This window comes from Chroicocephalus ridibundus, chromosome 1 (assembly GCF_963924245.1).
Source record: "Chroicocephalus ridibundus chromosome 1, bChrRid1.1, whole genome shotgun sequence".
Lineage (NCBI taxonomy): Eukaryota > Metazoa > Chordata > Aves > Charadriiformes > Laridae > Chroicocephalus > Chroicocephalus ridibundus.
In genome coordinates this window covers 141,188,595-141,330,525 of record NC_086284.1, presented here as the reverse complement: position 1 = coordinate 141,330,525, position 141,931 = coordinate 141,188,595, and the positions used below count along the sequence as shown (strand labels likewise).

The following is a 141,931-nucleotide window of genomic DNA, read 5'->3' as shown; positions in this document are numbered from 1 at the left end:
TCATAGAAGGTCACCAAATTTGTCAGGCACAGTTTGCCTTTGGTGAAGCCATGTTGGTTGTCACCAATCACCTCCTTATTTTCCATGTGCCTTAGCAGAGTTTCCAGGAGGATCTGCTCCATGATCTTGCCAGGCACAGAGGTGAGACTGACCGGTCTGTAGTTCCCTGGGTCTTCCTTTTTTCCCTGTTTGAAAATGGGAGTCTCCTGTCTCCTGCCTGAGAGGGCCCACATCTTCCCTAGTCTTGCCTTTATCCCTGACGTACTTATAGAAGTTTTTTTTGTTCTCCTTCATGTCCCTAGCTAGATTTAATTCTATCTGGGCTTTAGCTTGCCTAATCTGGTTCCTGGCCACTCAGATAGTTTCTCTGCATTGCACCCAGTCAACCTGTCCTTGCTTCCACCCTCTGTAGGCCTTCTTTTTGCTTTTGAATTTGTCCAGGAGCTCCTTGTTAATCCATATACACACATGTTCTTCTTGTCTGTAAAATTCTACATTACTGAGTCACTATACCATTCATTTAAGGAGTTGTGCGAACGTATGAAGAAATCAATTTGCTATTATATACTGACATCCATCCTTTTAATAGAAATTATTTCAGGACAGCTCATTTAAAAACCAGAGCAGTGTGATTCCTTACCCTCCCAATCTTCTTAAGTATCTACAATGTAAACAAATAGATTGAATTAGTTGGCACTTACATTCTGCAATCATGATAATGATCAAAAGTGTAATTTTACACCCAGTTTCCGTGTTAAAGTTCTGCTGTTCTCCTATTGCAGATCTTATGTGGGCATCATTTTCTTGTTTCTTTGTCACCTTGACATGACAGCCCTTTTTCAATGAGGAAGAGTTTCAAAAAGCCAGCCATACTTTCAAGGTACATCCCATTTACTGTGTGACCTTGGCTCTCCGCTGCTGAACTTCACACAGGGCAAGTGTGGACATTTAGCTGGTAAGGAGTCTGTTGCCAAAGAAAGGCCACCACATGAAGGGGCAATGCAATTGCAGAGGGAACTATTTGTTGCAAAGGGATGTTAATTTTGGCTGAGGACATTTTCATTCTATCTTGGATGATGTAGTTTCATGGCTGGTGTTTGTTTTCTCTGTTAGATGAGACTGTGTGGAGGCAGAGGGATGTGGAAGGAAACTGCCTGCATATTTCCGTGGCAGGATGAAAACCAAGAAATGGTTGCAATTTGTATACTAGGCTAGAAAGTGTCTTTTGAAGCAAAGGAATATCTGTGATGGCTAAGTCCATTTGCATGGGACTATCCCTCCACAGGAGTTAGGAGGCAATGACTCACACATAGCTGTGAGTAGCACATCAAGGTATCTTCCATTCATATGCTAGAAAAGGATGTATTATCAAATTATTATGCCAATACTAGCCATCTGTTAATTTACCTACAACATGCCCATTGCTTTCTTAGCTTTCTTAGCCAGTGAATCTCTAATGTTGAAAACTCACTGGTCGAAAACTGGTCATATCTGTTATTTCCTGTAATGAAATACATTCACCTGCTTCTCTCTTTTCCAAAGTAGAAATTTGCACCATCCAAGATTCTCCTTCCCTTGATATAACCAGGCATGTGGTTAGAATGCAAATGATAACACACACAGAGAGAGGGTGGGGGGTACCACCATCCATGGTCCAGGTAACAAGTGTGCCATTCTTCCATAGAGAGGCCCTGTTTGACTATGAAAGGATGAACTGCTTGTGTTTTGGAGGAGCTTGGCACAGTCTGGTGCACAAGTCCTGGGTATTACTGCCCCATTTCCGATGACAATTATCCATAAAATTCTTCTTGTGCAGTTGTACATTTCAGAGCCAAATCCGGAGCCCCAGGTCTCAGCTGCTTGGAGACACAGCCAGAAGTCCACTTGATGATAAAATTTAAGATTTCAAGTTAAATTTTCTAAAAAACTAGGTCTGGAAATTAGGGAACATAGACTTCAGAGAAAATAAAAAAAAATATCTTGTATCCTAAAACTAATACGTGGTTTCCGAGCAGGCTTTATTTTTAACACTTTTTCAATGCAATCCTCACATATCTTACCCTAAATCAGATTTTCATCTTAAAATTAAGATGGACAGTCTATTCCTTACTTCATGCCAGATTTGTACTTCACCTTAACTTTTCTCCCTCCATCCTAACCAATTCTGACACGCTTATGGACAATAAATGCATTCCTCCAAATGTGTCATTTCACTAAGCTAGTCCATACAAACACTTAGCATTGGCTGAGGTGCACAGGTCTTTTGTCATTTCCAACTGCTAATCTCACAGATTAATTCTTGTTATTAGTCTGTACCACTGCACTTTCTGCTGTTCCGTTTCATCTAGTTTCTTTTACTAGAGTCCTCCTCAGGTCATGCAGTTCTTATTGTATTAGGCTTGGGTCTTCACCCATTTTGACGTTGTCTTACAGTCTTGCGTTATTTGGACACAACCTTCTGTCACGTTAGACATTACTAGCAGATATCTGCATTTTGCAACAAGACCACTACTGAATGTATAAAATACAATATTTTTTTCCAAAAAGCTTGTTAATAATTCCCTATGTGGAGTCCTAGTCAAATGTTTTACTAAAATCCTAAGTTTGGATGAGTCAGTCATGTCCTCGGCGAAAGCTGACCAGGATGAGCTACCCTTGTAAACATATTCACGTTGCCTTTTTTTCTCCCATTGGCCTCTGTGATGTGTATTACCTTTTCCTTCAAAAGTTACTTGAAAACTGCCTGTGTTATTGAGCTGAGTCTAGCAGTCTGTATTTTGTGTCGACATAGGGAACAGCCAGTATCTCTCAGAGATGGGATTTGGGGAGCGCTGGCTGGTCCCCTTGCCCATAGCAGTCAGTGATCCTCCAGACACCCTGCGGCAGAATAAATTTAATCGGACAGCAAGTAGAAGGTGCTGTCCCTTCATCAAGGCTGCATCTGTGTTTTACTGGGCCTTTGAAGAAGGCTGGGTGCTTTACAGTCAATAAAGGAAACAGGGATGATGCCACCGAGTTATGATATTTACCACCAGCTTTAACACCAGCTGGCAGAGGCTCGTGATCCAGAAGGGACCTCTGGGATCACAAATGCCTACACATTACTTGTGCCTCATATCAAACATCACTAAATGGATACCTAGATTTCCTGTAATTAATAATTTCAAACTTAAAAAAATAAATTGAATAACAAACAGGCCTGTTCATGCTCCACACCTGCCTTCCACATCCGAGGGAAATGGATTAAATTCTAACACAGAGAAGTAGCATTGAAAACATCTTCTTGGTCTCTCAAGAGCTTTTGTTTAATTAGGTATCACAAGTAGCTTTTTACTGATTTTTTTTCTATAAGTGTAATGGTGTCATTGACATTTTTCTATACTAAATTTGCATGATTTAGTCAGAATCTGGCCTTGAACAAACGTCCTCCTGAACTGGCAAAGGAGCTTCCATAGGAAAGGGCTGGCATAGCTTCATCTCAGCCACGAACACCAAATCCAGCTTCCTCACTCATCCTGTGCCCAAGCTCTACAGACAAGGCACAGGCATCTTCAGCTTCCATGAAACAGGCCTCTGTGTTAGACAGAAATCCAGTATTAAGAGAGAGGAAAAAGTACTAAAGCACAATAAGACAGGAAATGGACGAACATGTGCTCGAGAGCGATTGTGCTCAGTCCATGAAAGTGATACCTGCTTTATGGAGGTTCATTGGCATAAATAATGTGCTACTTGCAGGGCACAAAGTGTAGTTGAATCAAAATTCCTGGAGGAAAATGAAGATTTTAAAATTGATCTGACCTCTAATGCTGCAGCGGTGTGTACCCTATGTTCATTTATATACTGTGCGTTTTCTCCCGGAGAATAACTTTTGTGTCAATGCTTTTTTCGTTTTCAAGCTACACCAAAGTCCTGTACAGACCCTTCTGTGTTCCTAACTCTACCATCCGAAGTGCTCATTACTAATTCTTGTAAAATACTGGTGCAAGTTATTTTCTGGATATTGCGTTATCCTCCTGCTTGTCTGGTAAAATGCTGCATGTTTTAGACTCATTGCTCTTAGCAATTGTTATAGAACAGTTAAGGAGCAAAAAGGAAATATGGAATTTGCCTCTATGCTCCTTGCCATCTCCAGGTTGCCGTGTTTCAGCAGGGTTAGTCTGTGGGCTGCTTTTCCTTAATATCCTCCCTGGATCTCTCTGATACACAACTGAATTCAACAAGCATGACTCCTGCAATGGCTACCCTCGAGTCTTTGGTACAATTGCAAGTTTTTACAGTAAGTAATTTCTACCACAATCTAAAGCTTTTGTCCTAACTCGGTGTCCGTTTGAACTCATCTCCTTAAAGCGCCTCTCCCTAAAACTCTACTGCAATTTCCCTCAGAGCAAACCACCTCAGCTAGTTTTAAGCACTTCCACAGTCTCCATCTCTAGTAGATGAATCACTAGAAGTGAGACTTAACCTCTCAGTGTTTTAGTTCCGAATTAGCACCTAACTGCTTTGAACTCCAGACAGATTTCCCTTTGGTGACTTCATTGAGGTATTTTTATCTTAGGGCTGCTTCTTCTAGCAAACCATGCTGATTTCCCAAAAATCAAAAGTGAAAGCAAAAATGTGTTTCCAAAAAGATGATAAAAATATGGTACCTTCTCTAGAAAGATAAACACAAGTATAGCAACACCCACAAAGTCTGGAAGCCAAATAAAGGCCTAGCTTCATCGTTTTTCAGAGATGAACCCACAAGAAAGAAGGTTCACACATTTTCAGGCCTTCATAATGCTGGAAGTTTTAAACTTTAGTCACACAGGCATAGCTACTCTACAGGCGCTCTGCTGGTCAGCTCATGAAGGAAAGAGAACATGCTCTCCAAGTAGGAGCTCCCTTATATCAGAGCTACATTGGGGAGTAATAATTGACCAACCTGCATCAAGAAAATACCACACCGAGACAAAATAGTTATAGCAATTGCAACATCATGTCCAAGCGCTGGCTTAGTTGTAGGAAGCCTTTGTACCACTCACTTGCCCTCAGACTCTCGTCTGGGACCAGGAGGAGAAAGGGGGTCTGTGTGAAACTCCTACCAGTCAGGTCTCTGCCAAGCATTTCTGTTCATATCGAAGGGTCCCTTTCTTAACGAAGATGTAGGTGAGAGAGCAAAACTGGCCTTTGGAAAGCAAGCCAGTATCAGCAGGCACTTTTAGAAATGTTTGCTTTTTTTCCTTTTTTGATACATGGAGCAAACATGGGTGCATATAGCACCTATAGTTGAAGTCTCAGTTCAAGAATTCTGTTATTTCTAACGCTGAAATAAGGAAAAAAGCACATGCTTAGTCATGTTAAAAGTACGTATACGGACAATTCACTGAAACTTTGTAGCACCTCCATCAACGAGGATCAGAAATTTGATAGGGAAATGACCCTTTTCCCTAAATACAGACTCCCTATCCCAGTTGTGCTCGTGTCTGCCTGTGCTCACTAGAGACTCAGCAGAGTCTGGTAACTTCCCCTCGAAAGATTCGGCATGTACTCAACATGCTCAAGCATAAGTTCCCAGGACTAGGAATAACAAACAAACAAGCCAACCCAAGGAAAACCCAGCCTTCTGAAAATGGAATGTGGGCAGAGCTTCATCAGCACAGAGTTTTGACCAAGGAAGCTCTTCCTGGGGTTGATGTGCATATTTGTGTCTATGTGTGTGCATATACACACAAACACATATTGTCTCTTCAGCATGTGCAGAGCCACTTACCTCTGTTAATGCTTGCATCAACATCATCTTTCTATGTCAGCAGCATCACAGCTAAAAGTGGAGGGGACAACTCTTACCAACTAGAGAAGTGAGGCTGGAGGAACATCGTCCCAGTGACTGAGCAGAGTAAGCCAGTTAATCCACTAAAGACCACATTTTGCCTGAAACACAGTGGGCAATGGGTCTACGACAATAGGACGTCCTCCCTTGTTAGGGATTTCCTTGTAAGCAGTGTTTGCTCCTTAGTCCTGTGACTTTCTATCTCAGGGTTTAATGAACTTCATGTGGTTCCACAGTGACCCTGTGGAAGAGCTTTCCCCTTTCTGTCACCTCTGATGCACAGCAGCTCAGATCTGCTGCTGGCTGAAGCCTCCTAAATCCCACTAGGTCCAGTGGCTCCCAGGGAAGAGATATTTCCTTGGCTCTCCCCTTCAGTAGAGCCCGCCTGATCAAAGGCCAGCAGCTCTAATACGAAAATAAAAGGGCAGCCCTCCTCCAGGCTGCTCCATAACACATAACACAATGTGGAGTCCTGTCCCCCCGCTCTCTGGTAAACTGAGTAGAAAGAAAGAGCCCCTCCAGCACAACTTCCTTCTGAAATAATAGTTTAGATTCTGGTTTCTGCCACTGAGATTATTCTGTCACAGCTATTATTAAATTGTTAAAGGAGAAATCACTGCCTGAGCATTCACACACCGTTCATGGTGTCGCACACACACACATTTACTCTTGGACGTGCTTCGTCCTTCTTCAGGCTCGGCGATAGGTTTCCTGCATCAGAGTCTCAGGCGTTATATTTTATAAAATAATGAATTTAATTGAAAGGTACAGCAGCAAGGACAGCGTGGGCTGGGTGCCTCCAAAGAGAGGGACCCCGAGCAAAGAAATCCCAGGCAATGATACCCTTGTGATCTATACACCCTCGCCTCACACGCCCTTCACACGCTGTCCACGCATCTTTTAGTCCAATGGTGCTTCTTGGTCTGGGGTCTTCTAACATCTAATTGGAGTCCTTTTCTGTGTCCAGGCAGGCAGACTCTTATCTTGTTGATTTGCAGTTTCAGCCAAGGCTTGGAGCCTCTGTACCTTCTGGTTCACATTCCTTGGGCATCTGCACTCGCTGGCAGAACATGGAGAACTGAAGAGTCCCAAACGTGGGAAAAACACTACCAAAACATCAGTGTGGTATCAAAACGCTTCTCATACTAAAAGACTAAACACGGCACTCTACCAGCTGGTGGGAAAACTACTAAGACAAATAACTCTATCACAGCCTAAAGCCTTCACCAAATTTAGCCACTCCTGTTAAGTAAAGCTAAGCAAACTGCTTAAATCACACCATGTTAACACCACACAACCCTAAGTAATTTATCCTAAGTAAAACTTACTTATTTATGCTAAACAGCTCATATCCCTCAACAGCTCCTCCCTTTGTTTTCTTCAAGCATCCCTGCTAACATGCTAAACAAAGTTCGTGAAGCCTTTCCAGTTGCCCGATCATTCTCCCCAGTTTTACATATAAGATGATTATCAGCCACAACTACAACAGGGACAGACTTAATAAGATTACTGTCAGGAAGCCAGGTCCCTCTATTTTATGTAGATTTTTTCTTGTTCTCTTTTACTGCTGTTCCACCACTCTGGATCATCCATTCTCTGTAATGTCATACTTAGCCGTGCTGTAGCAGCCATCAATGTCAACAGTACCGAGAGTAGAAAAACAATCCACTTCCTCCCTGTTGATTTTCAGGAAGCTGCCGTCTGTCGGCTGCTTGGGCTATCCACCGCTTGCTTGCCATGGGAATGGCGTATCCAATTTTCTTTCCCTAACACTTCAGCAGCAAAAGAAGAACACAATAAAACAGTGTATGGTCCCTCCCATTTGGGTTCCAATTTTGATTTGGGGGAATTTCTTACTTTGTTCTTTGGTGATTACAGGTCAGTGGGGAACTACAAGTATGTTTCAAAAGAGCCTTGATGAATGAGGGCAGTGAGAAGCATTGCTCGCCTGAGGGACATCGAAATGTGCTTTTAAGTCAGAATGAGGGAGTTTTTCCATTATGATTCCATTATCACTACCCATAGCCACAACATTCTGAGAGAAATTCTATGATTAAGCAAAACTTTTTTTTTTCCCCAAAGAGAAAGCATGACACCTCTGTCACTTCATCAAGGAGTTCACAGAGCTTTCTCCATCCAGCAGAGGAAGAACAGAGCCATGAATGATGCCATTTTCAGTAGGATGAGCAAGTCACGCAGACTCCTAATGTGTGGAAATGCAGGCTCCTCTAGAGGGGGATTCATGCAGTCTCCGACACCCACCTGGGGAAAGAACATGCTAAGCTTGGCAAGGTGTCTAGAGGGAGCCTGTGAGACCCTTTGACTAGATTTTTAGACGGCTAAAGATAAAGGAGAGAAATCCCATCTGCAGTTCCTGCAGGAAGCTGGGGATGACCTGCCTGCCTGGAACTATTGGGTTCAGTTCTCCTTCTGCTCTTCTAAAAGATTTGCAGCTTTCTCACACATATTTTGTGTTGTTGAGGATCCACCACAAGGTGCAGTTTCTACTTTTTCATGTCCAATGACAGTACAGAAATAGTCAGTAAAGTCTCCTTCTATATTAAACCTGAAAAGGGAGAGAAAGGCAGATTTAGTTGCCTTCCTAACTTATCTGGATGCAATGCAGTCACTATCACTTCCATGAAAGACACTGTGGCACCTGGCCTTGCTGCTAAATTATATTATTGTCATAATATGTGGGATTAGAAGCTGCCTTGTTGGAGTCTCCCTCCCATTCTTTAATTTTCTCCCCCCGACCCCAACAGAATTATATGGGCTAGGCTTTCCCTCCAGAGGCCTTCCCCTTCTTTGGTAGCCTCCGTTCCGTGGTGCTGACATCACACTGTCTCTTGTCCCTCCATCCTATATCCTTTCTTTCCCCACTGAACTCCATCTAGTCAGATGCCTCCTTTCCCACCACAACTACAGCTGTGTCCTCTCTTGCTTTCCTGCTGTGACCTGCCTGTGGTCCCACTGGTGACTTGCAGGCTCCCTGGGATAGGGAGGACACAGGACAGCACAGGGATGTGCTGAAGCACCTGAATCTCAAGGAATCTGGTTGCTACAAATTGCAGGTCCTGATCTCTCTTGTACTCCCTAGTTTTGGCTCTTGATATTTATTTTTTTTCCTACTGTTTCCAGGTGTTACATGACAGTGACTTGCTGGAATAAGCTTACATGTCTGTGCTATGTTCCATGTTGTTAATCCACTTCCACTTCTTCTCACTCTCAGAGTATGTGAGACCAAGAAAGTAGTAATGGCTTTCTGATCGTAACATAAGGTAATCCTAGAAAGGAAATGAACAATGGGAATACATTGAAATTACGTTTTCTTCACCAGAGGTACACAGAAAGCTTAGTGCAAAATCCCCAGCTTTCTGTGGAAAGTACAGTGTGCATCCAGCCACACCATCTCTTTCCACAGCTTCAGAGGCTGAATTTTTCCATTTTTATTTGATCTCATCCCTCTTCCTGGGGCTTCTTAAGAATAGATTAAATAGAAAAATTACACAACTGTGATACCATTAAAGCTATACATTGTAATTCACCAGGCGTGACTTGATACCTGGAGACACTGTTCTATTCTGATTGTGATGGGAAAGCCCTTTCCGTTTTTGTCAAAGCAATGGATCTCACAAAGAAGTGTCTGTTTGACTTGCTTGGTCTTGGTTTGTGTGCTAAATCTCTTGAAAACATAAGTTAGCTGGGCAGACACTTTGCTCTTCCCAGGGGAGCATGCTTGCAGAGAGAAGCTTCTGGATGGAGGACTTCAACCACCAAGATGCGTCTTACTGTGAAGGTGTTTGGTACCATCCAGAGGGGCCTGGTGTATAGGGGGCTAGCAGTAGATTATGGACCCGCAGAGACATCTAACATGAGAAGACACAAGTGTAACCCGTCAGCCCTTTGGCGTACAGGTCAGGCAACCCTAGAAGCAGCCCCCTGAGTTCAGATCTCACCAGTTCATCCTTGGTGTCAATGACCACCAGGTCTGAATTCATGTCAGTACATTTTTTACGGGAGGCATTCCAGTCTTTGATTTCCTGCGTTTGAAAGAAGAAGTAGCATTTTTCCCCATGTTTTTCCCAGTTTCGGGGGCAGCCTGCAGGAGGGGAGAAGAGGTGTGGAAAAATCCATGTTCACACAAACAAAAGGACGCCATTACAAAAGAAAGGTAAGAGAGGAAGTCACAGCCAGAAAAGTACGTGTGCGTTTCTGCTTGTCATTTTCACCCGACCACTGGGGATGCGTGCCAGTCTCTGTAGAAAATACCAGTCCAAGAGTCACTAAGCATGAATCACAGAAGTGGAATCACAGATAACATTATCCAGTCTTTTAAATCCTTGCTCAGGAGATAAAGAGAAATGGTCAGAGCAAAAAGCAGTTTTCAGTTTGCAAACCTCTGATTTGCCTGCTGCAAAATATGGTAAAAGTGCTGCTATTGAATGAAAAAACATTTCTCTCCGTTGCCAGGGAGGGTACTGGAAGGAACAGAGAATGGGACCTGGGAAGCGAGGTAGGGACTGCGTGATACAGTTTTGTTGGTTTTCCAGCAGCTCGTAAACAGCAAAAGGGAATTGCACTTAGTTAAAAGGCTAAGAATGGAGGGGGTTTTGGAAAGCAGTGTATGTACTTTGATCCATCATGCTCACTACAGTGCTGTGATACCAAAGGAATTGTTATATTCATGTCTGTTCACATACCCATGGGCTCTTCTGTGCTAGCGTGAGAGAGTAATCAGTTGTTCCCTCTGAAACAGTAACGCAGTGCTGCCCAAGCACTACTTTTAAGGAAGGTGAAAATGTGAAATGTCTCTGGCCTTGAGAGCTCGTCCTGTGACTGTACGGGATAAGGTTATTTATTCCTGAGATGTCAGATTGTTTCTTTGTTTGTTTGTTTTTCTTCTGAACAAAATCTAGACGCCCTCCCTTCCCCCCACACCCCACCCCCCTTCTCTTAAAAGGCAATCCATCAGGCTTCTGGACACTGTCTTTTGAATGACAGAGGATTACCGACCTCGTGCATCTTCAGAGTTGTTGGAGAACGCTTTTGAGTCAGCTGGGCTGCTTGCCGTTGGACGGTCTGGAAAGAAGAGTAGAATTTCTGCTTTGAATGTCTGACCGTTTTGCCACACACGGTCATAGCTCTTCTGGACCTCTTTGACCCCCACCATCACCCCACACAGAATGCCTACTCCTCTCTATTTTTGTCCCTCTATTGAAAAAACTCCAAAACTGTAGTACCATATGATTTGCTCCATAACCAGATTTGCAAAGAACCTAATGCTGGAACTTAACCAAAAAAAAATCAGAATAGCAGTAAATGCACAGTATGTCCAGTATATGTAGAGGATTTGTATGGTATTTGTACAGTATGTACTCTATAATGTGGAGTATACAAGTAACTATAGCAATAAGAAATAAGAGCCATCTTTGAGAGATCAGTGCTCAAGCCAATCTGTTCTTGGTTAAGCATGCTGCCACACAGCTTGGAGCTGCAGTCCCAGTCTGCTCCTACTCCAGACAGCTGGGATGAGATATTCAGGCAGAGCACAGCTGTGCCCCAGCTGGAAGCTGGTCTAACAGTGTTGCTTCCCCAGAGCAAAGTGAGACAATGGTGTTCATTCGAGGTTTTAAAGCAGATACCCAGGCTGAAATAGCCTTGATTTTCCTCTTTCTTCTGACACAGCGCTTGTGAGGGATTTGTGCTTCACAGGAGGCTTCTGACTCCCATAAAAAGGGAGCCTGGAGGGAGGCCTACAACTTCCTTTTTGTCATCTGATGACAAGCTAGACTGCATGAATTTATCACAGAGGAATAGGGAAAGAAAATTTTTGAGAGGGTGAAGAAAATAGCTGACGTCTCAGATGAACTAAACTTAGTTTACTGGAGAAGCTTATGTGATTTGTGTGTGTTTTTCATATCTTCTCAGGGCTTTGGTTTTATCAGTTTAGAAACTGTTCACGGATCACTCACAGTTAGGCTAAAGGAGGATGATGTTGATCCAGATGGCTCTGTGTAGCAGTGAGGAGGAAGGGATGAATAATAAGAGTAAAGAAACATTAAACTAAAAGTTGTAGGGTTAGAATTCTTATACTTGAAACCAACTTAGATAAATTCCTTGTAAAGCAGAATATATAAGTTCTGAGAAAGAACTTATATATATAAGTTCTTATATATATATATAAAAGATCTGAGAAAGTTGTACCAGAACAGCACGGAGCATGAAAGAACTGACATCTCTGCAGACTTCATACCAGAGGCAAACGGTAAAAGAAACAGAGTATGAAAGGAAGAACTTTGTTTACAAGCAGTAAGCTCAAAAATAAGATGAGGGAAAAGAAGTGGAGTGGCAGTTAAATTGGATGACACCTCGTCTCTTCTGGACATTGAAAGTTGGTAGTGAAAGGATGAAGTACTAGCCCAGAGCATCCAAACTGCAATTGTCAACAAGGAAGGTGACAATCCTGAGCTCTTATGTGGGGTAGCGCCACTTGCCTTGTACCTATGCATCCTTACAGATGCAAGACCCTATAGGGCAGTAGGAACGATACTTTGGAAGGGGCTCATCCCACCAGAGTGTAGCCATAACTGTGCTGACACAAAGTGACTATTGAGTTTGAAAGATGAGCACCTCTGCTACAGAGAATCCTTTTTTTGCCTTGTACCCACCTCTGGCAAAAAAAAAGAATTGTTATTTTAACATAAATGTAGCTCCATGATCTTGCCAGGCTCAGAGGTGAAACTGACCAGCCTGTATTTCCCCGGCTCTTCCCTTTTTCAGTTTTTGAAAATGAATGTTATATTTCCCCTTTCCAGTCAGCAGGAACTTTACCGGACTGCCACAGCTTCTCAAGTATGATGGATGATGGCTTAGCAAGTTCATCCACCTGTTTCCTCGGCACCTGCAGATGCATCTCATCCAGTCCCATGGATTTGTGCACCTTGAGGTTCCTCAGATGGTCTCGAGCTTCGTCATCTTCTACGGTGGCCAGTACCTCGTTCTCCCTGTCCTTGCCTTTGCCTTCTGTGACTTGGACGTTGTGGATAGACCACTTACCAGTGAAGACTGAGGCAAAAAGTCATTGAGTACCTCAGCCTTCTCCATTTTCCTGGGTAACCAGGTCTCCTGTTTCTTTCTGGAGAGGGCCCACGTTGTCCCTTGTCTTCCTTTCATCACTGATGTACCTGTAGAAGCTTTTCTTGTTGCCCTTGACGTCCCTGGCCAGATTTACTTCTATCAGGGCTTTAGACTTCCTCTTTGTTGGGGTGTATTGCTCCTGAGATTGGAGGAGCTGATGCCTGAATATTAACCAGCTTTCCTGGGCCCCTCTTCCCTCTGGGTCTTCTTCCCATGCCAATCATGTACCTGAAGAGGCCTCTGTCCTTCCTAAAGAGCCTGTATCCTTCCATTCCAACACTCCAGTCACAGGAGCCATCCCACCACATCTCCGTGATGCCAGTAAGATCATAGCCCTGCAGGTGTGTGCACGTCTCTGTCTCCTCCTGATTATTCTCCATGCTACGGGCATTTGCATAGAGGCAGGACCATTTCATTTCAGAAGATGAAGAAGCTGGGTTTTGCATACAGCGTGAGCCTGTGGGTGGAAGCTTGAAGTACTGCTCGTAAAGGTACCCTGAAGTCCTTAGTGTATAATAGTACCAAATACCGGTACTAAAACTACCTCACGTAATTCTAAAGCATGTATTTCTGTGAAAAATTAGAAATGAATGCATTGTGTGAATGCATTACAAAAATGAACAGCACCCTCCTGATTCTCCTACTGGATGGAAATCAATTTACAGCACGGAAATGGTGGCTCAAGATTTCCTCCTGGAATATTGCCACCTTGAACTCTGAAATCCGCCTGAGAGATTCAGAGAGCAGCACTAGTGAAAACGGCTGAAAGGCACCAAAACCTAACAAAGCAAGAATTCTTTTGTAATTGGAGCAACTTAGCACTGAATTTTATGGTGCTTTAGTCATATGCTAACTGGGAACACCAAGGTTTTCTTTGCCTTTCACTGAATCCCTAGAGCAAGAAGAGAAAATGAAACAGAAAAATCAGTTTGAAATGGTATGTTTTTCATGCATGCATTAGTATGCATTTATCTTGAGGCTGGATATCAGCTCCCGGTTTCAGAAAAGAGCACAATTTAATGCATAGGAAGGAGCATTTGAAACAAAGTCAGACTTGCCTGTTCTTGAAAGACCAGCTCAAGAACTGCAGGGACATTTTTTTACTTACCAGAAGATACATTTTCTCACAAGGAAACAGAAAATAGTATCAATCTACTATAAAAATCATAAAAATTTCTGGTTGGGTTCCACTGGGTACAATTGTTGTCATTTTTGTGAACGCAAGTGGAAAATGCCTTCTGGCCTGCAGAGCTCTTGTATGATGGAGCAATATCAAGAGGTGACAGTTTAGCTCATTTAAGGAAGCTGTTTGTCAGCAGTGGTATCTTTGGCAAAACAAAACCACACGGAAAACTCATATAAAATTAAAACCTAGAAATCAAACAGTAAAAATGGCAACAGTTAACATCTGGAGTACAAGTGAAAACTGTATGCTATTGAAATTCAAAATTAATTTGATCTAGATCTCAATTTTCTTAGGAGCATTTTTTCGGTTCACTGAGGCAGTACTGAAACCAACAAAGTACCTGTAACTGAAGCAGCCCTGAATCAAAGTCTAATGACTCCTCATTCAACTCCGGATTTAAAGCTCTATTAAACGCTGGTAATTTCACCTTGTTATGTTGTGCTGGCTTAGGTTTTGGGTTTTTTTTCAATTTTTCCCTTCCTGACGTGTTTTACATTTATAAAGGCCAGAGCACCATCAGGCATCTGTCCTTTATCTTCTGCCCTGAGAAAGAAAAAAACACTGACTTCCCCCAGCCATGGAATTTTTTAAGTTCCATGGATCAAAGGTTTCAGCATGTCCTCACAAAGAGTTTCTCCGTGTGCATCTCTGAGTAGGTGGCAACCTCTGGGACTTGGTGCGATTGATAGTGGAAGCCTCCTAAGCTTGCTGAGCTATTAAAGGACGAAAAGAAACATGCAACCACGCGTGAATTTTAAAAATGATTCCTTGAAAATATTCAAAGGAAAGCACCACATGGCTCTCGGAAAATTTGTTGTTTCTTTTTTTTTTTTCCCCAGTGGTTATCTCCATTTGTTTGACCTTTCTTGCTAAAGAAAACTTTATATCTTTTTATGTAGTTGAAAGATTCTTATGGACTCAGTGATATACATGGAGAGAGACCTACTACTTGGCTTTTATTTGAGTAAAGTGCAAAAAACTTCCTTTAAGTTGTGACTTAGCTACCTCTACCTCTTTGCTAAGCCACCTCTTAGCTACTTGAGCTTTTATTAATATTTGGTGAAAGATTTTTGATGTTATGGATATCTTGGTGACATGATAGAAGATCATGGCTTTGAAATATTTTCATGGATAGCAAACATAATACTCATAGGCATTGTCTAATCTTGACTTGTTTTTTCAAAACATTTGTATAATAAATTACTTACTGTTTGAACATTGTCATTTTTTTAATTGGGCTTGGGCTTTTTTTCTTTTGGAATTTTAAACTTTCAAGCCACTCGACTCTTACAGGTTTCCTCTTACAGCCACAGTTGGCTAAAAACTCCTGTCCTTTGCCTTCAAACCAGCCTTCTGCTGCTACTGGTTTTGGATGTCATGATTTAGATGTCAGTGCGTGGGGGAGAGTCACAAACTAATTACAGTTATTACATTTTTAGCAGGACTTACACATGAGTATCAGACACACTGCCAAGACGAGTAGGAGAATTATCACAGCAACAAATACAGCGACACGTGTTCTGGAGGAACAGCTTTTACCTACAGACAGACAGAAAAAATCAAGATTAGGGCAACAACTGGAAAAGGAACCCTTCATCTTCATTCACAGATGCCCTTTTCAGGCTCACACTGAGATTACTCTTTCAAGTTAAGCAAAGCCCTTCGGTGCTGCCCCTTCAGATGTTTGTTCTTGTGGTAGATATGCTGTGCACACACGGTTTTTTCCATCACAGATATTCACCATGAACCCTTCTGCCATTGCCTGGAATACTTTAGTAAATTCCACTGCACTTATTACTGGAGTAACATGCTCACTGGGATCCTTATCTCCCCTTCCAAAATTGTATGAAAGCAAAACCCAATCAACCTACCCGATAAAGGTCCTGGCTGGTTATACTTCTCAACAAAGCAGATTTTTCAGAGGAGCTGAACTGTCTCCTCTTTCTGTTTTGACTGTTCTTTATGGACTTTTGTTCAGGGGATCCTTGCAATATTCATTAGTCTGCCAACTCAGTGGGTAGTGGCCGGGTGCTATAGAGCACAAGCAGTTCCAAGAGGGGACAAACAGTGTGTTCGGTGGCTGACCGGACTCATCAGACACTGAATTAAAAGGTCAAGGAGAACTTTCCATCTCTTCCTGCTTCACGTATCGGCCAGAGTATTTACTTACCCTGTCTGCTGTCTTTGAAGTTTATGGTGCATTGCGGTTGGAATTACTGAAACGCCAAGAAGCTGTCACACCTAGTGTACTATTGAACTAGACTCATTTTAAACCAGATGAAGGCACTGAAGATGAACTCTGTGCTGTCAGGTTTTCTGCCTGAGGAGGTTTGGTCAGGAAACGGTTGCACCCCGAAAACATGTTGATGGCACTAACCAACAAATCCATTGGAAAGGTGCAAACCGTCTACCGAGGCCCTAGTCCATGTGGTTACCAACGAGACCGGGAAGGGTGGAGAGAAATTTCAGTGGCAAAATGGAATCATCTAGGAAGGAAGTTGGTGACCGGGAATCCTAAGGTGGCAAATCTGAAATGGTCCCAGTGCCCTGTGCAGGGCTGGAGGGAGAAATGAAAAGGCAGCATTTTAGCCCCTGGCTGAGAAGATGGGGTAAGGATCTAGAATTCTGGTTCTTGGGGAATTTGGGACACATCTGGTGCAGTGTGTCCAACCACTCTGGAGGAACAGATTTCATTTTGACTGTAAGGGAGTCAAGATGATGGACATGACTTCTAGAAGGTTTTACGTAACTTTTGACATTAGTAATAACCAGCTGGTAAGGGCTGATGGTTGTAAGTAACTCTTGAAATGAAGAAAGGGAAGCTGATAGAGGCTAAAGAGCAGTTTAGGGTGATATTGCCATTACATGTGACTTCAAAACCACTGTGTCCTCAGGAGAAGGAAAGGTCAGAGTGTAGAAACAGTCAAGCAGAAGATGCAAAACTGACTCTCATTTAAATAAAGCCTTAAGAAGCACATAACAGCTATAGAACACCTCATTGTACACATATCCTAGAGGTCTGAAAAATGAGATGGGAAAACCTGGAATGTCCCATCCTAGTCTAAAATAGTCAGATGTCAGGTACCTGAAAATGGGTGGCTTCTGCCATCTGGGATACCCCCAGGTATCAGGTAACTGCACAGACCTGGAAGTTGTTACACAGGACCTCCAAGAATCTGTGGCCTTCCCAATTTGCATACTGAAGCCAGACTGAACGTCCTGATGCTTCCCAGATGGCTCTGGACACCTGTGGTTGGGTAAGTGAACAGCATCCCAATATGCTATGTGTGTGAGGAAGTGGTTAAAAGGAAGAGAGGCATCATAGTACTAGAACAAATAAGGAAAAATAGAGCACTAACAGGTAAAAGAGGGGAACTACAGGCAGGAGAGGGCGCTTATTAAAAAGAAGCTAAGAAGGGCTGCTATGAGAGAATGAAATCCTTACAGGCAGACCATATATTATTGAAGGACAACAAGACATGTGGCCCAAATAAAAAAATGGACATACCAACAACTTCCAAGAGTTGTTTCACACCAGGTGTGAGACAGCTGGATTACTAATGCTGTTTTGTAATCCCACTCTTAAAGATATTTTTGCATTCGGGGACTAGACGGTAACAGATCTAGTGGCAATTAAAAATAAAAAAATAAAAAAGTTCTAGAGGAGGTCTGTGAACTTCAAGTCTTCTGTCCTGACCACACAGTCACAGAGTCCTTTAGGTTGGAAATGACCTTTCCAGATCACCAAGTCCAACTTCCTTGCTCAAGCAGCATCAGCTAGAGCAGGTTGTCCTGGACCATATACACTCAGGGTTTGAATATCTCCTAGGATGAGGACTCTACAACCTCAGCTTTAGAAATTATTCAGAAGGAAAATGAACAAAAATCAGGGATGTTTTGTCAGCTGCATGGTTTTATAAATCCATGATTCGCCTCTGCCTTCAATGGTGCATGCAGGTGCATGAGAAATGCTAAACACATGACAGCAACTGATTTATAGGACTGTGTTTAACTATGCCCGAGTAATATTTTTGTCCATTGCAGTCACACCTTGCTACAGGACTTGCTCCAGGCAGATAATAACAGAGGAGACACGGGCACATGCACACGCATTTTAAATCTAAACTGAAGTGGAGAAAACTGTCTAAGGTTGTCTGCTTATCTCGTTCAATTCACATCCACACATGAGTGCTGTGAATGACTACAACGTCAAAGCAAATCTGAAAACTGCAGATCATGCTAAACTTGAAGGGGGTAACTAGTCGATGAGGAGATGGTGAAAAAAGTGAAAACTATTCTAACATCTGCAGATAATAAATACAAACGAGTATGGAAGAAAGCATGTGGCGAAGGAAGGAAGGAAGGAAGGGAGGGAGGAAGGGAGGGAGGGAGGGAGGGAGGAAGGAAGGAAGGAAGGAAGGAAGGAAGGAAGGAAGGAAGGAAGGAAGGAAGGAAGGAAGGAAGGAAGGAAGGAAGGAAGGAAGGAAGGAAGGAAGGAAGGAAGGGAGGAAGGAAGGGAGGAAGGGAGGAAGGAAGGAAGGGAGGAAGGGAGGAAGGGAGGAAGGAAGGAAGGAAGGAAGGAAGGAAGGAAGGAAGGAAGGAAGGAAGGAAGGAAGGAAGGAAGGAAGGAAGGAAGGAAGGAAGGAAGGAAGGAAGGGCAGGACAGATAAAAAGTGAGTAGAAAGTAAGAAATACGATGTTGCAATTTTATGAACCATTCAAAGTCATCCTGATATACAGCACTGAGCCCGTTTGTTTCTATCACCTACAGAGTTAACGTCTTCTATGAGTTTAAGTGCCACCTTCTGGCTTATGGACTTAATTTCATTCCTCTGTGAATACTCATTTGATCCAGGGAATCCACTATCAAACAAAAAATAGCAAACTGCAGGAAAAAGAAAAGAACACAGAAGCCAGTGTTTGAACTCTTTTTTTGTAAGAAATGTGTAATCCCTGGGAAATAGTATGCGTAAATAAAATGAACACATGGAAGAAGAGAGTTGATGGAGGCTTTCCAGAAAGGCACAAGCAGAGAAACATAAAAATGGTATTAAAATTGTATGAAAACTATAAGTAGGAGTGCATGGATTAAGTTATAAGAAAAATGAAACTTTTAATCAGGTGGCATCTATTGTGCAAGCCTGCCAATTTAGCCATGAAGTAATCCTCTGCAAGAGGTGGTAGGAACACTGTTTCTTGTAGCATTAGAGACTCCAGCCATCTGAAAATACTTGCCAAGGGATCACACTTTATACAAAAGACAAGCACAGGATGGCAAGAAATAGAGACTACTATTTCCGTCAAAGACATAGTAAGTTTTAAAAGAAGGGAAGAAAAAGAACAATGAAACAGAAAGTGTATAAAGTCTGTTATTTTAAGATGCAATTTTATGCAGATGTAACAAAACCAGTGTGAATGTTTATGCAATAATTCTTAGTGCATTAAAGAAAGATAAATTTTAAGTTAGAACTTTGCAAATGCATTTCTACTGAATCAAACTAGATCTGTCCATGAAACATTTTATGCATGATTTATTAAACAAGTAGTTTGTACAGACAAAGCCACGAGGTAAAATACCCAAAACAATGCCTACTATGTTCAGCTAGCAGAAACAGGCTACGTGCAAGACGGCTTCAAACAACAGAAACATTAAGCACTCAATCTCCTGATCGGTTTGCAGCTGGAATTGGAGTCTGCTGCAAGAGAACATGCCGGGTTCAGGATAAAATGACTGTGGAACAGTCTCCTAAATTGCTAGAAACTATTCGTAATGTCACACAAGAAACTCTCCCTCACACTTGCAACTTAACAAATGAAAAGTAGACCTTGTAACAATTCCCTTTTTTTTTGGCAGAAAACCTATATGGACACGCCACCTGCGCATTTTTCACAGCACTGGCCCCGGCATTTCCTTTGTCCTCTCTGGGGCTTTGGTGGTCCATGCGTAAAGGAATATGGAATATTAGTGGTTCAGTTTAAATAAAACTAATTGCTTAGAGTTAATCGCTTAGTGGTAGGCCTCGTTGGCATACTACTTATATAGAATTGACTTAGCAGAGGTAGCTAAAGTTCCTGAAGCCCTGGGCAGCAAGCTGCGAACTTTCATCTTGATAAGTTAAAGTTGTTTTGAACTTGTACTTAGTTACATAAAGCAAGGCCCTGAGACCAGTACAAACCAGGAGATAAGGAAGCTACTACCATCTGTAGAGGCTGCAAACCTACAAGAAAAGAACAGTTAACGGCCTGCCCAGAGGCAGACAAAGAATCTAATGAGGAATAAGAAGACCCCAGACCATAAATTACCATTGGACCAAGGGGTGCACCCAAGTCGAGTGAAGAGTGCGTGAAGGGCAGATGCATAGAGAGATTGTAAGGGTGTAATTGCTCAGGAATGTCTTTGTTCTGGGGCCCTCTCCGCAGGCACCCAGCTCGAGCGGTCCTTGCTGCTGTACTACTCAAATAAAATCTCTGGGGGAGGGAATTATTGCCTGAGACTCTGCTATGGGAAACCTAGGGTGGAGAAAAACTTTTTTAACACACGACACTCACTCAAAAGATGTGGGAGGGAGGCTGAAGAGCACAAAGAAAGCTCAGTGCAGACTGAGCGACCTACCTTGGACATCAGTGACCTTCTGCAGCCTGGGCCTGGTTGGTTCGGTCATGTTCAAGTCAGCGTAAATGCGATTTTCTGACATTCTTGCTCCCCCTTCGTGTTTCCTCTCGCTGCTGTTTTTAAAATGGTACTCCGGACTGATAACAACTCATAGCTCCCGCCCCTCTCTAACCTTCAGGAGGAAGTTCTTTGCTCTTTCTTTCATACAGAAAATCCTGTATGAGAAGGGGAACCTACTTCTCATTGATCTTTTGATAGTAGCATGTTAAATGTAAGGTGGTGACCTTGATGTGGTTGCCTTCGTCGGGAAGTGGTTCTGGCATTAGTAGTATTTTGAGTTTCAAATCATGACACCTAGCCCCGCCCTTCCTCCCTTTGTATTTGGAAAGGACTAGTTTTGTTACATGAAATGGAAAGAAACATAGAGAGCTTCAGAAGTCAGCACCAGGAAGCAGAGTGAAGCTCTCAGGGTGGACCCATGGCACATCGTGGGAAGAGCCCTGCGGAGTCCAGAGGCAGCGCTCTCAAAAGCAGACATCTGAAAGCAGGACACGTTTGCCCCGATCCATAGAGAAAGGTACGGAATGCTGCTGAAACACGACCCTGCCGCTCTTTGGGGCTCTGTTATGTGCCTGTAGCTCTTCTAAAGCCGAACTGAGCTGGCGTGTTGAGTCCTGAGGAATGTGGGTTTTGTGCAGCTCAGAAACATGCTCTTCCCCTCAGTAGGTAACTTCTAATGGCCAATGGGGATTCATAAAGTGGGATTGGTCCCATCTGTTTTGGGGCCTCATTGCTCACTGCATCTTCCTGGGGACGGGAAGTGGAGGTGGAGGTGCTGATCTCCCAGTTATCCAGTGATAGAAAGCATGGGAATGGTTCAAAGCTGTGCCAGGGGACGTTAAGACCTGAAATTAGGAAGCATTTCTTTACTGAGAGGGTGGTCAAACAATGGCACAGGCTTCCTAGAGAGGTGGTTGATGCCCTATGACTGACACTGTTTAAGGGACATTTGGACAATGCCCTTAACAAAATGCTTTAACATCTGGGCAGCCCTGAAATGGTCAGGCAGTTGGACCATAGCTTCATCTCAGCCACGGACACCAAATCCAGCTTCCTCACTCATCCTGTGCCCAAGCTCTACAGACAAGGCACAGGCATCTTCAGCTTCCATGAAACAGGCCTCTGTGTTAGACAGAAATCCAGTATTAAGGAGAGAGGAAAAAGTACTAAAGCACAATAAGACAGGAAATGGACGAACATGTGCTCGAGAGCGATTGTGCTCAGTCCATGAAAGTGATACCTGCTTTACGGAGGTTCATTGGCATAAATCATGTGCTACTTGCAGGGCACAAAGTGTAGTTGAATCAAAATTCCTGGAGGAAAATGAAGATTTTAAAATTGATCTGACCTCTAATGCTGCAGCGGTGTGTACCCTATGTTCATTTATATACTGTGCGTTTTCTCCCGGAGAATAACTTTTGTGTCAATGCTTTTTTCGTTTTCAAGCTACACCAAAGTCCTGTACAGACCCTTCTGTGTTCCTAACTCTACCATCCGAAGTGCTCGTTACTAATTCTTGTAAAATACTGGTGCAAGTTATTTTCTGGATATTGCGTTATCCTCCTGCTTGTCTGGTAAAATGCTGCATGTTTTAGACTCATTGCTCTTAGCAATTGTTATAGAACAGTTAAGGAGCAAAAAGGAAATATGGAATTTGCCTCTATGCTCCTTGCCATCTCCAGGTTGCCGTGTTTCAGCAGGGTTAGTCTGTGGGCTGCTTTTCCTTAATATCCTCCCTGGATCTCTCTGATACACAACTGAATTCAACAAGCATGACTCCTGCAATGGCTACCCTCGAGTCTTTGGTACAATTGCAAGTTTTTACAGTAAGTAATTTCTACCACAATCTAAAGCTTTTGTCCTAACTCGGTGTCCGTTTGAACTCATCTCCTTAAAGCGCCTCTCCCTAAAACTCTACTGCAATTTCCCTCAGAGCAAACCACCTCAGCTAGTTTTAAGCACTTCCACAGTCTCCATCTCTAGTAGATGAATCACTAGAAGTGAGACTTAACCTCTCAGTGTTTTAGTTCCGAATTAGCACCTAACTGCTTTGAACTCCAGACAGATTTCCCTTTGGTGACTTCATTGAGGTATTTTTATCTTAGGGCTGCTTCTTCTAGCAAACCATGCTGATTTCCCAAAAATCAAAAGTGAAAGCAAAAATGTGTTTCCAAAAAGATGATAAAAATATGGTACCTTCTCTAGAAAGATAAACACAAGTATAGCAACACCCACAAAGTCTGGAAGCCAAATAAAGGCCTAGCTTCATCGTTTTTCAGAGATGAACCCACAAGAAAGAAGGTTCACACATTTTCAGGCCTTCATAATGCTGGAAGTTTTAAACTTTAGTCACACAGGCATAGCTACTCTACAGGCGCTCTGCTGGTCAGCTCATGAAGGAAAGAGAACATGCTCTCCAAGTAGGAGCTCCCTTATATCAGAGCTACATTGGGGAGTAATAATTGACCAACCTGCATCAAGAAAATACCACACCGAGACAAAATAGTTATAGCAATTGCAACATCATGTCCAAGCGCTGGCTTAGTTGTAGGAAGCCTTTGTACCACTCACTTGCCCTCAGACTCTCGTCTGGGACCAGGAGGAGAAAGGGGGTCTGTGTGAAACTCCTACCAGTCAGGTCTCTGCCAAGCATTTCTGTTCATATCGAAGGGTCCCTTTCTTAACGAAGATGTAGGTGAGAGAGCAAAACTGGCCTTTGGAAAGCAAGCCAGTATCAGCAGGCACTTTTAGAAATGTTTGCTTTTTTTCCTTTTTTGATACATGGAGCAAACATGGGTGCATATAGCACCTATAGTTGAAGTCTCAGTTCAAGAATTCTGTTATTTCTAACGCTGAAATAAGGAAAAAAGCACATGCTTAGTCATGTTAAAAGTACGTATACGGACAATTCACTGAAACTTTGTAGCACCTCCATCAACGAGGATCAGAAATTTGATAGGGAAATGACCCTTTTCCCTAAATACAGACTCCCTATCCCAGTTGTGCTCGTGTCTGCCTGTGCTCACTAGAGACTCAGCAGAGTCTGGTAACTTCCCCTCGAAAGATTCGGCATGTACTCAACATGCTCAAGCATAAGTTCCCAGGACTAGGAATAACAAACAAACAAGCCAACCCAAGGAAAACCGAACCAAGTAACCCAAAAAACCCTGTATAGATGAAACTTGCACTTCCTGTGTTGGAAATGATCCTTCTCTCCTCCCATGGTCCTAGTAGTTGATGAAGCAGAAAAGGAAACATTGGCGTTTTTTTCTTTTCAGAAGAAAAAGCCTTCTGAAAATGGAATGTGGGCAGAGCTTCATCAGCACAGAGTTTCAACCAAGGAAGTGTTTCATGGGGTTGATGTGCATATTTGTCACACACACATATTTTGTCTTCAGCACGTGCACAGCCACTTACCTCTGTTAATGCTTGCATGGAAATCGTGTTTCTATGTCAGCAGCATCACAGCTAAAAGTGGAGGGGACAACTCTTACCAACTAGAGAAGTGAGGCTGGAGGAACATCGTCCCAGTGACTGAGCAGAGTAAGCCAGTTAATCCACTAAAGACCACATTTTGCCTGAAACACAGTGGGCAATGGGTCTACGACAATAGGACGATTCCTGAGGAACACCTCTTGGAGGTGTCTCTCAGTCGCTGGTCCTTCTTGATAATGATCACTAATGGAGCCTGCCATGTGTCTAGGAGGTCAGCCTATTACGCTGAGACTCTCAGCCTGACCTATCCAAGTGACTGTCAGCCTATTGCTCAATGGCATAAAGAATTAAAACCAGCCATGTAATTGTCTGCAGGCACCAACCACAGAAGTTGGGTCTGGGTTGGTTTGGGACTCCTGCTCCGTGGTATCAGGATGAGACCCTGCCCAAGCCAGAGTTAGTGTGCAATGTTCCACTTTTTCCTTGCAGTGGGTGTGGTAAAAGATGATAAAAGAATCCCAAATGGCAAAGCTAAGGTTTATTTAAAAACTAAGACAACAAAATCAACAGAGCAATAACCCTTCCCAGACTGTATTTAGCACCCAACAAGCCATGACAACACGCCACCTCTCCTGTCCTGAGCGACACCGTAACAGATGGAGCCCAAGTTATGGACTAATTAACTGAACAGACTTTAATGGATATTTGAGTGGATATTGGAATCAACATTTGAGGAGGATGGCCTGTAGACTTAGGGGAATGACATCTGTGTTTATATCAAAGGATGGGGTGGGTGTTGATGATGGCATATGAGCATGATGCAAATGATAGGGAATAAGGGGTGGAGATTGTACTGGGCATGGCTGGGATGGAGTTAACTTTCTTCACAGCAGCCTGTACGGTGCAGTGTTTTGGATTTGTGGCTGAAACAGTTTTGATAACGCACTAATATTTGTCTGCTGCTGAACAGTGCTTCCACAGCATCAAGGCTTTCTTGTTTCCCTACTCTGCCCCCTGCCTCCGTCTGCCATGAGTAGGCAAGAAGGTGGGAGGAGAAACAGCCAGCACAGCTGACCCAAATTGACCAAAGTGGTTTTTTTCATACCATATCATGTCTTACTCATCAATGAAAGAAGGTGGGGGGAGGCTGGCTTTCAAGGTGGCTGTCGCTCAGAGACTGACTGGGCATCAGTTTGCTTGCGGGAGGGAGGGAGTGACTGCTTTTGCATCCCTTGTTTTTTTCCTCTTACTTTCACACATGAAACTGGCTTAATCTCAAGCCATGAGTTTTCTCACTTCTGCTTTTCTTATTCTCTTTGCTTCCTTGCTGCTCTGGAATTTCACTGGGACTGACCTGTAGGAGCTGTCTGCTATTGAGGTTGTGATTTTTAACAGAGACAACCTTTTACAGAGTAAGGTTTATACACACACACATTTGACTTTGTCCTGTCAATCATATCCACATGGCAATGAGCATGGTTGCACTTTTCTAGAGGACCCAAATTAGAAGTATGTGTTAACCTTCACTTGTGGCTGCAGGGAAGACCAGTGCATGGCAAGGCTTTGAAGTGTCTCCTTGAGCACAGGCAGGGCTGAGAATTTATGGGTGTATAGGCATGTGTCTGTGAGAGACAGGATCTGTTTGTGATCACCCCTATCACCGAGGCTGGACTCCTATCACCTAACAGGGGCTGCCTGAAACTCAGGCGTCTGGTATGAGCAAGTCACCCAGACTCCTAATGTGTGGAAATGCAGGCTCCTCTAGAGAGGGATTCATGCAGTCTCCGACACCCACCTGGGGAAAGAACCATGTAGGATTGTCCATTGTCTCACAGACACTATGTTTTCTTCTCGGTTGCAAAACTTGAATTTTGCAATGCAAGAGAAGGAAATGAGAATGAGGAATTCAAGGTGTGTTGTGAGTGTTTGTGTTGTAAATAAAAGGAATTAAACTTAATGCACTAAGAAACAATGAAAGATACAGTACAAATCAAATGATTGAAAAGAAAAATGGCACCCTACTCTTACATGGTATTATCCTTATGGTCAAAAGCAACTTGTAAATTTCAAGCAGGAATCCTGAACTATTATGAATCAGCTAAAGTATTGACATGCTGTAAGAGTTCTCTCTCTCTTAAGATGAAATGCAGTGAGAATCCTGAGTGTGGCTATCTGTAGGGTAAAGGTATTTGCCTATCAAAAATCTCTGCCACTGCAAATAGGGGGAGTGGTGATGGGTACTTCTGAGGACAGTTTTAGAGGAGATTTTAAAAATACCCTTGGATACAGCTTATGTTCCTGCTCTTGAAGCTTCTTCTACATTTTCTCCTTTCTGACGCTCTCCATCAGTAATTTCTCAACGTACATCCTCATACAAAGTGGTTTGTTTCAGGATGAATTTCCTAAGAGCTTTATCTAGAATACACTGAGACAGGAAGAAACTGTTACAGAAACAGTCATGCGTTGCTCTTCTCATATCATTGAGCTTAATGACAAAAATCTTCATTGTCTGTGATAGATAGCTATAGAAAATTGTAATCTCTACATTTCACTGCCAACTCAGCGCAGTTTCACCTGCCACAGTCAGATCCATTTCCAAGGAACTTCCTAAACCATTAAGCAGTGATGCTATCCATGTTCTTATTAATCTGTAGGAATGTGCTTGTCTATAGGTACCTGTCCCTGTGGCTAATTTTCAGGTCTGGCATTGTCTCCTATCCCAGACTCCTGTCCTATATTGGAGTTGAGTATACTTTTGTCATCTAACAGGGCAGGAGAGCACAAGACAGTTCATTCACAGCATCCAGTTGAATTACAGCACAGCTGAAATTGCTGCTTTCAGGTTTTCAATTTGAAATAAGAAAGAGAAAGAAAAGAAAGTCAGAATCTTCATCCTTATTGGCTTGTGTCCGGGCTATTTTTGAAATGCCATTGAAAATGAATGATATTGCTTCTACTAGCCATGCTCTGTGCTGTATAATGTGTGGAAATGCATGCTCCTCTAGAGGGGGATTCATGCAGTCTTCGACACCCACCTGGGGAAAGAACATGCTAAGCTTGGCAAGGTGTCTAGAGGGAGCCTGTGAGACCCTTTGACTAGATTTTTAGACGGCTAAAGATAAAGGAGAGAAATCCCATCTGCCGTTCCTGCAGGAAGCTGGGGATGACCTGCCTGAACCCTACTGGGTTCAGTTCTCCTTCTGCTCTTCTAAAAGATTTGCAGCTTTCTCACACATATTTTGTGTTGTTGAGGATCCACCACAAGGTGCAGTTTCTACTTTTTCATGTCCAATGACAGTACAGAAATAGTCAGTAAAGTCTCCTTCTATATTAAACCTGAAAAGGGAGAGAAAGGCAGATTTAGTTGCCTTCCTAACTTATCTGGATGCAATGCAGTCACTATCACTTCCATGAAAGACACTGTGGCACCTGGCCTTGCTGCTAAATTATATTATTGTCATAATATGTGGGATTAGAAGCTGCCTTGTTGGAGTCTCCCTCCCATTCTTTAATTTTCTCCCCCCGACCCCAACAGAATTATATGGGCTAGGCTTTCCCTCCAGAGGCCTTCCCCTTCTTTGGTAGCCTCCGTTCCGTGGTGCTGACATCACACTGTCTCTTGTCCCTCCATCCTATATCCTTTCTTTCCCCACTGAACTCCATCTAGTCAGATGCCTCCTTTCCCACCACAACTACAGCTGTGTCCTCTCTTGCCTTCCTGCTGTGACCTGCCTGTGGTCCCACTGGTGACTTGCAGGCTCCCTGGGATAGGGAGGACACAGGACAGCACAGGGATGTGCTGAAGCACCTGAATCTCAAGGAATCTGGTTGCTACAAATTGCAGGTCCTGATCTCTCTTGTACTCCCTGGTTTTCGCTCTTGATATTTATTTTTTTTCCTACTGTTTCCAGGTGTTACATGACAGTGACTTGCTGGAATAAGCTTACATGTCTGTGCTATGTTCCATGTTGTTAATCCACTTCCACTTCTTCTCGCTCTCAGAGTATGTGAGACCAAGTAAGTAGTAATTAGCTTTTGATCGTAACAAAAGGTAATCCTAGAAAGGAAATGAACAATGGGAATACATTGAAATTACGTTTTCTTCACCAGAGGTACACAGAAAGCTTAGTGCAAAATCCCCAGCTTTCTGTGGAAAGTACAGTGTGCATCCAGCCACACCATGTCTTTCCACAGCTTCAGAGGCTAAAAGCAATGGATCTCACAAAGAAGTGTCTGTTTGACTTGCTTGGTCTTGGTTTGTGTGCTAAATCTCTTGAAAACATAAGTTAGCTGGGCAGACACTTTGCTCTTCCCAGGGGAGCATGCTTGCAGAGAGAAGCTTCTGGATGGAGGACTTCAACCACCAAGATGCGTCTTACTGTGAAGGTGTTTGGTACCATCCAGAGGGGCCTGGTGTATAGGGGGCTAGCAGTAGATTATGGACCTGCAAGGACATCTAACATGAGAAGACACAAGTGTAACCTGTCAGCCCTTTGGCGTACAGGTCGGGCAACCCTAGAAGCAGCCCCCTGAGTTCAGATCTCACCAGTTCATCCTTGGTGTCAATGACCACCAGGTCTGAATTCATGTCAGTACATTCTTTACGGGAGGTATTCCAGTCTTTGATTTCCTGCGTTTGAAAGAAGAAGTAGCATTTTTCCCCATGTTTTTCCCAGTTTTGGGGGCAGCCTGCAGGAGGGGAGAAGAGGTGTGGAAAAATCCATGTTCACACAAACAAAAGGACGCCATTACAAAAGAAAGGTAAGAGAGGAAGTCACAGCCAGAAAAGTACGTGTGCGTTTCTGCTTGTCATTTTCACCCGACCACTGGGGATGCGTGCCAGTCTCTGTAGAAAATACCAGTCCAAGAGTCACTAAGCATGAATCACAGAAGTGGAATCACAGATAACATTATCCAGTCTTTTAAATCCTTGCTCAGGAGATAAAGAGAAATGGTCAGAGCAAAAAGCAGTTTTCAGTTTGCAAACCTCTGATTTGCCTGCTGCAAAATATGGTAAAAGTGCTGCTATTGAATGAAAAAACATTTCTCTCCGTTGCCAGGGAGGGTACTGGAAGGAACAGAGAATGGGACCTGGGAAGCGAGGTAGGGACTGCGTGATACAGTTTTGTTGGTTTTCCAGCAGCTCGTAAACAGCAAAAGGGAATTGCACTTAGTTAAAAGGCTAAGAATGGAGGGGGTTTTGGAAAGCAGTGTATGTACTTTGATCCATCATGCTCACTACAGTGCTGTGATACCAAAGGAATTGTTATATTCATGTCTGTTCACATACCCATGGGCTCTTCTGTGCTAGCGTGAGAGAGTAATCAGTTGTTCCCTCTGAAACAGTAACGCAGTGCTGCCCAAGCACTACTTTTAAGGAAGGTGAAAATGTGAAATGTCTCTGGCCTTGAGAGCTCGTCCTGTGACTGTACGGGATAAGGTTATTTATTCCTGAGATGTCAGATTGTTTCTTTGTTTGTTTGTTTTTCTTCTGAACAAAATCTAGACGCCCTCCCTTCCCCCCACACCCCACCCCCCTTCTCTTAAAAGGCAATCCATCAGGCTTCTGGACACTGTCTTTTGAATGACAGAGGATTACCGACCTCGTGCATCTTCAGAGTTGTTGGAGAACGCTTTTGAGTCAGCTGGGCTGCTTGCCGTTGGACGGTCTGGAAAGAAGAGTAGAATTTCTGCTTTGAATGTCTGACCGTTTTGCCACACACGGTCATAGCTCTTCTGGACCTCTTTGACCCCCACCATCACCCCACACAGAATGCCTACTCCTCTCTATTTTTGTCCCTCTATTGAAAAAACTCCAAAACTGTAGTACCATATGATTTGCTCCATAACCAGATTTGCAAAGAACCTAATGCTGGAACTTAACCAAAAAAAAATCAGAATAGCAGTAAATGCACAGTATGTCCAGTATATGTAGAGGATTTGTATGGTATTTGTACAGTATGTACTCTATAATGTGGAGTATACAAGTAACTATAGCAATAAGAAATAAGAGCCATCTTTGAGAGATCAGTGCTCAAGCCAATCTGTTCTTGGTTAAGCATGCTGCCACACAGCTTGGAGCTGCAGTCCCAGTCTGCTCCTACTCCAGACAGCTGGGATGAGATATTCAGGCAGAGCACAGCTGTGCCCCAGCTGGAAGCTGGTCTAACAGTGTTGCTTCCCCAGAGCAAAGTGAGACAATGGTGTTCATTCGAGGTTTTAAAGCAGATACCCAGGCTGAAATAGCCTTGATTTTCCTCTTTCTTCTGACACAGCGCTTGTGAGGGATTTGTGCTTCACAGGAGGCTTCTGACTCCCATAAAAAGGGAGCCTGGAGGGAGGCCTACAACTTCCTTTTTGTCATCTGATGACAAGCTAGACTGCATGAATTTATCACAGAGGAATAGGGAAAGAAAATTTTTGAGAGGGTGAAGAAAATAGCTGACGTCTCAGATGAACTAAACTTAGTTTACTGGAGAAGCTTATGTGATTTGTGTGTGTTTTTCATATCTTCTCAGGGCTTTGGTTTTATCAGTTTAGAAACTGTTCACGGATCACTCACAGTTAGGCTAAAGGAGGATGATGTTGATCCAGATGGCTCTGTGTAGCAGTGAGGAGGAAGGGATGAATAATAAGAGTAAAGAAACATTAAACTAAAAGTTGTAGGGTTAGAATTCTTATACTTGAAACCAACTTAGATAAATTCCTTGTAAAGCAGAATATATAAGTTCTGAGAAAGAACTTATATATATAAGTTCTTATATATATATATAAAAGATCTGAGAAAGTTGTACCAGAACAGCACGGAGCATGAAAGAACTGACATCTCTGCAGACTTCATACCAGAGGCAAACGGTAAAAGAAACAGAATATGAAAGGAAGAACTTTGTTTACAAGCAGTAAGCTCAAAAATAAGATGAGGGAAAAGAAGTGGAGTGGCAGTTAAATTGGATGACACCTCGTCTCTTCTGGACATTGAAAGTTGGTAGTGAAAGGATGAAGTACTAGCCCAGAGCATCCAAACTGCAATTGTCAACAAGGAAGGTGACAATCCTGAGCTCTTATGTGGGGTAGCGCCACTTGCCTTGTACCTATGCATCCTTACAGATGCAAGACCCTATAGGGCAGTAGGAACGATACTTTGGAAGGGGCTCATCCCACCAGAGTGTAGCCATAACTGTGCTGACACAAAGTGACTATTGAGTTTGAAAGATGAGCACCTCTGCTACAGAGAATCCTTTTTTTGCCTTGTACCCACCTCTGGCAAAAAAAAAGAATTGTTATTTTAACATAAATGTAGCTCCATGATCTTGCCAGGCTCAGAGGTGAAACTGACCAGCCTGTATTTCCCCGGCTCTTCCCTTTTTCAGTTTTTGAAAATGAATGTTATATTTCCCCTTTCCAGTCAGCAGGAACTTTACCGGACTGCCACAGCTTCTCAAGTATGATGGATGATGGCTTAGCAAGTTCATCCACCTGTTTCCTCGGCACCTGCAGATGCATCTCATCCAGTCCCATGGATTTGTGCACCTTGAGGTTCCTCAGATGGTCTCGAGCTTCGTCATCTTCTACGGTGGCCAGTACCTCGTTCTCCCTGTCCTTGCCTTTGCCTTCTGTGACTTGGACGTTGTGGATAGACCACTTACCAGTGAAGACTGAGGCAAAAAGTCATTGAGTACCTCAGCCTTCTCCATTTTCCTGGGTAACCAGGTCTCCTGTTTCTTTCTGGAGAGGGCCCACGTTGTCCCTTGTCTTCCTTTCATCACTGATGTACCTGTAGAAGCTTTTCTTGTTGCCCTTGACGTCCCTGGCCAGATTTACTTCTATCAGGGCTTTAGACTTCCTCTTTGTTGGGGTGTATTGCTCCTGAGATTGGAGGAGCTGATGCCTGAATATTAACCAGCTTTCCTGGGCCCCTCTTCCCTCTGGGTCTTCTTCCCATGCCAATCATGTACCTGAAGAGGCCTCTGTCCTTCCTAAAGAGCCTGTATCCTTCCATTCCAACACTCCAGTCACAGGAGCCATCCCACCACATCTCCGTGATGCCAGTAAGATCATAGCCCTGCAGGTGTGTGCACGTCTCTGTCTCCTCCTGATTATTCTCCATGCTACGGGCATTTGCATAGAGGCAGGACCATTTCATTTCAGAAGATGAAGAAGCTGGGTTTTGCATACAGCGTGAGCCTGTGGGTGGAAGCTTGAAGTACTGCTCGTAAAGGTACCCTGAAGTCCTTAGTGTATAATAGTACCAAATACCGGTACTAAAACTACCTCACGTAATTCTAAAGCATGTATTTCTGTGAAAAATTAGAAATGAATGCATTGTGTGAATGCATTACAAAAATGAACAGCACCCTCCTGATTCTCCTACTGGATGGAAATCAATTTACAGCACGGAAATGGTGGCTCAAGATTTCCTCCTGGAATATTGCCACCTTGAACTCTGAAATCCGCCTGAGAGATTCAGAGAGCAGCACTAGTGAAAACGGCTGAAAGGCACCAAAACCTAACAAAGCAAGAATTCTTTTGTAATTGGAGCAACTTAGCACTGAATTTTATGGTGCTTTAGTCATATGCTAACTGGGAACACCAAGGTTTTCTTTGCCTTTCACTGAATCCCTAGAGCAAGAAGAGAAAATGAAACAGAAAAATCAGTTTGAAATGGTATGTTTTTCATGCATGCATTAGTATGCATTTATCTTGAGGCTGGATATCAGCTCCCGGTTTCAGAAAAGAGCACAATTTAATGCATAGGAAGGAGCATTTGAAACAAAGTCAGACTTGCCTGTTCTTGAAAGACCAGCTCAAGAACTGCAGGGACATTTTTTTACTTACTAGAAGATACATTTTCTCACAAGGAAACAGAAAATAGTATCAATCTACTATAAAAATCATAAAAATTTCTGGTTGGGTTCCACTGGGTACAGTTGTTGTCATTTTTGTGAACGCAAGTGGAAAATGCCTTCTGGCCTGCAGAGCTCTTGTATGATGGAGCAATATCAAGAGGTGACAGTTTAGCTCATTTAAGGAAGCTGTTTGTCAGCAGTGGTATCTTTGGCAAAACAAAACCACACGGAAAACTCATATAAAATTAAAACCTAGAAATCAAACAGTAAAAATGGCAACAGTTAACATCTGGAGTACAAGTGAAAACTGTATGCTATTGAAATTCAAAATTAATTTGATCTAGATCTCAATTTTCTTAGGAGCATTTTTTCGGTTCACTGAGGCAGTACTGAAACCAACAAAGTACCTGTAACTGAAGCAGCCCTGAATCAAAGTCTAATGACTCCTCATTCAACTCCGGATTTAAAGCTCTATTAAACGCTGGTAATTTCACCTTGTTATGTTGTGCTGGCTTAGGTTTTGGTTTTTTTTTCAATTTTTCCCTTCCTGACGTGTTTTACATTTATAAAGGCCAGAGCACCATCAGGCATCTGTCCTTTATCTTCTGCCCTGAGAAAGAAAAAAACACTGACTTCCCCCAGCCATGGAATTTTTTAAGTTCCATGGATCAAAGGTTTCAGCATGTCCTCACAAAGAGTTTCTCCGTGTGCATCTCTGAGTAGGTGGCAACCTCTGGGACTTGGTGCGATTGATAGTGGAAGCCTCCTAAGCTTGCTGAGCTATTAAAGGACGAAAAGAAACATGCAACCACGCGTGAATTTTAAAAATGATTCCTTGAAAATATTCAAAGGAAAGCACCACATGGCTCTCGGAAAATTTGTTGTTTCTTTTTTTTTTTTCCCCAGTGGTTATCTCCATTTGTTTGACCTTTCTTGCTAAAGAAAACTTTATATCTTTTTATGTAGTTGAAAGATTCTTATGGACTCAGTGATATACATGGAGAGAGACCTACTACTTGGCTTTTATTTGAGTAAAGTGCAAAAAACTTCCTTTAAGTTGTGACTTAGCTACCTCTACCTCTTTGCTAAGCCACCTCTTAGCTACTTGAGCTTTTATTAATATTTGGTGAAAGATTTTTGATGTTATGGATATCTTGGTGACATGATAGAAGATCATGGCTTTGAAATATTTTCATGGATAGCAAACATAATACTCATAGGCATTGTCTAATCTTGACTTGTTTTTTCAAAACATTTGTATAATAAATTACTTACTGTTTGAACATTGTCATTTTTTTAATTGGGCTTGGGCTTTTTTTCTTTTGGAATTTTAAACTTTCAAGCCACTCGACTCTTACAGGTTTCCTCTTACAGCCACAGTTGGCTAAAAACTCCTGTCCTTTGCCTTCAAACCAGCCTTCTGCTGCTACTGGTTTTGGATGTCATGATTTAGATGTCAGTGCGTGGGGGAGAGTCACAAACTAATTACAGTTATTACATTTTTAGCAGGACTTACACATGAGTATCAGACACACTGCCAAGACGAGTAGGAGAATTATCACAGCAACAAATACAGCGACACGTGTTCTGGAGGAACAGCTTTTACCTACAGACAGACAGAAAAAATCAAGATTAGGGCAACAACTGGAAAAGGAACCCTTCATCTTCATTCACAGATGCCCTTTTCAGGCTCACACTGAGATTACTCTTTCAAGTTAAGCAAAGCCCTTCGGTGCTGCCCCTTCAGATGTTTGTTCTTGTGGTAGATATGCTGTGCACACACGGTTTTTTCCATCACAGATATTCACCATGAACCCTTCTGCCATTGCCTGGAATACTTTAGTAAATTCCACTGCACTTATTACTGGAGTAACATGCTCACTGGGATCCTTATCTCCCCTTCCAAAATTGTATGAAAGCAAAACCCAATCAACCTACCCGATAAAGGTCCTGGCTGGTTATACTTCTCAACAAAGCAGATTTTTCAGAGGAGCTGAACTGTCTCCTCTTTCTGTTTTGACTGTTCTTTATGGACTTTTGTTCAGGGGATCCTTGCAATATTCATTAGTCTGCCGACTCAGTGGGTAGTGGCCGGGTGCTATAGAGCACAAGCAATTCCAAGAGGGGACAAACAGTGTGTTCGGTGGCTGACCGGACTCATCAGACACTGAATTAAAAGGTCAAGGAGAACTTTCCATCTCTTCCTGCTTCACGTATCGGCCAGAGTATTTACTTACCCTGTCTGCTGTCTTTGAAGTTTATGGTGCATTGCGGTTGGAATTACTGAAACGCCAAGAAGCTGTCACACCTAGTGTACTATTGAACTAGACTCATTTTAAACCAGATGAAGGCACTGAAGATGAACTCTGTGCTGTCAGGTTTTCTGCCTGAGGAGGTTTGGTCAGGAAACGGTTGCACCCCGAAAACATGTTGGTGGCACTAACCAACAAATCCATTGGAAAGGTGCAAACCGTCTACCGAGGCCCTAGTCCATGTGGTTACCAACGAGACCGGGAAGGGTGGAGAGAAATTTCAGTGGCAAAATGGAATCATCTAGGAAGGAAGTTGGTGACCGGGAATCCTAAGGTGGCAAATCTGAAATGGTCCCAGTGCCCTGTGCAGGGCTGGAGGGAGAAATGAAAAGGCAGCATTTTAGCCCCTGGCTGAGAAGATGGGGTAAGGATCTAGAATTCTGGTTCTTGGGGAATTTGGGACACATCTGGTGCAGTGTGTCCAACCACTCTGGAGGAACAGATTTCATTTTGACTGTAAGGGAGTCAAGATGATGGACATGACTTCTAGAAGGTTTTACGTAACTTTTGACATTAGTAATAACCAGCTGGTAAGGGCTGATGGTTGTAAGTAACTCTTGAAATGAAGAAAGGGAAGCTGATAGAGGCTAAAGAGCAGTTTAGGGTGATATTGCCATTACATGTGACTTCAAAACCACTGTGTCCTCAGGAGAAGGAAAGGTCAGAGTGTAGAAACAGTCAAGCAGAAGATGCAAAACTGACTCTCATTTAAATAAAGCCTTAAGAAGCACATAACAGCTATAGAACACCTCATTGTACACATATCCTAGAGGTCTGAAAAATGAGATGGGAAAACCTGGAATGTCCCATCCTAGTCTAAAATAGTCAGATGTCAGGTACCTGAAAATGGGTGGCTTCTGCCATCTGGGATACCCCCAGGTATCAGGTAACTGCACAGACCTGGAAGTTGTTACACAGGACCTCCAAGAATCTGTGGCCTTCCCAATTTGCATACTGAAGCCAGACTGAACGTCCTGATGCTTCCCAGATGGCTCTGGACACCTGTGGTTGGGTAAGTGAACAGCATCCCAATATGCTATGTGTGTGAGGAAGTGGTTAAAAGGAAGAGAGGCATCATAGTACTAGAACAAATAAGGAAAAATAGAGCACTAACAGGTAAAAGAGGGGAACTACAGGCAGGAGAGGGCGCTTATTAAAAAGAAGCTAAGAAGGGCTGCTATGAGAGAATGAAATCCTTACAGGCAGACCATATATTATTGAAGGACAACAAGACATGTGGCCCAAATAAAAAAATGGACATACCAACAACTTCCAAGAGTTGTTTCACACCAGGTGTGAGACAGCTGGATTACTAATGCTGTTTTGTAATCCCACTCTTAAAGATATTTTTGCATTCGGGGACTAGACGGTAACAGATCTAGTGGCAATTAAAAATAAAAAAATAAAAAAGTTCTAGAGGAGGTCTGTGAACTTCAAGTCTTCTGTCCTGACCACACAGTCACAGAGTCCTTTAGGTTGGAAATGACCTTTCCAGATCACCAAGTCCAACTTCCTTGCTCAAGCAGCATCAGCTAGAGCAGGTTGTCCTGGACCATATACACTCAGGGTTTGAATATCTCCTAGGATGAGGACTCTACAACCTCAGCTTTAGAAATTATTCAGAAGGAAAATGAACAAAAATCAGGGATGTTTTGTCAGCTGCATGGTTTTATAAATCCATGATTCGCCTCTGCCTTCAATGGTGCATGCAGGTGCATGAGAAATGCTAAACACATGACAGCAACTGATTTATAGGACTGTGTTTAACTATGCCCGAGTAATATTTTTGTCCATTGCAGTCACACCTTGCTACAGGACTTGCTCCAGGCAGATAATAACAGAGGAGACACGGGCACATGCACACGCATTTTAAATCTAAACTGAAGTGGAGAAAACTGTCTAAGGTTGTCTGCTTATCTCGTTCAATTCACATCCACACATGAGTGCTGTGAATGACTACAACGTCAAAGCAAATCTGAAAACTGCAGATCATGCTAAACTTGAAGGGGGTAACTAGTCGATGAGGAGATGGTGAAAAAAGTGAAAACTATTCTAACATCTGCAGATAATAAATACAAACGAGTATGGAAGAAAGCATGTGGCGAAGGAAGGAAGGAAGGAAGGGAGGGAGGAAGGGAGGGAGGGAGGGAGGGAGGAAGGAAGGAAGGAAGGAAGGAAGGAAGGAAGGAAGGAAGGAAGGAAGGAAGGAAGGAAGGAAGGAAGGGAGGAAGGAAGGGAGGAAGGGAGGAAGGAAGGAAGGGAGGAAGGGAGGAAGGGAGGAAGGGAGGAAGGAAGGAAGGAAGGAAGGAAGGAAGGAAGGAAGGAAGGAAGGAAGGAAGGAAGGAAGGAAGGAAGGAAGGAAGGAAGGAAGGAAGGAAGGAAGGAAGGAAGGAAGGAAGGAAGGGCAGGACAGATAAAAAGTGAGTAGAAAGTAAGAAATACGATGTTGCAATTTTATGAACCATTCAAAGTCATCCTGATATACAGCACTGAGCCCGTTTGTTTCTATCACCTACAGAGTTAACGTCTTCTATGAGTTTAAGTGCCACCTTCTGGCTTATGGACTTAATTTCATTCCTCTGTGAATACTCATTTGATCCAGGGAATCCACTATCAAACAAAAAATAGCAAACTGCAGGAAAAAGAAAAGAACACAGAAGCCAGTGTTTGAACTCTTTTTTTGTAAGAAATGTGTAATCCCTGGGAAATAGTATGCGTAAATAAAATGAACACATGGAAGAAGAGAGTTGATGGAGGCTTTCCAGAAAGGCACAAGCAGAGAAACATAAAAATGGTATTAAAATTGTATGAAAACTATAAGTAGGAGTGCATGGATTAAGTTATAAGAAAAATGAAACTTTTAATCAGGTGGCATCTATTGTGCAAGCCTGCCAATTTAGCCATGAAGTAATCCTCTGCAAGAGGTGGTAGGAACACTGTTTCTTGTAGCATTAGAGACTCCAGCCATCTGAAAATACTTGCCAAGGGATCACACTTTATACAAAAGACAAGCACAGGATGGCAAGAAATAGAGACTACTATTTCCGTCAAAGACATAGTAAGTTTTAAAAGAAGGGAAGAAAAAGAACAATGAAACAGAAAGTGTATAAAGTCTGTTATTTTAAGATGCAATTTTATGCAGATGTAACAAAACCAGTGTGAATGTTTATGCAATAATTCTTAGTGCATTAAAGAAAGATAAATTTTAAGTTAGAACTTTGCAAATGCATTTCTACTGAATCAAACTAGATCTGTCCATGAAACATTTTATGCATGATTTATTAAACAAGTAGTTTGTACAGACAAAGCCACGAGGTAAAATACCCAAAACAATGCCTACTATGTTCAGCTAGCAGAAACAGGCTACGTGCAAGACGGCTTCAAACAACAGAAACATTAAGCACTCAATCTCCTGATCGGTTTGCAGCTGGAATTGGAGTCTGCTGCAAGAGAACATGCCGGGTTCAGGATAAAATGACTGTGGAACAGTCTCCTAAATTGCTAGAAACTATTCGTAATGTCACACAAGAAACTCTCCCTCACACTTGCAACTTAACAAATGAAAAGTAGACCTTGTAACAATTCCCTTTTTTTTTGGCAGAAAACCTATATGGACACGCCACCTGCGCATTTTTCACAGCACTGGCCCCGGCATTTCCTTTGTCCTCTCTGGGGCTTTGGTGGTCCATGCGTAAAGGAATATGGAATATTAGTGGTTCAGTTTAAATAAAACTAATTGCTTAGAGTTAATCGCTTAGTGGTAGGCCTCGTTGGCATACTACTTATATAGAATTGACTTAGCAGAGGTAGCTAAAGTTCCTGAAGCCCTGGGCAGCAAGCTGCGAACTTTCATCTTGATAAGTTAAAGTTGTTTTGAACTTGTACTTAGTTACATAAAGCAAGGCCCTGAGACCAGTACAAACCAGGAGATAAGGAAGCTACTACCATCTGTAGAGGCTGCAAACCTACAAGAAAAGAACAGTTAACGGCCTGCCCAGAGGCAGACAAAGAATCTAATGAGGAATAAGAAGACCCCAGACCATAAATTACCATTGGACCAAGGGGTGCACCCAAGTCGAGTGAAGAGTGCGTGAAGGGCAGATGCATAGAGAGATTGTAAGGGTGTAATTGCTCAGGAATGTCTTTGTTCTGGGGCCCTCTCCGCAGGCACCCAGCTCGAGCGGTCCTTGCTGCTGTACTACTCAAATAAAATCTCTGGGGGAGGGAATTATTGCCTGAGACTCTGCTATGGGAAACCTAGGGTGGAGAAAAACTTTTTTAACACACGACACTCACTCAAAAGATGTGGGAGGGAGGCTGAAGAGCACAAAGAAAGCTCAGTGCAGACTGAGCGACCTACCTTGGACATCAGTGACCTTCTGCAGCCTGGGCCTGGTTGGTTCGGTCATGTTCAAGTCAGCGTAAATGCGATTTTCTGACATTCTTGCTCCCCCTTCGTGTTTCCTCTCGCTGCTGTTTTTAAAATGGTACTCCGGACTGATAACAACTCATAGCTCCCGCCCCTCTCTAACCTTCAGGAGGAAGTTCTTTGCTCTTTCTTTCATACAGAAAATCCTGTATGAGAAGGGGAACCTACTTCTCATTGATCTTTTGATAGTAGCATGTTAAATGTAAGGTGGTGACCTTGATGTGGTTGCCTTCGTCGGGAAGTGGTTCTGGCATTAGTAGTATTTTGAGTTTCAAATCATGACACCTAGCCCCGCCCTTCCTCCCTTTGTATTTGGAAAGGACTAGTTTTGTTACATGAAATGGAAAGAAACATAGAGAGCTTCAGAAGTCAGCACCAGGAAGCAGAGTGAAGCTCTCAGGGTGGACCCATGGCACATCGTGGGAAGAGCCCTGCGGAGTCCAGAGGCAGCGCTCTCAAAAGCAGACATCTGAAAGCAGGACACGTTTGCCCCGATCCATAGAGAAAGGTACGGAATGCTGCTGAAACACGACCCTGCCGCTCTTTGGGGCTCTGTTATGTGCCTGTAGCTCTTCTAAAGCCGAACTGAGCTGGCGTGTTGAGTCCTGAGGAATGTGGGTTTTGTGCAGCTCAGAAACATGCTCTTCCCCTCAGTAGGTAACTTCTAATGGCCAATGGGGATTCATAAAGTGGGATTGGTCCCATCTGTTTTGGGGCCTCATTGCTCACTGCATCTTCCTGGGGACGGGAAGTGGAGGTGGAGGTGCTGATCTCCCAGTTATCCAGTGATAGAAAGCATGGGAATGGTTCAAAGCTGTGCCAGGGGACGTTAAGACCTGAAATTAGGAAGCATTTCTTTACTGAGAGGGTGGTCAAACAATGGCACAGGCTTCCTAGAGAGGTGGTTGATGCCCTATGACTGACACTGTTTAAGGGACATTTGGACAATGCCCTTAACAAAATGCTTTAACATCTGGGCAGCCCTGAAATGGTCAGGCAGTTGGACCATAGCTTCATCTCAGCCACGGACACCAAATCCAGCTTCCTCACTCATCCTGTGCCCAAGCTCTACAGACAAGGCACAGGCATCTTCAGCTTCCATGAAACAGGCCTCTGTGTTAGACAGAAATCCAGTATTAAGGAGAGAGGAAAAAGTACTAAAGCACAATAAGACAGGAAATGGACGAACATGTGCTCGAGAGCGATTGTGCTCAGTCCATGAAAGTGATACCTGCTTTACGGAGGTTCATTGGCATAAATCATGTGCTACTTGCAGGGCACAAAGTGTAGTTGAATCAAAATTCCTGGAGGAAAATGAAGATTTTAAAATTGATCTGACCTCTAATGCTGCAGCGGTGTGTACCCTATGTTCATTTATATACTGTGCGTTTTCTCCCGGAGAATAACTTTTGTGTCAATGCTTTTTTCGTTTTCAAGCTACACCAAAGTCCTGTACAGACCCTTCTGTGTTCCTAACTCTACCATCCGAAGTGCTCATTACTAATTCTTGTAAAATACTGGTGCAAGTTATTTTCTGGATATTGCGTTATCCTCCTGCTTGTCTGGTAAAATGCTGCATGTTTTAGACTCATTGCTCTTAGCAATTGTTATAGAACAGTTAAGGAGCAAAAAGGAAATATGGAATTTGCCTCTATGCTCCTTGCCATCTCCAGGTTGCCGTGTTTCAGCAGGGTTAGTCTGTGGGCTGCTTTTCCTTAATATCCTCCCTGGATCTCTCTGATACACAACTGAATTCAACAAGCATGACTCCTGCAATGGCTACCCTCGAGTCTTTGGTACAATTGCAAGTTTTTACAGTAAGTAATTTCTACCACAATCTAAAGCTTTTGTCCTAACTCGGTGTCCGTTTGAACTCATCTCCTTAAAGCGCCTCTCCCTAAAACTCTACTGCAATTTCCCTCAGAGCAAACCACCTCAGCTAGTTTTAAGCACTTCCACAGTCTCCATCTCTAGTAGATGAATCACTAGAAGTGAGACTTAACCTCTCAGTGTTTTAGTTCCGAATTAGCACCTAACTGCTTTGAACTCCAGACAGATTTCCCTTTGGTGACTTCATTGAGGTATTTTTATCTTAGGGCTGCTTCTTCTAGCAAACCATGCTGATTTCCCAAAAATCAAAAGTGAAAGCAAAAATGTGTTTCCAAAAAGATGATAAAAATATGGTACCTTCTCTAGAAAGATAAACACAAGTATAGCAACACCCACAAAGTCTGGAAGCCAAATAAAGGCCTAGCTTCATCGTTTTTCAGAGATGAACCCACAAGAAAGAAGGTTCACACATTTTCAGGCCTTCATAATGCTGGAAGTTTTAAACTTTAGTCACACAGGCATAGCTACTCTACAGGCGCTCTGCTGGTCAGCTCATGAAGGAAAGAGAACATGCTCTCCAAGTAGGAGCTCCCTTATATCAGAGCTACATTGGGGAGTAATAATTGACCAACCTGCATCAAGAAAATACCACACCGAGACAAAATAGTTATAGCAATTGCAACATCATGTCCAAGCGCTGGCTTAGTTGTAGGAAGCCTTTGTACCACTCACTTGCCCTCAGACTCTCGTCTGGGACCAGGAGGAGAAAGGGGGTCTGTGTGAAACTCCTACCAGTCAGGTCTCTGCCAAGCATTTCTGTTCATATCGAAGGGTCCCTTTCTTAACGAAGATGTAGGTGAGAGAGCAAAACTGGCCTTTGGAAAGCAAGCCAGTATCAGCAGGCACTTTTAGAAATGTTTGCTTTTTTTCCTTTTTTGATACATGGAGCAAACATGGGTGCATATAGCACCTATAGTTGAAGTCTCAGTTCAAGAATTCTGTTATTTCTAACGCTGAAATAAGGAAAAAAGCACATGCTTAGTCATGTTAAAAGTACGTATACGGACAATTCACTGAAACTTTGTAGCACCTCCATCAACGAGGATCAGAAATTTGATAGGGAAATGACCCTTTTCCCTAAATACAGACTCCCTATCCCAGTTGTGCTCGTGTCTGCCTGTGCTCACTAGAGACTCAGCAGAGTCTGGTAACTTCCCCTCGAAAGATTCGGCATGTACTCAACATGCTCAAGCATAAGTTCCCAGGACTAGGAATAACAAACAAACAAGCCAACCCAAGGAAAACCGAACCAAGTAACCCAAAAAACCCTGTATAGATGAAACTTGCACTTCCTGTGTTGGAAATGATCCTTCTCTCCTCCCATGGTCCTAGTAGTTGATGAAGCAGAAAAGGAAACATTGGCGTTTTTTTCTTTTCAGAAGAAAAAGCCTTCTGAAAATGGAATGTGGGCAGAGCTTCATCAGCACAGAGTTTCAACCAAGGAAGTGTTTCATGGGGTTGATGTGCATATTTGTCACACACACATATTTTGTCTTCAGCACGTGCACAGCCACTTACCTCTGTTAATGCTTGCATGGAAATCGTGTTTCTATGTCAGCAGCATCACAGCTAAAAGTGGAGGGGACAACTCTTACCAACTAGAGAAGTGAGGCTGGAGGAACATCGTCCCAGTGACTGAGCAGAGTAAGCCAGTTAATCCACTAAAGACCACATTTTGCCTGAAACACAGTGGGCAATGGGTCTACGACAATAGGACGATTCCTGAGGAACACCTCTTGGAGGTGTCTCTCAGTCGCTGGTCCTTCTTGATAATGATCACTAATGGAGCCTGCCATGTGTCTAGGAGGTCAGCCTATTACGCTGAGACTCTCAGCCTGACCTATCCAAGTGACTGTCAGCCTATTGCTCAATGGCATAAAGAATTAAAACCAGCCATGTAATTGTCTGCAGGCACCAACCACAGAAGTTGGGTCTGGGTTGGTTTGGGACTCCTGCTCCGTGGTATCAGGATGAGACCCTGCCCAAGCCAGAGTTAGTGTGCAATGTTCCACTTTTTCCTTGCAGTGGGTGTGGTAAAAGATGATAAAAGAATCCCAAATGGCAAAGCTAAGGTTTATTTAAAAACTAAGACAACAAAATCAACAGAGCAATAACCCTTCCCAGACTGTATTTAGCACCCAACAAGCCATGACAACACGCCACCTCTCCTGTCCTGAGCGACACCGTAACAGATGGAGCCCAAGTTATGGACTAATTAACTGAACAGACTTTAATGGATATTTGAGTGGATATTGGAATCAACATTTGAGGAGGATGGCCTGTAGACTTAGGGGAATGACATCTGTGTTTATATCAAAGGATGGGGTGGGTGTTGATGATGGCATATGAGCATGATGCAAATGATAGGGAATAAGGGGTGGAGATTGTACTGGGCATGGCTGGGATGGAGTTAACTTTCTTCACAGCAGCCTGTACGGTGCAGTGTTTTGGATTTGTGGCTGAAACAGTTTTGATAACGCACTAATATTTGTCTGCTGCTGAACAGTGCTTCCACAGCATCAAGGCTTTCTTGTTTCCCTACTCTGCCCCCTGCCTCCGTCTGCCATGAGTAGGCAAGAAGGTGGGAGGAGAAACAGCCAGCACAGCTGACCCAAATTGACCAAAGTGGTTTTTTTCATACCATATCATGTCTTACTCATCAATGAAAGAAGGTGGGGGGAGGCTGGCTTTCAAGGTGGCTGTCGCTCAGAGACTGACTGGGCATCAGTTTGCTTGCGGGAGGGAGGGAGTGACTGCTTTTGCATCCCTTGTTTTTTTCCTCTTACTTTCACACATGAAACTGGCTTAATCTCAAGCCATGAGTTTTCTCACTTCTGCTTTTCTTATTCTCTTTGCTTCCTTGCTGCTCTGGAATTTCACTGGGACTGACCTGTAGGAGCTGTCTGCTATTGAGGTTGTGATTTTTAACAGAGACAACCTTTTACAGAGTAAGGTTTATACACACACACATTTGACTTTGTCCTGTCAATCATATCCACATGGCAATGAGCATGGTTGCACTTTTCTAGAGGACCCAAATTAGAAGTATGTGTTAACCTTCACTTGTGGCTGCAGGGAAGACCAGTGCATGGCAAGGCTTTGAAGTGTCTCCTTGAGCACAGGCAGGGCTGAGAATTTATGGGTGTATAGGCATGTGTCTGTGAGAGACAGGATCTGTTTGTGATCACCCCTATCACCGAGGCTGGACTCCTATCACCTAACAGGGGCTGCCTGAAACTCAGGCGTCTGGTATGAGCAAGTCACCCAGACTCCTAATGTGTGGAAATGCAGGCTCCTCTAGAGAGGGATTCATGCAGTCTCCGACACCCACCTGGGGAAAGAACCATGTAGGATTGTCCATTGTCTCACAGACACTATGTTTTCTTCTCGGTTGCAAAACTTGAATTTTGCAATGCAAGAGAAGGAAATGAGAATGAGGAATTCAAGGTGTGTTGTGAGTGTTTGTGTTGTAAATAAAAGGAATTAAACTTAATGCACTAAGAAACAATGAAAGATACAGTACAAATCAAATGATTGAAAAGAAAAATGGCACCCTACTCTTACATGGTATTATCCTTATGGTCAAAAGCAACTTGTAAATTTCAAGCAGGAATCCTGAACTATTATGAATCAGCTAAAGTATTGACATGCTGTAAGAGTTCTCTCTCTCTTAAGATGAAATGCAGTGAGAATCCTGAGTGTGGCTATCTGTAGGGTAAAGGTATTTGCCTATCAAAAATCTCTGCCACTGCAAATAGGGGGAGTGGTGATGGGTACTTCTGAGGACAGTTTTAGAGGAGATTTTAAAAATACCCTTGGATACAGCTTATGTTCCTGCTCTTGAAGCTTCTTCTACATTTTCTCCTTTCTGACGCTCTCCATCAGTAATTTCTCAACGTACATCCTCATACAAAGTGGTTTGTTTCAGGATGAATTTCCTAAGAGCTTTATCTAGAATACACTGAGACAGGAAGAAACTGTTACAGAAACAGTCATGCGTTGCTCTTCTCATATCATTGAGCTTAATGACAAAAATCTTCATTGTCTGTGATAGATAGCTATAGAAAATTGTAATCTCTACATTTCACTGCCAACTCAGCGCAGTTTCACCTGCCACAGTCAGATCCATTTCCAAGGAACTTCCTAAACCATTAAGCAGTGATGCTATCCATGTTCTTATTAATCTGTAGGAATGTGCTTGTCTATAGGTACCTGTCCCTGTGGCTAATTTTCAGGTCTGGCATTGTCTCCTATCCCAGACTCCTGTCCTATATTGGAGTTGAGTATACTTTTGTCATCTAACAGGGCAGGAGAGCACAAGACAGTTCATTCACAGCATCCAGTTGAATTACAGCACAGCTGAAATTGCTGCTTTCAGGTTTTCAATTTGAAATAAGAAAGAGAAAGAAAAGAAAGTCAGAATCTTCATCCTTATTGGCTTGTGTCCGGGCTATTTTTGAAATGCCATTGAAAATGAATGATATTGCTTCTACTAGCCATGCTCTGTGCTGTATAATGTGTGGAAATGCATGCTCCTCTAGAGGGGGATTCATGCAGTCTTCGACACCCACCTGGGGAAAGAACATGCTAAGCTTGGCAAGGTGTCTAGAGGGAGCCTGTGAGACCCTTTGACTAGATTTTTAGACGGCTAAAGATAAAGGAGAGAAATCCCATCTGCCGTTCCTGCAGGAAGCTGGGGATGACCTGCCTGAACCCTACTGGGTTCAGTTCTCCTTCTGCTCTTCTAAAAGATTTGCAGCTTTCTCACACATATTTTGTGTTGTTGAGGATCCACCACAAGGTGCAGTTTCTACTTTTTCATGTCCAATGACAGTACAGAAATAGTCAGTAAAGTCTCCTTCTATATTAAACCTGAAAAGGGAGAGAAAGGCAGATTTAGTTGCCTTCCTAACTTATCTGGATGCAATGCAGTCACTATCACTTCCATGAAAGACACTGTGGCACCTGGCCTTGCTGCTAAATTATATTATTGTCATAATATGTGGGATTAGAAGCTGCCTTGTTGGAGTCTCCCTCCCATTCTTTAATTTTCTCCCCCCGACCCCAACAGAATTATATGGGCTAGGCTTTCCCTCCAGAGGCCTTCCCCTTCTTTGGTAGCCTCCGTTCCGTGGTGCTGACATCACACTGTCTCTTGTCCCTCCATCCTATATCCTTTCTTTCCCCACTGAACTCCATCTAGTCAGATGCCTCCTTTCCCACCACAACTACAGCTGTGTCCTCTCTTGCCTTCCTGCTGTGACCTGCCTGTGGTCCCACTGGTGACTTGCAGGCTCCCTGGGATAGGGAGGACACAGGACAGCACAGGGATGTGCTGAAGCACCTGAATCTCAAGGAATCTGGTTGCTACAAATTGCAGGTCCTGATCTCTCTTGTACTCCCTGGTTTTCGCTCTTGATATTTATTTTTTTTCCTACTGTTTCCAGGTGTTACATGACAGTGACTTGCTGGAATAAGCTTACATGTCTGTGCTATGTTCCATGTTGTTAATCCACTTCCACTTCTTCTCGCTCTCAGAGTATGTGAGACCAAGTAAGTAGTAATTAGCTTTTGATCGTAACAAAAGGTAATCCTAGAAAGGAAATGAACAATGGGAATACATTGAAATTACGTTTTCTTCACCAGAGGTACACAGAAAGCTTAGTGCAAAATCCCCAGCTTTCTGTGGAAAGTACAGTGTGCATCCAGCCACACCATGTCTTTCCACAGCTTCAGAGGCTAAAAGCAATGGATCTCACAAAGAAGTGTCTGTTTGACTTGCTTGGTCTTGGTTTGTGTGCTAAATCTCTTGAAAACATAAGTTAGCTGGGCAGACACTTTGCTCTTCCCAGGGGAGCATGCTTGCAGAGAGAAGCTTCTGGATGGAGGACTTCAACCACCAAGATGCGTCTTACTGTGAAGGTGTTTGGTACCATCCAGAGGGGCCTGGTGTATAGGGGGCTAGCAGTAGATTATGGACCTGCAAGGACATCTAACATGAGAAGACACAAGTGTAACCTGTCAGCCCTTTGGCGTACAGGTCGGGCAACCCTAGAAGCAGCCCCCTGAGTTCAGATCTCACCAGTTCATCCTTGGTGTCAATGACCACCAGGTCTGAATTCATGTCAGTACATTCTTTACGGGAGGTATTCCAGTCTTTGATTTCCTGCGTTTGAAAGAAGAAGTAGCATTTTTCCCCATGTTTTTCCCAGTTTTGGGGGCAGCCTGCAGGAGGGGAGAAGAGGTGTGGAAAAATCCATGTTCACACAAACAAAAGGACGCCATTACAAAAGAAAGGTAAGAGAGGAAGTCACAGCCAGAAAAGTACGTGTGCGTTTCTGCTTGTCATTTTCACCCGACCACTGGGGATGCGTGCCAGTCTCTGTAGAAAATACCAGTCCAAGAGTCACTAAGCATGAATCACAGAAGTGGAATCACAGATAACATTATCCAGTCTTTTAAATCCTTGCTCAGGAGATAAAGAGAAATGGTCAGAGCAAAAAGCAGTTTTCAGTTTGCAAACCTCTGATTTGCCTGCTGCAAAATATGGTAAAAGTGCTGCTATTGAATGAAAAAACATTTCTCTCCGTTGCCAGGGAGGGTACTGGAAGGAACAGAGAATGGGACCTGGGAAGCGAGGTAGGGACTGCGTGATACAGTTTTGTTGGTTTTCCAGCAGCTCGTAAACAGCAAAAGGGAATTGCACTTAGTTAAAAGGCTAAGAATGGAGGGGGTTTTGGAAAGCAGTGTATGTACTTTGATCCATCATGCTCACTACAGTGCTGTGATACCAAAGGAATTGTTATATTCATGTCTGTTCACATACCCATGGGCTCTTCTGTGCTAGCGTGAGAGAGTAATCAGTTGTTCCCTCTGAAACAGTAACGCAGTGCTGCCCAAGCACTACTTTTAAGGAAGGTGAAAATGTGAAATGTCTCTGGCCTTGAGAGCTCGTCCTGTGACTGTACGGGATAAGGTTATTTATTCCTGAGATGTCAGATTGTTTCTTTGTTTGTTTGTTTTTCTTCTGAACAAAATCTAGACGCCCTCCCTTCCCCCCACACCCCACCCCCCTTCTCTTAAAAGGCAATCCATCAGGCTTCTGGACACTGTCTTTTGAATGACAGAGGATTACCGACCTCGTGCATCTTCAGAGTTGTTGGAGAACGCTTTTGAGTCAGCTGGGCTGCTTGCCGTTGGACGGTCTGGAAAGAAGAGTAGAATTTCTGCTTTGAATGTCTGACCGTTTTGCCACACACGGTCATAGCTCTTCTGGACCTCTTTGACCCCCACCATCACCCCACACAGAATGCCTACTCCTCTCTATTTTTGTCCCTCTATTGAAAAAACTCCAAAACTGTAGTACCATATGATTTGCTCCATAACCAGATTTGCAAAGAACCTAATGCTGGAACTTAACCAAAAAAAAATCAGAATAGCAGTAAATGCACAGTATGTCCAGTATATGTAGAGGATTTGTATGGTATTTGTACAGTATGTACTCTATAATGTGGAGTATACAAGTAACTATAGCAATAAGAAATAAGAGCCATCTTTGAGAGATCAGTGCTCAAGCCAATCTGTTCTTGGTTAAGCATGCTGCCACACAGCTTGGAGCTGCAGTCCCAGTCTGCTCCTACTCCAGACAGCTGGGATGAGATATTCAGGCAGAGCACAGCTGTGCCCCAGCTGGAAGCTGGTCTAACAGTGTTGCTTCCCCAGAGCAAAGTGAGACAATGGTGTTCATTCGAGGTTTTAAAGCAGATACCCAGGCTGAAATAGCCTTGATTTTCCTCTTTCTTCTGACACAGCGCTTGTGAGGGATTTGTGCTTCACAGGAGGCTTCTGACTCCCATAAAAAGGGAGCCTGGAGGGAGGCCTACAACTTCCTTTTTGTCATCTGATGACAAGCTAGACTGCATGAATTTATCACAGAGGAATAGGGAAAGAAAATTTTTGAGAGGGTGAAGAAAATAGCTGACGTCTCAGATGAACTAAACTTAGTTTACTGGAGAAGCTTATGTGATTTGTGTGTGTTTTTCATATCTTCTCAGGGCTTTGGTTTTATCAGTTTAGAAACTGTTCACGGATCACTCACAGTTAGGCTAAAGGAGGATGATGTTGATCCAGATGGCTCTGTGTAGCAGTGAGGAGGAAGGGATGAATAATAAGAGTAAAGAAACATTAAACTAAAAGTTGTAGGGTTAGAATTCTTATACTTGAAACCAACTTAGATAAATTCCTTGTAAAGCAGAATATATAAGTTCTGAGAAAGAACTTATATATATAAGTTCTTATATATATATATAAAAGATCTGAGAAAGTTGTACCAGAACAGCACGGAGCATGAAAGAACTGACATCTCTGCAGACTTCATACCAGAGGCAAACGGTAAAAGAAACAGAATATGAAAGGAAGAACTTTGTTTACAAGCAGTAAGCTCAAAAATAAGATGAGGGAAAAGAAGTGGAGTGGCAGTTAAATTGGATGACACCTCGTCTCTTCTGGACATTGAAAGTTGGTAGTGAAAGGATGAAGTACTAGCCCAGAGCATCCAAACTGCAATTGTCAACAAGGAAGGTGACAATCCTGAGCTCTTATGTGGGGTAGCGCCACTTGCCTTGTACCTATGCATCCTTACAGATGCAAGACCCTATAGGGCAGTAGGAACGATACTTTGGAAGGGGCTCATCCCACCAGAGTGTAGCCATAACTGTGCTGACACAAAGTGACTATTGAGTTTGAAAGATGAGCACCTCTGCTACAGAGAATCCTTTTTTTGCCTTGTACCCACCTCTGGCAAAAAAAAAGAATTGTTATTTTAACATAAATGTAGCTCCATGATCTTGCCAGGCTCAGAGGTGAAACTGACCAGCCTGTATTTCCCCGGCTCTTCCCTTTTTCAGTTTTTGAAAATGAATGTTATATTTCCCCTTTCCAGTCAGCAGGAACTTTACCGGACTGCCACAGCTTCTCAAGTATGATGGATGATGGCTTAGCAAGTTCATCCACCTGTTTCCTCGGCACCTGCAGATGCATCTCATCCAGTCCCATGGATTTGTGCACCTTGAGGTTCCTCAGATGGTCTCGAGCTTCGTCATCTTCTACGGTGGCCAGTACCTCGTTCTCCCTGTCCTTGCCTTTGCCTTCTGTGACTTGGACGTTGTGGATAGACCACTTACCAGTGAAGACTGAGGCAAAAAGTCATTGAGTACCTCAGCCTTCTCCATTTTCCTGGGTAACCAGGTCTCCTGTTTCTTTCTGGAGAGGGCCCACGTTGTCCCTTGTCTTCCTTTCATCACTGATGTACCTGTAGAAGCTTTTCTTGTTGCCCTTGACGTCCCTGGCCAGATTTACTTCTATCAGGGCTTTAGACTTCCTCTTTGTTGGGGTGTATTGCTCCTGAGATTGGAGGAGCTGATGCCTGAATATTAACCAGCTTTCCTGGGCCCCTCTTCCCTCTGGGTCTTCTTCCCATGCCAATCATGTACCTGAAGAGGCCTCTGTCCTTCCTAAAGAGCCTGTATCCTTCCATTCCAACACTCCAGTCACAGGAGCCATCCCACCACATCTCCGTGATGCCAGTAAGATCATAGCCCTGCAGGTGTGTGCACGTCTCTGTCTCCTCCTGATTATTCTCCATGCTACGGGCATTTGCATAGAGGCAGGACCATTTCATTTCAGAAGATGAAGAAGCTGGGTTTTGCATACAGCGTGAGCCTGTGGGTGGAAGCTTGAAGTACTGCTCGTAAAGGTACCCTGAAGTCCTTAGTGTATAATAGTACCAAATACCGGTACTAAAACTACCTCACGTAATTCTAAAGCATGTATTTCTGTGAAAAATTAGAAATGAATGCATTGTGTGAATGCATTACAAAAATGAACAGCACCCTCCTGATTCTCCTACTGGATGGAAATCAATTTACAGCACGGAAATGGTGGCTCAAGATTTCCTCCTGGAATATTGCCACCTTGAACTCTGAAATCCGCCTGAGAGATTCAGAGAGCAGCACTAGTGAAAACGGCTGAAAGGCACCAAAACCTAACAAAGCAAGAATTCTTTTGTAATTGGAGCAACTTAGCACTGAATTTTATGGTGCTTTAGTCATATGCTAACTGGGAACACCAAGGTTTTCTTTGCCTTTCACTGAATCCCTAGAGCAAGAAGAGAAAATGAAACAGAAAAATCAGTTTGAAATGGTATGTTTTTCATGCATGCATTAGTATGCATTTATCTTGAGGCTGGATATCAGCTCCCGGTTTCAGAAAAGAGCACAATTTAATGCATAGGAAGGAGCATTTGAAACAAAGTCAGACTTGCCTGTTCTTGAAAGACCAGCTCAAGAACTGCAGGGACATTTTTTTACTTACTAGAAGATACATTTTCTCACAAGGAAACAGAAAATAGTATCAATCTACTATAAAAATCATAAAAATTTCTGGTTGGGTTCCACTGGGTACAGTTGTTGTCATTTTTGTGAACGCAAGTGGAAAATGCCTTCTGGCCTGCAGAGCTCTTGTATGATGGAGCAATATCAAGAGGTGACAGTTTAGCTCATTTAAGGAAGCTGTTTGTCAGCAGTGGTATCTTTGGCAAAACAAAACCACACGGAAAACTCATATAAAATTAAAACCTAGAAATCAAACAGTAAAAATGGCAACAGTTAACATCTGGAGTACAAGTGAAAACTGTATGCTATTGAAATTCAAAATTAATTTGATCTAGATCTCAATTTTCTTAGGAGCATTTTTTCGGTTCACTGAGGCAGTACTGAAACCAACAAAGTACCTGTAACTGAAGCAGCCCTGAATCAAAGTCTAATGACTCCTCATTCAACTCCGGATTTAAAGCTCTATTAAACGCTGGTAATTTCACCTTGTTATGTTGTGCTGGCTTAGGTTTTGGTTTTTTTTTCAATTTTTCCCTTCCTGACGTGTTTTACATTTATAAAGGCCAGAGCACCATCAGGCATCTGTCCTTTATCTTCTGCCCTGAGAAAGAAAAAAACACTGACTTCCCCCAGCCATGGAATTTTTTAAGTTCCATGGATCAAAGGTTTCAGCATGTCCTCACAAAGAGTTTCTCCGTGTGCATTTCTGAGTAGGTGGCAACCTCTGGGACTTGGTGCGATTGATAGTGGAAGCCTCCTAAGCTTGCTGAGCTATTAAAGGACGAAAAGAAACATGCAACCACGCGTGAATTTTAAAAATGATTCCTTGAAAATATTCAAAGGAAAGCACCACATGGCTCTCGGAAAATTTGTTGTTTCTTTTTTTTTTTTCCCCAGTGGTTATCTCCATTTGTTTGACCTTTCTTGCTAAAGAAAACTTTATATCTTTTTATGTAGTTGAAAGATTCTTATGGACTCAGTGATATACATGGAGAGAGACCTACTACTTGGCTTTTATTTGAGTAAAGTGCAAAAAACTTCCTTTAAGTTGTGACTTAGCTACCTCTACCTCTTTGCTAAGCCACCTCTTAGCTACTTGAGCTTTTATTAATATTTGGTGAAAGATTTTTGATGTTATGGATATCTTGGTGACATGATAGAAGATCATGGCTTTGAAATATTTTCATGGATAGCAAACATAATACTCATAGGCATTGTCTAATCTTGACTTGTTTTTTCAAAACATTTGTATAATAAATTACTTACTGTTTGAACATTGTCATTTTTTTAATTGGGCTTGGGCTTTTTTTCTTTTGGAATTTTAAACTTTCAAGCCACTCGACTCTTACAGGTTTCCTCTTACAGCCACAGTTGGCTAAAAACTCCTGTCCTTTGCCTTCAAACCAGCCTTCTGCTGCTACTGGTTTTGGATGTCATGATTTAGATGTCAGTGCGTGGGGGAGAGTCACAAACTAATTACAGTTATTACATTTTTAGCAGGACTTACACATGAGTATCAGACACACTGCCAAGACGAGTAGGAGAATTATCACAGCAACAAATACAGCGACACGTGTTCTGGAGGAACAGCTTTTACCTACAGACAGACAGAAAAAATCAAGATTAGGGCAACAACTGGAAAAGGAACCCTTCATCTTCATTCACAGATGCCCTTTTCAGGCTCACACTGAGATTACTCTTTCAAGTTAAGCAAAGCCCTTCGGTGCTGCCCCTTCAGATGTTTGTTCTTGTGGTAGATATGCTGTGCACACACGGTTTTTTCCATCACAGATATTCACCATGAACCCTTCTGCCATTGCCTGGAATACTTTAGTAAATTCCACTGCACTTATTACTGGAGTAACATGCTCACTGGGATCCTTATCTCCCCTTCCAAAATTGTATGAAAGCAAAACCCAATCAACCTACCCGATAAAGGTCCTGGCTGGTTATACTTCTCAACAAAGCAGATTTTTCAGAGGAGCTGAACTGTCTCCTCTTTCTGTTTTGACTGTTCTTTATGGACTTTTGTTCAGGGGATCCTTGCAATATTCATTAGTCTGCCAACTCAGTGGGTAGTGGCCGGGTGCTATAGAGCACAAGCAGTTCCAAGAGGGGACAAACAGTGTGTTCGGTGGCTGACCGGACTCATCAGACACTGAATTAAAAGGTCAAGGAGAACTTTCCATCTCTTCCTGCTTCACGTATCGGCCAGAGTATTTACTTACCCTGTCTGCTGTCTTTGAAGTTTATGGTGCATTGCGGTTGGAATTACTGAAACGCCAAGAAGCTGTCACACCTAGTGTACTATTGAACTAGACTCATTTTAAACCAGATGAAGGCACTGAAGATGAACTCTGTGCTGTCAGGTTTTCTGCCTGAGGAGGTTTGGTCAGGAAACGGTTGCACCCCGAAAACATGTTGGTGGCACTAACCAACAAATCCATTGGAAAGGTGCAAACCGTCTACCGAGGCCCTAGTCCATGTGGTTACCAACGAGACCGGGAAGGGTGGAGAGAAATTTCAGTGGCAAAATGGAATCATCTAGGAAGGAAGTTGGTGACCGGGAATCCTAAGGTGGCAAATCTGAAATGGTCCCAGTGCCCTGTGCAGGGCTGGAGGGAGAAATGAAAAGGCAGCATTTTAGCCCCTGGCTGAGAAGATGGGGTAAGGATCTAGAATTCTGGTTCTTGGGGAATTTGGGACACATCTGGTGCAGTGTGTCCAACCACTCTGGAGGAACAGATTTCATTTTGACTGTAAGGGAGTCAAGATGATGGACATGACTTCTAGAAGGTTTTACGTAACTTTTGACATTAGTAATAACCAGCTGGTAAGGGCTGATGGTTGTAAGTAACTCTTGAAATGAAGAAAGGGAAGCTGATAGAGGCTAAAGAGCAGTTTAGGGTGATATTGCCATTACATGTGACTTCAAAACCACTGTGTCCTCAGGAGAAGGAAAGGTCAGAGTGTAGAAACAGTCAAGCAGAAGATGCAAAACTGACTCTCATTTAAATAAAGCCTTAAGAAGCACATAACAGCTATAGAACACCTCATTGTACACATATCCTAGAGGTCTGAAAAATGAGATGGGAAAACCTGGAATGTCCCATCCTAGTCTAAAATAGTCAGATGTCAGGTACCTGAAAATGGGTGGCTTCTGCCATCTGGGATACCCCCAGGTATCAGGTAACTGCACAGACCTGGAAGTTGTTACACAGGACCTCCAAGAATCTGTGGCCTTCCCAATTTGCATACTGAAGCCAGACTGAACGTCCTGATGCTTCCCAGATGGCTCTGGACACCTGTGGTTGGGTAAGTGAACAGCATCCCAATATGCTATGTGTGTGAGGAAGTGGTTAAAAGGAAGAGAGGCATCATAGTACTAGAACAAATAAGGAAAAATAGAGCACTAACAGGTAAAAGAGGGGAACTACAGGCAGGAGAGGGCGCTTATTAAAAAGAAGCTAAGAAGGGCTGCTATGAGAGAATGAAATCCTTACAGGCAGACCATATATTATTGAAGGACAACAAGACATGTGGCCCAAATAAAAAAATGGACATACCAACAACTTCCAAGAGTTGTTTCACACCAGGTGTGAGACAGCTGGATTACTAATGCTGTTTTGTAATCCCACTCTTAAAGATATTTTTGCATTCGGGGACTAGACGGTAACAGATCTAGTGGCAATTAAAAATAAAAAAATAAAAAAGTTCTAGAGGAGGTCTGTGAACTTCAAGTCTTCTGTCCTGACCACACAGTCACAGAGTCCTTTAGGTTGGAAATGACCTTTCCAGATCACCAAGTCCAACTTCCTTGCTCAAGCAGCATCAGCTAGAGCAGGTTGTCCTGGACCATATACACTCAGGGTTTGAATATCTCCTAGGATGAGGACTCTACAACCTCAGCTTTAGAAATTATTCAGAAGGAAAATGAACAAAAATCGGATGTTTTGTCAGCTGCATGGTTTTATAAATCCATGATTCGCCTCTGCCTTCAATGGTGCATGCAGGTCTACTACTCCTATTTCAAAAAGCATATAGAAAAAAGTTCAGAGTGCGAAGCAGTAAATGGTGGTGTAGACTAGGCTCCTGCAGTATGGAAAAGAGATGACAAGAAGAAGCTATGCCAGAGTTATATAAAACGCTGAGTGTCATGGTGATAACTGTATCTTCCTGTCTCACATACAGCTTTATATCACTACATTTTTTGAAAATATGGAACAGCCTCCTCTCCTCTAATTCTTTAAATTCATAGCAGTTTAGCAGACAGCTAAATACTCACCAGACGATGTGTAGCTAGCAGGAACTTTTGTATCTAGGGATTGCACTTTCACTTCTGCATATGTAGAACCTTAAAGCAGGCAAAACCAACAGAGAACAGAGGAAGTTGAGAAACAACTTAAATGGAACAAAAATGAATGAAATGATGAGAAATGCTAAACACATGACAGCAACTGATTTATAGGACTGTGTTTAACTATGCCCGAATAATATTTTTGTCCATTGCAGTCACACCTTGCTACAGGACTTGCTCCAGGCAGATAATAACAGAGGAGACATGGGCACATGCACACGCGTTTTAAATCTAAACTGAAGTGGAGAAAACTGTCTAAGGTTGTCTGCTTATCTCATTCAATTCACATCCACACATGAGTGGTGAGAATGACTACAACGTCAAAGCAAATCTGAAAACTGCAGATCATGCTAAACTTGAAGGGGGTAACTAGTCGATGAGGAGATGGTGAAAAAAGTGAAAACTATTCTAACATCTGCAGATAATAAATGCAAATGAGTATGGAAGAAAGCATGCGGGGAAGGAAGGAAGGTAGGGCAGGACAGATAAAAAGTGAGCAGAAAGAAATATGATTTTGCAATTTTATGAACCATTCAAAGTCATCCTGATATACAGCACTGAGCCTGTTTGTTTCTATCACCTACAGAGTTAACGTCTTCTGTGAGTTTAAGTGCCTTCTTCTGGCTTATGACATTAATTTCATTCCTCTGTGAATACTCATTTGATCCAGGGAATCCACTATCAAACAGAAAATAGCAAACTGCAGGAAAAAGAAAAGAACACAGAAGCCAATGTTTGAACTCTTTTTTTGTAAGAAATGTGTAATCCCTGGGAAATAGTATGTGTAAATAAAATGAACACATGGAAGAAAGGAGTTGACGGAGGCTTTCCAGAAAGGCATAAGCAGAGAAACTTAAAAGTGCTGTAGATAATTAGGAGATAAGGAAGCTACTACCATCTGCAGAGGCTGCAAACCTACAAGATAAGAACAGTTAACGGCCTGCCCAGAGGCAGACAAAGAATCTAATGAGGAATAAGAAGACCCCAGACCATAAATTACCATTGGACCAAGGGGTGCACGCAAGTCGCATGAAGAGTGCGTGAAGGGCAGATGCATAGAGAGATTGTAAGGGTGTAATTGCTCAGGAATGTCTTTGTTCTGGGGCCCTCTCCGCAGGCACCCAGCTCGAGCGGTCCTTGCTGCTGTACTACTCAAATAAAATCTCTGGGGGAGGGAATTATTGCCTGAGACTCTGCTATGGGAAACCTAGGGTGGAGAAAAACTTTTTTAACACACGACACTCACTCAAAAGATGTGGGAGGGAGGCTGAAGAGCACAAAGAAAGCTCAGTGCAGACTGAGCGACCTACCTTGGACATCAGTGACCTTCTGCAGCCTGGGCCTGGTTGATTCAGTCAAGTTCAAGTCAGCATAAATGAGATTTTCTGACATTCTTGCTCCCCCTTCTTGTTTCCTCTCGCTGCTGTTTTTAAAATGGTACTCCGGACTGATAACAACTCATAGCTCCCGCCCCTCTCTAACCTTCAGGAGGAAGTTCTTTGCTCTTTCTTTCATTCGGAAACTCGCACTGAGAAGGGGAACCTACTTCTAATTGATCTTTTGATAGTAGCATGTTAAATGTAAGGTGGTGACCTTGATGTGGTTGCCTTTGTCGGGAAGTGGTTCTGGCATTAGTAGTACTTTGAGTTTCCAAATCATGACACCTAGCCCCGCCCTTCCTCCCTTTGTATTTGGAAAGGACTAGTTTTGTTACATGAAATGGAAAGGGGAAGAAACATAGAGAGCTTCAGAAGTCAGCACCAGGAAGCAGAGTGAAGCTCTCAGGGTGGACCCATGGCATGTCATGGGAAGAGCCCTGCGGAGTCCAGAGGCAGCGCTCTCAAAAGCAGACATCTGAAAGCAGGACACATTTGCCCCGATCCATAGAGAAAGGTACGGAATGCTGCTGAAACAGGACCCTGCCTAATGTGCAAAGGCAGCAAGTAGAATGGGTTAGCAATTAGTCAGGTTAGTAGTTAGTTTAGGTTTTAAACAAGACAACCCCTAGGCTACCCAGCCTTTGAACTGACGCATGACTAATGCTTTCATAGAGCAGGAGGTGGCAGCTGGGTGGACACTGCGCTGTGAATCATTGTTAGAGGAAATATCCTAGCTCATAGCAGCATTTGCCAATTGAAAATGCCAGGTTTAGCTTTTTGCTGATGGCAGATGTAATCTGGCTGCCATGGAAGCCCGATCACCCAGCCTGATGTGCCGGTCGACAGCAGCTCAATATGTGTCAGCAGTGTGCCCTGGCAGCCAAGAGGGCAAATTGCATCCTGGCGTGCATCAAACACAGCATAACCAGCCAGTCAAAGGAGGTGGTCATCCCGCTGTGTTCAGAGATGGTGCAGCCTCACCTTGAATACAGTGCGCGGTTCTGGGCCGGTGTGGTTTAACCCCAGCTGTCAACTAAGCACCACACAGACACTGCCTCCCGCCCTCCCCCAGTGGCCTGAGGGAGAGAACTGGGAGAGTAAAAGTGAGAAACCGTGTGGGTTGAGACAAAGACAGTTGGACAGGTAAAGCAAAAGTCACGCACGCAAGCAAAGCAAACCAAGGAATTCACTCACTGTGTCACATTGTCAGGCAGGTGTTCAGCCAGCTCTGTGAAAGCAGGGCTCCTTCACGTAGTATGGTTGTTTGGGAAGACAAAATGCCATCATTCTGAACATATCCCTTTTCTTGTTCCCTCAGCTTTATATGGCTGAGCATGATGTCATACAGTATGGAATACCCCTTTGGTCAGCTGGGGTCAGCTGTCCCAGCTGTGTCCCCTCACAACTTCTTGTGCACCTCCAGCCTAATTGCTGGTGGGGTGGCATGAGTAGTAGAAAATGCCTTGATGCTGTGTAAGCACTGCTCATCAGTAACTAAAACATCCCTGAATTATCAAGACTGTTTTTAGCACAAATCCAAAACACAGCACCATACAAGCCACTGTGAAAAGAACTTAATTTTATCTCCAGCCAAATCCAGCACAGGGCCCCACCACTGAAGAAGGATGTGGAAGTCCTTGAATGTATCTAGAGGAGGGCAACAAAGCTGGTGAAAGGGCTGGAAGGCATGTACTATGAGGAGCGGCAAGGACTCTGAGTTTGTCTAATTTGAAGAGAAGGAGGCTGAGGGGCAACCTCATTGCTCTCTACATCTTCCTGTGGAGGGGAAGTGGAGAGGGAGGTGCTGACCTCTTCTTGATGCTGTCCAGTGAAGTATGGGAATGGTTCAAAGCTGTGCCAGGGGAGGTTAAGACTTGAAATTAGGAAGCATTTCTTTACCAAAGGGTGGTGAAACACTAGAACAGGCTTCCTAGAGAGATCGTTGATACCCCATGCCTGACAGTATTTAAGAGGCATTCGGACAATGCCCTTCACAACATGCTTTAACTTTTGGTCAGCCCTGAAGTGGTCAGGCAGTTGGACTAGACAATCGTTGTAGGTTCCTTCCAACTGGAACTATTCTTCCCTTCCCTTCCCTTCCCTTCCCTTCCCTTCCCTTCCCTTCCCTTCCCTTCTCTTCCCTTTCCTCTTGCCCTAATTAAATACAAGGGAGGATGAATGTGTGACTTGGTACTAACAGCTTTGCTGTGACTTGCTGAATGATTTGCATAGCCTTGCTGTGACTTGGCTGGATGATTCTCTTGGAATCTCATGGATTCTCTTCATGAGCTTGCCTTCAAGGCAAATTTTTATTTTTTTTTGTCTGTGCCAGTTTTAGCCAACTATCTATCAACATAACTATCATCAGATTTGCTCTTCTAATTCTCGTGTATACATTGGGGGAAAAGTAGAAGAAAAGAGAACAGCAAATGATTCGGCTTTTGTAAAACTGGAATTCATAGATTTGCTATATAACAGAGAATAAGGTCTATTTTTCAGCAAACACCAAGTCATTGCTTCATTACTACCTGGCAATCAGCAGGTGAATCCCCTGCCATTCACTCACTGATGGTTACAGCAGGATTCATTTTAGAATCAGTCACATTATTTAATAACTAAGGAGCCTAGTTTCCTATACTGACCTAAGTAGAAGGAGTATGTAGATACCCTGCTAACAGGCGGTAATTACAGAGACTTCTTCATTGGGCCAGCGGTCTGTTCTGGTATTCTGCCCCTCACTTCCTGTCCTCAGAGGCCAAGATAAGCCAAGCAAAGAGCAGCTGTGTGAGAGAAAGAAGAGGAAGTGAAGCAGTTTCTTTGGTGGTTGATGACTCAGAAGTGCCTGCTGCAGTCAAGCGAAGGTTTGCAGTGGCCCTCAGACCTGACAGCGAGAGGTATCCAGAAATATTGTGACAGGCAGCCTGCTCTGGAATACTGATATCTCTGATCAGACCAGTCTCATTTCTCTGGAGTTCCTGGGGGTGGAAGGAAAGAGGGAAAAATAAAATCACATGATCTGTTGTTGCGTTGGGAGCCACAAGACTCTGGCATAACACTGCCAGTTTTGAATGCGTTTTAGTCAGTTTTCTTACTGTCTGGATGTGTAACTAGCACCTCAGAGAAAGTCACACAATGGGTCTCCCCCCTGACAGCAGAGAAGCTCTCTGAGAGAGGAGAAGAAGATGGAATTTTGATCCTTTCTCAAGTTCAGACTTTTCCCTCATTTACCTCTAAGATGAGTGGGTACCAGACGGACGCAGTGAAATGCAGTGAGGGATTTTTGTCATTTCAGTCTGGAGAAGAGAAGACTGAGGGGGGATCTTATCCATGCTTATAAATGCTTAAAGGGTGGGTGTCAGGAGGATGGGGCCAGTCTTTTTTCAGTGGTGCCCGGGGACAGGACAAGAGGTAACGGGCACAAATTTGAACATAGGAAGTTCCATCTAATCATGAGGAGGAACTTCTTTACCCTGAGAGTGGCAGAGCACTGGCACAGGCTGCCCAGAGAGGTGGTGGAGTCTCCGTCTCTGGTGACATTCAAAACCCGCCTGGACGCATTCCTGTGCAACCTGCTCTGGGTGACCCTGCTCTGGCAGGGGGGTTGGACTAGATGATCTCCAGAGGTCCCTTCCAACCCTACCATTCTGTGATTCTGTGAGGTAAGCTATGTTCCATGTATGTGGACTTTCTGGATCACCCTAACTCCCTTTGTATGCATGACGTCTGGGGGACCTTCAGCACTATTTTATTCCTTATTCTGTCAAAAATGCCCTGCCATGGCATCACCCCCTAAGCAATGTTATATTACCAAGACGTGGGAGTGTTTTTTCTCTTTGGAGAAGAATTTTAGCTTTTTTTTGAAAGTTAAGTGGTGACTAAATGTGTCTTGGACGGTTACTTGCAACTGCAGCCTAAGCGATAGGACTTTACAGTTCAGGTAGTCCCTTTCAGGTCCTACAGTCAGGGATAAGGTATCAGCAATTGGTGTTACCCAAGGTTTTGTGTGTTGGGTCTATCTCTCAGCTGTGCTTTACTTCTGGAACGTCAGAGCTGACTCCATTTTCCCAGCCACATATTGTTCAGAAGCGGGACTTACATTAATGGTTTTAATCATGACTACTTGATCCGCCTCCTTGGCTGCTTTCTCTGCAATTTTGACAGTCTCATTGTCCCAGTCAACAAAGTCCATGGCCATCATGCCTTCCAGTGCACTGGGGAGAGAGTAAGGGGCAATGGGGAGGTGGAGACGAGAAATGATGAGAAGATGGGGGGGGAGGAAAAAGGAAAGGAAGGGGGAAAAACGATAAAGGAGAAGAGATTGTTAAAGTATCACAGTTGATAGATTCCTGCAACAAGGCAGCTCAACTTGATAGATCCAGGTACCTGGCTCGCCCTTCCCTATCAACAACATTTCATTTTCATTATTTTTTCCATTTAGCATTCTTCATAGCTACATTTTCCTCTGCTAGCTCCAGAAACGTCTTGACTCTGGACTCACTCTGAGGCCTCCTGCTTGAGTACACGCGCAACATACAAAATGTCAGGGTAGCCCATGCAGCTGGAGATGTTCCGAGGGTAGTAGAAGAGGAATGTGAGACACATCTCATTCATGGTGCTCGGCCCACCCTGCAAGACACAAGGATGACTCAAAGGTCTGCTGAGACACAACAAGGAGACTATTTCTCCTCAGGAAAGCACTCTTGTCGCAGCTCACAAAGACCCTGTGTGGTTAATAAAAAAGAATTTATGTCTTTGACAGAAACAGAGAATCAAAGTATCCTTTGACAAGAGTCTGATAAATAGGCTGCTCTGTAGTTTTATAGCTAAATCTACTTATCCTTTCCTTCAGGAATACTACCGTATTTGTATTTCAATCTACAAGACCCCCAAATCTGAATCTTTGGAAAGTTCAACTAAAAGATTCTGGGAATTAACTGAGTGTGACATCCAGATCAGAATTTTTCAGTTGATCCCTACTTTTGTAATGGGCTCAAGTAAATCAAACAGTGATTCTCTCCATGAACAGCTAAAGACTATCCCGACTTTGATGAGTGCAGGAACATGGAAACACTGGGCTGTAAATTTAGTGAAAGCCACTTGTCTGGTTAACACCAGAGGTTCTGCTAACTGACCTGGCCCTTCCCAGACAAAGGCCCTACACACTGCAGGAGGAGGTAAGGTGTCCGAAGTACATGTAAGGGAAGGGCCTGGGGAAGACAGTGTGGGTTGCTTCTCTCTTGTGAAGAGGTAAACCCATTTGTGGGATTGCTTTCACTCATGGACGTGGGTGCAATTGTGGTGCGGAAACATGGAAGGATAGTGAAAACTGGCATGTACCTCAAGGAGATTTAACCTCAGGGGAAAATTAGTCATGATTTGAGTTGTATGTTATAGGAACTACTATGGCAGGAGCTACCTGAACCAATGGAGGATAATCATCTCACAAGACACGGGGCGAGTGCAGCAATAACCCTGCCCAGACTATATTTAGCACCCAACAAGCCATGACAACACGCCACCTCTCCTGTCCTGAGCGACACCGTAACAGATGGAGCCCAAGTTATGGACTAATTAACTGAACAGACTTTAATGGATATTTGAGTGGATATTGGAATCAACATTTGAGGAGGATGGCCTGTAGACTTAGGGGAATGACATCTGTGTTTATATCAAAGGATGGGGTGGGTGTTGATGATGGCATATGAGCATGATGCAAATGATAGGGAATAAGGGGTGGAGATTGTACTGGGCATGGCTGGGATGGAGTTAACTTTCTTCACAGCAGCCTGTACGGTGCAGTGTTTTGGATTTGTGGCTGAAACAGTTTTGATAACGCACTAATATTTGTCTGCTGCTGAACAGTGCTTCCACAGCATCAAGGCTTTCTTGTTTCCCTACTCTGCCCCCTGCCTCCGTCTGCCATGAGTAGGCAAGAAGGTGGGAGGAGAAACAGCCAGCACAGCTGACCCAAGTTGACCAAAGGTTTTTTTCATAGAATCACAGAATGGTTCGGGTTGGAAGGGACCTTAAAGATCATCTAGTTCCAACCGCCCTGCCATGGGCAGGGACACCTCCCACTAGACCAGGCTGCTCAAAGCCTCATCCAGCCTGGCCTTGAACACCTCCAGGGATGGGGCATCCACAGCTTCTCTGGGCAACCTGTTCCAGTGCCTCACTGCCCTTACAGTAAAGAATTTTTTCCTGATATCCAATCTAAATCTACCCTCTCTCAAATTGAAGCCGTTACCCCATGTTCTATCATAACACTCCCTGATAAAGAGTCCCTCCCCATCTCTCCTGTAGGCCCCTTTAGGTACTGGAAGGCTGCTATAAGGTCTCCCTGGAGCCTTCTCTTCTCCAGGCTGAACAACCCCAACTCTCTCAGCCTGTCCTCATAGGAGAGGTGCTCCAGACCTTGGATCATCTTTGTGGTCCTCTGCTGGACCTGTTCCAACAGGTCCATGTCCTTCTTGTGGTGAGGACTCCAGAGCTGGACACAGTGGTCGAGGTGAGTTCTCACCAGAGCAGAGCAGAGAGGCATGTTTCAGCAGGGTTAGTCTGTGGGCTGCTTTTCCTTAATATCTTCCCTGGATGTCTCTGATACACAGTTGAATTCAACAAGCATGATTCCTGCTTTTGAAAATTGGGTTTCTCTTGTCTTTTCCAGTTCCCTCTACAGTCAAGAGGGCAACTGGGGAGCCAGTCAGGCTCTCCAAAAGCCTTTCATTGTATCCCATTGTGAAATTCTTGTTGAAGAAACGAAGTAACTGCAATTGCAAGATGAAATCCTGTTGTTGATTTATGAGACAGGAGAGATGACTGGCATATTACAGTTAATGGTAGAACCTCTCTAAGTGCTGTGCAAGGCTTGAAGGTGCTGTTAAATGACCTGGAGGATGGTGAGCAGGAAGTGGGAAAATAAGTTACATCTGAAAACAAATTTTTCAGATTAAGTAAAACATTGTTAGTATGGCAATGGCTACCCTCAAGTCTTTGGTACAGTTGCAAGTTTTTAGTCACCCATGCTACCATCAGTTAAAAATATGAATTTCTATGCACACTAAGAACATGACAAAATACTGTGTCATGCCTTATTGTTTATGCCAAGTTTCCTGGTATACAATTTTCTGTTTGTATCTTACTTAAAAAAAAAGTAAATAAGGTGTGTTGAAGCCCATTGCAGAGAAATTGCTTTCTCAGCAAACTCCACATTTTTCTTAAAACCTACAATCAATCTGCAAATGCGCTTTATTCTCCCAGAGGATCCCTGCACAGTTGAAATAATTATTTTTTCTATTATGTCTCTGGTTGTTTGATCTTCAAATTTAGTCCCAGCCCTCATAATTTTCCCTTTTGATCATATTGTACAGTTTACACTCCTTCCCACTGATTTCGGCAGAATATATTCCTATGATTAAAAGAGGACCACGGGACTCATATCTCCTTGAAAGCTGAGCATTTGTCATACTCGCTTGTTGCCATGTTGTTTCCCTTTCTATTTGGCAATGTGAAATGTTGTTTTCCTAGGTAATTTCTGCCACAATCTAAAGCTTTTTTCCTAACTCGGTGTCCGTTTGAACTCATCTCCTTAAAGCGCCTCTCCCTAAAACTCTACTGCAATTTCCCTCAGAGCAAACCACCTCAGCTAGTTTTAAGCACTTCCACAGTCTCCATCTCTAGTAGATGAATCACTAGAAGTGAGACTTAACCTCTCAGTGTTTTAGTTCCGAATTAGCACCTAACTGCTTTGAACTCCAGACAGATTTCCCTTTGGTGACTTCATTGAGGTATTTTTATCTTAGGGCTGCTTCTTCTAGCAAACCATGCTGATTTCCCAAAAATCAAAAGTGAAAGCAAAAATGTGTTTCCAAAAAGATGATAAAAATATGGTACCTTCTCTAGAAAGATAAACACAAGTATAGCAACACCCACAAAGTCTGGAAGCCAAATAAAGGCCTAGCTTCATCGTTTTTCAGAGACGAACCCACAAGAAAGAAGGTTCACACATTTTCAGGCCTTCATAATGCTGGAAGTTTTAAACTTTAGTCACACAGGCATAGCTACTCTACAGGCGCTCTGCTGGTCAGCTCATGAAGGAAAGAGAACATGCTCTCCAAGTAGGAGCTCCCTTATATCAGAGCTACATTGGGGAGTAATAATTGACCAACCTGCATCAAGAAAATACCACACCGAGACAAAATAGTTATAGCAATTGCAACATCATGTCCAAGCGCTGGCTTAGTTGTAGGAAGCCTTTGTACCACTCACTTGCCCTCAGACTCTCGTCTGGGACCAGGAGGAGAAAGGGGGTCTGTGTGAAACTCCTACCAGTCAGGTCTCTGCCAAGCATTTCTGTTCATATCGAAGGGTCCCTTTCTTAACGAAGATGTAGGTGAGAGAGCAAAACTGGCCTTTGGAAAGCAAGCCAGTATCAGCAAGCACTTTTAGAAATGTTTGCTTTTTTTCCTTTTTGATACATGGAGCAAACATGGGTGCATATAGCACCTATAGTTGACGTCTCAGTTCAAGAATTCTGTTATTTCTAACGCTGAAATAAGGAAAAAAGCACATGCTTAGTCATGTTAAAAGTACGTATACGGACAATTCACTGAAACTTTGTAGCACCTCCATCAACGAGGATCAGAAATTTGATAGGGAAATTACCCTTTTCCCTAAATACAGACTCCCTATCCCAGTTGTGCTCGTGTCTGCCTGTATGTGCTCACTAGAGACTCAGCAGAGTCTGGTAACTTCCCCTCGAAAGATTCGGCATGTACTCAACATGCTCAAGCATAAGTTCCCAGGACTAGGAATAACAAACAAACAAGCCAACCCAAGGAAAACCCAGCCTTCTGAAAATGGAATGTGGGCAGAGCTTCATCAGCACAGAGTTTTGACCAAGGAAGCTCTTCCTGGGGTTGATGTGCATATTTGTGTCTATGTGTGTGCATATACACACAAACACATATTGTCTCTTCAGCATGTGCAGAGCCACTTACCTCTGTTAATGCTTGCATCAACATCATCTTTCTATGTCAGCAGCATCACAGCTAAAAGTGGAGGGGACAACTCTTACCAACTAGAGAAGTGAGGCTGGAGGAACATCGTCCCAGTGACTGAGCAGAGTAAGCCAGTTAATCCACTAAAGACCACATTTTGCCTGAAACACAGTGGGCAATGGGTCTACGACAATAGGACGTCCTCCCTTGTTAGGGATTTCCTTGTAAGCAGTGTTTGCTCCTTAGTCCTGTGACTTTCTATCTCAGGGTTTAATGAACTTCATGTGGTTCCACAGTGACCCTGTGGAAGAGCTTTCCCCTTTCTGTCACCTCTGATGCACAGCAGCTCAGATCTGCTGCTGGCTGAAGCCTCCTAAATCCCACTAGGTCCAGTGGCTCCCAGGGAAGAGATATTTCCTTGGCTCTCCCCTTCAGTAGAGCCCACCTGATCAAAGGCCAGCAGCTCTAATACGAAAATAAAAGGGCAGCCCTCCTCCAGGCTGCTCCATAACACATAACACAATGTGGAGTCCTGTCCCCCCGCTCTCTGGTAAACTGAGTAGAAAGAAAGAGCCCCTCCAGCACAACTTCCTTCTGAAATAATAGTTTAGATTCTGGTTTCTGCCACTGAGATTATTCTGTCACAGCTATTATTAAATTGTTAAAGGAGAAATCACTGCCTGAGCATTCACACACCGTTCATGGTGTCGCACACACACACATTTACTCTTGGACGTGCTTCGTCCTTCTTCAGGCTCGGCGATAGGTTTCCTGCATCAGAGTCTCAGGCGTTATATTTTATAAAATAATGAATTTAATTGAAAGGTACAGCAGCAAGGACAGCGTGGGCTGGGTGCCTCCAAAGAGAGGGACCCCGAGCAAAGAAATCCCAGGCAATGATACCCTTGTGATCTATACACCCTCGCCTCACACGCCCTTCACACGCTGTCCACGCATCTTTTAGTCCAATGGTGCCTCTTGGTCTGGGGTCTTCTAACATCTAATTGGAGTCCTTTTCTGTGTCCAGGCAGGCAGACTCTTATCTTGTTGATTTGCAGTTTCAGCCAAGGCTTGGAGCCTCTGTACCTTCTGGTTCACATTCCTTGGGCATCTGCACTCGCTGGCAGAACATGGAGAACTGAAGAGTCCCAAACGTGGGAAAAACACTACCAAAACATCAGTGTGGTATCAAAACGCTTCTCATACTAAAAGACTAAACACGGCACTCTACCAGCTGGTGGGAAAACTACTAAGACAAATAACTCTATCACAGCCTAAAGCCTTCACCAAATTTAGCCACTCCTGTTAAGTAAAGCTAAGCAAACTGCTTAAATCACACCATGTTAACACCACACAACCCTAAGTAATTTATCCTAAGTAAAACTTACTTATTTATGCTAAACAGCTCATATCCCTCAACAGCTCCTCCCTTTGTTTTCTTCAAGCATCCCTGCTAACATGCTAAACAAAGTTCGTGAAGCCTTTCCAGTTGCCCGATCATTCTCCCCAGTTTTACATATAAGATGATTATCAGCCACAACTACAACAGGGACAGACTTAATAAGATTACTGTCAGGAAGCCAGGTCCCTCTATTTTATGTAGATTTTTTCTTGTTCTCTTTTACTGCTGTTCCACCACTCTGGATCATCCATTCTCTGTAATGTCATACTTAGCCGTGCTGTAGCAGCCATCAATGTCAACAGTACCGAGAGTAGAAAAACAATCCACTTCCTCCCTGTTGATTTTCAGGAAGCTGCCGTCTGTCGGCTGCTTGGGCTATCCACCGCTTGCTTGCCATGGGAATGGCGTATCCAATTTTCTTTCCCTAACACTTCAGCAGCAAAAGAAGAACACAATAAAACAGTGTATGGTCCCTCCCATTTGGGTTCCAATTTTGATTTGGGGGAATTTCTTACTTTGTTCTTTGGTGATTACAGGTCAGTGGGGAACTACAAGTATGTTTCAAAAGAGCCTTGATGAATGAGGGCAGTGAGAAGCATTGCTCGCCTGAGGGACATCGAATGATTCCATTATCACTACCCATAGCCACAACATTCTGAGAGAAATTCTATGATTAAGCAAAACTTTTTTTTTTCCCCAAAGAGAAAGCATGACACCTCTGTCACTTCATCAAGGAGTTCACAGAGCTTTCTCCATCCAGCAGAGGAAGAACAGAGCCATGAATGATGCCATTTTCAGTAGGATGAGCAAGTCACGCAGACTCCTAATGTGTGGAAATGCAGGCTCCTCTAGAGGGGGATTCATGCAGTCTCCGACACCCACCTGGGGAAAGAACATGCTAAGCTTGGCAAGGTGTCTAGAGGGAGCCTGTGAGACCCTTTGACTAGATTTTTAGACGGCTAAAGATAAAGGAGAGAAATCCCATCTGCAGTTCCTGCAGGAAGCTGGGGATGACCTGCCTGCCTGGAACTATTGGGTTCAGTTCTCCTTCTGCTCTTCTAAAAGATTTGCAGCTTTCTCACACATATTTTGTGTTGTTGAGGATCCATCACAAGATGCAGTTTCTACTTTTTCATGTCCAATGACAGTACAGAAATAGTCAGTAAAGTCTCCTTCTATATTAAACCTGAAAAGGGAGAGAAAGGCAGATTTAGTTGCCTTCCTAACTTATCTGGATGCAATGCAGTCACTATCACTTCCATGAAAGACACTGTGGCACCTGGCCTTGCTGCTAAATTATATTATTGTCATAATATGTGGGATTAGAAGCTGCCTTGTTGGAGTCTCCCTCCCATTCTTTAATTTTCTTCCCCAGACCTCAACAAAAGTGCATGGGCTAGGCTTTCCCTCCAGAGACCTGCCCTTCTTTGGTAGCCTCCGTTCCGTGGTGCTGACATCACACTGTCTCTTGTCCCTCCATCCCATATCCTTTCTTTCCCCACTGAACTCCATCTAGTCAGATTCCTACAGCTGTATCCTCTCTTGCCATCCCGCTGTGACCTGCCTGTGGTCCCACTGGTGACTTGCAGGCTCCCTGTCACAGGAGACGTGCTGAAGCACCTGAACCTCAAGGAATCAGGTTGTTACAAATTTATTTTATTTTTTACTGTTTCCAGGTGTTACCTCACAGTGACTTGCTGGAATAAGCTTACATGTCTGTGCTATGTTCCATGTTGTTAATCCACTTCCACTTCTTCTCGCTCTCAGAGTATGTGAGACCAAGAAAGTAGTAATAATTTTCTGATTGAAACATAAGATAAACCTGGAAAGGAAATGAACAATGGGAATACATTGAAATTACGTTTTCTTCACCAGAGGTACACAGAAAGCTTAGTGCAAAATCCCCAGCTTTCTGTGGAAAGTACAGTGTGCATCCAGCCACACCATCTCTTTCCACAGCTTCAGAGGCTGAATTTTTCCATTTTTATTTGATCTCATCCCTCTTCCTGGGGCTTCTTAAGAATAGATTAAATAGAAAAATTACACAACTGTGATACCATTAAAGGTATACATTGTAATTCACCAGGCGTGACTTGATACCTGGAGACACTGTTCTATTCTGATTGTGATGGGAAAGCCCTTTCCGTTTTTGTCAAAGCAATGGATCTCACAAAGAAGTGTCTGTTTGACTTGCTTGGTCTTGGTTTGTGTGCTAAATCTCTTGAAAACATAAGTTAGCTGGGCAGACACTTTGCTCTTCCCAGGGGAGCATGCTTGCAGAGAGAAGCTTCTGGATGGAGGACTTCAACCACCAAGATGCGTCTTACTGTGAAGGTGTTTGGTACCATCCAGAGGGGCCTGGTGTATAGGGGGCTAGCAGTAGATTATGGACCCGCAGAGACATCTAACATGAGAAGACACAAGTGTAACCCGTCAGCCCTTTGGCGTACAGGTCAGGCAACCCTAGAAGCAGCCCCCTGAGTTCAGATCTCACCAGTTCATCCTTGGTGTCAATGACCACCAGGTCTGAATTCATGTCAGTACATTCTTTACGGGAGGCATTCCAGTCTTTTATTTCCTGAATTTGAGAGAAGAAGTAGCATTTTTCCCCATGTTTTTCCCAGTTTCGGGGGCAGCCTGCAGGAGGGAAGAACAGGTGTGGAAAAATCCATGTTCACCAGAGGGATCGTTATATTCATGTCCGTTCACGTACCCATGGGCTCTTCTGCACTAGCGTGAGAGAGTAATCAGTTGTTCCCTCTGAAACAGTAACGCAGTGCTGCCCAAGCACTACTTTTAAGGAAGATGAAAATGTGAAATGTCTCTGGCCTTGAGAGCTCGTCCTGTGACTGTACGGGATAAGGTTATTTATTCCTGAGATGTCAGATTGTTTCTTTGTTTTTCTTCTGAACAAAATCTAGTCACCTTCCCCCTACTCCTCCCCTTAAAAGGCAATCCATCAGGCTTCTGGACACTGTCTTTTGAATGACAGAGGATTACCTACCTAGTGCTGCTTTAGAGTTGTTGGAGAACGCTTTTGAGTCAGCTGGGCTGCTTGCAGTTGGACAGCCTGGAAATAAGAGTAGAATTTCTGCTTTGAATGTCTGACCATTTTGCCACACACGGTCATAGCCCTTCTGGACCTCCTTGACCCCCACCATCACCCCACACAGAATGCCTACTCCTCTCATTGTTTCCCCCTCTATTGATAAAACTCCAAAACTGTAGTACCATACAGTAGTAACAGTACTTATGCGTAATTTACTGGAGAAGCTCATGTGATTTTTATGTATTTTTCATGTCTTCTCGGGGCTTTGGTTTTATCAGCTTAGAAACTCCCTCAACTCCTGTTGAAAGCATGGCGTTCAGGGATCACTCATAGTTAAGCTAAAGGAGGATGATGTTGTTCCAGCTGGCTCTTTGTAGCAGAAAGAAAATCTTTACATTCTCCCAGCTTCTCTGCTAGGGAAACCTCAGCTTTAAAGACACAAGTGCCCATGCCATGAATGGGTCTTCTTAGTTCACCTGACTGTGAGTTACTAAACTGTCTATAAAAAAGTGTAAGGAGGCATTTTTGAGGTTATTTGGAGCTGAACAATGAATGATGAATAATAACAGTACAGAAACATTAAACTAAAAGTTATAGAGGTAGAATTCTTATACTTGAAAGAACCACTGATAAATTCCTTATAAAGAAGAATGTATAAAATGAGAAAAAGATTGAATTAAAGAAAGATCTGAGAAAGTTGTACCAGAACAGCATGGAGCATGAAAGAACTGATGTCTCTGCAGACTTCATACTAGAGGCAAAGTGTAAAAGAAGCAGAATATGAAAGTAAGAACTTCGTTTACAAGCAGTAAGCTCAAAATTAAGATGAGGGAAAAGAAGTGAAAGGAAGATCGAACCTGATCTTCTCCTACAGTGGGCGTTTCTTCATTCTCCCAGTCCCTGTCTTTGCCTCCTGCTACTTGGATGTTGTGGTTAGAGCACCTGCTGGTGAAGACTGAGGCAAAAAAGTTGTTGAGTACCTCAGCCTCCTCCATATCCCCGGGTAACCAGGTCTCCTGTTTCCTTCTGGAGAGGGCTGACATTTTTCCTAGTCTTCCTTTTGTCACCAATTTACCTGTAGAAGCTTTTCTTGCTGCCCTTGAATTCCCTGTCCAGATTTAATTCTATCTGGGCTTTAGCTTTCTTAGCCTGATCCCTGGCTGCTCAGACAGTTTCTCTGTATTCCTCCCAGGCTGCCTGTCCTTGCTTCCACCCTCTGGTTCACTGAGGCAGTACTGAAAACAGCAAAGTACCTGTAACTGAAGCAGCCCTGAATCAAAGTCTAATGACTCCTCATTCAACTCCAGATTTAAAGCTCTATTAAATGCTGGTAATTTCACCTTGTTATGTTGTGCTGGCTTAGGTTTTGGGGTTTTTTTCAATTTTTCCCTTCCTGCCGTGTTTTACATTTATAAAGGTCAGAGCACTATCAGACATCTGTCCTTTATCCTCTGCCCTGAGAAAGAAAAAAACATTGACTTCCCCCAACCATGGAATTTTTAATATTATAAAGGTTTCAGCAAAGGTGTGATTGACTGTGGAAGCCTCTTAAGCTTGCTCAACTAGCAAAGGATGAAAAGAAACAAGCAACCACGCGTGAAATTTAAAAATGATTCCTTGAAAATATTCAAAGGCAAGTACCACATGGCTCTCTGAAAATTTGTTGGTCTTTTTTCCAATGGAGATGAGAATGCTTTCTTCCTAAAGAAAACTTTATATCTTTTTATGTAGTTGAAAGATTCTTATGGACTCAGTGATATACATGGAGAGAGACCTAGTACTCGGCTTTCATTCGAGTAAAGTGCAAACAACTTCCTTTAAGTTGTGACTTAGCTACCTCTACCTCTTTGCTAAGCTACCTGTTAGCTACTTGAACTTTTATTAATATTTGGTGAAAGATTTTTGGTGTTATGGATATCTTGATGACAAGATAGAAGACCATGGCCTTGAAATATTCTCACGGATAACAATCATAATACTAATAGACATTGTCTAACCTTGACTTGTTTCTTCAAAACATTTGTATAATAAATTACTGTTAGAACATTGGTACAGTTACTACATTTTTAGCAGGACTTACACATGAGTATCCGACACACTGCTAAGACGAGTAGGAGAATTATCACAGCAACAAATACAGCAACACGTGTTCTGGGGGAACAGCTTTTACCTACAGATAGACAGAAAAAATCAAGATTAGGGCAACACCTGGAAAAGGAACTCTTCATCTTCATTCACAGATGCCCTTTTCGTGCTCACACTTAGAGTTTTAATATCTCCTAGGATGAAGACTCTACAACCTCAGCTGTAGGAAGTATCCAGAAGGAAAAAGAACAAAAATCAGGGATGTTTTATCTGCTGCATGCTTTTATAAATCCATGATTCGCCTCTGCTTTCAATGGTGCATGCAGGTCTACTACTCCTATTTCAAAAAGCATATAGAAAAAGGTTCAGAGAGGGGAAGCAGTAAATGATGGTGTAGACTAGGCTCCTGCAGTATGGAAAAGAGATGAGAAGAAGAAGCTATGTCAGAGTTATATAAAATCCTGCGTGTCATGGAGACCTTGGGTAGAGTTTGGCTGCTTATTGTCTCTTTCAGGGACTATCAGCTAAAACTAATAGGAGGCCATTTCAGAATTAAAAAATGCAGCTGGTTCTCTGTGTGATGTTGAAAAGAACTGTGGATCCCCTCATCAAAGGATGTTATAGAAGTCAGGGCTGTGTATAGAACCAAGGGGAGATTGGGCAAGTTTGTAGAAGAGAAATCCACTGAGGGTATGTAAGTAGAAACACATCTGTCTCAGGAATTCCCTGAGTAGATGCGTGCATGTGGAAGTGTTACAGGAAGGTATCATATGTGCCTGCCCTCTTCTTATTCATCTCTCATTTTTCACTTATGCCTACTGTTGGAGACAGGAGGCTGGGCTAGGTGGTTTCTTGTCTGTCCCAAAATAGCTATGTGTTCCTTTACCTGTGAACCCAACGAGTATTTAGCCATGTATAACATAACATGTCAATTGCCCCCTGCTTTGGCTATGCAAATCAGGTAACTGTATTTTCCTGTCTGCCATACAGCTTTATATCACTGCATTTTTGGAAAATAAGGAAAAATAAGGAATGGCCTCCTCTCCTCTCATTGTTTACGTTCATATCAATTTAGCAGACAGCTAAAAATTCACCGGATGATGTGTAGCTAGCAGGAGCATTTGTATCCAGGGATTGCACTTTCACTTCTGCATATGTAGAACCTTAAAGCAGGCAAAAACAACAGAGAGCAGAGGAAGTTGAGAAACAACTTAAATGGAACAAAGGTGACTGAAATGATGAGAAATGCTAAACACATGACAGCAACTGATTTATAGGACTGTGTTTAACTATGCCCGAATAATATTTTTGTCCATTGCAGTCACACCTTGCTACAGGACTCGCTAAAAGCAGAAACAGATCTGGTTTATCTTCTGTGCAGACAATAGCAGAGGAGACACAGGCACATGCACAGGCATTTTAAATCCAAACAGAAGTGGAGAAAGAAGGTTGTCTGCTTACCTTATTAAATTCACATCCACATGTGAGTGGTGAGAATGGCTACAACATCAAAGCAAACCTGAAAACTGCAGATCATGCTAAACTTGAAGGTGGTAACTAGTTGATGATAAGATGGTGAGAAAAGTGAAAATTATTCTAACATCTGCAGATAACAGATGGCAGAAAGCACGTGGGGAAGTAATCTGGGGAAGTCATGAAGTAATCACTTGAAAGTGGTGGTAGAAACACTGTTTTCTGGAGCATTAGAAATCCTAATTAGAGATAGCATCCAGCCATCTGAAAATAGATGCAAAAGACAAGCACAGGATGGCAAGAAATAGAAACTACTATTTCCGTCAAAGACATAGTAAATTTTAAAAGAAGGGAAGAAAAAGGACAATGAAACAGAAAGTGTATAAAGTCTGTTATTTTAAGATGTAATTTTATGCAGATGTAACAAAACCAGTGTGAATGTTTATGCAATAATTCTTAGTGCATTAAAGAAAGATAAATTTTAAGTTAGAACTTTGCAAATGCATTTCTACTGAATCAAACTAGATCTGTCCATGAAACATTTTATGCATGATTTATTAAACAAGTAGTTTGTACAGACAAAGCCACGAGGTAAAATACCCAAAACAATGCCTACTATGTTCAGCTAGCAGAAACAGGCTACGTGCAAGACGGCTTCAAACAATAGAAACATTAAGCACTCAATCTCCTGATCGGTTTGCAGCTGGAATTGGAGTCTGCTGCAAGAGAACATGCCGGGTTCAGGATATAATGACTGTGGAACAGTCTCCTAAATTGCTAGAAACTATTCGTAATGTCACACAAGAAACTCTCCCTCACACTTGCAACTTAACAAATGAAAAGTAGACCTTGTAACAATTCCCTTTTTTTTTGGCAGAAAACCTATATGGACACGCCACCTGCGCATTTTTCACAGCACTGGCCCCGGCATTTCCTTTGTCCTCTCTGGGGCTTTGGTGGTCCATGCGTAAAGGAATATGGAATATTAGTGGTTCAGTTTAAATAAAACTAATTGCTTAGAGTTAATCGCTTAGTGGTAGGCCTCGTTGGCATACTACTTATATAGAATTGACTTCGCAGAGGTAGCTAAAGTTCCTGAAGCCCTGGGCAGCAAGCTGCGAACTTTCATCTTGATAAGTTAAAGTTGTTTTGAACTTGTACTTAGTTACATAAAGCAAGGCCCTGAGACCGGTACAAACCAGGAGATAAGGAAGCTACTACCATCTGCAGAGGCTGCAAACCTACAAGATAAGAACAGTTAACGGCTTGCCCAGAGGCAGACAAAGAATCTAATGAGGAATAAGAAGACCCCAGACCATAAATTACCATTGGACCAAGGGGTGCACGCAAGTCGCATGAAGAGTGCGTGAAGGGCAGATGCATAGAGAGATTGTAAGGGTGTAATTGCTCAGGAATGTCTTTGTTCTGGGGCCCTCTCCGCAGGCACCCAGCTCGAGCGGTCCTTGCTGCTGTACTACTCAAATAAAATCTCTGGGGGAGGGAATTATTGCCTGAGACTCTGCTATGGGAAACCTAGCGTGGAGAAAAACTTTTTTAACACACGACACTCACTCAAAAGATGTGGGAGGGAGGCTGAAGAGCACAAAGAAAGCTCAGTGCAGACTGAGCGACCTACCTTGGACATCAGTGACCTTCTGCAGCCTGGGCCTGGTTGGTTCGGTCATGTTCAAGTCAGCATAAATGCGATTTTCTGACATTCTTGCTCCCCCTTCTTGTTTCCGCTCACTGCTGTTTTTAAAATGGTACTCTGGACCAACAACTCATAGCTCCCGCCCCTCTCTAACCTTCAGGAGGAAGTTCTTTGCTCTTTCTTTCATTCAGAAACCCATAATGACAAAAGAAGACTACTAATTGATCTTTTGATAGTAGCATGTTAAATGTAAGGTGGTGGCCTTGATGTGGTCACCTTCATCGGGAAGTGGTTCTGGCATTAGTAGTATTTTGAGTTTCAAATCTTGACACCCAGCCCCGCCCTTCCTCCCTTTGTATTTGGAAAGGACAAGTTTTGTTACATGAAATGTAAGGGGAAGAAACATAGAGAGCTTCAGAAGTCAGCACCAGGAAGCAGAGTGAAGCTCTCAGGGTGGACCCATGGCACATCGTGGGAAGAGCCCTGCGGAGTCCAGAGGCAGCGCTCTCAAAAGCAGACATCTGAAAGCAGGACACGTTTGCCCCGATCCATAGAGAAAGGTACGGAATGCTGCTGAAACACGACCCTGCCGCTCTTTGGGGCTCTGTTATGTGCCTGTAGCTCTTCTAAAGCCGAACTGAGCTGGCGTGTTGAGTCCTGAGGAATGTGGGTTTTGTGCAGCTCAGAAACATGCTCTTCCCCTCAGTAGGTAACTTCTAATGGCCAATGGGGATTCATAAAGTGGGATTGGTCCCATCTGTTTTGGGGCCTCATTGCTCACTGCATCTTCCTGGGGACGGGAAGTGGAGGTGGAGGTGCTGATCTCCCAGTTATCCAGTGATAGAAAGCATGGGAATGGTTCAAAGCTGTGCCAGGGGACGTTAAGACCTGAAATTAGGAAGCATTTCTTTACTGAGAGGGTGGTCAAACAATGGCACAGGCTTCCTAGAGAGGTGGTTGATGCCCTATGACTGACACTGTTTAAGGGACATTTGGACAATGCCCTTAACAAAATGCTTTAACATCTGGGCAGCCCTGAAATGGTCAGGCAGTTGGACCATAGCTTCATCTCAGCCACGGACACCAAATCCAGCTTCCTCACTCATCCTGTGCCCAAGCTCTACAGACAAGGCACAGGCATCTTCAGCTTCCATGAAACAGGCCTCTGTGTTAGACAGAAATCCAGTATTAAGGAGAGAGGAAAAAGTACTAAAGCACAATAAGACAGGAAATGGACGAACATGTGCTCGAGAGCGATTGTGCTCAGTCCATGAAAGTGATACCTGCTTTACGGAGGTTCATTGGCATAAATCATGTGCTACTTGCAGGGCACAAAGTGTAGTTGAATCAAAATTCCTGGAGGAAAATGAAGATTTTAAAATTGATCTGACCTCTAATGCTGCAGCGGTGTGTACCCTATGTTCATTTATATACTGTGCGTTTTCTCCCGGAGAATAACTTTTGTGTCAATGCTTTTTTCGTTTTCAAGCTACACCAAAGTCCTGTACAGACCCTTCTGTGTTCCTAACTCTACCATCCGAAGTGCTCGTTACTAATTCTTGTAAAATACTGGTGCAAGTTATTTTCTGGATATTGCGTTATCCTCCTGCTTGTCTGGTAAAATGCTGCATGTTTTAGACTCATTGCTCTTAGCAATTGTTATAGAACAGTTAAGGAGCAAAAAGGAAATATGGAATTTGCCTCTATGCTCCTTGCCATCTCCAGGTTGCCGTGTTTCAGCAGGGTTAGTCTGTGGGCTGCTTTTCCTTAATATCCTCCCTGGATCTCTCTGATACACAAATGAATTCAACAAGCATGACTCCTGCAATGGCTACCCTCGAGTCTTTGGTACAATTGCAAGTTTTTACAGTAAGTAATTTCTACCACAATCTAAAGCTTTTGTCCTAACTCGGTGTCCGTTTGAACTCATCTCCTTAAAGCGCCTCTCCCTAAAACTCTACTGCAATTTCCCTCAGAGCAAACCACCTCAGCTAGTTTTAAGCACTTCCACAGTCTCCATCTCTAGTAGATGAATCACTAGAAGTGAGACTTAACCTCTCAGTGTTTTAGTTCCGAATTAGCACCTAACTGCTTTGAACTCCAGACAGATTTCCCTTTGGTGACTTCATTGAGGTATTTTTATCTTAGGGCTGCTTCTTCTAGCAAACCATGCTGATTTCCCAAAAATCAAAAGTGAAAGCAAAAATGTGTTTCCAAAAAGATGATAAAAATATGGTACCTTCTCTAGAAAGATAAACACAAGTATAGCAACACCCACAAAGTCTGGAAGCCAAATAAAGGCCTAGCTTCATCGTTTTTCAGAGACGAACCCACAAGAAAGAAGGTTCACACATTTTCAGGCCTTCATAATGCTGGAAGTTTTAAACTTTAGTCACACAGGCATAGCTACTCTACAGGCGCTCTGCTGGTCAGCTCATGAAGGAAAGAGAACATGCTCTCCAAGTAGGAGCTCCCTTATATCAGAGCTACATTGGGGAGTAATAATTGACCAACCTGCATCAAGAAAATACCACACCGAGACAAAATAGTTATAGCAATTGCAACATCATGTCCAAGCGCTGGCTTAGTTGTAGGAAGCCTTTGTACCACTCACTTGCCCTCAGACTCTCGTCTGGGACCAGGAGGAGAAAGGGGGTCTGTGTGAAACTCCTACCAGTCAGGTCTCTGCCAAGCATTTCTGTTCATATCGAAGGGTCCCTTTCTTAACGAAGATGTAGGTGAGAGAGCAAAACTGGCCTTTGGAAAGCAAGCCAGTATCAGCAAGCACTTTTAGAAATGTTTGCTTTTTTTCCTTTTTGATACATGGAGCAAACATGGGTGCATATAGCACCTATAGTTGACGTCTCAGTTCAAGAATTCTGTTATTTCTAACGCTGAAATAAGGAAAAAAGCACATGCTTAGTCATGTTAAAAGTACGTATACGGACAATTCACTGAAACTTTGTAGCACCTCCATCAACGAGGATCAGAAATTTGATAGGGAAATTACCCTTTTCCCTAAATACAGACTCCCTATCCCAGTTGTGCTCGTGTCTGCCTGTATGTGCTCACTAGAGACTCAGCAGAGTCTGGTAACTTCCCCTCGAAAGATTCGGCATGTACTCAACATGAGTCCAGAGGCAGCGCTCTCAAAAGCAGACATCTGAAAGCAGGACACATTTGCCCCGATCCATAGAGAAAGGTACCGAATGCTGCTGAAACAGGACCCTGCCGCTCTTTGGGGCTCTGTTATGTGCCTGTAGCTCTTCTAAAGCCGAACTGAGCTGGCGTGTTGAGTCCTGAGGAATGTGGGTTTTGTGCAGCTCAGACACATGCTCTTCCCCTCGGTAGGTAACTTCTAATGGCCAATGGGGATTCATGAAGTGGGATTGCTCCCGTTTGTTTTGGGAAGGGCCAAGGGTGCCTAATGTGCAAAGGCAGCAACTAGAATGGGTTAGCAATTAGTCAGGTTAGTAGTTAGTTTAGGTTTTAAACAAGACAACCCCTAGGCTACCCAGCTTTTGAATTGACGCATGACTAATGCTTTCATAGAGCAGGAGGTGGCAGCTAGGTGGACACTGCGCTGTGAATCATTGTTAGAGGAAATATCCTAGCTCATAGCAGCATTTGCCAATTGAAAATGCCAGGTTTAGCTTTTTGCTGATGGCAGATGTAATCTGGCTGCCATGGAAGCCCGATCACCCAGCCTGATGTGCCGGTCGACAGCAGCTCAATATGTGTCAGCAGTGTGCCCTGGCAGCCAAGAGGGCAAATTGCATCCTGGCGTGCATCAAACACAGCATAACCAGCCAGTCAAAGGAGGTGGTCATCCCGCTGTGTTCAGAGATGGTGCAGCCTCACCTTGAATACAGTGCGCGGTTCTGGGCCGGTGTGGTTTAACCCCAGCTGTCAACTAAGCACCACACAGACACTGCCTCCCGCCCTCCCCCAGTGGCCTGGGGGAGAGAACTGGGAGAGTAAAAGTGAGAAACCGTGTGGGTTGAGACAAAGACAGTTGGACAGGTAAAGCAAAAGTCACGCACGCAAGCAAAGCAAACCAAGGAATTCACTCACTGCGTCACATTGTCAGGGAGGTGTTCAGCCAGCTCTGTGAAAGCAGGGCTCCTTCACGTAGTATGGTTGTTTGGGAAGACAAAGTGCCATCACTCCCAACGTATCCCCATTCCTTCTTTGTTTCTTTTTTGACATTAGGAAGCATTTATTCACCAAGAGGGTGGTAAGACACTAGAAAAGGCTTCCTAGAGAGATAGATGATGCCCCACGCCTGACAGTGTTTAAGAGGCATTTGGACAATGACCTTCACAACATGCTTTAACTTTTGGTCAGCCCTGAAGTGGTCAGGCAGTTGGACTAGACGATCGTTCCTTCCAACTGAAACTATTCTATTCTGTTCTGTTCTATTCTATTCTATTGTAAAGCCTCTCGCCCTAACTAAATAGAAGGGAGGATGAATGTGTGACTCAGTACTACCAGCCTTGCTGTGACTTGAGATGGAATGTGATATATCCCCATAGGAATTTGAAGGTATATCCCCATAGGAATTTGAAGGAGAAAATTGTTTAGTGACAATGAAGATCATGTTACTAAGCACAGCACTGTGACCTCAGTAATGTAAGTTTTATTTGGGACATGGCTCTTGGTGTCTGGATGATTCTCTTGGAATCTCACGGATTCTTTTCATGAGCTTGCCTTCAAGGCAAATATTATTTTTTTTCTGTCTGTGCTTCAATTTTAGCCAAGTTAATTACTAGCTAATAAATGTTCATCATCCCAGTGAGGGAGGAATCCACACTGTGTGGTTAGTTACCCTCCTAATCACTCCATTCTGTGATGCTTGCTTATAATGTCTGAGGGCGTTTTTATCTGGTGTACTAATTATTGTCAAAATAAGCAGAGACTCTGCCTTGGGAATGTGGGGAGAGAAATTGTTGAGAAGTACCAGCATGGAATTTGAGACTTGGAAGAGTCGGTATGATGACAAAGAACATAACTTTCATCAGATTTGCTCTTCTAATTCTCATGTACACATTGGGGGAAAAGTAGAAGAAAAGAGAACAGCAAATGTTTCGGCTTTTGTAAAACTGGAATTCATAGATTTGCTATATAACAGAGCATAAGGTCTATTTTTCAGCAAAAACCTAGTCATTGCTTCATTACTACCTGGCAATCAGCAGGTGAATCCCCTGCCATTCACTCACTGATGGCTACAGCAGGATTCGTTTAAGAATCAGTCACATTATTTAATAACTAAGGAGCTAAGGAGCCTAGTTTCCTATACTGACCTAAGTAGAAGGAGTATGTAGATACCCTGCTAACAGGCGGTAATTACAGAGACTTCTTCATTGGGCCAGCGGTCTGTTCTGGTATTCTGCCCCTCACTTCCTGTCCTCAGAGGCCAAGATAAGCCAAGCAAAGAGCAGCTGTGTGAGAGAAAGAAGAGGAAGTGAAGCAGTTTCTTTGGTGGTTGATGACTCAGAAGTGCCTGCTGCAGTCAAGCGAAGGTTTGCAGTGGCCCTCAGACCTGACAGCGAGAGGTATCCAGAAATATTGTGACAGGCAGCCTGCTCTGGAATACTGATATCTCTGATCAGACCAGTCTCATTTCTCTGGAGTTCCTGGGGGTGGAAGGAAAGAGGGAAAAATAAAATCACATGATCTGTTGTTGCGTTGGGAGCCACAAGACTCTGGCATAACACTGCCAGTTTTGAATGCGTTTTAGTCAGTTTTCTTACTGTCTGGATGTGTAACTAGCACCTCAGAGAAAGTCACACAATGGGTCTCCCCCCTGACAGCAGAGAAGCTCTCTGAGAGAGGAGAAGAAGATGGAATTTTGATCCTTTCTCAAGTTCAGACTTTTCCCTCATTTACCTCTAAGATGAGTGGGTACCAGACGGACGCAGTGAAATGCAGTGAGGGATTTTTGTCATTTCAGTCTGGAGAAGAGAAGACTGAGGGGGGATCTTATCCATGCTTATAAATGCTTAAAGGGTGGGTGTCAGGAGGATGGGGCCAGTCTTTTTTCAGTGGTGCCCGGGGACAGGACAAGAGGTAACGGGCACAAATTTGAACATAGGAAGTTCCATCTAATCATGAGGAGGAACTTCTTTACCCTGAGAGTGGCAGAGCACTGGCACAGGCTGCCCAGAGAGGTGGTGGAGTCTCCGTCTCTGGTGACATTCAAAACCCGCCTGGACGCATTCCTGTGCAACCTGCTCTGGGTGACCCTGCTCTGGCAGGGGGGTTGGACTAGATGATCTCCAGAGGTCCCTTCCAACCCTACCATTCTGTGATTCTGTGAGGTAAGCTATGTTCCATGTATGTGGACTTTCTGGATCACCCTAACTCCCTTTGTATGCATGACGTCTGGGGGACCTTCAGCACTATTTTATTCCTTATTCTGTCAAAAATGCCCTGCCATGGCATCACCCCCTAAGCAATGTTATATTACCAAGACGTGGGAGTGTTTTTTCTCTTTGGAGAAGAATTTTAGCTTTTTTTTGAAAGTTAAGTGGTGACTAAATGTGTCTTGGACGGTTACTTGCAACTGCAGCCTAAGCGATAGGACTTTACAGTTCAGGTAGTCCCTTTCAGGTCCTACAGTCAGGGATAAGGTATCAGCAATTGGTGTTACCCAAGGTTTTGTGTGTTGGGTCTATCTCTCAGCTGTGCTTTACTTCTGGAACGTCAGAGCTGACTCCATTTTCCCAGCCACATATTGTTCAGAAGCGGGACTTACATTAATGGTTTTAATCATGACTACTTGATCCGCCTCCTTGGCTGCTTTCTCTGCAATTTTGACAGTCTCATTGTCCCAGTCAACAAAGTCCATGGCCATCATGCCTTCCAGTGCACTGGGGAGAGAGTAAGGGGCAATGGGGAGGTGGAGACGAGAAATGATGAGAAGATGGGGGGGGAGGAAAAAGGAAAGGAAGGGGGAAAAACGATAAAGGAGAAGAGATTGTTAAAGTATCACAGTTGATAGATTCCTGCAACAAGGCAGCTCAACTTGATAGATCCAGGTACCTGGCTCGCCCTTCCCTATCAACAACATTTCATTTTCATTATTTTTTCCATTTAGCATTCTTCATAGCTACATTTTCCTCTGCTAGCTCCAGAAACGTCTTGACTCTGGACTCACTCTGAGGCCTCCTGCTTGAGTACATGCGCAACATACAAAATGTCAGGGTAGCCCATGCAGCTGGAGATGTTGTTCCGAGGGTAGTAGAAGAGGAATGTGAGACACATCTCATTCATGGTGCTCGGCCCACCCTGCAAGACACAAGGATGACTCAAAGGTCTGCTGAGACACAACAAGGAGACTATTTCTCCTCAGGAAAGCACTCTTGTCGCAGCTCACAAAGACCCTGTGTGGTTAATAAAAAAGAATTTATGTCTTTGACAGAAACAGAGAATCAAAGTATCCTTTGACAAGAGTCTGATAAATAGGCTGCTCTGTAGTTTTATAGCTAAATCTACTTATCCTTTCCTTCAGGAATACTACTGTATTTGTATTTCAATCTACAAGACCCCCAAATCTGAATCTTTGGAAAGTTCAACTAAAACATTCAGGGAATCATCTGTGGCCTCCACATCAGAATTTTTCAGTGGATCCCTACTTTTGGAACAGGCCCAACCAAATCAGTGTTGCTCTCTGTGAATATAAACTATAATCCTCTTTAGGTCAAATCTTAGTTTCTTACGCACATTTCTAAGTGCAATAACATCATTAACTCCTTTGCATGGCATAAGCTCTAAAATAAGTTATGAATCTTGAGTATGGCAATAATTGTTTAACAGTTAAGTTCTGCAAAACTGATGTCTGGTCTAAATAAGAAGAACCAAAATGAATGTCTTCATATTTTGAGAAGTCCAAATCAGGTCCAGGTTATGTAATTTTCTGTATTTGACATCTGTCTGTTCACTACATCCAAATGGTTGATGACTGAAAACTGACTTAGCTGCAAGTTTCACTACTTGCACTTGACATTTTGGGAAAGAGTTACGTTGTATAGTATTAGATGCAATATATCTTTGGGATCTGTTGGTAAGCCTCTAGTAGTAGGGTCTTGCTGCAGAGCTGGAGAGCAGCTGTGCAAGGCATGCCTCAGTATGTCTATGATACTGCATCTGGCACAAGAAGCCTTTACCAGGACTGCGCTTGCTGGTGGAATAGGGGTATGTCTGCCCAAAGGATTTTAATGGTGATAAAGGAATTTTAAAAGTAATGCAATATTTGTAGGTAGAAAAACAAACTTACAAAAGTAACCCCTGACCGATCCAGTGTCTGAAAGTTGCTTTCGACCAGGATCTCATCCCCCTAGGGAACACAGTAGGTCACACCATCAGAGCCGTACAAGTAAAGCACACAAGACAATCTCTTGCAACACGGGCAACCAGGAAACTGTGTGAAATCAATGGGCCACAGCCTGAGATGGAATGAAGGACAGAATATGCCGACATGCTCTGAGACCTCTGGTGCTCACCACTTCCCAGCCTGCCTGCCCAAGGCTACATCCCAGGGGAGGAACCTACTGGTTTGATTATAAGGATTTCCTTCATGTCCCGAATCTCCTGCAGTCTGAAGTCATACTTATTGTCCTCACAGATGATCCCCAGCTGCTCACCATTCCTGGGGAAGACAAGCAAGGGGATAAAGTTATAATGTTTCCAGGGAGGGGTGTGGAATAACCCATTCCTGGATGAATTGAACAGAGCTGAGAAAAATCCCCTCCAGAAATCATGCCTGCTCTCTTTTGTACCTTAACTCACAGCATGTATTTCAGTGACAGTCAGTCCCAAACATACACTTGCAATTTCTCACACAGCCCTCTTTGGTCTGGAGTCCAAATATGGACTTTTTACTTGTCAGTAATCATTATGCCTTGAAACTTTCACCTTTCAGATAACAGTCTGGGATCCCAGAAGTAAGAACTCCAATACCTGCACTGCAACACACTGCCCTAAAAAAAAAAAAAAAACCAAACAACTCTCTGAACCTAGCAGAGTGGAGTTGTCAGGCTGTTTAGGACCTCCCTTGCAGATGCAGAAGTATCAAATGTGAATTCTTCCTTCCTTGCTATTTCTACAGTGCTTTGTGATACTGCTACTTAGGTGGCCTCTGCTCTGCTTGAGCACTTCTTCTCCATCCACGTTACACGTCCTTAGATCTTGCTAAGTACATCCACAGCGCACACAGCAAGGTGCATCAGGGCACCCAGCCCACAACTCCTTGTGGTGCTCATGGCCAGGCTGTCCCAGCAGCTGCCGCACACCCTGCTTGCTTGTTGCAGGCTCGCTCTGTGACTGCTGGCAGCTCTGAGCAGGTGAACTGGTAGGCTCACAACATTCTCCAGCCACATCTCATAGCAAAATGGGTTCAGGAGGGAGGAACCTGTCTTAGAGGCCAGCTTCACAAAAGTTCAAGCCAAGAAAAAAGATTTCCCATCATGTGACACATGGTTTATATATACCATGCGACTTGCATAAAGCGTAGGAGCCAAAGCTATTGCTACTGTCTGGAATAAAATAGCTCTGGCTAAGTCACTCATACTGACTATGTGTGACTTTTGGCCTGTGCTCGGGTATTCTGGATTTAACACCTGAAAAGGAGACAGGCCTACCCCTAAATTGCTATCAAAGATCACAATCTGCTATATTCTGCCAAGGTCAACCTCCAAAGAGGCCAGGGCCTCCACTAATTGGACGAGTGACTAGGAACATCATAGTTATCCTACACGTTACAGGGGAAATCCCAGAAAAAAACCAGTCACTGTGCCTGAATCATCTCCTTCCAGAAGGTGTTTCAAATGCTTGACCTTCTGCTCTCGAGCCTGTCTTTGAGATGGCTCCAGGACACGGTCCTAACATGGTGAAGTCTGTAAAGGTCCTTTATCAGATGTATGCTCATCCTAAGCAAACTGAACTGCTGCCTTAGTCCTCTCTAGACTGGCCTCAGGTGATTCCTGGCAAAGAGACAGAACATTCCATTTTCTTCTGAGGCTTACGGAAAACTCTACTGATTATATCACTCCCTGCTACTTGGAGCATGCACATGGAAGGTGCTAGCCAGCGAGATGGAGGGAGGCTCATTCCTCTTCTCTTGCTGCCTAGCATAGCAATCCAAGTGTCAGGTCAGTTTGGGCTGGAGACCACTAGCATTGAAACTCAGGGATGGCTTTGAAGCCAATAGGTTTTATTGATGTCTGCTTTGCTCCTTTTCCCATTTTTCTGAGGTTGCCTTTGAAGGAGCTTCTAGTCTTTTGGTCCCATTTCTTGGCATACTGGGGAGTGGGTAGAGAGGCACAGGGCCAGGGTGTTTAAACCATGTTTGATTGTAGGGTGCCAGTTTCAGGATAACTGAGGAAGGCCATCTTCAAGGGCAGATGTGCAACTTTGGAACAACTTAGACTCTTCTGAATGATATTTCATATGAGCGCTTAGAAGCCAAACTAGACAACGTCTGCCCTGTTCATAACTCAGCTTTGCACTGGTTGTAGGGGGCCAGGCACTCTCCTGTCTCCCACAGCTTGCCTGCAGTGCAGTGCAGTTCAGGTTCGCTGCAGACCTACGTGATCAACTTAGTATGTGTGGAGTTTCTGCTGGGTGAATCAGCACGTGAGGCAGTATGTGAGACAGTGCAGGTGTCTGGGGATCTGGTGTCAGAGCACGGGCAGCTAAGGACCAGGCAATGCCAAAATTTCCCCTTACCTTCTAGATGGAACTCACATCACATCCTAGAGTGTGCACCTGCAATGCCATGTAGACAGGCAAGGAACTTGATCTTGAAGGTGTCACAGGGAGCACTCTAAGATTAGAGTGTCACTGTGACATCTCACTCACATGCTACTGCGACTACACTCATATGCTAAATATCATAGGATCATGGATTGTTCTTTGGCTCACTGGCATGGACTAAGTGTCTGCCTCCCTGTAACTGTCTGCAGTGTGATGCTTGGCTTATGTTGGATTATTCTGAAATTAGAAACCTAAGGAGAAGATAGGCCTTATACCTATACTACCAAGCACATGGACCTCTGTGATGTCTCTTTGGCCTACAGCGCAATAATTTTTTAGTTCTGGGTTTTGTTTTGTTTTCAAATTCTGAAGTAGAGCTCAAATGCTATGCTGCAGACCGTGACTGGCTATTTTCATAGCTTGAAACTGAGAATGCATGCTTCATGGGCTGGGGTGTGATCAGAGAGCGCATAGGGGTGCTGAAGTTTTTAGTGTGGGAGAATGGTGGAGGAAACCAAACCCAGTGTAGTTTTGCCCATGCAAACTGGTACACTCAGTCCCCAGAACTGTGCCTGCGTAGCCTCAGCGTGAGTCTGGTGAACAGGACCAAGCTATGCAAGGGCACTGTCTAGCAGCTTAGTGTGGACAAGCAGTAGTCCAGTGCTTGAGCTCACTGCCTGGACCTGTTTTATTGAACAGGAGCCACAGTCCCAGTCTCATACTCTCTGCTCAGCTGACCCCTTTTTCCTGAGGAGCTGGTTCTTTGTACTACAATTCAGACACTGCAGTCTCTCGCACTAACAGACAGATGAAGACTAACCTGGGAACATCATTCTCATCCACTCTAGCCAAAGAGGCAGGGACTGATCCTGTGACACAGGCAGCAATACTGTGAGTTTGCTTCTCTTACCGGTATTGAGCAGCTTTCACTCCTCTGCCAGACAGGTGGGTGTGAAGCAAGTAGGCAAAGACATGCAGATCTGGAACCAGCATCCCATTCATCTGCAGTTCAAAATGAAGTAGGTCAGAGCCTGGCAGTCACAGCTTAGCACTAAGTTTCAGGCCTGCCCATCAAGTCAAAAGCTTGATGGAACTTGTATAATCGTCAGCTTAACCTTTTTTTTTTTTTTTAAGGGAAGTTTAAGGCTGTTTCTTCGTGTAGGTCAGTACTGATTGAAAGGTTGCCCTGGAGAGCCTTTCTGAAAATTGCTCTTCTGGCTTTAGATACTGTGGCATAGTTGTCTGAGTTTGTGATATCTCATGCTGGGTACTGTAACCATATCTTGCTATCAGATATGTGAAAAAACTAAGACAAGATACAGGAGAGGTAATAAGTTAAACATGCAGATACACAAACTCTAAGGAAGAGCAGGTAATAGAAAGAGTAAAAGCAGAAATTGTAAGATGCTGATCAATGGGCCATTAAAAGAACCATCAAAATGTAAATGTTAAATGATTCAAAGAAAATATTTGAAAACTGATGAAAAGAAGAAAACCAAGATTACCTCAGGCCTCGTAAGAGGGAGCAAGCATATGGGTTGTTCAAGCGGGATTGTGGGCCTGTGTAAAATTTATGGGATGTTCTAAGTGGATTGTGGGAATGTGCAAAACTTATTGTGGGATGCTTAGGGAAAAGGTCAAAGGTAGGGAAAGAGAGAAACAAACATGGGAAAATGAAGAGAGGAAGAGGAGAATCCAGTGGTACTTAAGCAGACTGCTGGTCAATATGTTTGTCTGACCAAATCTGGTACCTGATCACTGCAATCTAGACTATCTTATTAAAACTCTGTTCCTAACTATTTTCTCTGTGAGTGCGCTCTGTATACTGCGTATATGCATGTGCCTGTGTTTTTGGGATAGGATGATCCACCAGGGAAGTTCAAGCTAGAAAGACCCAAGATGCAGGTCACAGACTGCGTAAAAGGGCCCTGGACCAGGGCACAGATGCTAAAAGGACTTATGGTCTGCACCAGAAATCAGAGAGACCAACAAATATGATTACATATGGTATCTGAGTGAGCGTGCTTATGGTTATGTTCCTCTAGTGAACTTTAAGCCTGATTAGTCAGAGAGGAGGAAGAGGATTGGGCCATTTGTGTTGTCCATATTCATGCCTGCATGGTGCCTGTAAAGATACTGTACTCCTATCTGTGTCAATCTGTTTGTGGCAGCTGAGTCTGCTCTCTGAGTGTGCATGTTTGTGTAGGGTGCGGGTTGTCTATATGTTTGGAGTTTTCCCCCAGCCGCAGCACCTGCTGGGCCTGGGAAAGGGGAAAGTGGCAACCTCACGTCTAGCAGTCCTGGAGGAACCTGCGAATCCTGTGGATCCCACAGTCCGCCAGAGCCGATTATTGTTAGCCCCCTCTTGGCTGTGATTTGAGGGATGTTAGATCTCCACTCTAGAACTATCTTCTTGACCTGAGAGAGAGCACTTACACCTGGTGTAGAAAGGTACTGCCTTCCTTCACCAGTACCACACACATATGGCAGGATAAAGGCCTCTTGCATGTCGTGGCGTAGACTCCCTTGGGGGTCTTGGGTAGCACTACATCCTTTGGGTTTTTTTTCCCTTTCACTTAGATGGGGTGAACAGCTATTCAAGCCGTGGTTCTGACATGCTTACACAGCTCTGCTAACTCTTGGTCCGAACCTTGTGTCTCTGCTGAGCAGTTTCATTGGAATAGATATTAATTTTGTGGCATGCAGAAACGGAGGCTAAGATGGCACCCTGCACCAAATAGCTTTTGGACATGTCTAGAGCAAGATGAAAAACCAAAGCAGGAAAGATCAAGAAGGATTTCACATGGCTTTCCGCACACTCACTTCATCAAACTGGCTGGAATTACAAAGGCCATAGGATCTGTAGGATTCTGCTCCAGGAGGAATGAAATGCACAGGGAAAGTGAAGATGCCTGTTTGCAGAACCCCCACATCATATTTCCGTAGCTCCGGAGTATAGTAGATTCGTACCCCTGAGCTGTCGATCAAACCTGTAAAAGAAAAATGACCACTCTTTCAGCAATGACTCCAGAAACAGCAGAAGCAGGGCCTGAAGCAACAACACATATAGTGTCTCTTTCCCAGTCACAGGCTGGGAGCAGGCACAGATTAACAGGAAGGTCTAAGCCTTCCACCCTACCCCTGTGGTATGGTCCACTGTAATTTACAGTGTATTAAGTCATGCAAGGTGTATAGTTGCACAGATCTTCACTCATAGCGCATCTGGATCCAGCCCCACTTACAGTTTCAGATGATTCCCATAAAATCACTCCACCCTTTGTTTCCCCTTCTGTGAAATGATAGCGTATACTGTGGTGGCATTCTTCATCACCACCACATAGGGACTGAGAGCTGGAGGTCACGGTAGAAGCTTGAGGTGGTATTATTAGGTTTTCAGGACTTTATCCAGACCATTGGTACACCTATTTCTCCAACTGCCACTCTGTCCTTTCCTTTTTCCCCATAATGCCCACTTTTCCCTGACATTTTCCCTAACAGTCCCACTAGTATCACAACAGGAAATGTGCTCAGCTTTTTCAATGGTAAGACGTGTCCAATCTAAGTGGATGTAACTACCTATGTTCCTAAAGTTAGTTTAAGTTCTTCCTGGGTGGGAGCCCAGTCCAGTTTCTTCTTACTGTCCTGAAGGCTGTACTGAGCGGCATACGGAAATGTTTCATGTAGAAGCTGGTTTCTAAGAAGCATGTAGGTGAGGTCTGAGGCTTCCATCTTGAGGCTGTTGTTTGTCAGACAACTGCCCAGCATTACCCACCTGGTAACAAGTCAAAATTGCTGTAATGGATTTCTAGTCGGACATACTGAGGATCCCAAGGTGTCCCTATGGAAACTGCAGCTTCATCTGGAAATTTATAAGACTTGTGGAAAGAGGAAGAGGAGGAAAAAAGTTATATGAAGTAGTTAGTTTTTAACTCTTCTCTCTTGTTTCTTGATTGAAAACTTACAAAAAGAAAGTTTTTCATTTCTTTCATCTCTGAATATTTATTTAGACACTGACAGAAATCAAAATATTGTCAGAAATTCTGCCAGTTCCATTTCTTTTCCTTCTGAATCAGAACAAGGAAGAATTTTCAAAATTTTTTTTTTCATTTGCCCTTTTGATTGGTTTCATTTTTATTTTTATACTATATTTAGTAGGAAATGGTTATAGAATGTGTACACTCTTGCAGCGAATTTCATATCAGTATTGGCACTGCATAATAGAAAATCTGAATAAAATTAGTGTAAGGGTTTTGTCTAAAACGTGTCTCCTTCCTCTCTTCTCCCCATGTACATGTATACTATAGGGATACAAAATACATTTTGCTCTGAAAGGCAAAGTGACCATCACAAGATAGACAATAATATTTGTGCAGCACTGACTCGGCCACTCAGCCAGAAGCATCAATTTCACTGAACTTTTAATTTTACTCTGCTGAAAAAAAAAAAAAAGCAGAAAGTAGGTACACTTCTTTCTGTTACACAAGACTAGCACAAGGAGAATTTTGTGAAATTAATGGCAACATTATCAAAAGGTTGGAATGAAAGTCTTCTTACGTGACTTACAAGACTTGTTTAATGCAGGTATGATAATAACCTGCACACATATGCAGAGTATCGAGAACTCCGTAGAAATCGACAGCATGACCTGATGCAGCAGAAGTAGAGTTGAATGGGGACAGTATGAGGAAAATCACCGGTTTGGCTGGCCCTGCAGCACTGTGGGGTCTTAATGGACAAGCTGATGAGAAGGTTACTACTGTTCATAACAAAAAAAATGGGGAAGGGAATGTGCCCTGCAGACTCACCTCTCCTCCAACAGCCCAGCCCACAAGCACCTGAGAGCACAGGGCAAAATCTGGATTGGCTCCATAGCAATCATCTATGCCACTGGGTAACACACTGGCATCGCCACAGGCATAAACAAGAATATGATGAACCAAGGATATATTGTGGGGTGTTATTACAGGTTCGAACTGTAACCAAAAGAAAGAGTGAAAAAAGTTACTGTCGACTCTAAAACATTTATTTCTCAGGCAACCAGAAAGAGCAGTTAAGCATACCTTAGGCGAACCGATACAATCTGATTCGCAAAATGAGTGGTAAACTGGATGATGATTTATCAACTCATTTTGGTATGCACCCAGCAGAGTCCATTTGTCCAGAAACAATTTGAATCTTCCTCTAAAGCACCTCTCCTTAATCAGAATCACAGGGGTGTCTATTTGACCTGTTATGCTGGGAAGCGTGGTTCCAGACTAGAAATGTAAATAGTTTACCTCATATACCATTTTCTTGGCTGCAAAGCAACATAAGGGACCCTGATCTCAAGTTCACTGTAATTCACTGCTCCTTCAGTTGTGCCAAAAGTACTATAATCAAGATAGTTTAAATAAACCCCGCAAATAACCTGGAACTGCTCATTAACCACCTAACTTTTTACCAGCAATGATGAGATCAGGCCTCAAAATCCTGATGTTACCCTGAGAGCTGACTAAAGCTCCTGAGTTTGTTCTGTAGGATTAACTGTCATATTCTTCATTTTTCCAGTCCATGAAAATTCTTTGTTATGAAATTTTGCCTTATGCCATTTCAGTGGAACATCTGTTTTTAAACCTTCAAAACCCACAAAACTAAGAAGGGTTATTTGACCTTGAAGCAAAGTTATCTTAACTTGAGAAGTAAACTAATCTTGCTTTGGACAGTTCCTGTTTCTTTTTTTTTTGATCTTCTTTTTTGCATATTGAATCGTGAAAACATGACTGCAAAAATGTTAGGTTTGCTTTTTATACAAATATTCTTAGGAATTTCCAAGAGCAAAAGCAAAAGTCATTCCAAATATAGAAAACTCTGGAGGCTCCTTTTGCTCCCAAAGATACCAATAGGTAACATGGCCTGAGCTCACTGCGCTAAGACATCAGACTTGTAGCAAGGTTTTTTCAGGAGTGATGCACATGAAGACAAAGGTACTTCCAAAGCTAGAAACAAGACAGAGCTTATTTCCACACAAGCCAGACAAATTAGCTGGCTCATCCCAATGGCAGCGAAGGACAGATGGAATGCTCCCAAGTTTTTACTAAAATGCTGTAAAAGACAGCCTTGTGCACACGATTGAAGGAGTAAGTCTGTTCTGCCCTGTTTTTTCCACTGTAATACAACCTGCAAATTTACCTTGTAGATATGGTGTTTCTGATCGACCATGGGCAGCGGGATAAAGGTGCAGGCGTACTTGGTTTCTTCAAGTGGAACAGCAAACTGAAAAAGAGACAGACACGTGAGTCACCTGAAGGTTCCCCTGGCAACTCAGTAAAGTGCACAGGGAACTGGAGAAGCCAAAGGGAGGCAGTGCAAGGAGAATGAGACCCAGAAGAGGAGGGGGCAGGAGGGATGATGCATTTAGCAAGCATTTGATTGTATTTTGGTTGCAACGAGTGACGTCAGGAAGATGAAACTGTGTTCTGGTGAAGCGCAAACACATTTGTCAGCTCTACCTGGTCTTGAATTCATTTTCTTTCAGATTTTTTCTGTATTTTTCCAAAAGGGAATTGCATTACTAATTTACATATTGTAACATGAACTGAGCATAGGAAAGATCCATTCCTTCAATCAACATTTTCAATTGCCTGTTTTCTGGAGTCACAAGCACAACACATGATAGCGCTAATCCCACAAATCTTTACATAAAAATAGTGCCCCTCTTTACTATGGAATGTTGCCCATGCTGATCAGCAGATGCTGCTGTGTCTTGAGTGAGTGCTGACTGTGTGGGCTGATGCTGTTTAAAGAAGGAAGGTGTTAATGCAATACCACACTGAGCTGGTACTTTTGGACTCCATTTGCCAAGGATGGCGCACGTACCACGAGGTGATGCTAATGGGGGGGCTCCAGCTCTCCTGGTTAGTCCTTACATCTGACACTGAGATGCAGCATAAGTTAATACTGGAGGCAGCACACACAGTAGTGTACACTGCATTTTCTGAGCTCTTAGCCAGACTTGCCACTAAGCATTCAAATGCTTTCCCATTATTTCTTTCCTCTGTGATATTGCGGAATTCCCACAAAACAAAGATGAGAATCAGTAAATATCTTCAGTATATTATAGATATTTTTCTACGTGGATGGGACAATAGACCTGTATACATACGTGCCTGAGTTGTTAATTATATTGCAATTCAGTAGCACCACCACCTCTGTTTGACTCCTTAAACTCTAGTCAAGGGAACAGACTACACCTTACAGCATTTTCCTAACAAATAAGCCCTTACTCTCCACACAGCAAGTCTTCCCACTTCATTCCTCCTCTTGCCAGTTCTATTTGTGTGTTTCCAAGATCAGTCATTTTTTGATCTGTGCCATCCAAACCTCCAGCATGGACATGATCAACTTTGCAAAGAAAGGCAGGAGGAAAATTTTCTAACATGCCAGGTAAAGCTCTTGCCCAATACTTACATTGTCCAGCCTCAGGTCATAGGTGAAGAATATTTTGGGGTCAGTTGAGTCAGATGGGGCTCTGTACCTCATCAAGAAAAGAGACTTGGAGAATCTTTGTCCTTTAAAGAATTGGACTGTGTCATCAGTACCAAAGGCAGTAACGAGGCATGCTGTGTCCACCTGTAATGGGAGGGTTTCATTGGAAACTCTCCTTCTTTCCTTCCCATCAACCACACACACAGGTGTTCACCCCACAATCACATGCCTTGCACCACCACGGATGTATTAAAGTGCAACCCACATACTAACCATGTGCAATTAAAAATAATCTAAAATAATATCACTTTGTGTATTTGGTATGTACCCAGACACTCACACGATATGTCAGAACACACAACACAAAGTAAGCAGTTTAATACACAGGATTTGTCTTGTCCAGATAGAAACACGAGCAAGCAGAGGCAGTTCATTTATCTGTATATACTATTAATGCCCTTTGGGAAACTTTTACTAAGAGATTTACACAAAGCTAAGAGAACTGTAGTCCCCTGATTCCCCATTAACAGCTACTGTTGAGCATGAATGTACTCAGTGATCTTCCTGGATCTGCCCCATCATGTAAGGACAGCAGTAGCCATGGAACTCTGGGCTCTTCCCATTCAGAATGGGATTATATCTCTTTCAATTAGTAAAGGTCATTAAGAAGGTTTGTAAATACAAAGGCATCTATCCAGTCATTTTCACATGAATTTGAACTCTGGAAAAACAGCTAATGTACACCTAACTCTGGACAAACATTTTTGAGTGGGCTAAGCCTTGCATAATGCTGATTTACCCAGTGGTCCCTCAAGCAAAGGTGAAACAGTGAAAACAGTGTCTATATACTTAGAGTTCTGAAATTGTGTGCATTAGTGTGCTTGTGAACGTTGGCAAAGCATATTTTTGAAAAAACTCTGGCTTAAAATACCAGTTTGGGTTGGCCAAGTTTTTAATGTCAGTCAATACCAGTATGAAGCTGGTATCGCATCAAGAGAGGACTCCAATTATCAAAGCATTCTGAATTTTCTAAACATAATTCTTCCTAAAATACTGCCTTATATTAGACAAATACAAGCCTCATCTCCCATACTAGATTGTTTTTTTATATGTGGCAAACAAGAGAGACACAGACAAATGAGCAAAATTTTGAAGACCTGCGTTCAAACTTAAGAAAGAGTTGAGATTTATACCTTCCTGTCATCCTCAGATCTGACCCTGGGGATCTGGGAATACAATGGGACATGGGAGCAGGTTTGTTTGGGATGTTGCTTGAGCAGTCCCCTTTCTTACTGTGATATCCAGGTCATTTGGGTCACATGTCCGGAGGTGTCGTTTGAACAGCATGGTGGTGGAGGTCTCATTCTCTGTCACTGACAGCAGTTGGTAGTCCTGACTGTCATCTTCCTCAAGGGTTGCCTCATCTACCACATGATAATCCTGGAAAAGAAACAGGGGTGAAAGCCATAGAGAGAAGGAGAGGAGAGAAGAGGGAGAGGGAGACGGAGAGGAGAGCTTCCTACACCCGAAGAAGTCATGTTTCCAAGTACTGCTGGTGGGATATGAGTAATTATCCAAGCATTTCACTCTCCAAAAAGCTCCTCTGCTTTCACTGGTGATTTCCACAAACCAATTGAAGAGAACTCAGATCCAGTCCCTTCTATATGGAGCTGCTCAAGAAAAGAGCAGGCCCGGGGTCCCATCACCCAGAGGATGGCCTGGACAGGATGGATCCTAGAGGATCTTCCCTGCTTCCTGAGTGACATGCTGCACGCTGGGACATTTTACCACATCTGGCTCAACCACACAGGGTGTGAAATGAAATAAGTCCTGTTGGAAAACAGAGGTAGTTCAAAAGTAAAATCTTTTGGGCATATTAAAGCTTCTACTTTAACTCTTAGGTTTTCCATAACTAACCAGTGGTTTTTGCAGCATATGCATAGTGAAAAAAACAAATAACATATAGCCAAGGTCATCAAATGCAATTGTTACTTGGAAAAAAGGTACAGAAAAATGAGACAGGGTTTGAAAGCACCGAGTTGTCTAGTTCCTGTATAAATCTCAGTGGGAACAGAATGGGCCACAATAACTGCTGCTATGAAAATATGAGGTGAAAAGGTGGAACTGTACACACAGCTGCAGAAAGAGAAGAAGAATAAAAAGGAGTAAAGCTCTAAGTTGCCTGACTGAGACTGCATCATATTTTTGTGGCAAAGGAGTTCAAGTGACCAGAAATGAGAAGGTAGTAGCTGCAGACAGGATGAAAATCTCTCCTAGAGAAACACGAAATATAATAAGGCATATGTCTCCCTAATGCACAGCTGTTAACTGCTACATTGAGGAGTTTTGCTGCAGTATTCAACTTTGGAGGGATAAAAGAAAAGAGAAAAATTTTACCAGACAACAGTCTGGTCAAAGAAGAATATCTTTATGTAAAATCCTTCCTGGTATTTTTTTCTAGCCATCTCTGTTCCTTTAAGTGATTCTTTCAAAGCCTGTTTACAGCTTTTGCTAAGTTTTCCCATATCTCCTCTAATATTCTTTCATCTTCTGGATTTTATCCATGGATTTGGACTTTCAGAATAATCTAAGCAACTTTTCTCTAACAGAAGTGCGCAATTTACAGAGGGACATATAATAGTTTGAAAATACAGCTTTTGTTTTCCTATGTTTTGAAATACCTATTGCACTCTTTCATTAAAAGATCAAAATTCAAAGTCTCCAAATAAGCTAGTTGAAAATAAACAAGTTATTTAAAATTCAATATACCTTATGAAAGAGGAAGATAGTAAACAGCTGAAAAAAAAACCACGTTTGTGAAAACAAACCTTTTTGGCAAGTTTTTTCCATTGGACATTATTCAGATAATGACTTTGTTATGGTTGTAGTAAAGCAGAAAACTGAAACAAAACCCAAAGACGCAAGAGAGGATTAGAATGAAGAGTGCAAACTTAAACTTCATTTACAGTAACTAGCATATTTTTTCTTTAAACTTACTTTGCTTACTGGAATGTCTCCAGACTTAAATAATTGGAAGATATTTTCTGATAAATAAAAGAGTTGAAAAAACCAAAAACTTTTGTGGGACGGAAATTATTTTCTAACTTAAACAAAGAGTTTCAGCTACCAATGCAAAAAAAAATTGAAAATGTTAAATATCTCTTCTGAAAACAATGGAATGTTTAATATTTTTGAAACCAAACACTTCAATTTTTCCTTTCAGGAGGTTCTTTTAGGAGAAAATAAATGCTTTGGTTTTACCCCAAATCATAGAATCATAGAATTGTTGAGGTTGGAAGGGACCTTTAAGATCATCGAGTCCAACCTTTAGCCTATATTCTTTATATATCACTTTAAAAAAAATCATTACTAAAAAATAAAGAACAAGGTTTTCTTCTAAATTGATCGTAATTTTTTCCCTGGGGTCACTGACAGCCAAAAATTCCCTGTCTGTGTCACAATCACAAGAAGATTTCAAAAGTGGGTATTACAAGAGCAGTTTTGCAACTAACCGTTATAAGTAAGACTAGCTACCTCACCCCCCCCTTCCAAAGTTCAGCCATTTTAGACAAGCACCGAGACATATTTCATGCAAAACACATTTTACTGTTGTGTGAAAAGGGAACTGAAAGCAGCTGAACAAAATAAAACCGCTATGACTGACAAACACTTCATCAGTGTAAACTCTTCTTCTTTCTGTATCTGGATAGCATTAAACGGCCTGTTTCTCTTTCACGATTAAACCAAAACAAAACAACACCCACGTCTTTTATTTAGCAGCCTCAGTGGCATTTTACTACTCCAAACTCCAGCTGTTTTAACATCAGGCCTTTATCCTTAGTGGTTGCCTTTATAGACAATGGAAAAATCAGCAAGTCCCATGATGTCCTATCCGATTCCTAAGCGAGACATTTAAGACAATCAGAAAGAAGCAACTTTTGGAGGTGAACACATGTCTCCACTTACTACAGAGGAAACCAAGTAAATTAGCCTTTGAGCAGCTTCAGTGAAGGAAAACATGAGACTTTCATATCTGACTCCTGGATGAACTGACCTCTGGTTTGCATGAATCAGAAGTTACTCTCCTAGCCGCCTCTTCTAGCTTCATGGTAAGAGATTGTTGCAGTCATATCTAATTGGTTCTGGCTGTGGTTTTGACTTGCAGGTGGGATCAGTTTATTTGCCTAAACAACATCATCTAGTGCCATCTGGGATATCATAGGGTATCTCAGGCAGTTGTATGGGGCTAGAAGGCATGACACAGGACCTGCAGAAGACCTGGACTTTCAGACAGAGGCCATGCCAACTGAGCATCTCAAATGGCATCGGACATCTATCTTTAGCCAGTTGAGCCCATGTGCTTTCAAGCAATATAATTAGAGCATGACCCTTGGCAAAAGGGGATGCAGAAGAAGTCTTTTCAACTTACAGAGAAGTAGATGCTGCCATTTGGGAAGACACCTCCTATCACAATGTCAGATCCAGGCAACTCTCCATGAGGGCTGAATCCAAATGCCACCCAGCCAGTTGTATGGACCTGCAGTTCAAATGACATCAGCTCCTGCTCATCATGGTCCCAGCGGAGGCAGACCATGTTTGAAGGATCCAGGAAAGTAGAGAAACGCAGCGGTGGAGGTGCAGGCTGTCCAGAACAAAAGCATGGGAGGAACAAGAAGAAGAGCATACCCTTGATTCTTGAAAAAAGAAATACCATTGCCGGCAGGACCACTGCAGTTTGCAATTCTTGCTGATACCTTGGGCAGGTATTCTGCTATGGGAGCCCAGTTTATATGGAAGTGCATGAGGCTGGGCCTATTGCCAGAAAGGAGGAGTGGAAACTGACTGTTCTATAGCCAATGTAACATGTAGGAAAGATAACACTTTATGTAATATGTCCTGGCACCCTGCCTAAGTGAAATTGTAGGAGGCCATCCCATATACATCTTAAAACATTTTTAAGAGCTGTTTTGTACTACACAACCAAAAAAAGCAACAAAGTCTTTACTTCCTACCCACTACTTGGGGTGGGTGAATGCTGGCTCTCCTCACCAAGGGAAAGGGTCTCTTCTGCCTAATTTGCCTTTCTGTTGCAAATGCTGAAATGAACCCTACTGTCTGGTGTGATGGTTATTTGCAAGTTTGTTGGGAATGGGCTGGTGACTCTTAGTGACGTGGCTTCTCAGAGGAAACGACTGTGCCACATAAAAAGGGCTCCTGGACTGTAGTCAACTAGTAGAATAAGAAAAATGCTCCATGCACTATATGTTGCTGGGAATGAGTGGAAGGAGAAAAAGGCATCATCTGTTGCCCTAAGACCTTTCAGCATAATGATACGAAAAACAAAGAGCCTCAGCAGGTTTCCAACAGTTTCTGCCAGGAAGTGCCTTGTGCATCTCATCTTCAATTTGCACAGTAGCGTAATCCACTACAAAACATAGCCTGGGTCTGTGGATTTTGAAGGATGTGGTAATTTATTCCTAGTTACTTGATAGGAAAGCCAAGAAAAGCCCATTTGTATTAATCTTCTGAGACAAGTGCTCACAGAATAGATGAGTAACCGAGAAGGAGAGATATCTAATCTGATCTTCAGGGACAGGGCTTAAACAGATCAAATTGCATACAGATTGCTTGAATCCCAGGTTACTTTGTTGGCAGTCCTGCTTTAGACAGCAAGTATATTTGTGGTTTCTTTTGTGAATTATGTAATACAGTGCCAACATTTTAAATTTTCCCTGCGCCAGAGAGGCCCAAGACACTGTTCTGGGGGCACTAGGCAGAGCTGAGGGACGTGGTAATGCTAAGTAAGTATTTCAAGGCCAGGACAGCACAGGGATATTAAAACAACTGGAGGACTACAGCCCCTGTGTGAGGAGAACCAAAGACAGAGTTGATGATGAAGTGGGGAAGGAATAAGGGAAGGGAATCTGCACGGCTGCATTAGGGTGCTTTGCAGAGCTGCTGGTGTGAGAAATCTTCACTTGCTAGTTCTCCACTCTTAAGCAGAAAATCCCTTTCTCACATGGAGAAGAGCATGAGATTAGGGAATGCAACTAAGACGCTGCTGGAAGGCCTGACTATCCTGGGATCACAAGGAGACATGGTTCAGCTGTGTGACAAAGATTAGAATTGCATGGTCTCTTTGATGGAGCAGGATGTGGTGTTTGCGTGCCACTGCTGATGGGCATGGAACAGGTATCCAAGAACAGGAAGATACCACAGATTGGCAGTGAGCAAGATGCCAAAGAAGATTACGAAATTATAGGTTACCTGAGTAGAGGAAAGAAGACAAAACCCCTCCCTTTAGAAAACAAAGTGCTCATACAGGAGCCCAGCATGGAAAGAAAGAGGAGGGTCAGAACCACAGGGTGCAACAGCACTTTTAAGGATCTGCCTCATGTGGCAGATAGAGACACCCAGAGAGAAGAGGGAAGCAGTGATGTTTCACTGTGTTTTCTCTTCAGGGGTTTTGATGATATACAACCAACTCGGGAGATGAGGAAGAATGAAAGTGTTACGCCCAGTACTCTTTTGAAACGACCCTGAAGGCTCCACTGCTGAAACCCTTTGCTGGCAGCACACCTGTCCCAGACACCCAGACAACTCCAACCCCCGCGTCTCCCCAGGGAGGGAAGCATAGGATTCCTGTTGCAACCAGTTGAAGCAATGTCAGTATTTCATTTCACAATATTTGACCTTCTGTTGAGGTTATTTAATAACTTCACTACTTCTTCTAGGCCAATTTTTAACAAAATACTCCATTTTACAAAAAAAAAAAAAGTCACAGAGTCTTGTTTTGGAAATGTGGAAAGAAATGCAACCTTCACCTCAAAGACCACAAGCTGCCCAAATTGGATATCCAGTCAAAGGGATTTATTCAGGTTGACTTCATGATCAGTGGCAGAGGAAGCCTAGACTAACCTAGACAAAACAAGTATTTTTAAAATTACTTGAGTGACATGGAATGAATCCAAAATGCAGCATTTTGATACCCTTTACATTTCTTATCATTTTTTTAATATGAAGCTAGTCACTCATTTCAACACATTCACTTCTAATCCCCACAAACTCAGTGTGAAAGACCTCAAGATCTTGCTGAAGATCAGCTAAGAGACTTCTAGGAGACCTAATTTAGTTGCCCACACATAGGTGTCTAGTGCCCTTTGAGATGCCCACTTGTATTTCACCTGGCCTCACCTGCTGCTCCAGGAGGGCATGGGTTTCCTGCTGTACCTGTCTCATCTCTATCAGCTCTGTGTGGACATCTTCAATCGCTAGGCCATCAAAAATAGCTATTTATGCCTACGTTAAGACAAGAGAGTCATGCCTTCGGTGACAATAAAAAGCCTGGACAACAGATTTATATCTCCTCAAAATGAGGGATTAATGAGGGATAAAGGCAGCATTTTAAAACCACCTACTTCTGCCAGTGTTCATGTGTAAGATTAGTTAAAGGCGCCTACTTGTAATAACGTCGACACTTCTGCTGTGGTGGGTAATAGGAACAAAACTAAATATTGTTGTTTAAAATGCTTTAAATTACCATTTTCTAGTTTTATCCTTCATTTTATCAAGGTGTTAAGAACCACTGCTCTGCAGCTATGCCCAGACTAAGATTAAAATCTACTTTTTTCTTTACTTTTTGTGATGTTTTTTGGAGAGGAAATATGGAAATTATGAAAATATGCTAATTTTTGTTTCAAGCAAAACGGTGGAAAGACCAGAAAGGCTTGTTAAACAGTAAAGGGAACAATAATAAAAGCAGTAGAGTTGGTCACTTATTTTTCAAATGAAATATTTTTCTCCAAAAATGTGGACTTGCTGAAACCACAGCTTTTCACATATACCACGCTGCCAACAGTTTGTCAGGGGAGGCTTTCAGTTCCAAGTGGAATTAGTGGCTGAAAAAAAGAGAAAAAGAAATGACTGCCCAAATGCGCTAATTAGAAAGGATGTTTGGTAGGTTGATATCCTGCTTCTGGGCCATGTGTTGTGGTGTCTGGAACAAGGCTTGGAGCTGAATCCTGTATCTCAAGTCAATACACAGCCAACAGAATATCTGCTATTTTGGCATCGATTTGTTATCCTCCTTTAACAGGTCTTAGCTGTATTACCCAAGGGAACATAAAAGGGGGATGTTAATGAAAGGCAACTGAAAGGACAGTAGCAAAGGGAATGCCCTGGGTGAAAATGAAGGGTTTGTAAGCATTGGCAAGAAGCGGAGGGTGTCAGTGGGGGAATCAAGGTTTTCAAGACTAAAATAAATGGAGGCAGCTCAGCTCTGTGCCTCATGCTCAAAACAAGGTTTGCTTGATAGACCTTGTTACTGTGCTTGCAATACTTATAATATTCCCTATTCTCTGGACAAGGCATATTGATATGGTGCAAGTGTGTTAGATTAGTGGTGTTTTAGCTTATCTACCGAAAAGGGCAGAAGCAAGGCTGCATTAGAGGATTTACTAACTTTGTTTCCTGATTCTCAGCAGTTCAGGTTTCAAGCATGACAAAGACTTCTTGTCCCTCCCCATCTCCATCCTTCTCAATGACTGTGTCCTCTAGAAGGACTTAAGACAATGCAGGGCTACTTACATTTGGGAAATGCATTATGTTGCACTATGAGCTGCTGCAGTTTAGAATGCTATGTTTTACAATGTGGTGCACAGTACTATATCATACTGAGATGGTATGATACTCCCTTATAAGACATTGTATGATGTGTTATTATATTATGCTCACTATTTGAAGTAAAATTGACTAGAGGTTTAAAAAGGACTGGAGACTGATACCCAGAGAGATGCTCTGGCAGAGTGACAACTTGAACCTTTGGTAGCCGGGCTAAAAATATCTTTGCACTCAGCACCACACCACACACACTCAGCACCTGCACATCTTTGACAGCCTTTCTTTTCCATGTTTGGATCCATCCCAGATCCTTTACGATTCAAAAAAACTGAAGCTGACTTACCTTTTGCCGCCCATCCGCAAGACTGCTTCTACCAAATCATATGGGGAGCCATAGCAAGAAGAGGAGGAGATATAGGCTCCTTCCTGAGTAAAGCATGCATTCCTGAAGGAAAGCTGCTGACCCATTGTTTCATGAGCTGCCTTGTGAAATGACTTCACCTTTGCTTAACATCATTTTTCAGCTCTTTCACTGCCATTGGCTTGTTTTCCCATTGCAGTGTTGCCCAAATACTGCTATTCCTGCTTAACCTTGAAGCACTCTGCTCCCAGGTTAAGATACAACATTCTAGACATAAACAGAGGACTCACAACTGTCACACACTCAGCATTCTATGAGATGTGTTTGGTGGACTTTTTTACAGGAAGACTCTTTCATAGGAAGAGGAACGTGATAAAGACGAGCCATTAGAAATGCATTCAAAATTGAATACAGGCAACCTGTAGTGACATTAGATGGCATTGGGACACTAGTGAAGGATCCAAAACCACTGTACAGGCAACACCTCACGACCAGCTGCAACTCTGCATTATGAAAATTGGATTGTGATATTTCAAGATGGTTGCAGATATCTTTATTGACCCTGAATAAAAGAACTAACTTCAGGATCGAGCACAAAGAAGAGCATGGCACGACTGTTAGGATCCCCATGGTCTGGTCTGGGCTCTAGCAGTGACTGTGCATTTGACTTATAGAAATTATACTTTGACAGCCTCCTAGAAGTGGTGGTGAAGTGCAATTATTGCAAAATGCATTTAATTCCAGAAAGGCAGCAGGGCTAGGAGCATGCATTATCGTTATTTTTTTACAGGCAACGTTTTCTTAATGTGGTTTCAAAGACAGAAGAGGTATAACAACTTGCTCACTGAGCCTTTGTGTTCTCAAAGCTTGATTTTGTGTCCTACATCCTGTACGTACCCACTTTTTCAACAGTGCTTGTTCCTGCAACTTCTCTTCAACACGACGATACAATTTCCCAGCACTTCCCCATACAATGATGCCCCTTCAAGCCTAACACCCCAAATCAGTTATTTCCACTCTAAAATGCCTACTTCTTTCTATGTCACATATTCCCTAATGGCTTTTGTTTGGCCCAGGTCATGGTCAAGGGGCAGCATATCCATACAGTGATGTAGAATGATGCGTGTGGTCCCTGGGCAGCCAGCACTCTCATGCTTCTCAGTGGTCTAGCAGAACTGACCATAACAACCTTCTCCTGGCTTTCCCTCACTCATAAAATCATAGAATGTGTTGGGCTGGAAGGGACCTTTAAAGATATCTAGTCCAACCCCTCTGCAGTAAGCAGGGACACCTTTAACTAGATCAGGTTGCTCAGAGCCTTGTCAAGCCTGGCCTTTAATGTCTCCAGGGATGGGGCCTCCCCCACCTCTCCGGGCAACTTGTTGCAGACACTAATAGGGTCTCACTCCTCTGTCAACTGTAGCATACAGAAGCAAAATACTTTTGAGAACACTGTTCCTCTGCCTACCTCAGCTAGTATCTGTTAATAGGCTGAAGAGCTCAGGGGAAGAGGACACCAACCGGAAGATCATCAGGTCAATGTGCAGAGAGAGACAAGAAAGCAGCCACCTCATTTTCTTGGCAAATGTAGCTAAAATGTCACTCTATCATACAGAAACAAAACGTGATGCACGGTTTGTGTTTTTCAATCAAGTAAATTGAACACTTAGTGTTTTGTCTCTCTATGAGTTTACTCCATTACCAGTCTGTGGGTGGCTCAAGCAGACCAGCAGTCAGAGAAATCTTCTCAACATTTTGAAGGCTCTCCTTTTACAGCACAGAAAAGAGGATGCTACCTGTATCTGTTGGGTCTGCTTGATTCTGTATAGGCATGTGAAAGCAATGATGGTATGTGAGGGCTAGATCTTTCTGCCAAGTAATTTCTACCTATTTCTGTCATCTCTGAAAAAAAATCCAACAGTTATCTACCAGAGCCCTTATTAGGAAAGATTTTAAAGATGGAAATCACTGTGGAGGCTGAAGGAATTTAAAAAAGAACAGCAGGTCAGCAAGCAAGGGAAGAGAGAAAATACACGGCAGCCAGCTAGCTACAGTGAAAGGCCATCTGCCTGCCTTCTGCAAACAAAAGGACAACCAAACTGAATTGCAGTCTCAGGTGGCTTTCTTACTTTCCCTTAACTCTATGAATGCCTTGAAAAACCCACCAGCATATGCCATGAGAAGTAATACAGTGCTGCTTACCACAAAAAGCTACTGAAATGTATTAATTGTGAAGAACATGCAGCTCCAGCACATGAGCCCATACATCAAATGAGGTTCACAGCTTTACAAGGACTAAGCAATACTATCAAGAGCCACTTGGTATAATTGATCCCAAACTTTGCCTCTGAGGTAGAGCAGACAAATACACAAGTGTACAATTACAAGAAGACAGATATTTTAACTTGGAGCAGCCTAAGCAGTCAAGTGAACATAGCACAACAGAGATGGAGAATCAACAGCAACTGAATTGAAACAGTACAAATTATAGTTCCAAGGATGTAAGGATCCGACCTTTTAGTTAAGTGGTATCAGGATAGGTACTTTTGTTGTTCTTAGTCCACATTGAACCCTTACACATAAACATAAACCCTTTGCTTCTTATCTTCTGTGTTACTTGCAAACAATCAGCCACAATATTTTCCAAATATCTGTAAAAACTTATCCGAATATTCCCTAAAACCGATGGTGAGTCTAACTCTTTCATTCAGCTCCCACTAGGGGTAGGAGTCCTCTGTGAAATGTGATAAGGGCTCTGCCTGCGTTCTACAAGATGCTTGCCCACCATGGGTATTCAGCCCAGTCACAGAAACACGGTACATAAGAGAACTCACTTTTCCCAGCGCAGCATTCTGGTGATCAATGGGAGCGTTTGATAGCCTCCAGGAGGGTTCAGCTGCAAAGGAGTCTCTCTGAAGCCAGAGATACAGACAGTTCTGGTACTACAAGCTGGCCTGCTTGTCAGAAATGTCCGCATCACGGCAGGACGATATTTGCCTGCCAAAGTACCCTTCTAATTACCTGCTCAATTATGCTCAATAATGGGCTATTGCCCTGCTTGGGTCACTCATCTTCCAGGTGTTTCTTCATGAGTCCCAGGATTTGCCTGAAGCCAAGAGAATCGTCACATTGCAGTGTGTGGTCTGTTTTCCCTGAGATGACTGTTAGCATTAACTTTCCATTCAGTAGGAGGGCACACCTGCTATAGGCCTTTTGTCATGCAGTCACCTCCGTAGCCTGTCAGATGGCTTGTTTACTCACTGTTACACTAGAACTGTGTTAGGACCATTTTTGTATCCTTTGGGTTTTCCTTTCGCACAAAGAGCCTGCGGGAGTTTGCTGTTATGGTGACTCTTAACACCTACGAACACCTCTCTCTCTTGGGAGTACAGTACCGCTAAAGTAGCAGCTGCATTTTGTAGGACAATTTCCTCATTATTTCCATTTAAATTGCGGTACTTTCTATAAGTCACAGTAAAGCATAAAAGTCATACCGAGGTGCGTGCTTTACAAATGCAATGAAAAGACAGTCTATTGTCCAAGAGCTAAATTAAACATAGAAATTATAGGGGTCATAGAAATCTGTTTTTTTCAGAGTATTAAGTTAAACTTCCTGCAGAGGACAATTCCCTGAATCAAAACAGCTTGCTTTAATCCATCCTTCCTGTTGATATGAATACTGAGTGGAGCCTCTGCAGAAGTGGGCGCAGAATACCACTCTGTTGCTGCTAAAGAGCTAAAGAACATAATTTACATTTCTAAATGTGGTAAGAAGATGTGACATCTAGTGCTTCACTATAAAGAAGTGGGAGATAGAGAAGGAAGAAAGTGAAGCTGCTGGGTTTGCTTTCTCATTTTTATACAGAAGTAAACCCAGTAATCCTATCCATGAATTATTCCTGATTTATGCTGATGTTAAGTGAAAGGATTCAGGTTCTTCAATCAATGAATTTGTTCTTTTAGCTCCAGGAAAATCTAAAATTCAGAAGTCTATTATAACATCAAGAATAAGCCGCTCTCCACCTCTACAGTCTCCACTTTATTGCTGCTGGTTGATCACAACAAGGATGTAGATGAGGAAAAAGAATGAATCTGAAATTCTATTTTGGTTGACTGGACTATTTCAGGGTAAAATGAACGTTAAATATACTTACAATGAGCACAGCCCATGTACAGCCAGATACAGCTTATATTCCTGAGTACAAAAAATACCTACAAAATATACCAAGTATGCAACTGAAGCAATCATCATTTGTACTTTGTATTACTTAATTGGTGGGAAAAAAAGAGAATTTTTTGGAAGAGCTGTTTCACCACTGTGTTCTGCTTGATGATTTTTTATAGGCTTTTCCATTTGAGTCTCCAAATGTTTCTCTGAAATAACACGTTTCCTTGTGTTGTGCACATCATTTTCTGTTGTGCCTGTGGAGGGCACAGTGGGAGTCAGTCTTTCAGCCAGATCACTTCTCACTTTGTCAGCCGTATCTTTCCAGACATTTTCTGTAATAATAAATAAATAAAATGATAGGGTAAGACTGCAGACTCTTAGGAGCAAATAAAAACGATCACCACAAATTCACAAAAAAAAAACAGTTGAAAATTGTCTCTGGGATCTTACAACCACCATCAATACATTCATTTGCTCTGAAAGTGGAGTGCACTATGGTGTGGTGGCAGATATCATAACTCTTTTTCTGTCAGTAGGGAAAAGACCTTTCTATGTGAATCTTTAGTACTGCCAGTCTTCTTGCTGGCAGACACTATAAAACATAAGCAATGGGTTCCTATAGAAGTGATAAATAGTGGCTCTATCCACCACATTCCAGTGACTATCCATTACTTGCACACTGTGTATTACCACCTCACCTTACTTCAGACAGATGGTATTAAATATAAAGAAACACCAAACACTGACATAAATGCACTTGGTTCTCCAGATAGCAGATGCTTACGAATATTCTCTGTGTTCTCTTCTGATGTAGAGAGAGCGCCATCACTCAGCTTCCTTGAAGTCTGTGTTTTCTGTTTTGCTCTGTGTATTTTTGGCTCCTGGATCCACGCATGCTTCATTGCTTCATCGGGAGTCATGCGCAGAGCAGGTTCCCACCTTAAATCCATGGTAGACAAATAGTTATTTAACAACAGTTTGAACTGAAAGTCAGTTTAAGCCAAAATACTCGGTATTGTCTTCTGAAAGTCATTTAATGAGGACATTTTTTGAAACAAAAGAATTTTAACTGAAAACAAGGAAAAATCTTATGTGATCTTCTCCATCCTTCTAAACTTTGTATTTACTCCAGCACTGTGTGCTTTGCTGATCAAACCCTCTGCAGCATCAAACCAATTTGAATATGCAGTTCACGGTGTTATCAGGGTAGGGACCCTACTGAATAATTGTTTCAAGGTTTTCACATTCTGTCAATGCAAGCTCCAAGAAAGGGATAACAAATAAGACATAGGGTAATTCACTAAAAGATATGTCTTCCCTAATTTAACTGCACCTGAAACTACTGTAAAGGCTTAGTGTAGCAAAACTGAGGTAAGATCTTATTATGGAAACGAAAGGTGACTTTATTTTTTTTCCAAAATCTCTACATTGACTTCATCCTCTCACGGGTTTCATTTATTCAGTTCTCACACCCACATACTCACAAGTGCCAAGTGTTCTGGCCAAGACCACTTGTGTGTCACTCAGAGGACAAGGGTTGTCAGCTACTGAGTCCTCATCACATCTCTGGAGTCCTTGATTGGTGACGATGTATTAGTCTTTAGACAGATCTTTTACATCCTTTAGGAGTCAGCTGCTGTTTGGGCACGGTCCTTCAGATCAGAACCGTGCTGACTTCAGTCTCCATAAATGTTAGGCAAGGTAGCTACTCATGTCTATTTTGCCTTGTATTTTGGAACATATGTTTGTTTTCCTTTCGGGCTAACAGGAAAATGAACAGCATATGTGATATTCTGCAACCTAGTCGCCGTGCAATTGCTGTGAGCTTTGAGATTTCCCACTGCTGGTCACCTGCGCTGCGGTCTCACCAGAGTGAGAGACCGCAGGCTTCCTGACTGCGACAGACAACACGCTCCCCAGTTTTACAGGCGGGAGCACTGTCCTTTGTTACCAATACACGCCTTTCTTTCAACCCCTGTTCTACTGTTTCTTCCAGTGCTTAAACACACATACCTTTCCATTCATACTGCATTCCTATCAATCCTAATATTCTGTTACTAATCTCTACATGAGTTGCAGACTATTTCATTCTGTTTTCTCTAATTTCAGTGCTGTCCAGAACTGTACAGAAATAATGTAGGAAAAAAAAGATATTCTTGTCATCACAAGAGCTGAGTGAATATATTTTTTTTTTGGTCTGATGTGTTCATCCACAAAACAGGTGCATATAAGTTGAACAAAACTATTTGTGAAGTCATGGCAAATGTATCAGGCTGCTTTGCACAGACACAGATCGACAACTGAAACAGACAAAATAATTCAGTTCTTTTCTGTCTCAAAAAGAGTTTTCATTTCAAACCTTACTTCATTCCTTTGAAAATTTAAACAATCCAAACACATAACATTTTTTTCTGTGTGACCTGAAATGACTTGTGTACAGGTTTTTTTTTCTTCACTGAAATGATTTCCTAAATGTTCTGATTCAGCTAGCAAACCAAAAAGAATCAATGATTCATACAGCTTTAGCAAGCAGAGAACATTAAAAACACCTCTCTTGTGAAACAGGGAGGGATGACTGTTTTTTTTCATGTAACCACAAGTTAGCATGGATTTCTTTAGGAAAGTACTACTAAAATGCTAGAAAGAAACTTACAGTCAGTGCTAAAGAAGATGCAAAAAAATAACCTTGCACAAGATACAGGTTAACACTGGAAAAGGTATGGGACCAGCTTCTGGTACCGCTACACAGCACAAATTAGGATCCAAGCTCACCCTGAAGGCTCTACTGAAAGCCTGAAACCTCTATGCAAGAGGTCAGTATTTAAGGCAACCAGACAAAAGTTTGTTCCTACGTGCTCAGTCTTTTAGTTTGCTCCATGACTAAAACCTCGTTAGTAGCCATCTCCCAAGCAAAAAGACCTATTAGTGAAATGACACCTCATATCAGCAGGGTCCATGGAGTCCCATCCTGTAAAATGCTTAGTAACCCGACTGCCTTGGAAAAGACACATGATCATGTTTGAGCCACAAAATAGTTTTGCTTCTCCCACATTATTGTATTACATTATTATTCATTTATTAAAAAGTCCCATTTACTTGGTGATGACAGATGATACCCTGGTGATGCTAAATCACATCTCTCTTCCCCCAACTTTAGCACTGACACTCTCACCATCAGTGTGTTTCACTATCAGAACAGGTTGCCCCAAGAGGCTGTGGATCTCCCTCTTTGGAGATACTCAGGACCTGACCAGACAAGGTCCTGAGCAACCTGCTCCAAGTTTGCTCTGCTTTGAGTGGCAGGGTGGGCTAGATGACTTCCAGAGGTCCCTTCCAACCTAAATGATTCTGTGATACTAGGCAAAAAGTTCCTGGCGTAGAGAATCTGTGGGATTTCTACCTTGTGTGAAGACTGTTAATTATTACACGTTATTTGCATTTATGAGTTCACAAAAATGTTCAAATCTTCCATTTCCTTTAAGAAAACAGCTGTGGACCAGGTATTCAGTAGCAAAATCCTTGACTGAAGTAAAGTTGAAGTTTATCCTAGAATGACAGGATCTGAGATGTATTAGACTCTTCTCTCATTCTGAGCTCCAGTGATTTATAAAAATCCATTCCAATCAAGAGAATGAAAAAATACAGTATATCAAATAATTCTTCAAATGTGCAAGAAAAACAAGTGTAACTATGATAAGCACAAACAAGTCTTAAATCAGCATGAAACCTACAAGGTAACAGTCTGGTAACTGAGCTAAGTAATTCTCCACGCTAACTGCCACATTCAAGAGGAAGCAAGAAAACAATACCACTGATTCCGGGGTGGAGACACGGCTGAATGTACTTTGCCTTTTTATCCTCTGCTATGGGGGAGGCGTATAGTGTACTGGAACTAAAAAAGAGTCTAATCTCACTCAAGGGAACATGCACGCAGAGAGCAAGATCTTCGTGAGCAGGTACTCAAAGAAGCAGAATTGTTTTCATACATACACCACAGCATATCACCTAATTGCCATTCCGAAGACCTAGCACAGAAAATATAGTCAAGACATTCAAGCCAGCTAAGTCAGCTCCCAATATAACTCCTCCTGGACGAAACTGAATGACTTTCTTTCCACTGAAGCAGGAGTTAGATTTAAGTACAAACTCAAACTTTGATCTCCAGATATGCACTGCCTTGGGGCGTTGCATTACCATTATTTATGTTATCTGAATGAACTTTTGTCTCAGATGAAACATAAAGGATTTAACACAAAGGCCTCAATGGGTAAAAGCTATTGCTTTTAGAGTTTAGTCTCCAGCATCAGAAGATGAAGATCTGCTTTTAGATATGATGATCTCAGCTTTCTTTTGAACCTTGGACTAATCCCATAGAGCCTTTTTGTGCAATGTTTTCTCCCTGCAATAAGCTGTGAATATAATAATTATCCAAATGCTACCATAAGGAAAACAGAAAAAGAAAAACCAACCCAAAACTCCACACCAAAAAAACCCAACAGATTCAAAGATTTTAAAGGCACAAGGAGAATGAAAACAAAGTCAAAACTAGCCTGCTGCTTATAAGTCAAAACTATGAACTCACATTAGACATCCTTTCAGAAAGTCCAAGAAACCAGCATCATGGGTTTTCAGTACTGTGCTTAGATCCTTGGAGTCTGGGCATCTCTTTTTTCCCTTGCTGTTAGTTATGGATTTAGGAAAACCTTTGGAATCTTAAAGAAATAAAGACATGCTCAAAAAAAACACGTTAAAAATCCTCACCGAGTCTTTAAGAGAGTTGCAAAAACAGTACCCATATCCATCCCACTAACTCCACTTTTGCTCTATTGGCTTGATAGCCTGCCAGAAAACAATACTGGTTACATCCTAAAGACCACAACCTGCACTGTGGTTTTTTGTTTGTTTTGTGTAATTTCCAAAACCAAATTATACCTGGAGGAATGAACTTAATCTAAATAAATTAGTTCCCAAAGCCCATGGCATTCCTTTTAGCAATAATGTTTTTAAGGAGTAACAGTGGAATGGATTTACCAATCCCTTCCCTATCAATTTGGCAATGAAATGTCCATAAAACATGAAAAGGGCAGCACCAGGTTCATTTGTAGCTTCATGTTACCTATTAATTTCTTTTTAATAACTCTTCCTGAAAGAAGTTTTGTCATCTAAGAAGCAGCTAAGGTTCTCTGACCCTATTCTCTACCAGTGATATTAACTAGGGATTAACTACCAGGGAGGAATCCCACAAGGACAAACAATCACAAACAGTTACCAAAGAACGTTCGTTTTCTTGATGCAGCCTGGATAAAATCGGTTGGTGGAAGACCCAATACCTTCAACACAGAAAATGAATTCATGGAGTTAATCTTCATTTCACAAACATACATAACAACTGTCAGGAGAGATGAGGTATTTCAACCACCTCCTTACGAAAAGAAGCTGAATGTAGGAGTTTACTGTGAAATGTCTACAAACCATTTCCTTGTGTCATTTATTGTGGAAGGAATTAAGGGATTCCGTAAAGATTTCTTACACATAAAATGTGATCTTATAAGGGGTGACCCTGGGGATCTTCACTGCCACAGTAGACTCTAAGAGCAAGCATCTCTGTTAATGACACATGGAGAGATGCCATCTTTGAGAAATCTTGTACAAACTAACACAGCACTAGAAGGATCTGAACTTGGGGCTGAGTTCGACATCAGGTTGAAATTTAGTGATTGTATAGACTATGTAAGTAACTTGCTTTCATGGGTCAGTTTTGCACCTATTCTAACACTTGCACTGGGTAGATGATCTGAGGTATAAGTTGTCAGAGTACATTCCTAAAAGTCTTTGAAGAACAGTTACAAAGTTGACAGAGCCAAACTCCTTGGTAGGGGCAGCCAGTGTAAGAAGAGGCAACATCCACAAATTGTGGCTTGATAAGTTCAGGGTGGCTATTAGGAAAAACTTTTTCACCAGGAGAGTAGAGCAGAAGTTGAGCAGGACACCCAGAGAGTTTCTACTCAAGTAGTTGAGGTTTTCAGGATTTGCTAGACACAGCCGACTAATCAAATGCTAGCAAAAATATCTCTCTCAGCAGGAGTTTGGACTAAGGAGATCCAATTCAACCCACACACGATTCCTAAGAGGAGATGAGCCTGTTGTAATTGCTTTTCCTTCGCCTTAGATATTCTTCTTCTGGTCTAACTTCTCCATAAAAATTCTGACCAGACTATAATATGTTTCCTTCAGAAGCAAGACAGTGAGTGTACAAAGCAGTGTTTGGCACATGAAATAGAAATAACAGTTTTGCACTAGAGCCCGTCCTTCCAAAGAGTTCTTTGGCTGTAATAAACCTCTCCCTAAAAAGCCGGTCCATAGACAAATATACTTCATCACTTCTTGACATTTCTCTTTGTTGCTGGCAGTGTAGTTTAACAAATGAGTATGTAATTCAAAAGTCAATCCCAAAAGTTACCTCCATGATGCAGGCAAGTTGGTCAACTTCATTTTCCCCTGGAAACAGTGGGTAGCCAGTGTAAAGCTCAGCTATGATACAGCCTAAGCTCCACATATCAACCGCCATAGCATAAGGATGACCAAGAATCACTTCAGGCGAGCGATAAAACCGGCTCTGAACATAGGTGTACACTATATCACAACAGAAAATCAGACAAGAAGCAAAATATCAGAAATGGGACAGAAATGCTGATTCCAGATTTCACAGAAAAGTGAAATACATGTTCAGGCACCAGATATCTACTCTATCCATTAGCTGCCATTAAGGGATTGCTCACATAGGCTGTGAAAACCTTTTCTATTTCTATCCTAAAATCAGTGGGTGATATGCTTTCCACTACATTTGGCAGTTGTTCTTCAACAACTTTAACTAAAAGAAATTATTCTACTAATGCTGTGATTCAGCTTACTCCATGTGCGTTTTCCTATTTGAAGGTCTTCCCCTTGCATCAATCAATAGTTCTCCATTGTCACAGGCTTGTGCTGTTGGAAATACTGGTTTCACTGACACCTAGGGAACATCTCCTGCTGCCTTCTGATTTCCCCATTAATGCATTATAGCCCCACAGTAGGTGTCAAAAGATCTCGTTCCAAGATTGGGACTCATCATAGTGAGCAGACTAATTCTTTTACCTCTTCTCATTCAGACATCGGAACATGATTACAGCATGCAAACTCTCTTATTTTCTTATTCCTATCACTCTGCTGGTTGCTTTGTTTATATTCCTGCACTTCTTTGCATTCCCACGTATTCAACATCTTTCTGGAAGGAAAGTACCCTGAAAGGTAAGGCTGCACAATATGTGATTTCACTAAATCTGTGCAGGTGGAGAGTACCATGGTGGCAGTCTGTGTCTTTGTGCGTTTGACCAGTTGCATAATTGTCTGCTTTTTGTCATTTTTGTCACAAATAAATAACTGATGTTTTGGTTTCTAATCTCTAATCCTGTACCACTTTGAGGGTTGCACCAATTCTTATTTCAGCTGACAGTCTTCTCCGATATGCTCCATCTTTTCTTTCACTTGTTTTCAGTTTTAATTATTTGTTACTCTCCTCAAATATTTCGGGCTGTGTCTCAGATTGCACTCTACTCAAACATGGGCAAACCTAAAATGATTACCTGGTCCTATAAACATATGCTCCTGTAAATCTAATAGGCTGAATCCCAAAATATAGATAAATAGATTTTGGCTCAGTTTATATATCAGTATTTCACAGGAAAACCCAAGCCATTTAAGACTGGTTTTGTTTTTCTAAATTAATAGAATGCAATACAGATTTCTTGTTTGTTTGGGGGGGTTGTTTGTTTGTTTTTAACAGAGTTAAAAATTTTAAAGTTAAAAGTTAAGAGTTAAAGTTAAGGGTTAAAAAATCCATTACAGGGTTTTTTTTCTTATCTCCTGCACATTCTGCTTAAATCTTTGATAGGAAAAAAACCCCAAAACTCAGACTTTCTAAACTTTTAGCATAGTTCCCATTGTCCCCATTGTATTAATCCAAAAAGTGCCAATTATAATTTAACCATCTCAATGGGAAAGGATCTCTGGACCTTATAAACTCCTTGTTAAGTGGGATTATCCTGATAGGCCCATTTCAGTTAACCACTCTTGCAAATGCAATTCTAATTTCAACAGCAGTCGAAGGGTTGATCAGGCCTGGGACAAAGAAAAAGCATGGTAATAGCTTTCTTACCTCCTGCCAGTATTTGTTCCACCACCAATGGCTGAACAGTTCATCAGATTTTAATTAGGGGCATAGGCCACTATATTATTCTGGGGAACTACAGGCCTGTCAGTCTGACCATGGTGCTGGGGAAGGTCATGAAGCAAACTATCTTGGGTGTCATCACATGGCATGTACAGGACAACCAGGTGATCAGGCCCAGTCAGCATGGGTTTATGGAAGGCACGTCCTGCTTGACTCACCTGATCTCGTTCTATGACAAGATGATGCGGCTAGTGGATGAAGGAAAGGCCGTGAATGTTGTTTATTTGGACTTCAGTAAAGACTTTGACACTGGTTCCCACAGCATTCTCCTAGAGAAATTGGCTGTCATAGCTTGGGTGGCCATACTCTTCACTGGGTGAAAAACTGTCTGGAGGGCTGGGCCCAAAGAGTGGTGGTGAATGGAGTTAAATCCAGTTGGCGGCTGGTCACAAGTGGTGTTCTCCAGGGCTCAGTATTGGGGCCAGTTCTCTTTAATATCTTCATCAATGATCTGGACGAGGGGATTGAGTGTACCCTCAGTAAGTTTGCAGATGACACCAAGTTAGGTGGGAGCGTCGACCTGCTTGAGGGTAGAAGGGGTCTACAGAGTGATCTGGACACGCTGGATCGATGGGCCAAGGCCAATGGTATGAGGTTCAACAAGGTCAAGTGACAGGTCCTGCACTTGGGTCACAACAACCCCATGCAGTGCTACAGGCTTGGGGAGGAGTGGCTGGAGGGCTGCCTGGCAGAAAAGGACCTGGGGATGTTGGTTGACAGCTGGCTGAATATGAGCCAGCAGTGTGCCCAGGTGCCCAAGGCCAACCATATCCTGGCCTGTATCAGAAATAGTGTGGCCAGCAGGACTAGGGAAGTGACCATCCCGCTGTACTCGGTGCTGATGAGGCCCCACCTTGAATACTGTGCTCAGTTTTGGGCTCCTCACTACAAGAAAGACATTGAGGTGCTGCAGGGCATCCAAAGAAGAGCAACAAAGCTGGTGAGGGGTCTAGAGAACGAGTCTTATGAGGAGCAGCTGAGGGAAGTGGGGTTATTTAGTCTGCAGAAAAGGAGAGACCTTATCGCTCTCTATAACTACCTGAATGGAGGTTGTAATCAGGTGGGTGTCAGTCTCTTTTTCCAAGTAACAAGTGACAGGACGAGAGGGAATAGCCTCAAGTTGTGTTATGGGAGGTTTAAATTGGATATTAGGAAAAAAATTCTCCACCGAAAGGATTGTCAAGCATTGAAACAGGCTACCCAGGGCAGTGGTTGAATTACCTCTTTAAATACCTCCCTGAAGGTATTTAAAAGATGTGTAGATGTGGTGCTTAGGGACATGGTTTACTGGCGGACTTGGCAGTGTTAGGTTTATGGTTAGACTCAATGATCTTAAAGGTCTTTTCCAACCTAAATGGTTCTATGATTAGCTCAATCAAAGAAATAGTTTTTTCCACATTTTTTAAAATTAAGAAAGGTTATTAAGAGAATTACATCAACTTGACTTTTCTGCAAACCTCTTTGGTGTTCATAGCAGCTTGATCCAAAATCAATAACTTTAACTGAACCTTGGCCTTTGTGGTATAATAATATGTTCTCCTAAAGAGGAAAAAAAAATCACAGGGAAAAAAAGGGATTTAGCACCATGTTAGGTTAGTGAATACTTCGGAAAAGAAGCAATGCATAACACATTGAGTTTACATTTATTTGTGTAATAAAAACTTAGAACTTCAACTTCCTTGGGAATGCATTTGCTAACCTGTAGGCATCCAATAATGTGCAATTAACCTAAGCAGAGGGGAAATTTGCAAAGGTACCCAGTTTGAAGCTTAGCTAGACAGGGACACTAGTCCCTTACATACAATCCAAGCCACTGCACTGTGCAGTGTGTGGTGCTATCAAGGCACCAGCCAGTGAGAATGCTTGCCGTGTGAGCAGAGTGAGCTCCCCAAAACTCATTGTTGTTAATCTAGTAAAAGGCAAATGCATCTGGTTGCATGCTGGTGCTAAATTAACCAGAACCATCCTTTTGTAACCACAGAAAGTCCCTGCCCCATGAATGAGTCGTACTTCACAATTCTTCCCTTGATTGCTTTCAACCTTCTCCAGACTTTCTGTAAGCATACACCCCTCCACCTCACAACAGTGCGATGCAGAGATCTCATGGTAGTGATGAACAGAAGTGCTAGGGCCCTATGGATTATTGGCTGGGTGTAGATGGGTGCCGCACTGTGTGCCTACAATTCCAGCTTGAGAAGTAATTCTTAAACAGCTAGCTCAGGAATATGTGCACTGATGAGTAAACATAGCCTATTAGCTCTCGTCTGCAGAATTGAATTTTATCATCATTAGAAATCTACCTAAATCAAGGATTCCCTTTGATTTCCTTTCTGATCATACAGTTTTCTCCACTTCTCAGCAGAGAGATGGCTACCTTTATCAACCAGTTTTAAAGTGATCATACATCAAAGCTTTGAAGGACTGAGCAGTTCCCTTGTCAAACAATGATAGAGCAGTTTCTTGGGCAATTAGTGGACTCATAAGGAAATACTGTGCATGACAGGAGGGAGAAGATGCTACAGATGAAAGTCAAGGCAAGGACTGACTTCCACTACGCAGGTGCTCTTGGTTCTGTTATGGGAGCGAGCATCCTCTCTCTGCAGCTAGATATTCCTTCGTGCTCCTGGTGGGACTCTGTCTCTAATACTGAATCTCTCATAATGCAAGGGAGTTGATTAACTGCAAAACCAGGTTTTGGAGGGCAATAATTACCTAGCATGTAGTCCAGAGGAACTCCATACTCTACCTTATGTTCAGAAATATCATAGGAGGCAGACGGAATAACAGATGTGAGTTTCAGGCAACATAAATTAAATTCATTAAAGTGTACAATTGTAGGATGAGAACAAAATTCTCTTTTAGTTAACTCACTCAATGTTCTCTAATATGTTACTCTATTTAAATACATACTACACTCATTGACCTTGTCAACCTCACTCCTTGCCAGTGATTGCCTGGAAACAGATTTCCTCTTGGGCCGATTGTTTCTGGTTAAGATATTTTGATTATCTTGCAAGCCTTCACTTCTCACTGCAAACTGGTCTGGCAAAGATGTTGGCAAGCCAATGGGTACAGACAGTATGTGACTCTTTCAACTTCTGAGTTGAGATACGTCAAGCAAAGTGCAAGCAGAATTTCATCCTTAGCATTTTTACCTGAGAGCCTATTTATTTATTTATTAATTTGTTTGTCCATTTGCAGTTTTGAAAAAGAAATCAAGAGAAACATTCACCCGAAATGAAAACATAATTAAAATACTTTAGAAATCTCACAAAATTGTAAAAAATTAAGATTTGGGCTTAAGGAGAATGGAAATGTTTCACCTAGCATGAATGCTTAGCAGATATAGCAGCAGGAATTGGATCACAGGTGCTCCTCCAGAAACAGGTGAGCACCCTAAATACTGTACTATAGAATTGCTTTGTCATTTACTAGGCTACCTAATTTTATAATTCTACATATGAAATTATACAGACTTAACAGGATAACCTGAAACAGTCTGCTTTGGGAATGTCTCCTTGCATTATAATGTCCCTCATATTGAAATACTTAATTTCACAAGTACTTTATTCTTTCTCTAAGCAAAAAGTCATTTCATTCATATTTGCATACATTTTGGCAACCAGATAATCATGTATAAACTGAATCAATGTATAAACAGTGTATAAACTGAATCAATGGAAAGAATCACTCAAATCTAGTACTAATATTATGTGAAATATACTATAGCTTATGTACAAATATCCTACTGAGTTTTAAGGATTCTTCTGAGATTTCCACTCGATCAACAAAAAATAGGATGAAGTTTATGTATTCCGTACAGTATAATAGTTTATGAAATGACTGTACTTACAGGCTTCAGATCACAGTGAATGATTCTTTCCTGGTAGAGCACTTGTAAACATCTCAGAACGCACTGAGTGAAGTGTCGAATTAAAGACAAACTGAAACCTTGGAAATTGTTCTTTTTGATCAACTCATACAAATTTATTCTGCGGGCGTTGTGGGGGTGGAAGAAGAAGAAGACAGAAAGCAGAAAAAAGATTAGGGAACTTATTTCTAACGGCATTAGTTTACAGTGCATTAAGAGAGTATTTAGCCTTCCTACATGAGGGAGAGAGTATTTATGTCTTCCTACATGAGGGAGGACTCACGCAAAAGAAAATGACTTAGCTATTTTCTTCCTTGAGATTGCTGTTCTGCACGTAATATGCACAAACACCTCCCTGAGCCTCCAGATCTAAAGAAGACATAATGTCAATGGCCTTGCTTGCTTGCTGGCTAAACTCAGTGCTGTTATGTGGCTGTGCTGTTTTTCACCAAGAACATCTACCATTCAGAAACTGAGAGAAATAAATTTTCTTCAGTCTCCTTTCTCTGTCATTTGTCTTTGCTTTGTCACCTTGTGCAAACCCTTTTTGTCTGAAGAGTCTTTAATCAGCAGTAAAACTTTCTAGATAAATAACCCCATAAATTCAGGTCTCGTTAGGTTTTTATATTTTTCCTGTCACCATCATATCTTAGCTCCTTCCAGTAGGATGTTGCTAACTTCTGCCAAGTGTGGTTTGGCAACATATGAATGCTGCCCTGAGACCCTGGGAGCACCACCAGCCCTGATGGCCCTGCCCAGTAGCCAGGGGTTCCCCCCACCTGCTCACGGCCCAGGTCCCCATGTCAGCCCCATGGGGCCATCAGCGCCTGCCCCTGTGACACCACAGCAGGGCCGGTATCCAGTTCCCCTGCTATGGGTCCTCCCAAGCTGGGCCCACCCATGGACCTACGTCCTTGCCCAGCCTCAGCCTGTCCCTGTCCCCAGGGAGGTGCCCAATGCCCAGGGCTGGGGCTGCCACGGTGTGCCCCAGCTTCCCTGCTCCTGGCTGCCAGGCCCTGCCCTGAGGGAGCCCCCACAGCTCCCTTTGCCAGAGCCCCAGGGAGCCCCCAGCCTGGGGTGCGCCCTGACAAGTACTGAGTGCTCAATGTGTGGCCATTCTTCGGAGGAGGAAATGGCCACAGTGATGGTGGCTATTAAAGGGATGCACAAGCTTGTCCTCAGCAGTATGATCTCCAGAGGTGTCCTCAGCAGGACACAAGCAACTGTAGCTTTCTGCCTTCCCCGCTTGTGCATCCACTGGTGTAAGGCAAGGCCCATTCCTTCAGAAGTAAATGAAGTTAGCAGGACTTGATGGAGAAGAAAGTTCACAGGTTAAGGGGTTTTCACTATATTTTAGAAGCAATAAATATGTCACCAGACAAATATTTTTACATCACAACCAGTCTTCAACTCTTCTGTAAAGAGCTGAACATGGTGGCTATCCCATGAACGTTTTCCTACAAGTTTCCTAGCAGCTTTCTGAAAAAACTGGGCTGTTTTTTTCCTGGAGAGGAGGAGTCGACTCTTACCCCTCTGTGTCTGTTTGAGATCAAGCCTTCTATACCACGAATCTTCAGCAAGGGCTAGAACATGTGCAACAATGGGGCTTTACTTCAAGGGATGAGAGACCATGGATAACCTCTGTAATCCCACTTTGATGCTCTGATTACAAGGAGGCTGGCCAATAAAATGGTCTGACTTCCCTAAAATTTCTCCAAAATTCCTCCTAAGATATGTCCTGCAGCATACATTCATAGAAAGCAAGATACAGCTATACTTTTGAATTATTTAATATTATTCATATTTATATACCCTGAAGTTTACTAGTCATTAATTCACTGTTTTACTCTTTTTCCCCTTAGGTCTTTCAGGGGAGAAGACTTCAATGCACAGCACAGAAAATAAGGGATGGATCATGTCTGTGTGAAGTCTGTATTTAAACAGTATTCCTTTCTGTTAACATTGAGAAGTAAATTCTTCTAAAGAGGGCACAAAAATTAAATCTTGTAAAGCACAAGATCTACAATGTTCCTTAAGATTTGTGTAAAGGAAAGTATACTTTACCCCAGCAGTTCAAAGGAAATACAGAAGTGATTGCGAAAGTAGAAGTATTCCTTCATGTGGATGATATTGTGAGTATCATCTTTGTCCTTCTTCAGGAGAGCATCAAGGATCTTCACTTCTACCAAAGCCTGGCTGTGAAATCTGAAATATCACAGGACATGGGAACGGTAACATTAACTCAATCTAGCATTTGTGGCAATACAAATGTTACAAACACCACAATCTTACTGTAAACTCAACATGTGGTGCTGTGATTAAAAATCCACCATTCACCCCTGTTAACTACTGTAACTTTGATTCATTATGTTTGTTGCCTAGTCTAAATACACTGGCCTTATATAGCATTTAAGAGTAGTTATTTTGACTTGTCTGAAAAAAATATTTAAATGAAAAACAGTTCAAATGAGCATCCAGAGCAAAATCCTAGTGCTTTCAAGATCCATAGGAATGCTTCCATTTAGTCAAACAAGGTCATATTTCACACCAACCCCAGTAAGACTGACAGTTTTGAAGAGCACCTTTACATTTAGCGTTCACTGAGCAGGAAAAGTGAACAGATAAAACTGTTGCTGCAGTCAACAGCATCATTCTCATCAGCTTCATTGACTCTGGTTCAAGCTAAACTCAACTAAAAATTGGTAACCAGTCACATAAGAAGCAGAGGTTGCTTAGGACCGTAGTGTAGAATTTTTCGTGTTAAAATGAGCAACTGGAGCCTCCCAGCGTATTCCTCTGGTTTTGTTGTCTTGTGGGGGAATGTAGGCTCCCAGCTCTCAGTCACGCAGGGCTGGTTACCTGTGTTGTGTATTAACTGTGTCACAGATACAGAGACTTGCTTGTTAAGTCTGGAAAAACTGTGCCTGCTTTCATAGATTGTGTCTCCACTGGGTCCAGGCCAGTTCTGAATCCCTGACATCGCCTTTCTTCACTCTGTTCGCACTGTGTCTAATGAAAGCCTGAGGTACAGTGGGTTTGATGTTGCTTTGTTCACATTATCCCAGATTGCCACTACCTATATAACAGAGAGCTGATTGTGCTGATTTAAAATCAACAGATGTCTCACCTTTTCTTATTCCTTATTATTTTCAGTGCCACTAATTCATTGGTTTTATGATCCAAGCATTTAGCCACCTGCCCAAATGAACCTTTCCCAATCACCTCCAACACTTCATATCGGTACGCGATGTGGTCATGCAAAACCTTCAAAAGAAAACAAATAGTTCAGATTCAGATAGTATGAAAAAGATCAGGCTTTAAAGCATTTCGTGCATGTGAGTTTACTTTCTGTGAAAGATGTGAGACTGGTAGCAAGTGAAGTCTACATTAAACAAGGCTGACAGAGAAAATAACAAATGCATGCTTCATTAATCCACCTACTTTCCATCCATCCTGAATCTCTCTTTAGGATTCTCTTCCGAGTTTTAAAGTGATTGGTACTGATGTTTTCACTATGTGAATATTTATCTTATAGAAAGAACATTTATCTCACATGGATCACTTAAGAGTTGGCAGACAGTCACAACAAACTTATTGAGCTGCAAACTAATACCATAATTTTTCCACTTACCTTTAAGTAGGAACCATGCTCATCATCGTAACAATTATTATTCTGGGTTTCAGGCAAACCTTCAATTTTTTTAGCTTCCAGCCCAAGAAACCATAGCTCTGTATAATTGAAAATTTCTTTTTGCTCATAGACTGTTAACTGGTTTCTAAAATATTTCAAGGCTTCTAAATCAGAAAAAAAAAAAAGAATATAAAACCAAAATTCAATAAAATGTCAGAAACCTGATGGTAAATTGCTTCTACAATGGAACATTTTATAGTAGAGTATGCAACTTCAAGCAGGAGGCTGAGTAGCTGACTGTTAGAGGTCCCTTCCAACCAACATTTCTATGATTCTACAATGTTGGCATTTTGCATAAATTTATGTTTCTTTTTCTGACTTACAGTATTGTGTTCAACAAAACATTCATCATCTGTCAGAAAGACTTTTAAGAAAACTTAGGTAAAAGTTATTTGATTCTGAGCAAAGCTATGTACCTAGATGTTTTTGAAAATCCCATCTGTTGTCTATCTGCTTCAGCAAGCTTTATAGCTTACGTAAAAAAATGGTGTGTTTTTATTGGTTTGATTGTTGTATTTATAAAATGGCAGTAAGCTTTAGTTAAGCAAAGCTTTCAAGTACTTGTTTTTCTGATATAAAATGTCAAGTTTAGATGCATAAGATTAGGAATTAAATGGGGCCCAAATCTGCCGTTCTCCTAGTTCAGATTCTTCCTGCATAGAAACATTTCAGCTACCCTAACACCTCCACTTACATCATTTAAATCTAGATAAATAATCAGACAGTAGCGTTACAAATCAAAGTGTTCTCTAGGCATGCATGTGGGTGTTCTGTTAAACAGTGGCAGATCTTCATCCACTAATGCAGGGATGCTAACTAATTTAAAAGAAAAAGGCCACTACTTTTTTTTTTTTTCCTAGACTCCTTCTAAAAATAAATTAACTCTGCCAGAAACTTTCTAGATCTGAGAACACCAAAAATGCAATTTATCCCACATTGATAAAATGTGATACAGCTACAAGGAAGTGGGAAATTATCACCGTACTAGAATATTGCTGTCAGCTACATGACCTGCCATAAGTCTTAGACAAATATACATTTTTTTTTGTATAATGCATACTTCTCTCATTTATATATTTGTGTCAGTGTATTCATTCTCCTATTGCATACATCCCCAAGTAGGATTTTTATAAGTCACCAAACCCATCCATATTCCTTTCCTCCAAACTGTTTGTTAAATATTTCAGTGACCATTTAGCGTGGAACCTCTGGTCACTGTGTATCCTGACTGCATACACTCCCTATCTGTGGAGGCAACCTGTCACTCCAGTCTTAGCACGCTCTGTTATGTTCTACCTGAAGCTGTCATAGGCAGTTTGACATTGATGCTGGTGCTTTCCAGTTCTGATGGTTTTGTCTGGGCTCTGGTATCACTTTCAGGAAGGCTGTCCAGAAAGTTAAATTGGGAAAAATTGCCTTGACTTCCGTTTTCCTGCCAAACAAAAATAAAACCAAACAGGTAAGTTTTGCTTCCAGGTATTTTGATGAACATTCAACTAATCTGCAATTGTATAAATATATACAAAAATATATTGAAAAATGCTATGATCCCAAAGACAAATCTGCGAGGTATCTATTTTGGATTTGTTGAGTGTCAGCCTCATGCTGAGACAGAACAAGCGTGCTTGGGGACTAGAATGCCCTGCTTACCCAGAGAGCAAATTGTGGCAATAGCATTAGAGGCTATTGGATCGCAGAAAGATAAATCTCTAAATAAAAGAAGGAAGTTGACACAGAAGGTGTGGTTGACACGCTGGAAGGAAGGGATGACATCCAGAGGGACCCTGACAGGCTTGAGAGGCAGGCCCGTGCAAACCTCATGAAGTTCAACAATGGCAAGTGCAAGGTCCTACACCTGGGTCATGGCAATCCCAGGCACAAAGACAGGTTGTGTGGAGAATGGGTTGAGAGCAGCCCTGAGGAGGACTTGGGGGTTCTGGTGGGTGAGAAGCTCAACATGAGCAGGCAATGCGCACTTGCAGCCCAGAAAGCCAACCGCATCCTGGGCTGCATCAAAAGAAGTGTGGCCAGCAGGTCGAGGGAGGAGATTCTGCCTCTCTACTCTACTCTGGTGAGACCCCACCTGGAGTACTGCGTCCAGCTCTGGAGTCCTCAGCACAGGAAGGATATGGACCTGTTGGAACAGGTCCAGCAGAGGACCACAAAGATGATCGGATGGCTGTAGCACCTCTGCTATGAGGACAGACTGAGAGAGTTGGGGTTGTTCAGCCTGGAGAAGAGAAGGCTCCAGGGAGACCTTATAGCAGCCTTCCAGTACCTAAAGGGGGCCTACAGGAAGGATGGGAGGGACTCTTTATCAGGGAGTGTAGTGATAGGGTGAGGGGTAACAGTTTTAAACTGAGAAAGGGGAGATTTAGATTGGATATCAGGAAGAAATTCTTTACTGTGAGGGTGGTGAGGCACTGGACCAGGCTGCCCAGGGAAGCTGTGGATGCCCCGTCCCTGGAAGTGTTCAAGGCCAGGCTGGATGGGGCTTCGAGCAGCCTGGTCTAGTGGGAGGTGTCCCTGCCCAAGGCCGGGGGTTGGAACTAGATGATCTTTAAGGTCGCTTCCAACTCCAACCATTCTATGATTCTGTGAACTTCATCTTCCAGGTTCATTCAATGCATGGGCACTCACTTTCTATAAATGCTACGTTTGATTAAGTTGCAGTAACTTGGATGAGCCAGGGAAAGGTCTATGTCCAGCCGTCTGAGTACAGAGGGCAGGAAAGATAGAATAATAGACAATATCCATCTCAGATTTCTATGTGGGCATATCCACTGAAGAGTTGTGCTAGAATCCTTGAGATTGCTTGTGCAGCCCACAGAACTGCAGGCACACCAGCTTGGGTCTGCGCACATACACATTTGCAACAGCAACATCAAGACTGGTATGAATGGGGAATGAATGGGCCTGTGTGGGTGCGGAAACACTCGAAGGAACAAATTGCAGAAGAACAGATATACAGATGTACATCAGCAGCACATGTAGATTCTCAGGGGTCCCAGAATTGGAAAACAAAGAACAGGCTACAGAATCAAGCCATAAAGAGATGATGGAGGTTTAGATATAAAAGAGAGACAGATAAGGAGACAGAAGACTGTGCTCTGGGATAAGGATGTAGGGTGTGAGGGCCCAGGTCATCTTCTCCTCAGTCCCTTCATTGAGGGGAAAAGACTCATCTGGAGACAATGGATCCAATGTATCAATACCTGTCTGAAGCTGCAGAGAGTGCTATGGCTTCTATGAACATAGGATGAGGAACAAGAACTGCTGAGCAGAAACAGCATCCATCTGATGAAGCAGGGCAAGTGCGCCTGCAATCAGCTTTCCTAACCTAGTGAGAATGTTTTTATTTAGGTACATTAGGGAACACGCATCATAACCTAAAGACCCTGATACACATAGGGTAATTCAGTCACCTCAGTATCTGCTGAAGTTGCAAAAGCATTCTGGAAGATTTCTGGACTGTGTTCTTAATGCCGGTTATCTGAGATGCATTGCTGAACCTGTTGCTCACATGCAAGGAACAATTTGTTGAGGATGTGAAGGTTATGGGAAGGGCAGCTTTGGTTGCAGTGACCATATGATTGTGGAGTTTAAAATCCTCAGAGGAGTGAGTGAGACACGCGGTAGAACTACAAACGCTGATCTTCAGGAAAGCAACTTTTGGCTTGGTCAGGGATCTTCTCATCAAAAACACATGGAAGACTGCCCTGGAGGGCAAAGGAAATCAGGAGACCTCATTGATCTTCAAAGTTAATCTCCGTAAAGCACAAGTATAGTCCATTCCAACATGCAGAAAGTTAAGCAAACCTTGCTGAAGGCCAGCGTGGATGCAAAGGGAACTTCTGATCAGGTGCCAACACAGTAAGGAGGTAAAAAAACAGCGGAAGCAGGGATGGGTTATATGGGATAAATGCAAGAGACGCTACCTGAACATGCAGGCTTGTTTAGGAAAGCCAAACCTCAGCTGGAATTACAGCTAGCAAGGGATGTGAAAATCAATACAAACAGGTTTTGTAAGTACATCAACAGTAAAAAAGGAAGGCTTTGGGATACGTGAACCCACTGCCCAGTGGAATTTGGCACCTAGTGACCAAGGATTAGGAAAAGACTAAGGTACTCAATGCTTTTCATTGGTAAGTTTTGCCCTCAGGCCTCCCCAGTCCCTGAGTCTAGAAGTAGTGTTAGTGTAAAGAAGCATTACCTGCAGTAGAGGAAGATAGTTAGGGACCACTTAAGTAGCTGGACATACCTAAGTCTGCAGGACCAGATGGGATGGACCTGAGGGTGTGGAAAGAGCTGGCCAGTGTCATTGCAAGGCAGCTCACTGTCATCTTTGAAAGTTGATGGCAATCAGGAGCAGTTCCTGACCATTTGGAAAAGGCAAACATCACATCCACCTTCAAAAAGGGTAAGAAAAAGGCTTCAGAGAACGATAGACTGGTCAGCCTTAACTCAGTCCCTGGGAGGGTTATGGAACAATTCCTCTTGGGAGCCATTTCCAACCAAATGAAAGACAAGAAGTTGATTTGGAACATCCAGTATGGATTTGCCAACATAAGTTGTGGGCAAATGGTGTTTGAACAACTTGATTACCTTCTCTGATGATGTGAGATGAGCTTGACCAATGAGAGAAATGCAGTGGATGTTGTATACTTTGACTTCAGGAAGACCTGTGACGCTTTCTCCCACAATGTGCTTGAAGCCCAAAGAGTGAGACATGAACTGGATAAATGGATCATAATGTAAGTGGAAAATCGTCTGGATGGTCAAGTTCCAAGGACTGCAATTGGTTACCGGCAGCATCCCTCAGGGATCAATACTAAGGCCAGTACAGTTTAGTGTCCATTAATGACCTGGACAATGCATGAGTTCACCCTCTCAAATCTACAGACCATAGCAGGGCTGCTATCCAAAGGGACTTCAGCAGGCTGGAAAAATGGTCTATGGGTATCTTCTAAAGTTGAACAAAGACAAATGCTAAGTCCTGCACCCGGAACAGAATATACCCATGCAACAGGACAGGCTGGGGGACAACTGAAATGATGCATCTTTGCAGGGGAGGGCCAGACAAACACTGAACATGAGGTAGCGGTGTGCCTTTGTAGCAAAGAAGTCCAAACACGTCCCAGGCTGTGTTAGTAAGAGGATAGCCAGCAAGGTGGGAGAAGTGATCTCCGCCTCTATTCAGCATTTGTGAGACCACACTGGGAGTACTGTGTCTAGTCTGGGGTTTCCCAGCACAAGGAAGGCAGGGACCAACCAGAGCAAATTCAGGGGAGAGGTCAGAGGATGGTCAGGAACCTGGAGCACATACTGTACAAGGAGAGGCTGCAGGAAATATATTTGTTCAGCCTGCAGAAGAGGAAGCTTCAGGAGTGAACTGCTGTCTGCAGTTACTTGACAGGATGATATATAGAAAGCAAAGACGGATTCTTTCCAGAGGTGCACGGTCCTAGGACAAAATGGGTATGCCACTAATGGACACAAGTTGCAACACAGGAAATGCTGATTAGATATTAGGAGAAACATTTTTTACGATGAGAGCGGTTCGCTATTGCAACAGGTTTCCCTGAGAAGCTGTGGACTCTCCATCCTTTGAGATATTCAGGACCCAAGTGGACAAGGCCCTGAGTAACCTGCTCCAAGTTTGCTTGGCTTGGAGTGGAAGGTTGGGCTAGATGTCTTCTGGAGGTCCTTTCCAAGCTAAATTATTCCTTAATTTATTTATAATTCCTCATCCTTTGAGGAAGTCCTGATGACTCAGAGAAGTGGGACAGGATGGAGACACAAAATATCAGTTTCTCTCAGTATCAGAAGGGTACAAAAGCTATATTCAAAAACCAGCACATGGTGATATAGTCCACCATGTCCTTGCAAGAAGTCCGGGCTGGTACCACCTGGATACATGCATCTTGGTGCTTGTGAGTTTTGGGTTAAGAATGTGTTAGTGCAAGTGAAAATGGGTTTGTTTTAAAAGAAAATCATCTTCCCATACTTGCATCTAACCTTGCTACTTTTTTTTTTTTTTTTGGCAATATTAACTGCTACAAAAGCAGGACAACCAGGTATGAGCGACACCAGTTGAACAGCTCAAGTACAGCTCTGTGCTGCCACAGGTCAGTCCTACTGCCATCCTGCTGAGCCCCAGCTTGAGAACTCCACTGCTTCCCCATTCCGATACACACTCCCTCAGTTCATCAATGCTGTGCTATTTCTAAGGAAGAGTAAACAAAGAAGGTCTCCAAAACAGACAGCACATAATCATGCTTTCTAGACTGAAGTGTTTATTGTCCCCGGGCACTTCTAAACCAAGCAAAAGGCTTTCCTATTGGTGTTTTCACAGCTTCTTATAGAAGTCTACAAGTTCCATTTAAGAATAAAATAAAATAAAAACCCCACACCTCTGTAAAATGCTTGGGTCCAATCTTTTCACAGAAAATAAAATGGGGGGACGGTTCATTTTTCAGATGCAAAGCTTAATCATTGGCTTTTGTGGGAGTTGAGTGTAGGTTTGACTTATAAAGGCCACAGAACCAAGCTTTAAAAATAATGTAAATTATTTTGGAGACTAACCCATTCCACCTCATCATTCATGCTATTTTGCATTTTGTAGCTTCGCCCCCCTAACTAAATTAAATATTTTATAGTAGTAGCAAGCTGCCAATTTCAAAGTCAAAGTATTTGAGAAGACTCTTGACTTCCCAAATAAAACGCATTACGTGGGGACTTGCAGTGCAAGAGATCAGAAAAGACTTCATATCAGAGCCCTAAAGAACCTGTAAAATCTCTCAATAAAGAGACTCCATGGAAGTAGAAGAAAGGTGAAAAAGGGAGTGATCGGAGTAGTGGTGGTGAGTAGTGCAGGTCCCTGATTTGCTGAGGAGAGGAGGAGGAAAGGAAGAAGAGTTCAGACAGGGGACAGGCATGGGACTTCTGAAAAAATGAGAAAGAAGGAATGCCAAATGTAAAGATGACTTCAAAACCTTCCCATGATGTTGGTCATCCATTAAAATATCTGGAGATACCCACAACCATGCTGGTAAGCAATTTATCTATTTGACTGCTTATAGTTCTTCCTTTTTTTTTTTCCTCTTTAACTGTGGCTGAAAACAGAAACTGATGCAAACGCTGACACTAAACTATTTCTCTCTTCCCACACACAAACACTATTGTGACACTTTGCCACTGCAGTACTAGAAAGAAGCTGATTAACCAGTCAAGCACAAGATGTCTAAGAGTTTTATAACTCGCTCACCTGAAGAGAGGGGAGGACATTCTGCAAGCTCCTGTTTGTTATCTGAGGCAGGCTGCTTCCAAGGGGGGGAGGGTTTGCAGCGTCTGCAACCAAACCATGCTTTGCTTGACCTTCCAGATGCGGGAGGGAAAGAACACCACGACTGACTTTCTAAATGGAAAGCATAAGTAAATATTACATAACGACCTCGCAAGCAATTCTGGGCAACAGCTTCGAAAAACGGAGGGATGTAAAACCGTGGAAAACGCGCGTGGTTCAGTTCTGACACCTAATGGCGAAGGGGAAAAGAGCAGATACTCTCCGGCAGCTCCCAGTTGTACTAATGGGCAGGACGAGGTTGTCCAGGCAATCGGGCAGCCCGGCACATTTTAGGGCATGAAAGTTTCCCCACAAAAGCATCTCCATCCAGCATCAGAGCACTGACTGCTTCAGCTGGAAAAGGTGGTTGGGCTTGGCAACTCGACAGCCGTTCCAGGCAGCAGGACTCCTCTGAGGGGGGAAAATAAAGCACATCCAGGGTAATAAGCAGGCATGAATTTTAAATGGCAGGCAACACTACTAGCTATTCCCAGTGGTAGAAGAGAAATTGGGACTGGACTGCTGCCAAACGCCGCGGTGAAGACAGTGGGAGGGTCTTCCCTGCACGGGTCTCTCAATATTTCATTCCCCCTCATTTCCCATAGAGTTCACTTAGACTAGGCCCCTTTGTTGCACCCTTCGTTAGTGAGGAAAAGGCAAGCTCTGTGCAAACTTTATTGAAAAATAAATGCTTATATCCATTTGAAAGCTCCAGGAATATTAGTCGTTCCTTTAGACTTCTCCCATTTGTTATTTGCAAAACATTTCTATACCACCCGTTCCTTAAGGCCAGTCATTTAAGCATGTGGTTTATGAACGTTAGGACCTCTAATATTTTTGGATATCTAAAGTGAGAGAAACCATGCTCTTAGCAGAAAAGAAAATTTTTGAGGTAGACTATTTCTTTGGCAAATAATAAAAAACTGATTTGAAATAGATCTGAAATAGAGCAACTATCCGCTATCAAATGCCGAACAAGGCCCAGAAAGTTAAGGCTACATAAGACTGTGAATTTTTTGTCACTGGGGAAAGATAGAAACACATTTGTCAAGCATTTGACAACAAAGGAGAGGTTTGGTATTTTTTTCAAAAAGCAAAGAAACAAAGCTCTCAATCCAACCAACTTGAATAAATAAGTTTTCCAATACAATGGAAAAGTCTTTAAAACCTTAGAAGTGAGATTCCAGCGGACTTCTCATGAAAGCTTCAGGAAACAGAAGTGACTGGGCAGAAGAAATGCCTCAAATGCTACTGAACAGCTAGCCAAAACAAAATAATCGCAGGCATTTGGGACAGTCATACAGCTACAGGGGAAACGGAAGAAGGCAGGGAATAAAAGACTTGCCTCTGCTCAGATTCATTTATTATAAGGGGTCTCTTAGAAAACAAGCAATCAGGTATTTCTCAAGTCAGTTGATGAGTCACGTACCTGATGGAAGACTCTGTTAGATCCCAGATGATCTCTCTGTTGAACCGTCAGTTGAGACTGAGAAAATGCATCCACATGGGAAGGCTGCAAACATGAAATGATGCTTTAATAAAAATAATTCTGGAAAAAGTACTGAAATCTCAGTGCAGTTTCTGTGTTTCTTTCCTTCGTGGCAACGTCTGTGCCGACACAGTGTACAAGAGAGGACCACAAAAGCTGCTGAAAACGTGCTACGCTCTAGCAATTCCTCTCCCAGTCGAACAGCTGTTTTGTGGGCAGGTGCAGGGACAGCTTGCTTTGCCTATTATGCCTCTCAGCATGCTTGATATGCCCATGTGGTCAGCGGAGGGGAAGGGGGGGGTGGGGGGGTGTGTTTGGCATCCCTAAATATGTGTTCAAAAGCAGATAGTGAGGCTGCTTGGAAGGACAGCTTTAAACTGCCTCACAAGATAGATTGTGAGCCCATCCATTGTTAATAGCAGCATTAAACTCATTCAACGTGTGGTGCAGATTTTATAAGAACACAAATGAATATTTAAATTTGCTGAGATAGAGAAAACAATACATGGGTTCCAATGGACAGATAATATTAGCAACAAATAAAAAAAAAAAAGGAACATGGGGAAAGCGCTAAGCAGCTCATCATTTTTAAGATTCTACTAGTACTTTCAGCAGGTTTTTTATAAAGATGAACACGGTAAGTAGCACTGTGCATTTCTGTCCAATAGCAGACTGTAGTGAATTGCAGAAATCTTTCAAATAATTTAGATACTGAAAATTCTGTGGCTACAGCAGCTTGGAGTTCTACTCTATAGGCTGGAGTGAACCCCATTGGTTTTAGTCAAATGTGCTGCCTTGACCCTGGGCTCTGAGACACAATGTCATTCCACTCATAGTCAAAAAAAAATCATCTTTGTCCAAGTAGGTACATTAGTTCCACTCTAGAAGTTTTGAAGTGCTTGAACACTAATATTTTCTCTAGAAGCAGAGGAACTTGGAGGCATGAGTGTGGAACTTTAATTTGGAGTATCAAAATAACGAATTTGCAAACAAAATTATCTTACAGATGTGAGCTGCACATTAAAAATACTTAAATAAAGCAACATGGTATTCTTCTTCATCTGTTTTGCAGCCAGGGCTTCCATGGCCTATACCCGTCACAGAGTCTTAAACGGGCAGAGCACCTGTAGATGATAAAGTCATTGCTCTTTAAAATGACTTTTAGCCTATTCAGTGCTAGCACCAGTGCCAGGGGATCACTTTTTAAAGGCCTTTGTCATGGACTTCAGTTAGTCCACATGAAAATATGTCTGCATACTGGTGGAGTATGCCTAACGTGTTTTGTACTGGCTTGTGCCACGGAACATCTGCCGTGATGCAGCCTAGCCACGCCAAAAGGGCCTCTGTCTGAGCCTGAAAGAAGAAGGGTCAACTTAGACTGCTGCATCTGTGCCAATACACCACATATATATGGGAGCTGTAGTGGGTGATGGATGCTTGTGTACAAACTAATCCACACACATACAGTGTGGATTATATATCCAGGGCAATATATCCAGGGTGTTGCTACAAAGGTGCAGATCAAGCTGAAGATATGCGTGCAATGGCTCTAACACATCGTGCTCTGTAAGTATGGGAGAGGTGCTCAGAGAGGCTGTGGAATCTCCTTCCAAACTAAATATGGAGAGAAAACTCTATGTACGGACCTACCTGATCACATGAAGGATTTACCGCCCTCTGACATGCAGGTTCCACTGTCTCACCGTCAACCATAAAGACACTACTAAAGCTGGGCATGCCATTTAGAAACTGCCCTTTGGACAATTGTGCTGTTAGTATCCATGGCAGGTATTCTCTCTTTCTTTTCATTTGAAAAGTCAGGGGAGAAAATCCCACAAATAAATAAGTTCTTCTGCAAGCTTAAAGGGTAAACTTCCTATTCCGAACAAGCTGAGAACAACAGCTCTGGGTTTAGCCTTATTATGCTAATTGGGTGCAGTTTGAGAGGAAAAGTCATGGATATCTGTGGCGCAGAGGAGAATATTAGGAAAGGGAAAGCTACTAAGGCTTGTCTTTGCAGGAAATAGTAATTCCCATCTTTGGAACTGGAGATCAGATGACCAGGGGTAAGGGATTATGTGCTGTAAATCCAAAACATCCCCAGAGCCACCATAACAAATGCCCCCAGGAAAGAACCACTGGATTATTGCATCCTACATATGAATGTCCTAGAGCATGATATACTTTTCCCAGTACATCCAATGTCCTTGTGGTCACCATCCTCCAGTGTGAATTTACATAGATGATCTATGGAAAATCCAGTGCCAGAATATTTTTACAGACAAACACTTCACATGCAAACTACATATCCTGCATCTCAAGGGAGAATCGCATTTGTTATGAAGATGAGTCTGGGATCCACAGTCATAACTCCACTAGATATATCAGCCCAGGTCTTAGTGAGAATATTAATTTTAGTGCCTGTTATGCTTTTCCTCACACCTCATCCATACTTTACTCCCAGCTAGCTTTATTTTTCAGTTTCTGGAGTTGATGAAAACGTTGCACTTCGTTTAGAGACAGTCCCTTAACCACTTTGTGCTCTTCTAACTACAAGTCAATATAAAACCAGAATTTTAGAGAGAAAGAGCTATCTCTGAAATCCAGAGAAACAGTGGACTTCACATAATACCTGTACAGACTGCAGACTCTTCACTCCAAAATGACATTTTATTTATTAGTAATACTTTTTTTTACTAAATATAACGTTCAAAATGTATTGTATTCACTAATAGAGCATGAGCAATTCATAAAATACCTTTAAAACTCAGCAAGAGCTAAGGAAGCAGGTGAGCAAGCACCAAAATATGCCCCCAGTATTTGGAATCCATCTAATTTCCATTCACTGGGGAAAGATTGGTAAGGTTTTGAGATGGACATTTCTCCTTTTACACTGCAAAAGCAAAATCAGCCCATCAGCCCATGGCTGTGCCTCTTTTAAATCATGGGTATTTGTGATTCTCTTTGTCTCTTGTTCTCAAAACCTACTTACTAAGCGTTTAAAGTTCTTCAGCACTCTTCAAGCAACTCATTCCAAACACCTTAAAATCAATAACTGATCAACCCTCATAACATTCCCACAAAAAAGGTAAATAGCATAGTCTTTTCCCAGTAGAAAAACTGATCTGTGCCTGCAACAGTCCTGCCCGTAGCTGAATGGGGAGCAGGTGGATTATCAGTTAGTCCACAACGGGGACTTACATGATGGTCTTGATCCAGATGACCCATCACCTGCTGCTCTAACGAAATCCTGTATATCTAGCACGGGATCTACGCTTGAGCTGTTGAGACTGATTTAATTCTGGCAGATGCACTCTGAAGAAAAACTGCAGCAACTGTTACTATTTCACTCCATTTCACTCCTAGCTGTCCAACTCCTATAGCACTTGGCTGGTCCTTCAACTCCAACATCACACTTCAATCCCAAACTATCATCTCCTGCTATTCCAGCCTTTCAAATCATTTATTAATGGCCATTACCTTGCTAATTCTAATTATTGCTCAAGAAACAGAACAATGTCCTCATTCACTACCTAGTCGGCAGTCATAAGGAGGTTTAGGTACTGAGCGTACAGCATTCTGCAAAATCAGAAATTGTGACACACGTTCATAATTCCCAAAAGGTCAGCTTATTTTTTTTCAGTACCCAGTTGACCACAGAAACAGAAATGTATTAGAATTATAGAAATTATAAAACACACAACTATATAAAATATAGACTCCATTGTCTCCTTGTTTAAATGGGCACTTCTTCTCTCTGTCCTCTATCAAAACTGAATAAAGCCTGTAGCATACATAGAGAGAATGCAATGTAGGTGTTAAATCATGCAATATATTAAAAAGCCATAACAAATGCAGTCTCACTCACTCAAAATACAGTAGGAACATAAACATTCTCCCCACCTTGTCAACTATTTCTGTCAGCATAACGGCAAGAGTCGTTAACTGCAGGACGGAGGTTGTTTATTCCATTCGGCGAATGCATTTCAGAAAGCCCACCTTCATCTAGTCAGAGCATAGCAGGATCAGTTTCATACACAGTACCCTGATCAGAAAAAAATGGATAACCCTCTGCTTGGTTTCAGATTTAAATTTTTATCCCGGAAATATGCCAGTGACTATTAGCTGCTCTAGTATTCTTTTGGTGGCCATCTGTTCCCTTTCTCAGCCTCCTTCTAGCCAAATATAATTTTCCATATTTATCATGGCAAGTTGGTAATAAGAAAGACAAATATAACAGGATTGGCTGTTCTCCTTGCCGTCTCAGTCTGTTCTTTCTCACTGAGCTCATGTGCTTGTGAAACCGAAAAAACACTTGAACTTGTATTTTTTCAAGATTTGTCCCAGCGACCTTGCTATACAGTGAGTAAAATCTATTCACCAAGACTGCCAGACTGGAAAATGAAAATAAATTAATACCTCAAGGGTTGATTGCTCATTGGATATTATGTGTCATTCACTGAGGACCAAACTGTGGCACTTTGGTCTGTGGTTCTTGTTGGCATGAGTGCAGAGCTGCTCTACCCAGTGAGATAATGAGGCTCTCATTTTGGTGTGGATAGTGAGCCAGAGCTTAGCTGCCATCCTGTCTTTCCTTTTCCTCTTTTGGGTGTTGTGCGTGTGTGACGGAGCACTAATGGAGGCGTCCCTATCCCCCCACCGTCTTAGGGGGATATCTAAAAATGAAAATACAATGTGCTCTCCTCCTTCATATAGCAACGGAATGGCATGTTCCCTGCTGGTCTTAAATCTGTCGACAACACAGAATAGTTCTCCTTTCACTCGGGGTTTGCAAAGAAGAAATACAGGCTCACCCACAGAAGCTATTCTAGAAGGCTGCCACTTCTACTGATGCTCCTGGAATGAGCACCACTTTTCACAGAGTGGTCAAAGGACAAACAGCTATTCTCTTTGCATGGTGGTCCATGCAATGCCCTTGCCTAATATAATTGCTGAGGTGCAGCATCCTATAAGGCACATCACTCCCATTTCCATCATTCCCACTTTTCCATTCTTCCAAGCTTGGCAACTCTCTAGTCAACAAATCCTCCCCAGTATTACACCTCACATACAAGAGAACCGTCTCATTCTCTAGCCAAATAATCACACTGACTGTCGTGCCAGCAGAACCGGTTCAGCCCTGGGAATGCATGGAGTTGCCATGTGCTGGAATACAAACTAAACGGCACAAACACACATCACTTGTACCTAAGTTAAATCACTCCCACACAAATGTATACAAACAAGCACGTGCGAGCGCATACAGCTAGTTACGCTCCAGCTCTTCTATCCCACAGGTATATTAAGCGTTTCTGAGCAATTTTCACCAAGGCTTACATGAAGGGATTTAACTAATGTAGTGTGTGACGTATATTCGAACTGTGAAAATATAGATTTGTGATACTGGAAATTACCAGCGCAGTCCACTGTTGATATCATGTTTATGTACTACCTAGATGAGGAAGTACTGCGATCGCTGCTGCCACTTGCTAATAGCACGCAATGGTCTTTTGACCAGCTCCCCTGGGTATATGAGGTGGGGTATGTGGCAGAAAGCTGCACACTGCATTCCCTCCGGCGCAGCCGTTCTCTTAATGAGATTTATAATACAGCTTTATGTAGCTCCACAACCCTCTGGGCTATACCTTTCCATCTAAGGTTTTGACTCCTGTTGAGAAACTATTAATATTCCCAGGACAGCCTACATAGAAAGGAGTGAAGGACAGATCTGACCATGCATTCAACTGTCTCCCATTAAGAAGAATGTCTACTACTTTATTTTCTTTGATTTATTTCTGTTCTTTGTAATGCTTTCTATTCTCATTTGATTACATTCTCGAAAGTATATTCAAATTTGGTGTGCTAAGTCATGCAGGAATAAAAACAATCTTTAGGATGATTCTTTTCTCATACCTGAAGAGGAGCAATGAATTTTTGACAATGCAAGAAAGTGTATAAAGTTTTTTCCTACATTTCTCAACAATAGTCTCAGAGCAAAATAAACCTGCCAGGATTACTACAAAGTTTCAGTCATTATACACTGAAGTAAAAAGCAGTGCATAAAATGTTTCAGCTATAAATTACAAAGCAGCTTGGTTAAATTTGAAGGAAATATTTACGGTCGTTGTCACTCATTTTTTAAAAAATACCCATTTCTGAAAAATATTTAATTAAAGGAGCTAAGTGCAATGGTGGATAAGTTCCTCGTGGATGCAATCACTGGCTGTGATCATCACGTAGACAAAACCTTAACTACAAATTTATTAAGTTTGGTAACATCTCTGTGACGTAGAATAGTATTAGAGGTAAAGGACATTAAAGAACTTCTCTTGCAAAGGAACAGGCATTCTGGAGTGGGAAGAGGATTCATTTCATCTTAACCTAAAGGTTCAATTTAAACAAATTTCCCTGTAGAAGTGAACTGGCTTGGCCTGAGAAGGATATGCAAATAATGTAGACTAGCTATCCAGAATTTTTATATCCCTAAAATCAGATTAGATTAATTCTACTTTACTGTGGTCTTCCTGCACTGCAATGCACCCTGCAGAGTGCTTCCTCTAATGCAAAATGTATATCAAATGCAAAATTTGACTTGAAAACATTTTAGTCCCCCTACACAGTTATCCCTCTGATTTGAGTGAGGACAGAAGATACAGAAGAACAACAAAGTGAACACTTTGTCTCCAGCCTTGTGCTGTGGCATACATACAGGCTTGGCCAGTGCCATAGAGAAAGTCAAATACAAAGGTGAATACCAAAAGTCCCTAAAGAATAATGTGAGTGGAGTTGCCAGAAAACTTCTTAAATCACTCCTGTTCTATTTGCTGTAATAAACCACATGAACTATGTCAATAAGATTGTTGCAAAATCAGTGCAAAAGGGATGGGTGATTTAAGGTTTTGCATACATTTACTTGGGCAAAGATCCCACCAGATGTACCAACTAGTCCAAGTCTGCTGGAAATGCAAAAGCCAGTCACACAGTTTCTGACTTCTTTAGAATGTGTCTTCCACAGAAGAGTGATAAAGTCAAGTTTCTAACATTTAAATTATTTGCTATGAAGTTGGCTTTTTAGTTTATTAACAATTCCTATCATGGTTAGGATCTGCTCTTGCTCCTAGTAAACAAGAAAAACAAATTAATAATGCTGTTCAGTTCTAAAAGGGCTAGATAAGAATCACGAATGCAGTTTTACATAGGAGGAAATTAAGGCATTGTCTAGCTAAGGACATAATTATCATAACCTTGGGAGATAATTCGTAATATCTGAGCAGGGGTCCATGATGGAATTCAAATAGAATTTGGGTACGTGGGGATTTTCCAAAGAGCTGTTTGACTGTACGAAGCCATCAGGGCCCTAGCAACATCATCATTTCTAGGAAACAGACTGGGCAAACAAAGGACATAGCCTAGAAATCAGTACATTGAAACTGGTTTTTTTAACACATCAATCTGTTCTTAGGACTATTCCAAGAACAGAAAATATGGTTATTCCTGGACTGACAAACTGAAGAGGAATCACATGAGAAGCAGGAATTGGACATGGACCAGATAAGCTGATTTAAAGCGAGTGGGGTGCACAGATGAAATGTAGCTTTAGATACGTTGAAAAGTCATAGGCAAAAAAAAAGAGGACAGGCAAATAAGATCATTATCATGATGGCAAAAAAAAAAAAAAAAAAATTCCTATCAAGCCCTGAAAGCCTTGCCAGGTCTTCCTTTCTTGAAAGAGCTCCAGCTGTTTCTGACAATCTGCAGGTCAAACTTGGGAAACATCTGTGTCACCCCTGTGATGAATGGAAGTGGAAGCTGGAATGGCTAACCCAGAAGAATCAAGGCCTCTCAGTCACTGTGTAGTTAGTTCATAACTACACTTACTAAATATCTTCCCAAATACTACTGACTTCAGATACTCACCTATACATTCAGATGACTTCCTAAATAGTGCCATCTGGGAAGGAAAACCAGGGGCATCATTTCACAACTTCATTGTGAAGCTGTTGTACAAGTATAAAATCAGTATCACATCAGTGAATGAACCCTCACATTGATTTTCCTGTAGAAGGTCGGTTTAAACAAAATGATCAAATGTTAGGTTTAAACTTAGAAACACACATTTTTTAAAAGGCAGAACTTTTGATTTCAGATTAGTGTAACTCACTGAGATTTCTATAGAGTATCTTTTTTCTCTAAAATAAAAAATAGACTGGCCGTCTAGAATATACTTATATTTTTATTACACTAAAAAGGCTTTCACATAAACCAAAAGGTCATTCTGAAACCTTTTGTAGAACCCTAGGCACTCTGGGATTCTACAAACTAATCCTGTGCTCACCGTTTGTGCAGCAACCTATAAAATACTCCTGTAACTTAAAAATGTTAACAGTTCTTAATTTTGCAGCATTAATAATGTTAATGTTTTCATTAAAAATTGTAATCTTAATTCCTCTTGTGCAAACAAATTTAAGTAATGATTAATGCAATAAAAACATCATATGGAATTGATGGTACAACTAATCAAACTGTCTTCTTTCTGTTTTCTAATAGTTATTTTCCATTCCTCACAATAGGTATATCATCAAACAATAAAAACAAATGCCAACCACTATTACCTTAGGCTGGATTCTTCTATTTCTTCTCATTCGTAAACAAGAGTTATTGAAGAAGCTGAAATCACAGCAGCTCTCGCTGCTTCTTTCTTTCCCCATAATGACAAAGCTCCATGTTCTAAATCTCTCTCCATTAAATTGTTCTCCTTGTAATTTAAACCTGACGCTACTGTTCAACTAATCCAACCCAGCCACACAGGTGCTCTTCTATGAATAACAGCATGGGCTCATCGATGATTTTTATGGGTGAGCTGGCTGGGATCAGATCACATGTTGTTTTAGCACAGTTCTACAGCATTGACACAAACCAAATAATATCAAACCGAACTGTGAATAGTAGCATATTTGCTGACGTGCTATGAAATCTTTGAGGACTTAGCGCAAGCACAACAGGTTCGTCAATTAGGCTCAGCATGACTGCAAAACCATCCCTTGAGGCACCACAAGGTGCCATCATTTGCTTTCCTCTCTTCTTTTTTTTTTTCCTTTTTCAAAGACACAGCCATAGCTTTAGCTCTCCTGCTATAAACATGAACTGTTTAATGAAGGTAATTCGAAGGTAATTCAGCGTTTTAGTGAGAATCTGAAGAGTGCCTCCAAGCATTTCACTCACAGCTTCCTCTTAGCCCTCAAAGCTACTTACAGTCTTGGAGTGAATGTTTCTAGGTAGTCCTGCCTCTGCTTAAATTTTAATCTCTATGCCCCCTGACAGCCTTTTAGATATTCCATCAGCAAAACAAATGCTTGCAGAAGGAGCAGCTTTAGCTTGGAATATTGAGGGAAC

The 141,931-nt window shown here is 42.6% G+C and overlaps 6 protein-coding genes across 12 annotated transcripts; all 6 read right to left on the bottom strand.

Annotated features, from left to right (window-relative positions):
- Positions 1-7,819: 7,819 nt before the first annotated feature.
- On the bottom strand, positions 7,820-21,977 carry LOC134510027 (C-type lectin domain family 5 member A-like). 2 transcript variants are annotated; one of them, XM_063322802.1, is made up of 7 exons: positions 20,749-21,977; positions 15,585-15,674; positions 10,826-10,891; positions 10,015-10,068; positions 9,769-9,911; positions 8,987-9,096; positions 7,820-8,375 (listed from the first exon to the last, which is right to left on the bottom strand). In XM_063322802.1, exons 1-7 carry the CDS (start codon positions 20,828-20,830, stop codon positions 8,228-8,230), a joined length of 693 nt encoding a protein of 230 aa, XP_063178872.1. In that variant the 5' UTR covers positions 20,831-21,977; the 3' UTR covers positions 7,820-8,227. The 2 variants fall into 2 exon arrangements, with proteins under 2 accessions (XP_063178872.1, XP_063178873.1); XM_063322803.1 differs by lacking the exon at positions 10,015-10,068.
- A 2,737-nt stretch (positions 21,978-24,714) lies between these two features.
- On the bottom strand, positions 24,715-40,990 carry LOC134525378 (killer cell lectin-like receptor subfamily B member 1B allele B). Of its 2 annotated transcripts, XM_063356200.1 has the most exons (7): positions 39,762-40,990; positions 34,606-34,695; positions 29,847-29,912; positions 29,036-29,089; positions 28,790-28,932; positions 28,191-28,300; positions 24,715-27,579 (listed from the first exon to the last, which is right to left on the bottom strand). In XM_063356200.1, the coding sequence occupies exons 1-7, from the start codon at positions 39,841-39,843 to the stop codon at positions 27,432-27,434; spliced, it is 693 nt and encodes a 230-aa protein (XP_063212270.1). In that variant the 5' UTR covers positions 39,844-40,990; the 3' UTR covers positions 24,715-27,431. The 2 variants fall into 2 exon arrangements, with proteins under 2 accessions (XP_063212270.1, XP_063212281.1); XM_063356211.1 differs by lacking the exon at positions 29,036-29,089.
- Positions 40,991-43,728: 2,738 nt separating this feature from the next.
- LOC134525357 (killer cell lectin-like receptor subfamily B member 1B allele B) lies at positions 43,729-58,090 on the bottom strand. 4 transcript variants are annotated; one of them, XM_063356161.1, is made up of 8 exons: positions 57,779-58,079; positions 56,397-56,465; positions 53,619-53,708; positions 48,860-48,925; positions 48,049-48,102; positions 47,803-47,945; positions 47,204-47,313; positions 43,731-46,592 (listed from the first exon to the last, which is right to left on the bottom strand). In XM_063356161.1, exons 1-8 carry the CDS (start codon positions 57,858-57,860, stop codon positions 46,445-46,447), a joined length of 762 nt encoding a protein of 253 aa, XP_063212231.1. In that variant the 5' UTR covers positions 57,861-58,079; the 3' UTR covers positions 43,731-46,444. The 4 variants fall into 4 exon arrangements, with proteins under 4 accessions (XP_063212248.1, XP_063212255.1, XP_063212231.1 ...); XM_063356178.1 differs by lacking the exon at positions 56,397-56,465 and having other exon boundaries at positions 43,729-46,592; positions 57,779-58,090; XM_063356170.1 differs by lacking the exon at positions 48,049-48,102 and having other exon boundaries at positions 57,779-58,080.
- Positions 58,091-67,672: 9,582 nt separating this feature from the next.
- Positions 67,673-77,718, bottom strand: LOC134525347 (killer cell lectin-like receptor subfamily B member 1B allele A). Of its 2 annotated transcripts, XM_063356150.1 has the most exons (7): positions 76,492-77,718; positions 73,378-73,467; positions 71,253-71,318; positions 70,743-70,885; positions 69,961-70,070; positions 69,268-69,434; positions 67,673-69,130 (listed from the first exon to the last, which is right to left on the bottom strand). In XM_063356150.1, exons 1-6 carry the CDS (start codon positions 76,571-76,573, stop codon positions 69,287-69,289), a joined length of 639 nt encoding a protein of 212 aa, XP_063212220.1. In that variant the 5' UTR covers positions 76,574-77,718; the 3' UTR covers positions 67,673-69,130; positions 69,268-69,286. The 2 variants fall into 2 exon arrangements, with proteins under 2 accessions (XP_063212220.1, XP_063212210.1); XM_063356140.1 differs by having other exon boundaries at positions 67,673-69,434.
- A 5,943-nt stretch (positions 77,719-83,661) lies between these two features.
- On the bottom strand, positions 83,662-103,812 carry LOC134510005 (putative DBH-like monooxygenase protein 2). The gene is made up of 13 exons (XM_063322797.1): positions 103,688-103,812; positions 99,480-99,537; positions 99,155-99,367; positions 96,019-96,165; positions 94,708-94,869; positions 93,430-93,513; positions 92,067-92,234; positions 91,034-91,136; positions 90,085-90,251; positions 88,172-88,263; positions 85,060-85,156; positions 84,785-84,844; positions 83,662-83,796 (listed from the first exon to the last, which is right to left on the bottom strand). The coding sequence occupies exons 1-13, from the start codon at positions 103,810-103,812 to the stop codon at positions 83,662-83,664; spliced, it is 1,611 nt and encodes a 536-aa protein (XP_063178867.1).
- Positions 103,813-105,006: 1,194 nt separating this feature from the next.
- DYRK4 (dual specificity tyrosine phosphorylation regulated kinase 4) lies at positions 105,007-136,768 on the bottom strand. Its single transcript, XM_063356128.1, has 14 exons — positions 136,442-136,768; positions 132,479-132,562; positions 130,972-131,121; positions 125,001-125,136; positions 123,645-123,808; positions 123,141-123,277; positions 122,078-122,218; positions 119,996-120,134; positions 117,600-117,681; positions 114,334-114,506; positions 113,143-113,203; positions 112,456-112,585; positions 108,658-108,812; positions 105,007-108,205 (listed from the first exon to the last, which is right to left on the bottom strand). Exons 1-14 carry the CDS (start codon positions 136,463-136,465, stop codon positions 107,970-107,972), a joined length of 1,812 nt encoding a protein of 603 aa, XP_063212198.1. The 5' UTR covers positions 136,466-136,768; the 3' UTR covers positions 105,007-107,969.
- Between the last annotated feature and the right edge of the window lie 5,163 nt (positions 136,769-141,931).

What these genes read in the sequence shown, in the direction of transcription:
- LOC134510027 (XM_063322802.1), bottom strand. Translation starts at nt 20,830, where the DNA reads ATGTCAGAAAATCGCATTTACGCTGACTTGAACATGACCGAACCAACC. An exon ending in GAAGGTCACTGATGTCCAAG is followed by an intron (nt 15,675 to 20,748) that starts GTAGGTCGCTCA and finishes GTCTGTCTGTAG; the next exon opens with GTAAAAGCTGTTCCTCCAGA. An exon ending in ATGGAACATAGCACAGACAT is followed by an intron (nt 8,376 to 8,986) that starts GTAAGCTTATTC and finishes CTCCCTTTTCAG; the next exon opens with GTTTAATATAGAAGGAGACT.
- DYRK4 (XM_063356128.1), bottom strand. Translation starts at nt 136,465, where the DNA reads ATGCTGACAGAAATAGTTGACAAG. An exon ending in CTAACAGAGTCTTCCATCAG is followed by an intron (nt 131,122 to 132,478) that starts GTACGTGACTCA and finishes CTTTCCATTTAG; the next exon opens with AAAGTCAGTCGTGGTGTTCT. An exon ending in AAGAAAACGAACGTTCTTTG is followed by an intron (nt 112,586 to 113,142) that starts GTAACTGTTTGT and finishes TATTTCTTTAAG; the next exon opens with ATTCCAAAGGTTTTCCTAAA.
- LOC134510005 (XM_063322797.1), bottom strand. Translation starts at nt 103,812, where the DNA reads ATGGGTCAGCAGCTTTCCTTCAGGAATGCATGCTTTACTCAGGAAGGA. An exon ending in GTGAAAGCTGCTCAATACCG is followed by an intron (nt 85,157 to 88,171) that starts GTAAGAGAAGCA and finishes TGTCTTCCCCAG; the next exon opens with GAATGGTGAGCAGCTGGGGA. An exon ending in ATCGGTCAGGGGTTACTTTT is followed by an intron (nt 83,797 to 84,784) that starts GTAAGTTTGTTT and finishes TGTGTCTTGCAG; the next exon opens with GGTGGGCCGAGCACCATGAA.
- LOC134525347 (XM_063356140.1), bottom strand. Translation starts at nt 76,573, where the DNA reads ATGTCAGAAAATCGCATTTATGCTGACTTGAACATGACCGAACCAACC. An exon ending in GAAGGTCACTGATGTCCAAG is followed by an intron (nt 73,468 to 76,491) that starts GTAGGTCGCTCA and finishes GTCTATCTGTAG; the next exon opens with GTAAAAGCTGTTCCCCCAGA. An exon ending in CAACTCTAAAGCAGCACTAG is followed by an intron (nt 70,886 to 71,252) that starts GTAGGTAATCCT and finishes TCCCTCCTGCAG; the next exon opens with GCTGCCCCCGAAACTGGGAA.
- LOC134525357 (XM_063356161.1), bottom strand. Translation starts at nt 57,860, where the DNA reads ATGTCAGAAAATCTCATTTATGCTGACTTGAACTTGACTGAATCAACC. An exon ending in AGTGTGTCTGATACTCATGT is followed by an intron (nt 48,926 to 53,618) that starts GTAAGTCCTGCT and finishes TCTTCTTTCCAG; the next exon opens with ACCGTCCAACGGCAAGCAGC. An exon ending in TGACAAGCAGAAACGCACAC is followed by an intron (nt 47,946 to 48,048) that starts GTACTTTTCTGG and finishes CCCCTCCTGCAG; the next exon opens with GCTGCCCCCAAAACTGGGAA.
- LOC134525378 (XM_063356200.1), bottom strand. Translation starts at nt 39,843, where the DNA reads ATGTCAGAAAATCGCATTTACGCTGACTTGAACATGACCGAACCAACC. An exon ending in CAACTCTGAAGATGCACGAG is followed by an intron (nt 29,090 to 29,846) that starts GTCGGTAATCCT and finishes TATTTTCTACAG; the next exon opens with AGACTGGCACGCATCCCCAG. An exon ending in TGACAAGCAGAAACGCACAC is followed by an intron (nt 28,933 to 29,035) that starts GTACTTTTCTGG and finishes CCCCTCCTGCAG; the next exon opens with GCTGCCCCCAAAACTGGGAA.